Source organism: Ciconia boyciana, chromosome 4 (assembly GCF_034638445.1).
Source record: "Ciconia boyciana chromosome 4, ASM3463844v1, whole genome shotgun sequence".
Taxonomy (NCBI): domain Eukaryota; kingdom Metazoa; phylum Chordata; class Aves; order Ciconiiformes; family Ciconiidae; genus Ciconia; species Ciconia boyciana.
Window position 1 is genome coordinate 41,842,270 of NC_132937.1, and position 144,179 is coordinate 41,986,448.

At 40.9% G+C, this 144,179-nt stretch overlaps 1 protein-coding gene across 4 annotated transcripts; it reads left to right on the forward strand.

The window, feature by feature from the left end:
• The first annotated feature begins 32,880 nt into the window (after positions 1-32,880).
• On the forward strand, positions 32,881-93,357 carry PIK3R1 (phosphoinositide-3-kinase regulatory subunit 1). 4 transcript variants are annotated; one of them, XM_072859356.1, is made up of 17 exons: positions 32,933-32,996; positions 34,059-34,129; positions 37,772-38,534; positions 66,851-66,943; positions 68,690-68,764; positions 71,716-71,847; positions 72,728-72,929; positions 73,125-73,204; positions 82,229-82,331; positions 83,016-83,114; positions 83,235-83,415; positions 83,892-84,017; positions 85,062-85,204; positions 85,482-85,658; positions 85,750-85,818; positions 88,185-88,355; positions 88,814-93,357. In XM_072859356.1, exons 3-17 carry the CDS (start codon positions 38,201-38,203, stop codon positions 89,001-89,003), a joined length of 2,175 nt encoding a protein of 724 aa, XP_072715457.1. In that variant the 5' UTR covers positions 32,933-32,996; positions 34,059-34,129; positions 37,772-38,200; the 3' UTR covers positions 89,004-93,357. The 4 variants fall into 4 exon arrangements, with proteins under 4 accessions (XP_072715456.1, XP_072715457.1, XP_072715460.1 ...); XM_072859355.1 differs by lacking the exon at positions 34,059-34,129 and having other exon boundaries at positions 32,881-32,996; XM_072859359.1 differs by lacking the exons at positions 32,933-32,996; positions 34,059-34,129; positions 37,772-38,534; ... (3 more) ...; positions 72,728-72,929; positions 73,125-73,204 and adding an exon at positions 78,560-78,661.
• Positions 93,358-144,179: the final 50,822 nt, after the last annotated feature.

Consider the following 144,179-nt stretch of genomic DNA (forward strand, 5'->3'; position numbering starts at 1 on the left):
ACTTCTACTAATGAGGTCAGATTGTTGTAACAATATCTTACTCAGCTCACATATTTCTTCAGGATGTGTTTCACTCCCAGGGACAATAATTCTTGATTAGACATTCCACATTCCAGTATGAATCCCCCTTATCAGCTTTATGTATGCCTCAGCCTTCCACCAGCTCTAGTGTACTTCTCACATCTTCCCACATAGCTGTATAATACTGAATAGATAGCTGTATAATACTGAATTTTAATCGACTACATTAATTGACTACACAGGTTGTCAGTGACTGACGATGGTGTGTGCTGTCCTTCCACATTAATGCAGCTTTTCTAGTAATCCTCGCCTTGTATCAGCAATCTCACCACTTTTGAGTCAAATTTCCTAACTGCCTCCCAACACACCTCATACTAAATACGTGTGAAACACCAAACACAGATTGCTGTCAGATGCGCAGTTTTTCATGTGATACATATTTTGGGCTGAAAATTTTACCTCATTCTTGTCGAAACTCCTTCCTACTCTGAAATATATTTAAGGCCAGATGTGCACACCTCCTATCATTTGTCATGGATGACCTCTGAGAGGCAGTAAGATTTGCTCAAACATATGCTTCCTCAGAGAGCGCACCACATACACCACTTCTGTTTTCTGAAAATATTAACTGGAGATATTTTCAAGACTATGTGTTATTCTAGAGATTGCACTTTCACTGAAGAAATGTGTCAGCCTTCACTCTCTGTGAAGGAGGCTGGCTGGCCATATGTATTCTTAACATGTATACATCAGAGCTCAAACACCTGCAACTCAGATACTTAAGGTTTTTGGATAATCCCTTAATGAATCTGATTCCATAGGGTAAAGCTGAGCTACATTTAGTCTTACTTCCATATGCTGTCTGACAATTCTACTTCAAGAGAAACTCTTCTCACATGTCTTAGATCAATGTTTGAGAAGCAGCTCCGCAGGAATCCATAAGATCAGAAGAATAATTTTGGTGTCACCTTGAGAGCTGTCAAGCACAAAGGATGACCAAAATAGATACAGCTCTCTTCCAGCACATTATGGTTACCATATGTGATAGAGGAAGTATATTATAATATTCCACGACAATGTCTAATGCAGCATAAGCAACAGGAACCTTTCCCACCAATATATTATTACAACTCATTAACTAATTTCTCAGCTTCATTTGCAACCCTTGCATGTTGGACTTGCAAGTTTATGGTTGGACTCAATGATCTTAAAGGTCTTTTCCAACCTATACGATTCTGTGAGTCTATGTTCTCACTCCATGAGTAATCAAACTCTTGCCTTTAAGAGCACAGATATTAATTAAAAGTGAATCGATAGTTCATTTACTGAAAGTATTTGCTGTTGGTGCTGGTTTTCATGCTGTTATGTAATAATAGGATTTCAAATATGGTATAGGGTTGATGAGTTAACTATGTGTGTCAAGGTCTATTGCCAGGGCATGACCAGGGTGAAAGGTTTTAGGGCTACAGGCTGCAGAGGCAAAGGCCAATTGGCAAAGGTTACGGTCACCAGGGGCTCATTAGCCTCCTAGGAAGCAGCCTGCAGCAGCAGAAAAGGAGAGAAAGGGGAAGGCAGCTCCTAGTGAAATTCAAAGGGTAGGGTTTGATCTTACATTATAATGAAGTATTTCTACAGATTTTTTTGTTTCATACTATTCCTAGATGCAAAATATGTTTAAACAGAATTCTTATCTTGCTGTGGCTTTCTAAGAACTCAGCAGCAAAGAACACAGAGAATTGTTTTTCCATATGGACAGGAAAATATATGGGATGTTACAGGTTTTGGATCATTACTCTGCAATGTTACTCTTTCCAAATTGGATGGAAGAGAACAGAAAGATATTCATAATTATGATTAAACAGATAGGGAAGGTAGCATATAGCAATCGTATCTTCAAGACTTGTTCATTACAGAGGAGATTCTGTGGCTCTTCAAAGTTTTAAGTAGACTGTTTATTTTCCCCAAAGACCAAAGGTGCTAGTGGGCTGTAACTACATTTGGTGTGTAGGCTCAGTTCTGGGGGTGATTTCTTAAGAGGAGAATGGATGAAGACATTTCCTAAGAAGAGCAGATGAAGGAACCTGCATTCTGCCTGAGCCATAGGTAAGGCAAACAAAGATCAGAGATTGTAATTCCCTGAAAGAATTTGGTTAATTAGCAGCAACTTGCTTTTAGCTAGTGTGTAGCACAGGTCTGTAGCAAGCCACTTCATGCTATCATTGCAAGCAGGAGCCTGATAAACTCCTTAGCGTGATGGTTGTATTACATCCAGCGTCTCGGCAGCCTGTTTCAGCTAGCTTTGTACCCGGCTGGAGGAAAGGCATGTCATTCTTGTCATTCAACCACGTCATGCCACCAAGTAAATTACAAGGGAACACTTACTTTGATAAATGCCAGAGGCTGGCATCTACCAGGAGCACAGCATAACTCCTGCCTGAGGTATGTTGTAAGAACTGGAAGAGGGAAGGAAAGGAGTTGTCCCCATCAAAGTCTGTGTCTTGCCTTGATATGGGATTAAAACAGGGCTGAGAGGCATGAACTGGAAATTGTTCCCAACTGTGTCGGTATAGATGCAGTTGTAGAAAATACCTGCAACTATTCCTGTAAAATGTATTATAATATTGTTGAGACTATGATTTTATTGAAGTTCTGCCTGGAATAATTACAGCAGAACTAGTGTGCAACCTCCTTATGAAAGACAAAATGTCTTAAATATACAGCCTGCACCCACCTCCACAAATATAGGTCCTTCTTACTCACCCCTTTCAGAACCTAGGATGTTCTTCTGGTTTTAAATTTACTGTTGCTAAACAAAGACTTCAGCAAAAGCTTCAGTGGCCACCTTGAGTCCTCAGCAAGTACTTCTGCTGACACATGAAACAAGACCAGAGCATATCTACACAGCAAGCTGGGGGATGTAGACAGAAGATGAAAAGTAAGAACCAAAAGTTTTTATTATCTTGCTGGAAGACTAGGAAGGACTGTGAATTGCCTGAGGCCCTGCTGCCAGCCCTCAGCCTATGGCAGAGACAATATAGGTGTCTGTCTGCATACTGTGATCCTGGACAGAAACGTAGTACAGAAAGACTCGTACAATTTATGTGAAACCAAAAATGAAAGACAAATTTTAGTCAGGTGAGAAAACCTGATTTCTGTGTCTGACTTCAAAGACATTAAGGACTTCTTATTTAAAGATCAGATTTTTGGGGGGAACTAGTTAGTCTCCCTTATAGGACAGACAGAGAGAAATATATTCAATCCTACAGGAAGCTTTCAAGGAACAAGGACAGCTGAGGAAAAGGATCAAGGAATAACTCTTAGTGGTGTGGAACAAAAGCAAAGCTAAGCAGGGGAAGGAGGATGATCCAGAGGGCAGGTGGATGCCCAGGGAAGCAGCAGGAAATGCAGGAAGCAGGATGGAGCAGTATGCAGGGGTTCACAATGTTTGGGGAAAAAATATCACCTTGCCCTATGGCACAGCTACCAAAGGAGGAAAAAAGCAGCAGCATCTGTAGGGTCTGTCAGCCATTAACTGCCATATTTGTGATTATAATACCTGATCAACAATCCACTTGATTGCAGCTTGATTGGGAAACCAGCTGCCATTGCTGCCAGCTGAGATAAGCAACAATATTAATGTGGAGACATGGCTGAGTACTGGTGAGGTGTGTTCTGAGGCCAGTGGGCCACTGCTGGCTGTTGATAGGAAACCCGCAAAATGAGAAGTGCTGCTGCTCAGATATCATCATGGCTGGCACACAGGGAGTTCCCTTCTGTGCTGAGCAGCAGTGCAGTGTGAACCACGATCACAGCAGAACTTCAAAACATCTTGGGGAGGAGGGTATTGCTTTAGGCTCTGTGCAGTGTGCTGTCAAATAGCAAACTGAAGTTTAGGAGGAATGACTAGATCCAGAATTGCCTTAGCTTTGGGGGATACACCTGAGGCCAGTTCCAGTAGGAGTTCCAGCTCTCTGTAGAGGTTTTCATCCTACATGTCCAAGTAGCTGATGAAGGAACTTAGTGTAATTCATATACTTGAATTGGAGGGAGACTGATTCCTAGGTTTTTAAGTCCCATCTCAAGTTGCCTGCTTAACTACACTGGATGTAATTAGCATTATCAGCTCAATAGCAGTCAGGAAAATTCCAGGTAAAGTGAGGTGCTGAACTAAACAAAATCACTGACCTGAGCACGGAAGACAGTTGCTAGTTCAGGGCAAAAGCACTGACTGTGCAATATCAAATGGTTTTTGCACTCTACTTTGCAAGTACTGCTTGTACTTTTGCACTCTACTTTGCAAGTACTTTCCAGCTTGGAAAGCCTTACCCCACAGTAGGCTTCTGCTGAACCACGTGGATCTGTCACTTGGGTCGCTGAAGTAACTGATAGCTGTACTAGGTCAGCATTCATCCACATACAGGATGACAAGGGGTAATGATGCACCCTCTACCAATGTTTATCACAAATGCCTGCTGATGATAGAGAAATAGCAATATACCTTTCCCCTTCAGTTTTGTTGGGTGTTTGGGGTTTTTTGGGGGGAGGGGAGGGAGATGGAGAAGGGATCAGGAAAGAGTAGTTTATGATTTAGTTGAAAGTTCAGGATTAGGGCATGGTTTTCACTTCCCAAATTGTGTACTGAGTTGGGTAGTAGAATTAACATTATGCAATATAGAATAGATTAGAGAACTTGGGTCATTTTCAAAGCAAGGAACTTTATTGTATTTGCAATTAACTGCTGGCACAATCCTTCCCTTTTGGCAGCTAAGTCCCTTACTGTGGACTGCATAAAAGGAAAGCATTAGAAAAAATATGAGTCGTCTTGCATTAACAGGAGATGACTGAGGGAGAGAAAGAAATTTTTAGGAATGTTAATAATTCATGTGTGACATGAGGTGAGGAAGAACATTTTGTATTCCATCAGTTTCTGCCTGAACAATTCTCACATTGTCATCCTGCTCCCTGCTAAAACGAATGCTAAGCATTTCTAATGACCAATAAACCTCATTGCATTGTTCGGAGCATTTTTGAAATCCAGTTTTTACTTACATCAAGAAGTGATGTTGTATTTCTTTCCCAGAAAAAATCCCAATGGTTTTCACCAAGAGAACACCCCAAATCCTGTTTAACTACTGTTACTACAAAGAAAACAAAGCTCAGGAATGTATGTTGCTGATGAATTGTATTAGTAAGTTACCAAGAAATTATAACGCTATGACTGGCTGATGTGATGCATCATTCATGCTGTTTCTGCAATTCTGCATTAAGGACTACATGGAGCAGGCAAGGAACGGTGAGAAGCTGACAGTACTGGGTTACTAAAGGTTTATTAACTTCTTCAACGTAAATAAAAATGATTGAAATATTTGGAAGTAGGACTAGAAAGAGTTGTGTTGGCTTAGAAGTCTGATAAGCAAATTGTCTTTTGTTGCTGGCCTTATTTTATAATTGAAGATCAATTTAAAATGCCATAGCATGAAAAACAAAGCATGTGAAAGTTTCAAGTATACTTTCTATTAGCTAGCTTTTGAAAGTTTCTTGAAGTTGGGTAAATTACATTTGCCAAAATATCTTTTTAATAAGAGATAGTGAGAAAAGCAGGTGAAAGCAATATGAATAGGAAACTTTAAACTAGATCTTCTTTTAGTGAATATATCTTTGGGCTTTGAAAACTTAAGATCCTATTCTTTTTTAGGCAATGCATAACTTTCATTGATGGTTCTAGTGGAAGATCTAAAGGCCTTGCAAAGTTCCTTGGCTTTGAGTATTAAAAAAAAAAAAAAAAAAAACCTCACTTCAGCTCAAGCCACTTACATTCATAGCATAAATACCCCCAAGCATGTAGAAAGGCTAATGTCTGCACTGGGTTAAAGGCAGTGTTTAAAAGGAAACTAGCTAAGGACCTTATATGTGGACCTCAAAGGTATTTTGATGCTTAACTAGCACAGCCTCTGTCCAGGGACAAAGAAGTTGATGTGGATTTGTCCTGTGTCAACAAAGTAATTTGTAAGTCATGCTGCTAGATGGATTCACTTATCTCCATGCAGGTTACAAAGGGTGTCTCTTTTGATTCTGATCAGAGGAAAGAAGATGTGCAAATACTGAAGCCTGCTGTACTAAGGATGGAAGCTTAAGTAACCTACTTGGCGTAGGCTTTGTGCCTTAGTTACATATGCGGAGTTTGCTGCAGCTCCCAGTTTAGATGACTTAGGTCTGGATGCCCAGAGCTGTAAGTACTTCACACTGATAGAGGTGATGGGAATTTATGTAAGTATCTGCAATCCAGGATTTCTGTCAAGATGTATAGCCAGATTCATCCATTTAGCCATGTAGGCCCTGTAGATTCAGTCCCCAAGGAGTTGTTCATGGCGACTGAATTTGATGTAGCTGTTCTTTAATTATCTATGGACAGGCAGGAAGAGCAAGCTAATTTTGGACGTTACCTCAGAACTGACTAAGCCAGGGACTCAAGCCATTCATTGTTACTCATTCAGTTGGGAAAGTTAAATACGATACAAAGTGTGCTAGATGGTGTCTAGTTGTACTCTCTCCAACAGCAATGGGATACTTGCCAATGACTTCAGTGGGTGGGGACTGGGCCCTGAATCTCCATTCTCCAGCTCCAATTTCTGCAGTTGTATTTATGAGATCTACCTACAAATGAACAAGTAAGGTTCTCATTGACTGCTCATTTTTCCAAATAATGGAGATTATATAATTTCTATCCACCACTCCAATTAACTTGCAAAGGGAAGATAAATGTATCGTGCCTTGCAGATAATAGGAGTTGTCTTGCCTTTACAAACAGGGTTTCAGGCACTGGAAACATCCAGAACTGCAAGAGATATTTGTTGTAGAAGAGCTTAACCATTCTGGAAGCAATTTTTTCTGACAGCTGGTGTTACACAGGGTAACTACACAGCTACAAAAAACATTGCAGTTGCAAGGCCCAGAGCTTGGTATTGTTGAGGGAACGTCTCACCTTCTGCACCAATTTGCTGTCATGTTAGTGACATCAGTAATAGCTCAGTGATGGAAGACCTTTTAAAAGCCTAGACAGATTGACTTTCAAAAGTTACTCCAGGTAAAGTGGAAATAAATTTATAAAATGAAGTGAAAGAAGTTCTGCTTTTGGAGCTTGCTATTCACTGATGCAAACAGTTCCAAGTAGTATGATCCAGAAAAAAAGGAGACGTTAAAAAGGAGGCCAATTCTGTGCCTTCTGGCTTTTAGGGTACATAAGACAGAAATTATTACTAGTACAGTGGCTATTACAGAAGATGTGAAACTTTCTTACTGATTTATGATCTGTCAAAACATGCCAATTAAACAAAAGCATTCATTTGGAGTTCATTGTGTTTCTGCAGTTTTCTACTGTAACAACTGGATTTCATGTTAAGCATCCTATTTTCTATTTAGGAAAAAAATTCAAATTATAATGAAGCATTGTGATAATACTGAAATGAACACACTGATCAAAGCAACCCTTTGGGGTTTAAGAATTCACTCCACAAGAAATTTTATGTGTTTTGTCTTATTTCGTTCTACAGTCTGATTCCCACCCCTCTTGATGAGCTGTGCTTCTGGCTTCTGGCCATCATATTTTCATTGGGGATGTTTCCAAACCCAATTAGAGAGTCAGCATCTAAAAAAGCCACCTTCCAGTTGGTTGGTTAGTACATCTTGTCTTGTCATATGCTTCTTCAGTGGATAAAACTCCAAACTTACAGTTGCCTTGTTGCAGAAACGAACAGGAAATACTCCACTTTGCTTTGAAATTGTAATTCTACATTAATTTTATTTTTTAGTGCTACTAAAGCATAGACATTTTTCAAACAAATTTTTTAAATAGGAGCAGCCTTTTTTAGGATTAGTATTTATAGCAATGTATTGATTTGCATGGCAAGGTTTTGGTAGCAGGGGGGCTACTGGGGTGGCTTCTGTGAGAAGCTGCTAGAAGTTTCCCCTGTGTCCAATAGAGCCAGTTCCAGCTGGCTCCAAGATGGACCTGCTGCTGGCCAAGGCCAAGCCCATCAGTGATGGTGGTAGCGCCTCTGGCATAACATATTTAAGAAGGGGGGGGGGGGAGCAACCTGCACAGCAACTGCAGCAGTCAGAAGAGACAAGTGAGAATATGTGAGAGAAACAACCCTGCAGACACCAAGGCCAGTGGAGAAAGAGGGGGAGGAGGTGCTCCAGGCACCGGAGCAGAGATTGCCCTGCAGACTGTGGTGAAGACTATGGTGAGGCAGGCTGTCCCCCTGCAGCCCATGGAGGTCCACGGTGGAGCAGATATCCACCTGCAGCCCATGGAGGTTAACAGTGGAGCAGATATCCACCTGCAGCCCATGGAGGACCCCACACCAGGGCAGGTGGATGCCCGCAGAAGGCTGTGACCCTGTGGGAAGCCCATGCTGGAGCAGGTTTGCTGGCAGGACTTGTGACCCATGCTGGAGCAGTCTGTTCCTGAAGGACTGCACCCCGTGGAAAGGACTCGTGCTGGAGCAGATCCTGAAGAACTGCAGTCTGTGCAAAGGCCTCACATTGGAGCAGTTCGTGGAGGACAGTCTCCCATGGGAGGGACCCCATGCTGGAGCAGGGGAAGAGTGTGAGGAGTCCTCCCTCTGAGGAGGAAGGAGCGGCAGAGACAACGTGTGATGAACTGACCACAACCCCCATTCCCCCTCACCCTGTGCTGCTGGGGGGGAGGAGGTAGAGAAATCAGGAGTAGTTAAACCTGGGAAGAAGGGAGGGATTGGGGGAAGGTATTTTAAGATTCAGGCTTTACTTCTTATTATCCTACTCTGATTTGATTAGTAATAAATTAAATTAATCTTTCCCCAAGTTGAGTCTGTTTTGCCTGTGCCAGTAATTGCTGAGTGATCTCTCCCTGTCCTTATCTCAAACCACGAGCTTTTCGTTATATTTCCTCTGCCCCATCCAGCTGAGGAGGGGAGTGATAGAGCGGCTTTGGTGGGCACCTGGCATCCAGCCAGGGTCAACCCACCACAAGCGTTTATTTAAACCTATCAAAGCCCCATTCTTCCACCTGACAAGCTTGATGGATTCACACATTCTGCATGTCCTGAAAGCTGAAAATATTTTGTGGCGGCCTTCTGCTACAGACTGAAAATGGAAACTCCTGGTGATGGGATCAAAGCCAGAGTGAAAAAACCTAAACAGAGAAGTATCTACTTAAGAAACAGTAGCAAATCTGAGCTAGAAATATGGTCAGCAGTAGACTGAGCTGCACAGTGCCCTGCAGTGGGAGCTGAGATTCGATGTCCTTCCATTGCTGCGGAAACATAAGGAACGCCCTACATTCTCTGAAGGTGCAATAAGGTGCCTTGAACAATTCAGATTAGAGAAAACATCTGCTTCTAATAAAAACCTATCCTTTGTGCACAAAGCCTGAGTGAACAAGCCTAGGATTTACATCTTCCTGTACACCCTGAAACCTGCGTGGCACGCAACCTACACAGTGGGCACACGTACAGCTCGCCACCCTCCCAGATCCAGAGGCTTCATGCTGCCTTACCTATGCCCTGCAACAGGATCACAAAGACCTGATATAATAGAATCTATAATCATGTTTAGAAAAGTAAGCCAAATTGAGTAGACTGGTCATTTGACATTTCTGATTTAAAACAGCTGACTTAAATTAAAACAAACAGACAAAAAAAAAAAAACAAAAACCAACCCAGCCTTGGCACAAATTTAGGGCAAAAACGTTGTCCTGTATCAGAAAAAGAGAGTCTTTCTCTTTGTCCAACCTACAGTGCATTATAAAAAATCTGCTTATCACTCAGAGATTATTATATCTGCAGTTTGACCTTTTCTTTCCATTTCCAAAGCCATAAACTGGCTTATAAGGCTGAAGTAGTTTTGGGACAGCAATTAGAAAATGAAGAATCTAGCAGTTCCTAAATGACAGTTCCTGTTCCACCTTTGGAAGATCTGCATGGGTTTAAGTGAAGATGCTTGACTGGGATTGGATACATGAATTTCTTTCAGTTCTCTTTTACTAAAATACTTTTAAAACTGGATATAGGGCAGTGAAAGTAACATATGACTCTTTTTCCACCAGAAAGCTTGTAAAACTCTTTGGGAAAAGTTGAAGTCTACTGTAGGCATTTTCTCACCTATGTGGCTCCAGGAACATCTGCCAATGGGATTCCAAATGGTGTTTGCTAAAATGCAGAGCAATGCATGCTGTGAACAGACTAAGTTTTACACTAGTGGCTTATTCATGTACTCTAGTGGGTGGATCAACTGTTTAAGGAAGTCAAAAAGAGATGGTAAGGGGTATATATCTGTGCATGCCTACAGTTACTGTTGGCAAATACCCTTCTAAGTATTTCAGATGAGAGTATTTTAATTTATTTATAAACCTCACATACTCTGGAATTTTATTAGTCTGCATTCCACTCTCAGGAACAAATTCCAAAGAGCTCCAGCAGTACAGAAAAAAATTAAGGAGACTGCTGTTTTGGGACTGACTATAGAGGCTATAAAGTCATGACACTGAATGAGGGGTGATATCCTCTGAAAGAGGAAACAGTGTCAGGTACAGGAGGGAGATGTTTGCTTTGCAGTTAGAGGCATAATGCAGCAAAACATATATGAAAGGTGAAGGCCTATGCAATCATTAAAACCAAGGTTCTGAATATGAGAGATACAAGTGACAGAAGTCAGGTAGTAAAAATAAATGCTAAAAATTGAGGAAACGGCATTTGCGGTCACTCTTAGTATGGAGTGAAACCAATCCCAGTAAGAACCTAAACATTCTGGCTGTTGCCTCTCTCACCTCTGTGCTGAAATCCACCTAACAACTGAAAGATAAAACATGTCATTTTTCTTGTACTTTCAAGACATATTGGAAATATAGAAGAAAAATAGAATTATCTATGGTCTTTCCTCTGCTACATTTCCACACCTGAGTTTCTCTCTGAGCCAACTGTAAAATTTCCATACCTGCATTTACTTCTCAGTAGAGAGTCCAAGGAGTAGAACGGTAGAATTCCTTACCTAACGAGGAAAAAATAGCTGCTGCTCATTTTGCTCAGCTCAAACTTTTAGACTACAGTATTGTTTTCTTTTTCCTATTCAAAGAGCAGTGACAAGGATGTTGTAACTGCTGTATGAAAGAAATATCTATAGATCCATACCTACCTTTCCTCAGGACCTATGTCACATTTATCTCAGAATGTCATTCTTCCACACCTTACTACAAATGTTTCACTCTGAAACTGTCCTGAAGCCTTTAATAGCCACCTGTGAGTCAAAGAACTTGAATTCAAGAAATCTGGATGGTAACTATTGATCTAGGATACCTGCCATTTCAAGAGGTGTCTATAAGAAACCTGGCACTCAGCAGTATGTGGAAAGGCTATGCACATTGAAATGCCACTGAGACTTATAGTTCCTATAGCTACTATACAAAGCAACAGCACTGGAAAGAGGAGGAGTAGCCTTTGCACTCTAAGAGCATGTCTGCCTGCAGAATGGTGCCTGGTTTGTGTGTACCACATGTATTAACCATCCAGTAAATTTAGCAGGATTTACAATAACTTCTCTTGGCATTTGGTAACTTCAAGATGAATTCATGTTAGTTTGGTGTCCCTTCTGAATAGCTGCCAGTTCTTGGATACAGTTCCAACTTTTGTAGGTACTTCACAAGAGGATGCCTATATTCCATAACTGAAAGGTAGACTAAACAAACTGAAATGAGTCTCTTGTCTTGGAAATTATATGCCCAGCACAGAATTCAGATCTGCTGCACAGTACCATGTTATAGTACGACTGGTCTTTAATTTACTCAGCTGCAAATATGTCAAATATCAATTCATCAATCACCTATCACTGGCAAGGGAGAGCAAAAGAGACCTGAACTAGGATTTGCACTGGAGAAAGAAGAAACTGCTTCTCCACATCAAGGAATGAATTTGTTGGCAATAGAGTGATATTGATCCAAGCAGGGACAGGGACCATTTTCTTTCCAACTGCATTTTACTTTCTGACTAGTGAATTTCTGAATGAAAATTAGATAGGACTTTAATTTTAATTAATAGTAATTTTGCTTTTCCATCATTCAGAGAAAACTGTATGATCACTGGGAAGTTGCCTGCAACAACACAATCAATGAAAATGAGATAGGAAAGGGATCTCAACAGATTATCTAGTCCAATACTTGGACACACTCCACTGCAAATTCCACTCTTTGGGGATGAGTACATAGTGAAACATGAAGCTCATGTCTTAACACTAACTGTCCTGCAGTGCTTCTTTGGTCCATTTCTTTCCCACTCAAAATTATTCATTACTAAAGATGAGGCCCAGTTTCTCCACTTCTTTGCAGTTTTCTAAGCAAAGTTTATGTGATATTCACTATACAGATGGCTACAGAAATTGAAAGACAGAAAAAACAGGCCTTGAAGATTGAAGTTCAAAGGGGAAGAAGAAAGCCCCAAGGCCCTTTTTTCTGAATCTGTTTGTGGGGAGAAGGACAGGAAGGAAACGTTCATTTTATCCATTTCATCCCTTTCATTCAGAAGACAAACAGCTGTGTTAGCTATTGCTACATCCAGATTGATAGCAGCATTGGTTGGCATGTTACTACCTCTAGGAAAACTTTACTCACTGTCTGCTGTTTCTGGTCCTTCTCCCTGAGCTCAGAAGAGGTAGATTTCCTTCAGTGTCTTCCACACCCTACACTGTTTAAGCCCTACATGTTCATCAATATAAAAAATAAAAAAAAAATGCACCAAGCCTTCTGAAACTCATCGCTGGCATTGCCCTTTTCAAGTTAGCCACGCACACACAAAGATCTAAAACCAGTAAAAACAATTGTGTTGCCTTTAATCAGAAAGCTAATACTCATCTGAGTTATGCTCCCACAGAATCCAAACAAAAGTTGCACTCAATTTTTCTTCTTCATGGGTCATTATATATGTACTTAATTGTTTATACATCTGAATACCAACAAACATGTTTATGGCTCCCTAGCCAAAATGCAGTACTATAACCGTCAGATAGCTCACCTCTTACTGTAAGGTTTACCTCTAATTAGAAAATCAAGTGTGTCATCATAAGTCTCCCTTTGTCATATGACCGGACCAGCAGAGAACTTGCTAAGCTGTCTGTTTTTTGGAAATACAATACTTTCCATGAACTTTATTTCACCTGTGTTAATATTATTGGTGTCAAATAGCCAGCAAATGAACTAATAAGGCACAATTAACTGAGTACCTTAAAAAATACCTAGAATATTGAAGTGAGGCTAACAATAAACATCTATAAAAACTAAAAATTATATGTTCTGCCTCCCTTTTCTCATCAAATTCAGAAAGAAGGCATGGAAAGAGTTGTGTTTAGACAGAGAAAAGTTTTGTGACATTTTCCATTGAAATATAAATACTAAGTAAAATCAGTCAGGCAAAAGGGAATTTATTGCATGCTATGCATTTAAAGTGACACTATTTGAAGAACTGCTGCTACTCCCAGTAAGAATGAAACCTCACTACTTCTCTACTACTCAGTGAAGCAGTGATAAAACTTTCAATGTGATATCTGATGCATGTCCAGCTAACACATTTGTAGTTACACATCTATATATAGCAGCCTATTAGCAGTTTAACACTATTCCAAATTACTATGAGTCTCAATGAAGCTGTTTATTTTCAGTCTATGACTGAATAATTGGTATAGAAGTCAATGAGACTTGCTGCGAGCCTGGCCCAAAATTTCTTAGTCTTAGCTCTTCTGGTAAGAAATCTATTCTCAGCAATACGTAGACTGAAAAAAAACCCCCTTACATCACACAGTGACTATATTTAATCAGAAGCACAAATAAGGTAACTTCCCAGCCAAAGATGCATCGTTAATGACAGATACAAAGACAAGAATATCACAAAATGTTTTTAAATAATCCAGTCTCCTAATACAGACCCAGCATATTTTCTTCCTGCCAATTTTTGTGCAGAGGTAACTGGGTAATTATTGACAGCCCATGCCAATATTAATTTTAAAAACTATATTGGTTTCTGCAATGCAAAGCCTAACCAAATGGTACCAGATCTTTAGAAAACAGGGTAATAAGAGCATACCAAGAGAATGAAAAAATTCTCTTCACAAACATGTGTAGGAGTAACCGTTTACCTCAGCAGCTCTATGTCGCTGAGAGTAGACAAACCCAGAGACCACCTTTTTAAAGGGATTTGTAGCTTGCCTTTCTTTGAATAAATGTAATTCACACCTTATCTGTCCATCTGCAGGATAATGCCCAAAGCTGATCTGTGCTTGATGTGCAAATGCTAGGTCTATCATTTGCATGCACAAGTGATATGCAAGGACCCATTTGCACTTACATATGTAGAAGATGACATTTGAAAAACTGGCTCCTAGAATCATTCCTTCTGTGAATGTTATGCAGCCATCTGTACAAAAGTAGCAACCAAATACTTTGCCATCAGCAGAGTGTTAGTCTTTCAGATATGACTGGTTGAGAGCTTTTTTTTGTCCAAACTTCATTTCAACAGATAACTGGGTTTTTTTACTAATACAATTTTTCAACATAATGTTAAATACACTGTAGGTTTTCAGCTGAATCCTTCCTTTTCTCACCATTGCCAAAATTGATTGATCTGATAGATGCTAAGCATGTTCATGCCCTGGGACTTCAGTTTTCTCTGTGATACTATGATCAAGGATTCTTGTGACACTAGCAGCTTGTGTCTTGTGACACTGATCCTAGCAGCTCAGCGAGAGAAGTGTGATCTCTTGAGGGACTGTAGCTTATGAAAAGAAACATTACCTCAGATAACACCACAGCATTTTGGGAGAAAAAAATCAAGGTTCTTTTTCTTACCCCACTTCCAAAAGCATTAAAAAAATACAACGAGGAAAGAATTTTCTCTCCAGTCCAACCCAGTGAATCTGAAAATCCAAATTTGCCTCATAATGGTGCATCATTCTTCCAAGTGAAAACTGTTCCAGGACAAAGATTATTTTCAGAGAAAATTATTGTGACAAATTGTCAAAAATATTTCTTTGCATTAAGATCAATATAAAGTCACCTGCTCAAACCAAGTACAAACTGGTCAGTGCCCTGTTTTCAATGAAGTACGTTGCCACTTGATCAATGGAGTGGATGGACTAAGTGCACCATGGCAGAGGCGTTAAGGGCAGGACCTCAGACAATGAGAACCACATATGGAATCCATGGGTCATGCACCATGCAAAATGATCAGTATGCTAAATCTATCAGGGGCTACACTGTTGAGACTCTGCAGTATGCCCAGTTCAGTTACAGATATTAAATATGCATGCTGCATGTTAGATTACATCTGACTCAAATAACCTAAACACAGGTGATGGCCAATGGGAGAACCCATCAAAGAGTCATGAAATAAGAGTGTGGCAGTTTTCCAAAATCTGCTGAAATAGCACACAAGCCAGGACAGATGTTCTCTGCCTCTGCACACTGTGCCAGAGAAGTTAATTAGAAAAGTGGAAGAGTGATTTCTATTTGTCACATTAATCTGTGAAAATACTCATTCCATGTTATCCTTCCTCAGTATTTTATATGAGACCGAGATCATGTGTGCACACGTATACACAGATCAGAGACATGGATGGGATTTTTTCAGTGAAGCATAATCAGTTTTATATTCTTTCAATCTTCTGCTGGGGAAAAAAAAAGCCTTTTACACTTTATCTATATATTTAGGACAAATTTTGCTCTCAGTTACATAAATACTGGTATCTGTTGAACCAAACAGAATTTTATCCATGAATTGGAAAAAAAAAATTTACTCTTCCTACAGAAATGTTGCTGCAAGCTAACACCTTTTAGAAAGAAATTCTGCATTAGACTTTACTTGCAAAACCTCTCTGGAGAGCCAAGGTGCTCGACAATGTCTGTGCTCCCTCTAGGAGGAGATATTTAAAATTTGCCATTTTTTTCTCCCACCTTATTCTTTACAAGAACACTGAATGCAGGAACAAAGCAATCTTATCCCACTTTGGTAATGCTTTATTCTCCCATCCTACTTTCATGCTGTTTTACATACACTTTCTGATACAGTGAATTATTGCACAGGATGCAAGACAATGACAAATCAGGATCTAGAAGCCAGTGGACTGGGATTTTCTTTTGTGTATGTTTGAAAAATGCATTTAGGTGCCCAGTCCTCAACCAGCAGCTGAAACCAGTCAGCAGTGCTTTGGTTTTGCTACCAGAAACCTTTCTAAGTCAGGTTTTAGTGAAAAAGGACCTCAGGTAGGTGACAGCTTTTATGAAGTATATGTTTAAAATCATTCCCTTCTCTCCAGGCTGACATCCATTTCCATAGAAACAGAGGTGGAAATGGACCATTAGCATCTATGAGTCAATTTAAGCTACTAGCGGTCAATTTCTATCACTGAAAAAAGAGCTTGAATTAGTGAAAATGGGAGTTTTAAAATGACCCTTAAAAAAATCTTTTAATGTATTTTTCTGCACTTGCCAGGCTGGGTCTCTGTGGAACACAGTCACAAAGGCACTCAGAGACAGCAGGGAAGCAGAGGAGGAGGAGGAGAACTCCAGATCACATGCAATAGCAGGAAGTAAAAAGCAAAACAAAAGGCAGATGAAATTTGGGGTTCTAAAGCCCCAAAATTAAAATGCTAATTTAAAATTGCATAGACTTGCTTTTTAAATAGTGAGTTTTTAATATCTTTGTTTGAAAACCAAATTCTCAAGTCCCTTTAGCAACTGCAACTATACTCTATACTCAGGAATTAACTTTCCTTGGAAAGGTACAATTACAGGAGAGAAGCAGCTATCTAGGTCACAAGGATATTTAGTTACTAATCATATATACTGTGATATGTTGTTTTACCAGTGCAGTCTACCCCCAAAGACATGAAAGAATGAATTCCAAAGCATCTTTTGCTATGTAATTGCAGAATGCTAGCTGTAAGAACGCTAGACTTGAGGTCTCTTGAGATTATGGTTTAGCAGCATGGTACAGATAGTGAACCTCACATTTCTTTTATTGTGGTGAAGCTCCATTGCCATTAATGACATTACTCCTGCTTTCTAAGCATGAGAAGCTTCCTTTGTGGGAAATCAGGGCAATCAAAACCAGTTTTGCAGTGGCTGCTTTCAAGCCTTAAGTGTGCATGTGTTGTGCTCTATTTGCACATTACATCAACCACAATATTCGACTGCCATTTTTGCTCTTGTGTCTTTGTAGGCAGTTAAAAGTCTACATGTTCTTTCTGGAGTTCATACACACTGCACAAGGCTTTAAAACCATCAACTAGGAGTCTGTGCTGCAAAATCATACTTCTACTTGAAGACAGAACAGCAAGATTTCTGCATAGCGGTCTGGATGCCTAGGGCTCAGTAGCTTCTCCTCTCTTTGGATGAGATTCACTCCCCCTGCAGATGGTTAAAGGATGAAAATTACATGCTTAGTATTTTTTTTTTTCAGGAATTCTGCCTGATTTCTACAGTGCATTGATATAAAGGTCAAATTCCATCAGCTTCTGCCAGAGAATTCTCTGAATTTTGTTCTTTTTTCCAGGACACACAATGAAGCAGTACACTGGCCTTAAAAATGTTTCAACTTCTGGGGGATTTGTTAATTTCTTTTCTTCCAAAAGAAGTGTTACCTTTGTAAAGTATTTGTTGATTTCTGTATTAGCTCCATTATTTCAGCATTTAGTCTTCAGCATTGGGTTGAGTCGTTTTTTTCAGTCTCCAAAGCTCTCAGAAGTGAAAAAGAACATCATGTTCCTGCGGACTGCCCAGGACACATGCTTCACAGCTGTGCCAAGTTTGCAGCTGACCAATTGGCCTACGTTGCAAGAAGACTCATTTTTAAAATTTACAATCGTTTTTTTTAATGTGTGCCAGATAGGCCGATTCACTGTGAGAGTTCTTTGACTTTATTGACGTTTAGAGCCTCATCCCGTTCCCAGTGAAGTCAATGGGTGTCTTTCCAGTCCTTATAGCAGGACTTGGATGAATCTCTAAGTGGGCAGAACTGTTTCCCGTCACCTATTTTGCCCACTGAGACATTCAAAAGATCACTGACCCCCATTGTATAACGTTGTATAATGGCATTTATCCTGGAATTTAAAGGAATTGCATGATCTTCAAAGGTAGCTACCAAGTTAAAGGTGGCAACTGACTTTAACAAATTCCCCAACATTAAGCCTCTCATGGAAATGGTAATACTAATGGCGTTATTTTGTTTGATTTGTTCCAGAAATAATGTGTGCCTGCTCTCTGAACATGGTGGCTTGTCTGGGTGAAGGAAGTGCACGAACAAGCAAGTGTTAGGCATCTAATCTAAAATACTACGATGCAATTTCACTAGCAGAATTTTTCTAACAGTGGAAGCAGGCATAATTCAACCATAAAATGTTTTGATTAGAGTTTAATGTCTGAAACTATTTCAGACTGAACATTTCAGTTTACAGTGCATATAAACAGACTTCTGAAAATCAGCATTTGCAAAGATGAAATCATAAGCTGGAAGACTCCAAACCCAGATGACATTTGAGTCTGTAGCCAACAATAGCATCCCCTCTGCAGCGTAAAACCAACAGGGCAGCAGCAATGTTCGTATACATACTCATATGTGTATGTTAGTATACAAGCACAAAAAACTTGTATACTGTACATGCTCTGATGCCATTTTTCTGGTGTGTGCAAAAAGAAAGAAAACAAACAAAAAAAAAACTGGACAGTTTAGGGCTTTTTGTTCCAATCACTCACCAAACTATTGGAGGGAAATGAAAGAAAATGAAGCTGAATAATTCCTCTCTCCAGTTGCTAGGGAAATTATTTTCAGCAACCTGAAGCAGCACAATATCAGTATGGTATACGTAGGGAGCAATGAATGAGGCAAGATAGCCTATTTGCTGAAAGAACTGGACTTTTTGTACCCTACTTTTCTCTTCCCATCTCAGTGTCATACGCCATCTCTGGAGTCATTATAAGGAAGCACACAGAAGAGACAGAAATTAAGAAGATAAATCGTTACAAGAAAATAAAAGAATAATTGTCCCGTAGAAGAGCTGGCGCACACCACTTCTCCTGCTATACTTCTGGTGAAAGATCACAAACACCTAATAATTCCGGCACAGTTGAAGTTGTTGTTATCATGACTTTGTGGTATCTGAATTCAGGATTGCTTAGGACCCAAGATTCCTTGAATTGGTAGATCTTCATGCATGTTATTTGGCACTGGACTGTTCACTCCAGAAAGTTATTAGAGTAAGACTCCTGAAAACTAAGAGAAAGTTTCCTATTGCAGGCACAAAGGCATGCGACCTGTCTGAAATGAAGCTAAATTAGGAAAGCTGATGAGATCATGCTACCTCAAATAACATGAGAAGAGGCCAAAACTAGGAAAAGAAATAGCCCAAGACCCCTGTACAAGTTTCTTCCAAGGCAGTTTAGAATCATACAAGGATGTTAAACCTATTTTCCCTTTCCTTTACTTTGCCTTCACCTTCCTAGCTCCCAACACACTCATCTCCATTCCCACCCTTGCCCCACCCGGACAAAAGAAGATGACTACAATGAGAAGGACCAAGAAATTACTTTTCATGAACCACTACATCTGGGGATCTGCAAAGTCTGGATTTTGTCACTACACCAGCAATGCAAAATATGAAAAGAATGGAAATCTGCCTCAGCTACTGGAGTTAGTCCAGTGGCTAGCTAAGGTAGCAGTCATTGTTTATTTATACTACAATATCATTCAGAAGGTTTGTGTGGACCAAAGTTTTGTAATCTTAGGTGCTATCCTCTCCTTGGGGCAGGAATTGTAAGGTAAAATGAGTGTCTTAAGGATTTGGTAACCAGTGAGGTGAAAGAGAAGAACAGGGAGGCAGCAGCTAGAGCACATGCCAAAGAAAGGGGCTGAGACACAGGTCTCAAGTCACTATTTCTGCCTAAGACAATAATGACCACTTCACTTAGCTGATACTGCCCATGGGCTTAGCAGCACATTTAGTCATTTTACCTCCCTCTCTGGACAAAAGAGTAGCTCATACAGGCCTAGAATCTGATCATGAAAACTGCAGAGCGTGAAAGTGATGCAGGTAGTGTGGGGGTGTGTGCATGTGTGTGAGGGGGAGGTCATGTTATCTTTCTTGGTTTTTGCTGGGCAGGTTTCTTTGCTGTTCCCTGCATTTCTTTACTGACCACTATATCATCAACAGCAGTATCAAAACTCTACGAAGGGCAGTACTTTAAATTAATTAGCCTCTGTATGCTGTGTTTCACCGGGTGAGTTAGGTAGCAGATCCAGTATCAATAGGCTTTACTTATTTCTTGGAAATACACATGTGGGAGAGTGGTTCTGGGCTACACACCTGGCAAACAGAGAGATGAGACTGCTGGAGCTGATCAGGACTTCATTCTTCTTTTCTGCCTACCAACTACACCCACGAAAAGGGAGGCCGCATAAAAATATCCTTAGGGCACTGCACCAGGGAGTGTTAGTGGTAAGGACAGAGCATTGATTTGCCCCTACAGTCACCAGGTCTGCACTTACAGTCACACTGCTGATCTTTAAATGGAAGCATGAACCTAACTGCAGGACAAAGGGAAATGGCCCCGGGATGCAAGAAGACAACAGGTTCCTCTGGAAGCCTAACTGAAGTAGCAGTGACACTTATATTGATCGTGAAATCCCCTCTTCAGGAATATTTATTAAAAATAAGCCAAATTTCTCTAAATTTCTCTCTTAGATTATTTGTAACAATGGACTTTTGAACCCTATAACAGAAGCAGATAAATGCTCAATTAACAAATGAATGGTTATGTTTCTGAAATAATACTCAGTTCCATATGGGCTAACCATTTGCTTGGAAAGTGGCTGATAAAAATCTTAGACACAGAAGAGGAAATTGTTACTAGCTCCTTGCTCTATTATTTTTACTTTCAACACTGCCTCAGATAATATTCATACATCGCTCACTGAAGAATTCCAGCTCTCTTTCTCAGAGATAAGCATACCCACAGCCAAGATGTTCTCATAAAAGATTAAAATTCCTTCCCATATCAACAACAAATTAGTCATTCATTTTCACACTGTTGCACTCTGGAATCAGAAAAATATAAATTATTAACTATCCTTATACACCATTTACAAAAGCAGCTATTTTAGTTAATTGCTAATTTGAGCATGGCTTAAAAACAAATGAGAAAATGTAGTGTAAATGTTAGCACTCAAGTATATAAAGTGGATTCTACCAGGAACAATATTAGCACTTAGCAGGGAGATTTGGGGAATAATTCTTCATAGGAATAATTCTTAATACAAAAAAGATTTGCTGAAGACTTCATTTTCCTACATGGTAGTATAAAAATGGATCAAGGTATTTAGGATACTATTTCTGTGTTATGTATCTCTTATAACTAAGGCTGTATTTTGTTCCCTCCTATAGTGGAGAGTACTTTTATTGGTAGATACAGGAATACGGTTACATGCACTTGTGTCTATTTAAGAAACCTGTGTGGTAACCTAATGACAAAATCCAGTGAAATCTTATCTATTGAGAAGATGAATAATTATGGCAAGAATATTTAACACTTTAACTTCATAACATTCCAGAAAGGGAATCCTTTAAACAGATCTGTCTGCATCACACCCTTTTACTAGCAATGAACCCAGATACATAAATAACCCAGTGGCATAAATAAATACATGCTGGTTCACCTCAGGTGAGAATTGACAAGCAGGCTTCAACAGGGCTCAGCACAAGGACATGGCACTATGTGGTTTGGTTCCTTTGTGGGACTACATATGATGATGGTTTTCTAAAGAGTAAAATATCTTTTCACACAGGTACAGTAGGTCCTGAAATTATAAGGAATGGTCAGTGGAATGTATTCCACCCAGAGTTATCATGCAAGGTAATGGACATATGTAAATAAAATATCAGTCAACAGTTTTCTGGCATGACAGTGGGCTGTACCTGCCTCTTAAAGCCTTCAGTTCTATGAATTAAAAATTATATTCAAACATTAAAGCTATCCCAGAGAATGTTCTTTTTGCTTTCTTATTCATGAATCAAGCTCCCATTGGACTGAGTTGGTGATCCATCACAGTGCCCCACCAGGATCTTGTCTAGCTCTTCTGCAGATGAGAAGGCTCCAGCACACAGGCTGTGGCCAGGTGAGTTGGACAGAATAGACTGCAAGCACAGAACTCTATGCTTTCTGCTCAGACTATAGTATACAAAAAGGCTGGTGAGAAGCCAGGACTGTTGAACTGACAAACATGTAGACCCACCACCCCACGCCTATGTTCCATGGGCACATATGGGAAGAAGGAAGTTGTACACTTATTCTGCTGCTGTAGACCAGGTGCAGGATAAAGTTAATATGCAAAGTGTGAGCTCACCTGCCACAAACCAGGCTATGCAAACTCCTAGCAGGTCACTCAGCTTTGCACTGCTCTCCTCCAGTGGATCTGTGTGTTGCTTGATGCATTATGGAACAGAAATTACTGCCACTAGCTGGAGTCTAAGCACTGAGACTCAGGCTCTTTGTTCTGGAAGTGAATCCTAAGCCTGACTGTCCTCTCCTAGCAACAACCCTGAGGGCTACCATGCTTCCCTGCTCTACCACACTGCACCACTGAATCAAGGTCACGTGCACAAGTCAACCTCAACAGCAGTTTTCAGGGAGAACAAAGCCTCCAATAGAAACAGCACTGCACTGGTTTCCAGGACTGGGCACGGGCATGGGCAGTTTCTGTACTGAGTACAGAGGGAGGCACTGGTTGACCTAAGCCCTTTACCTACCTCTCACCACACAGCTCTTCAGAGTGGGCCTCTTTTTGCAATGCCTGCTTTAAAGACAAGCACAGCTGGGGCTTGGATCCCACTGATGCATCTATCCACAGGGCATAAGCCAACAAAAATTGAGAGCTATGGATCACATCTGCTTCTGTGAAGACACCCCTGCAGCAAAACTACTGAAGAGATCTGTCTTTTTACTTGGAAATGTTAACAGAAAATAAATGTTCTCCTTTTTCTATAACCACACTGGCCTCATCAGCCAGCATAAGCTATCTCAAGGAGGTCTCCTTTGGCTCAGACAGCCACGGCAACACACTGAATATCCTGCTGTCTTCAGGGAGGGAGGGAGGAGTCTTCAAGAAATACTGAGGCTTCAGAATGAATACTGGCATGGGAAGTGAAATCTATTTCAGAGTACCTCCAAAAATTTTCTCCCTTCAGCTTTTTCTTGCCAAGGCTCACTAAGATTCCGTGCAGCGCTGATATGATATGAAATATAGCACTGTGTAGGAAACAAGCTGACCAGGCTTACTAGAATTACTTAATTCCCATTTTAGCTGTTACATTACTGTATGGGACCCAGATACATAGATCAGGCATCCATCCAGCCTGTCCCTGTTCCCACTACAAGTAGTGGAAGAAAATCAAGTTTGTATTATGTGATCACAGTCCTTGCAGAGAATGCTAATGCTTTATTAAAAATTCAGAATACATTATACTCTCCAACTCAAAATAAGGTAGGACTCCCAGCCCACAATGAAGAATATCTGTAGACTATAAGCTCCTTGACTTTTCTTTGGATTAGGTTTTTTTTCAGTTCAGTACTCCATTGCTGAAATGCTACTCTAAGCATTCTCTGCATTATTTTGTAGACCATTAGCAACCACCAAAAAAAAAAAAAAAAAGACATAGAGGAAAATTTCAGTGATTTAAAAGTGAGATACTGGGCTATGAATACAACAGGCCCTGTCTTCCCCCAGCTCTCCTGAGTGTAGCACCATGGGGCAGCATGTACAACACAACACACGCTGTTCACCCAGACCTTCCTCTGCCTCTCTCTACTGAAAGCAGAAATGCTCTCCAAGGACAACTGCTTACAACATTTTTCACAGGTGAATCTACCACACATGGCCTTATAACTCAATTTCCATGTGGTTTATATTAGCCATATTTTTAGTCTCCAGCTTATTCCATTTTGCTGTTACTACAAGCAACTGAGAGCCAGTTGTGGCTAGACTAAGGCAAATAACTTGGGCAAGGCACGTCATAGGCTCACCCCACTTGGAGTTTCTCTGGGTGACACCTTAGTTGTGAATATCTAAATTATATTTATTACCTAAGTATTTAAAGGCCTCTGTGCTGAGTGCTGTACAAGCACTGAGCTTGAGAGAAGCCAACATTAGAGGGATACTGGCCCTCCCTGGACCACCATTTTCTGCCTCCTGGCCTTCCAGAAAAAAATGGATCATAGTCCTTAGGTGCTGTGGGGCAATCTGAGACAGGGGATTTGCTTCCCACAGTCCAGCCCCTTCGCAGTTTTGAGTTCAGTCACATATAAGAACAGCCACAGTTTCAGAACACATCACACTGCTTTAATAGCACTTCCTCTCATCAGCTTCCAAGAAAATGTTTGCTGTACCAGCAATTCTTCTGTCCTGCATTTAACCATATTTCTTACAGTACACCTCACCATATCACTCTGTTCCCACAGCCTATACATTTTGCGTTTTTTTCCCTATACTCAAGCCATCAGCATCTTCTGCTTCTTTTAAGACTTCTTTCTAGAAGGACTCGCGAAAGTCAAACCATTCTTTTTCTGTGTCACTTTCAAGACTTTTTATGTTGGCTACTGCCTCAATCCATTTCTGTAGTGAGTTCAGCTATTTCTTACAACCTCAAGGCCATCACAAGATCCCTCTGAGATCTGACTTATGATATGACACAGTTGACGAATTACAAGTTCCACAAATTCCTTTACTTTAAAAAGTGATGCTTCAGGAAACAGGCCAAAGGGCAGTCCTGTCTCTTCAGAAGCTGATGACCCTACCATAAGCCACAGTTGCATCACAACAAGGGATCTCTTTTTAGTAGCAAGCTGCATGAATAAATTGCACTTCATCACATAGTTTCTGCTTCAGGCAGCCGGCACACTCAAACAAGGACAGTGAGAGACCAAACCCTGCTCCAGACAACATAGCTCACTTTCATCATGATCTGAGGGGATCATGGTATCTTTGCACCAGCCATTAATTTTTGTTTACCATTCAAAGCTGTGCCCATCCAAAAAAAAAAAACCAAACCCAATCCCCTGCACCAGTAACAAATACTGCCAGAGACTATGTGGCTCTGTTCTAGGTCCACTTCCCTCTCTGGTAAAGGTTATTGGGAGGTGCTCCTTTTCCAAAATGCATTTCATTTCCAAAGTCATACAGAAGTGAAATACGTGTTCTTACACGAAATGTGCAACAACAATATACAAATTGGTGGGTAATGGGCAGACACTACCATCGTTATCTTTGAATTTCCATTCTTTTCCTTAGACCCTAAAACCTTACTTTAAAACTGTGGTTTTCTCCCCCCCCTTCCCCTTTTCTTTGTGGTTTAACAGATAAAGTCAGAATGGGAGGAGGTTTCACCACTTTTGCTGCATGTAAAAACATTAAATTATTCTGTTATTCTGAGGCTCACTGATAGTATGAAGATGACAACTGAACACCAAGGATAGCATTTTCTTGTCCTGCCAGTAACAGAGGGCTTCTTTGGTTGGGTTTTTCAGTTTAGCAAATTCCTGATGCAATTGTCTTGATATGAGCTCTTCAAGTTCTTACCTCCATTTTTTCCCCCAAAATAACATTCTTCTTTTCCCTATTTTTTATTTTTGCAAAGAAAGTAATTTCTAAACAACTATTCAGTTTATACTGAAATATACTAGCTCACATGCATTTGTCAATGCTATTTTTCATCTAATTAAAAAGGTGTCCTAGTAGCACATACCAAATAAACTTTCTTATAGAAATGTCACGTGTAATATATTGACTTTACTACATTCCAAAGGAAAATAAAAGCAATTCAAATTTCATAGAATCACAGACTTGCAGAATAATTTAGGTTGGAAAGGACCTCTGAGGACCATCTAGTCCAGCCTCTCCAGTTTGCTCCAAGCAGGGCTAGACTCAAAGTTAGATCATGTAAACAAAAAAGGGTTCCAAACACTAGCTGCTCATATAATTTGGTTTATACTGACATTCATTTAATAGTTTTGTAACATTTTTACAATGAGACATAATTTCTTGTAGTACAGCAGCTACGTTGTTGCCATAAAACAACACAAACACCCTACTCAGATGACAGGCACAGTTAACAATCAATTACATGTGCATATGTGTTGGTGTACATGTGCACTGAGGAGACTCATGATGAATCATCCTGTCCTATATCTGCAAGGTGCAACTGGCACTGTTAGTTCCACTTGCTGTTTCTACCAAGGAAGAGAAGTAGGTAGGAATAATAAAGGCAATTTGCTGCCATGCATTGTCCCTTGAAAAAGTGAGAGGCAAGTGTTTTCAGCCTTCTCAGCTAAGATTTAAGGAAGCCTGACTTTCTAAGGTGCAGCTCACAGCACCTATATTATAATTTTGGGCTTGCTAGAATGACAGCTGTCATGTCGTGTGATAGTATTTGCAACAAACACGTGGAAGCCTTGTTGCTGTGCTGTTAGTTAACAACAGAATACCATGATACAGCTAATTAATCATGTTGCAAATTTGTCTCAAAGTTTAAAAAAATGATAGCTCTGGCCCATCAGATTAAACAGCAAAGATTCATTCATTTATTGCTGCAATAAAAAATAACTACTTTCCTAGCCCAGGCAGCAAAAGGAAACTGAATATACTTTTCTTCTGGCCTTGAACTCCTACTATCTTCACAGGATGAGTCCTAATTTTGTATTTGCTTCCTAGTGCTGTAATTGTTAGAGATGTCACTCAAGATGTATTTTATGCAGGAGCAACAGCACATGTTCCTGCCTGGCAGAATTTGGATTACTCATGCCCATATTGCAGTGAATTTCGGAGGCTCCATAAACACACGTCTAAATTGGCAAGCTTTCCAAAGCTTGGTCTTGCATCTTACGCACTTTGCAAGAGAAGGGAATGTGCCATCTACCAAGTATCCATACTGAGACTTATTGTGGTGAGTGACTCCTATTAATAATTGATTTAAGGGTCCAGGATATCTCAGGCAATCGGTAATAAGATGCGACCTCTTCCACCTCCATGTTATTGGAAGAAACTAGACAACTCTTACTCTATACAAACTGACAAAAGATGACTAAAACGTCTCACCCTAATTTAAACTGCATGTACTTCTCAGACCGAGCTCACTACTGCAAGATGCAAATTTCCCTGTGATGTCAATACCAAAACCTACAAATGGCATCTTTAGGGAAACAGTCTCAGTAGAAAACACATCTATAGATGGCTGTGGAAATTTAGATACATTATTACTCATGGGGGTCTTATTACTCCTGGTGGTCTTATTCAGACGGTGCTGATGGACATCAGGTGCACAAATGATACAGTGCATGTGAAAACTTCCAAGATTTCTGTTAATGCCACACCACTTGTCTACATAGAAGACATGAGTCTTGCACGGCTGTCAAGCCTAGACTTTTCTATCACTTAGCGTACAAGCACTGAAAGAGCAGAGGAGGAATTACTCATAGATTTCATAAAAAGCAGAATCTATGTTTATGCAATTTTATATGGTTGAAAGATAAACACAGATGTTGCATTTGTAGATATGATATTTATAACCCTATTTTATCAATTATGCTGTGCTTCAGACATGGAAAAACATTGTCTGTTTATTTGTCTTAATAGACTTTAGATTAAAAAAAATCTTATAGATTTTAAAAGGTTTCTTTACAAAATGTAAATTTTCGTACTTTTAGTCAAAATTAAGAAAGTAGAGAAAAAGATTACATAAAAAGTCAACTTTCAGATGACTAAAAATAGTTTGGTTTTTTTAAGCAAAATATTTTGAAGACTTTTCATGAACACAAAGTATTTTCTGGCTGTGATTTGGGCACAGAAATCTTGTTTTCCACTAGTTTTGTGTTTTAGAAATGTGCTCCAAAACAAACTGGAGAAACTCTTTGCTAACAGATCATGTTGCAGAGGTAAGGCCCTCTGCTTTTACAGCTACAGTCATCTGGTTTTCAGATATCAAGTGGAAGCAGGGAAGCGATTTTTGGGCCCCTTTGCTTCTGGTAGGAAAATTTAATTAAGAGAAAGTATGATTTCTCATAGTTTGTGTCTTCTTATGATAATTCATATATATGTGCACTTACAGAACCATAAAAGACCTCCAGTGGTCATCTATTCCATCTCTCTGGCCGAGGCAGGACAACCAGTATCTCTGCCAGGCAGCTGTTTGGCTAGACTTCCTAAAAACCTCCAGTAACGGAGATTCCACCACCTCCTCAGTAGTCCTGTACCTTGAAGAATGCAGAAAAGCCTTAGATGTCCACCATAGCATGAAATTAATCATACCCTGAAAATGCCTATAAAGGGAGATTTGTCTGATTAGCTGAGATACCCACATTTATTGCTGATGTCAGGTTTTTGGCCAGTTAGAAGCCATTCTATCCTTCCCACAGAACTGAAATAAATTCAGATGAAATCACGCCATGATGCCCAGCATGACTGGCATGCTGCTAATCAGCTTCCTTCCAGTTTTAACATGAAGGTTGTCAGGCTTACTTCTCTGATTCTTAATATGATAGCAAGCTTTGCTTCTTTGTTTCCTGGATTCCTCTATCTTATTTTTAGCTCATTCTTTTCCTTTATATGCTAAAATGCTTTTAAGCAGTAAAGGGACTTGCTTTTCATGCTACTGTTCTGTCTTCTGAAACACACTTAAAACCACATTTTTGGGCAGCAATATTTTCTTTGTCCTAGCTATGACAGGAAAACATCACCATTCACAGTCTTTGATGCTTGTCCTTCTCGTGATCCATTTTATTTATTTTGTATTTAATTAACGTCTACAATAACTATGGACAGTTTTTCCTGGTGTTTTCCTGACTCCCCACTACGGTCACTCCTTTGGGAATTTTACATGAGTCATTTAGCAATGTATGCTAGGAGAACAGCATAGTTACACTGAATGAATTCATTTTCATCTTTGGGAGTAAGAAAGAATGTAAACGTTGATTCTCTTTCAACTTCAACCTTCAGATCAGCTGGCTGAAACCCCACTGCTGCAGGATGGTATGATACTATGTCACAAATCACAGTGCTGTTCTGAAACTAGTAAATGACATATGCCATTAGCATTCATCACACCTAAGGTATATTCCAATGAAACTCCCCTGCACAGTCTCCTCAACCTTTCCGCACACTATCCAGGAGATCACATTCAGCACTGATAAAATCCACTAATATAATGGATTTGCCTTGATATCTTAGAATAAAGAGAAGGAAATCTCCCTGCTTAAAATGTGCCCGTAAAGAAGAAAAATGGAGTTTGCCAGTTGTAGTGGAAGAGATCTGATGCTCCGGGAACTCTGCTTTCCCCACAGATCCTCTGATGAGTGCATTTTTTCCTCTCAGTTTCCATACTTTAAAATTTCCTTTTTAAGATCAAGCTAAACTTTTTTTGCCAAAGGAAAGGGAACTTCCAGGGTAGATTCTCTCCAGTGCTGCATGACCTTTACCACAGAAAGCTTACCCAGAGGTAAGATGCAAAGGCTCAAATCACCTGACTGCTACTAGTATTGAACAAAAGACCTGTTCACTTTTCTATTGCATTCCCCTAAGCAGCCTCTGGCAGACATGCTCAAGAGATCTCCTGACAGATGGAGACTACAGTTGTCTTCCTTAGCAAGAATAAGTGTGTATGGCTTGTACCTTGATAATCCTGTCCTCTATCCATATTTCATCCTTCTGTCTTTTCCTCTTTCCACTGACTGTTGCCTTGATAATACCTCCTGTTTGAATGTTGCCTCAGTGATTTAACCTTCCAATTGGTCAAGAATATCCTTCTCAACAAATCTAGACCTAATCAAACATATCTACATGCATTATGCCCATTTTATATGCAAAAGCTTTATGCAGTCCTTAAGACCTCCTGAAAAGCAGCTGATTGAAGAAGGAACCCAGCTTTTGAACTTGTGCATCCTCCTCCTTATCAAGCTTTACACCAGAGTACTGCTTCACAATGTTCCTAGAGCAAACCTTATTGCATAGCTTTCACCTACCAAGATGAGATGTAAGAAATGATTCCTGGAGACACTGGGATAATGCTGTGGTCTGCAGGGAAAAGGATGTGAGGGAGCTGGAGTGACCTTGAGACAGAAGTCACAACAGGCCTGACAGCAAAGCCAGCAAGGGGTGCAACAAAGCAACTTGCTGCTATTGCCTACCTTCCCTCTTTTGGGTCCCTTTCTCTCCTTGATCGACAGAGAAAGCAGCAAGTGAGGTGCTCGAGGTGAACTCACAAGTCAAGTTCTGGTAAAGAAACTGGTAAAGAAAGCAGACACAAAGATGCTCAGCTATGTAGCAGCTGAGGGGAGGAGTATGAGGAGCTGAGGAGCTGAGTATGTAGAGGGGAGGCAGGAAGGAGGTCCTGGACCCTGCCCTGGAGACTTTCCCCTCCAGTGAGGGACACCATGCCAGCAGGAAGAGAGCACAGCCAGGGACTCTAGCCCTGCATTTCACCTGCAGGACAAGTCTAGTCTCACCCGTTGGGAACCATTACTCGAGGGGTTTTTAGTTCTCTTAAATACCCATTGTCAGGCCAGTGCCCAGGACTGGCATTCCAACCAGCCAGTCTGTCTAATCCCCTTCAAAATCCATGCTGTTTTTGCCCTCAGCAACAGCAAATGCCAGAGACAGCAGTCTGGACAGAAGAAATGGAACATTCTTTCTTAACTCTGCTTCTGCCTGTGTTTTCAATCCCACAAAAAAATGTATGAGATGAGAGCTGGCATTTCCCTCAACAATTTTACTATTTAGTATTTAAATTACAGCAATGCTTTTGCTTACATACAAACACCGGTCTCTGTTCCAAAAGGAGTGTTTAGTTTAAAAGTCATTCTGTGTATTTAGATTTCCAGATAGGCTAATGAGGGCATTTTTACCATTTTCTGGGGACTGGATCCTGCGATTCCAAGGCTGCAACCTCGCAGTGCTCTGCCACGCCCCTGCGGGGTCAGATCCACGCTTTCATCCAAGAGGCTTTAGGAGCTGGCATCTTCTCCCATCTGCAGTCCTGCAGTGAACACAGTCCTAATGAATCAACACAGAAATTATTAATGGGTGTCAGGAAACATCCTTCTAGTGTCTCTCTTGGAAGCTTGCAAAGTTAGGAACTCAACAGGGAAAAAAGTAAAGTCCTCTCCAAAGCGTAAGAGGCCATGGAAGAGCATCTTTTAAAGAAATGATAGCTGATAAGAGATTTCCACTTTTCCCCCATACTCGGTACAACCAAATTTCTTGGTTTAGAACACTTTTCAGGAAAAATACCTCCAAAAGTCTAAGGATTCCAAAACCATGCTCTGACCCCTTGCACTTGGCAAAAACTAATTATACCTTGTTGTAGTAAAACTGTTCCACTTTTTTCTGTCAGTTGTCCATGATCAGACCATAAGCTAATTTGCTGTTTCAGAATGCCCAACTGCCAAATTAAAGCAAGGTGGACTCTTCTTTCCCCTCAGGCAACAGGTACTCTTCTTTTGATCATAAGATTTCAGGCTGTCTTACTTTACCAGTCCTACAGTTTCTCACAGGGTATTTCAAGGCCTGATCCTTGCACTCTGTCCCAACAAATGCATTGTTCATGCTTTTGATGTTCTACATATCTCTCATGTGGCTGCTTTTCATCAGGTCAGCCCCTGGCACTTGTATTCACAGCATGGGTCTCAATGAACCTTTAGCTTGCTTCTTGCATGGCTGCCCTTGCATTCATTCCCCGCCAGCCTGGAAGTGTTACACCTTTGCTTAAACCATTTTCTCCTCTTTCACAGCGACACCTACAAGGACTGAGTCATGGTAACACATGTACGCATATTTAGTATCTGAAGATAAACAGAGACCTGTTCAAACGCAGCACACATACCTCAGCAGCACGACTCTCTTGCTGCAACCTCGTGGTGTTGTGTCACACCCTCGTGTTGTCAGATCCACTGGAGACTGTGCACTTCCTGGGGCAGGGAATATGTCATTTTATTCTGCGCTGCATGGAGCCCAGCAAACTTGGGCACCGCGCGATGGTAATTAATGGTATCAGCTGAAGATCTCTGCTGCTGTGGACAGCTACCACCTCCACCCATTCGACCGCGCCTGCTGCGAGGCAGCTCTGGCTAGCCCAGGGCTGAGGGGTGTGCGGAGCGGTGCGCGGCTCCTGACGGTGCAGGGCCGGACGGGGCCCGCTGCGCGCCGCCCCAGGCAGGCCGCAGCCAGGCTGCCCCTGGGGGAGCAGACCCGGAGCCGGTGCCCCAGGCAGCCTCGCAGGGGACGGCAGGCTGCCGTCGCCTCGCTGCACGGCACGACCCTGCTCCAGGCCCAGTCGGACACCCACGGCCCAGATGCCGGGCAGCACGGCCGGCTGTTTTGTTCTGGGCACGCTCCACCAACGCAACATGTTACGTCAACTTGGGGGAGAGGGAAGCAAAAAAGGGGAGAAAAACCCCCAAAGAGGAACTAGGCAGACGCACATGTTCCTCTCACGGCCGCTCCGCGGCCTAGCCCGGCCTTCGGCGGCCGCGGGGCGCCGGGGCCTCGCCGGCACCGTCGGGCGCCCCGCCTGGAGGCGGCGACCCCGGACCCCCTCCGCCGCGGACAGGAGCTGCGAGCAGCCCAACACCGCCGCCGGCTGCCGGCCCCGCGGGCCGGCCTGTGGCGAGGCGCCGGCCGGGGCGGGGGGCGGGCGGCGGCGGGCACCGCCCCTCGGTCGCCGTCAGTCAGCGGGCGGGGCGGGGCGGGGCGGCGGCGGCGCGGGTTGGCGGACGCGCCGGGGGGCGGGGCGGAGGCAGCGCGGGCGGGGGGCGCGGCGCCGCGGAGGCACTGGGGCGGCGAGCGGCGCCGGGGGAAGCGGGGCCCGCGCGCGGCGGAGAGCGGGGCGACGCGGCGGCGGGAGACGGCGGCGCCGCCGCCGCTGAGGTAAAGCGGGTGCTGCTGCGGCCCCCTCACCTGGCGCGGCCCCGCGGGCGGCCGCCGGGGCAGGGGAGCAGGGCAGGGCGGCGCGGGGCCGTGCGCCCGCCGGGACCCGGGCACCGGCCGCCCCTGCGGGGTGACAGGCCGAGCGGGAGCGCCGACGCCGCCCTGTGCCACTTTTTCGCCCGTCCGGGGCCGGCTGCGGCGCCGCCGAGGCCTCCGGCGCGGCAGGCCCGGGCGGGCCGCCGCTGTGGCCGGCGCCGAGCCCCGGCGGCGGCAGAGCTTCTACCCCCGCGGCCGGGGGCGGCCCGGCTCGGCGCTTCCTGGTCGGGCAGGGCGGGCGGCGCGCCGTGCTGGGGGCGAGGCCCGGCGACCGCGGGGCTGCCCGGGAGCCCCGGCCCCGCCGTGCGGCGTGGGAAGCCGGACTGGTGCCCCCGCCGGCGGGCCGGAAGGGGTTTCCGTAGGAGGCGCTGAGGCGGCCGTCGCCGGGGGGAGCGGGCGGCGCGGAGTCGAGCCTGCCTGTCCCCGGTCTCCGCTGAGGGCGGTACCGGCGGCTCCGCGACCGTCCCCGGGCTGGGGAGCGCCGTCTCCGCGCAGCCCTGCCCCGGCGGTGGAGGGGCTGCGCCCCCCGAGCGGGGCCGGGGCGCGGGGACCGAGCTCCGACCCCTGGAGAGCGGCTGCTCTGCGGCGGGACCGCCGCCCGGGTGCTTGTCGGTGCAGGACTCCCGGGGGGGTTAACCTGTCGGCCTCTGAACAGGGTGGAACGTCAGTTTGCACTGCTTTCCTAGGGGGGGTTTATATTATTATTATTATTTTAATGATTTGTCTGAAGTGGTCCTGATGCTCCCCTGCCTTCTTCCATGGCTTTGCAGCCCGTATAAAGTCTTTGACATGTTTCAGAATGGGACGTGCTTTACAGTGTCCACAGTGAAGTTAATGTACTTCTTCCGTGTGTATGTATTTGAACTCGTTCAGCCGTAGAATCTCCACAGGCTCAAAATCACTTTTTCAAAGACTGGAAGTGGTATAAAGGTTTTATACATAAGTATGCCTCTCACTTTCTTACAGAAAATAGTGTTCCAATGTGGTACTTACCTTGGTCATCTCCATTTGGAGAGTGGCAGCACCGTACTTCAGAGGTAACTGTAGTTTAAGTTACAGGTGTGTAGACACCTAGTGGGGAGAGGAGTCAGTTTCCAAGCAAATTCCCCGCTTACACTTCAGTTCTTGTTATTTCAGTGCCTCCCTAAGTACGTTAGTCTGCTCTTCTATTGATGAAGCTCAGAACTGCAGTGGAAGGGAAGTTCTGTTCTGAAGCGGAAGGCACTGTTTCCTTAGGGATTTTTGGAATAAGTGTGAGAGAGAGGGTGGCATGAGGAGATATGGTTATTAAATGTGTTAATGTAAAGATGAAGAAAATCTTTGCTGTCTTGTGTAGCGGTGCCGTATCAGTAACACACGCGCACCCCTCTGGTTGGGCTGCTAGTAACATGGATTCGTGGAGTAGAAAAAAACCTCTATTATTCTCAGTCACCAAAGGAATGCTAGCTAGTGTGGCAGGAAATGCTTGGGTACCAGTGGAGTGGGAGCCAGACATCATTTTTAATAGGGGGAGAAGAGGGGAGTGGAGGGGAAGCTTTCACATCCCCTTCCTTTTCCACTTAAATTTACAAGAATCTCTTGCACCTTTCTATTGAATTTTAGATTTTATAACTGTTGAAATGCCCAACATAAACCATTGTGCTGAGACACCAGAATTCTGCCTGAATTCGGGAATCTTTCATTGGGATCAAGCTCTTAGACAGTAAATAAAAAACAAATGAACATTTGATTCTCTTACAATACTTCTTCCTTTTCCATTCAACTGGCCAAATGGAAATCCAGTAATGCATCATCTCAAATATAAAAATGTTTCTTGCCTAAAGTGTTTGGTTTGGTTTTTTCCCTCTACTTAAGATGGACTCCGAGCTATTTATTTTAAGACTAATCAGCTTAAGACAGTTTGAGTCAAAATGTCTGAGTGTAGAGACTGTGTAACTTCACTTGAAGTAAAGGGAATTTGTTTATACAGGATCTTAACAGAGCAGTAAGTAAAGAATTGTGAAAGAGGGCTCTTTGGAGATGCTGCGGCATTACCGGGCTGGTATGGAGAACAAGTGTCTTGTCCCTGTGTTAGGGCTGTCTGCAAGGTTCTTGGAGTCTGAGTCTTCCTCCATCCCCAAACCTGACAGATAGTGAGAATAGAAAAAGGCATAAATCCAAGAAATTCCGCATGGCTCACCCATGGGAGTGTCTCCAGGTACACAAACCGTAGATCAGTCAGGAGGTAGGATGCTGGGGGCCCTGTACTGAGGGCAGTGCTGAGGAGTGAGTATGAACTGGTACTGCAGCTCTGAGCCCCAGGGAAACTGGATTTAGGGAAACTTTGCTACCATAACTGCATTGAGTTGTGCTAACATGCAAGTAAATTGGACCTTTTGTCCTATCTGATTCAGGTTTTGAGTTTTTAAAATATGCTTAAAAACTGTCATAAGCAGTTTTTATGTTATTACAACATTTTCAGTTCTGTATTGTCAGACCAAGTGTAAGTGCTCATTTTAAATATCTGTCCATAAAGTTGCTATGATACATTTGATAATAAAAGATCAGAGGAGTAGGTCAAGTCAGTTAAATTATGCAGCGTTTAGAAGACTTACTTCGCTGACTGCCAAAATGCCCGTAGGCAGTAGGAGTGAAATGAATAGTTGTAGCAGAGCACTTGTTGAACCCTTCTTAAAAAGAAAATAAATATTTCAGAATATTTAATGTAGTCAAAGTGGTAATTTTCTAGCATGTTTTGCTGTGCATAGTTGGTTTTGATTGGAAACATTCAGATTAGCTCCAACACTTAGATCTAAGGTGTGTAAGTGCATTTGGTTCCCTTGCTATATGAAATGGGAGGAACCCATGCTTTTGAAAAGGCTTCTGTACAACTTAATTGATATTTGTGCTTTAGATTTTAGATTTGTTTCCTTTTTTTTCTCTGGTTCTTTTCTATATGCTTTCCTCTGGTAGAAGAGGCAAAATGAAATATCAGTGAAACTCTCTTCATGTTAATTGCAAAGTCTGTGATGTTTGGTAGTGTGAGCTAAGCAGCATAGTTTGTTTTTTTCAGAAGTGGTTGCAGAAACTTCTCATTAAAATTTTGGTGGGAGCTGGATGCCTAATCCATGTGGATAGATTTGCAAATTATTAAAATCAATACTTGTGTGTAGGCTTTTTGAAATGAGAAGTCTAATTCAGGCTTAGATAATTTTTTCATACAGCAAAATCTGGTTGGAAGGGATGATAAGGAAGCTCTTCGAGAACTTACAAGATTTTCTTCTGTGTTCTGTTACAAGAGATGTTGCGCAATAAGCTGCAGGAGATTATATTTAGACCTGATGGACTGAAGAGGAGCTGCATACAAATTAGGGATCAGGGTCATTCACTGGCAAAGGAAGCCCATATACATTTTTATAAACACTTTTTAGCTTGTCAGTTAGTCATGTTCCAGGGACTTGATGACTGAGACATTAGAGAAAACGGTGTGGAAAAGAGCTGTCAGAGGTTCCCTGTTCCAGCCCTGTCTACTGGTGTCTCTTTACAATGTAAAAGGGAGTGTTTCTAAAAACAATCCGCTTTCTGTACACTAAGTATGTAGTACACAGTCCATATTTTACCTACCGGTACTGCATAGCCCCCTCGGGTCTTTTATTCGGCTGTAGGTTTAGGAGTTTCAATGCAACTTTGAGTAGTTAGCACTTTCTCGTTCCTATTGTAGCATTTCAAATTATGATTGGGCTTGTCTTTTTAAGTAGATTAAAATGAGTAACAGTTGAAATAATGTTTAGAAAACTTTCACTGTTCTATATGTCTTTAAGCTACTGTTTTCTAAATTGATTTTTTTTTTAGTCATATTTTTACGTCTTACTTTATGGTTGCGCAATCTTCAGTCAAATGTTCAGGCCTGTATTCTCTTGCCTTTAGCGTAACTTAAGCATACACCCTGATACTTTCCTCCTGCTAGTGCTGCTTAGGTGGTCTGGGTGTGCCTGTTTCAGTTGCTGATTGTTTTTCTAGTATTATACCATAAACACATTAAAAAAAAAATCTGGAAGATGGGAGAGTGGGGAAGCCCCTCTTTTTAGGAAAACAAATACAGTACTCATCAAGTAAAAGCATTTTGGACTTTTTGGTTCTCCTGCAGATTATGAAAAGACCCCTCCCTCCAATAGGTTTTTTTAAATAGAGGCTTTGGGCTGGGGAATGTTGCCCATCCTCACTCTCTGCATAAACAGCAGGAGATTGAATACCCCAGTGGTGAGTGTCAGCGCTAATTACAGTGAGCTCCTCCTCTGTCCTGGCAGACCTCTTGTGGGGAAGGGTTGTGGCCATGTGTCTTCAGGGAGATAACATGTAAAATCTTGCTGCCGGGTTAGATATTGCACTACAGGGATAGCTCCAGGGCTTAGCCCTCTCACTCTGAGACTTCTGTAGCTATAAGCCACAGAGAAGGAAGCATGCCTCATACTGCAGGGGTGCAAATTTTGTTCAGGTAATTAGACGTACATCCTTTATAAAAACATGTTAGCTGGCAGATTTTTTTGTGAGGTCGCTTTATTTTATTGTTATTTAGGGCTCTTTTGTGGGACATAACCTCTGCCAGGGTTGCAGAAAGTTTAAGTCATAAGTGGAATCCTAAGTTCACAATCGTCAAGAGAATTTGAAACTATTTCACCAGTTTCCTCTTCTCTTTCCAGGAAGAGCATGTGTGCAGAGTTCAGTGGCAGAATATTTAAGGTACGTGGGCAATCTGTGACAAGTACATCTGAAGAAGGTGTGACTGGCTATAAGAATAAGCTGAACTTGAGTATGGAGACCCAGAAGTGCCAGCAAGCCCAGAAAAGGAACTAATTGGAAGAATATTGCTAGACATAGAAGAAGTGGAACACATACTTCTGCAACAATCATCGACTTCGAATAAATACATCAGTAGAAACATCAGCAGTGAAATCACAGTTCCTGGTGCTTTTTGATTCTCTAGTGGATTTTATTACTTAGACATTGCTATTAACATTTTTATTATCCCATTTAATACATCTTGAATCTCTCTGTACATAAAATATAACTGGACAATTGCATTTTGATACTGTTTAATAACACTTTTGAATGTTAAATTGTTTGCCAAGATGAGTGCCGAAGGATATCAATACAGAGCTTTATACGACTACAAAAAAGAGCGAGAAGAAGACATTGACTTGCACTTAGGGGATATATTAACTGTGAATAAAGGTACCTTACTAGCACTTGGATTCAGTGAAGGGGAAGAAGCAAAGCCTGAGGAAATTGGTTGGTTAAATGGCTTTAATGAAACCACAGGGGAGAGGGGGGATTTCCCAGGAACTTATGTAGAGTACATTGGAAGAAAAAAAATATCTCCCCCAACTCCGAAACCTCGTCCTCCTCGACCCCTTCCTGTAGCACCAAGTCCTGCAAAAGTTGAAGCAGAGAGTGAGCAACAAGGTCAGTACTGTTCTCGGAAGGCATGTGTGTGTCCCATGTTTTTCAGATATTTTTGTTTCATAGTCTTGTCTGACTGTACATTTATGTGTATAACACCTGCTGGTCAGCTTTTTTAGTGCATGGCTCATTTCAGTCAATTAAGAATCGTTTCTACCTCATAATATTTAGCTCACACACTTTGTAATTTCATGTGCTTTGTCTCGGGCACCACAGAGACCAATAACTTACTGTGAGGTACATCTCACAGGTTGGAAAGTATGCTTATAATTCACAACTGTAAAGACTTAAATGGAGAATGAGCACGGTAGCATTTATTTTAGGTTTCTAAGAAGGTGGTGGAAGTGTTTCCCTCTGTGGTTCATCAGACTCACTATTGAGAAACTTATTGGTGAATCTGACAGTATGAATTCCAAATAAACAGTATGTTCCTATCATAAATCTCTTGCTAACAGCAAAAAATATGTACTTTGTCATGGAGGTTTACCTGTGGCATTAAAGGTAAGAGCAGGTATTTAAAAATGAACAATGGAATGATGATAAAGAGAAATTCAGATTTAACTTTTTGGGGGGTTGGGGATACAATAGGAAAAATAGCACTTATCTTAAAAAAAAAAGAAGGTATTTCCTTTGTTTGAACATAAGTTGCTTTCTAACCTACATTTGAAACAGTATGTTGTGCAGAACTCAGAATTTGATCAGAACTCTTCTGTTAATAGAAGAAAGAGTCTTCTCTTTTTTTAATTGGAAAAACTTTAAGGTAAAAAAACCAAACACCCTTCCTCCAAGTGATTTGTCTCCTTTACCTACTGACATTCAGATATTTGGGGTTTACGTATCAACAAGCCAAGTCCATCTTAGGATAGATTCTACATTGGCCTTTCACTTCTCAAAAGTCTGGAATGGCTTATATTGCTTCAATGTCTAGTACTTCTTAAATTCTCAGTGTTTCTAGCTGTAGGAAATACAAGTTTTAGTATGTGATCCTGATTCTCACAGTGACACCATAGTCCTGAGTAGTATCATCAACCTCTGCCTCCACATAAATGTTTGCAGCATCACTTGCAAAGTTGTGGTATCAGTTTATCAGCTTCCATCCCACTGTGCCTATTATGAGTTTATATTCAGCTGTGCTGATAATCAATGAAGATAAGAACAGAAATATAGAAAATTGTATGTGGCAACCAAATGGAAACCTGGCAGAAGCATTTCTAGGTTGGTGAGGGCTTAATAAAGAGTAAATCTGAACTGTTTTATATAGCATTGTTCTTAAGCACTCAAGAATTGCTTGCAAGTGTGTAATGCCTAGGTGTACATTGTTGTTAGAATGAAGGCGGGGGAAGACAGAGGTGTAGAGGCATTTTAGGTTATACCGTCCCTATTTCTTATGTCCTCGAACTCTCAGCCTCTAGTCATTAGTGTCTCACGGTTTCCTCGCTTTCAGATTAATTCTGAAAATGGGGTATTTTCTTGTGAAAGAAAACACTATTACTTCTTTGATATTCCTTGTATTGGATATTGATATGTGCTGATCAGGTGACATTTACTTTTTTCTTAACCCACCTGCGGAGATGGTTGTCTCCATTGTATGTAACTGCAGAATAAGCAGGGCTCTTTGCATAGACACCTCAATGCTGACAGTTCATCTTGAGAGGCGGAGGGTGGAAAGAAAATCTCATTCTTTATGTGTGCATGCTGTGGTGAAGTAACCGGCATCCCAGGCTTTGATGCATTTATTGTTTTAAACTTAAAGTAGTACTTTTTAACTTGCTTGGTCTCTGTACTCATGCTTGCTTGATGCTCCTGTTCACAGTTCCACGCTGTGAGCTGGCCGTAGCCTGTTCTGGGAAGTCCAGGTGTTAATCTTTCAGTTTCTGAGCCTGCACCAGGACTGCGTTTGTAACAGACATTTATGGGAGTTCCAGCTGATAGGAGTTACTCTGTTGCAGATTTGGAGGGACTCTGCTTAAATGTAGGCTTTTCTGCTTCCTTGGGATGAGACAGTGCCCCAAACCTTAGTGACTAGGTCTCTCCTAAACTGAAGTTTATTGCCTCTAGACAGAGTACTATTTACATACAATGTGTTTATTTTTAATAGCTTGGGACTGTGGGGATTTGAAACAAGAAAATGTGTTAATTTAACTGGGAATCTTAATCTCTACGTCTGCACACGTGATCCTGCCATGCTCCAAAATGTTTGAGAATCAGCTTGCAATCCAGGCTTGTATTTTTCTGTTGGAAAAAAAAAAAAGCTAAGTTCCCATAACTCCTTTTGAATTAAAGATTTTAAGCTTCATGTAAAAGGCTAGGCACCTTCAGGACTGCCCTAAGATCAGGGAATAGACCCCCCACAACAGAATTAGGGGAAACACTGAAATTTGAACTCCAAAGAGCTCAAGAGTTAGGTTTAATTACTTTTAAAATAATATATGTTTACTTAAAAGAAATTGGGAAAAGTAATCATAAGTGGTCTCTTTACAGATCTTTTTACTGTAAAGAACTAAGGCAGAGAGTGCTTTAAATCTTAGAAACAAATTTGGGAAATGTTGCACTGAAATTATTATAAAAACCAAAAAGAATGTGAAATTTTTAAGTGAGCAGAGTGATACAAAAATGATACCTATGGTGAAACTAGAGGTGCAGGCAGAAATACAGTTCAGATAAAGAATAGTGTAGTAATGTACATTTGACTTTCAGGTGGCTTCACTATTTTTTGTATGTAAGATTTGGTGCAGGAATAGCACAGTTAATATTGTCCAGTAGCCAACGAAATGGGCAGTGGGCCAGAAGATTCTTCCCAGGATGATACTTCTCTCTACAACCCTAGAGTGTATTTCAAATAAATTAATGTGTAGTATGAAACTTGCTTGACCAAATACAGTCAAGTTTACATTTTCAGTACTTGATGATTTGAAACTGCTGTGCATCAAAATGACAAATTAATGGGGAACTGGAAGCAGACTTCTTAAACGTACCTCAGTTATTTGTAATCCATATACTTTTTTCATTCTGTGAAGTGTCAGTTCTCTATGTACCCCTGTTGTGTATATGTTGAATAAGAATATCAGAAACTTAATTGGAGGTTTTAAAGAATATATATAATCATATAAATTCTTTTAATTTTACCACATACATAGGTTTAATTTTTTTAAACAAAATATTCTAACCATTTCAATACTCTTTAATACTTAGTTATTTATTCTTAATTTTTTTTTCCCCCAGCCTTGGTAAACTTGATCACTTGCTCATCAATGTCCAGATTGTTTTGTATTAGATCAAATTTGCAATATTTAGGCAGAATGCTTCCAGTATTCACAATGCTGTGGTACTCATACACAAATAATCATAGACATCTGAACAGACTTTGCCCATGTGACTGGCCTCATTGACTGCAGAGTTGCTCATCAGGCCAGTATCTTATGCAGTCAGTCTTACTTATAAATAAGGAGCTCTTTAAATATCAAAAGCCAATCTGAAAACAAATAAAACTGCTGGTATCTCAAATTGTATTAAAACATTCATTTATTTATTACAACACTTAGATCAAATCTTTCCCCAGATTTTTATTTTATCCATGACCCATTTAAATTTCTAGAACCATTAGTCAAAACCAGAACTGGGGCTCCTTGACTGAAACTTTAGGACTGTTGCATTTTGCCTGTCTTCCTCTTACCTTTGTCAGTAAAGAAGTAGATTTAGTCTGAGTTTGTGGGCTTTTTTTTTTTTTAATTGCACCTGAAAAGATGAAAATACAGGGGCTACAAGAGCCCCAGGAAGTCTCTAGCACCTTTCAGTTTCAGGCCTGGTGTAGGTCAGAGCTATGGCAAGGCAGATGTAATTCCTGTTGCTGGTGTGAGGCTCTCACTGGCCCAACCTGCCTTTTGCCCAGGTTTCTTCTCCTACCAGGCAAGGGTGACTGGCTGCTGCTAGAGGGATCAAGGCACTTGCAACAGTGGAGACACAGCATAGGGTCATCTTTATGCCCTCCACTAGACATCTGAATTTTACGTGAAGCAGTAAAGATTTGATACGAAATTTCTTTTTTTCTTGAAATGCTTTCTTTTTTAAATTGGAGCTACATAGGGCTAGTTCCTCTCACTTAGCCCTGTCTCGCACAACTCTGAAAATGAAAAGTGTATCAGCTGTACTGAGTTTTGTGTACTTTGGTTCAGCTCATCTGATACAGCTGCATATGTTTAGAGTTGGTTCATACAGTACTGTTTCTCTAGCTGGTTTGTGAAGGCTGATCTTACGCAGACTTTGGAGCATAAAACTTTGATGGATCGACAGAAATACTTTCAAATTTAACTTGGAATGCTAAATTCCCACTTTGAAATGAAGGTCAGATTGCAGAAGGGCAGACCAGAACTTTATAAGAATAATTTGTCTGTTTTGATGTTTTGGAGCTTCCTGCAACTTCCTGTGTAACTTAAAAGGGTTGTGTATGTTGACACTTTGCACCATTTCAGCTGGTTTAGAGCCTAAAAATAATCTGAAGCGCTTCCTTCTTGTGATAAAACTATAACATAGATTTCTTTTTAAAAAAAAAAACAACAACCCACCTTTCTCTATGCTTTTCTCCTAGAACAGATACAGGTCAGCAAATTAGACAAAGGTAATGACACAGAACATTTGGAAACTCTTTCCTTTCAGAGACCAGGTTATGCAATGTCTGACAAAGATCCAAGCTGACAGAGAGCACAAAACTGTTTGTGCATGCTTGAACTGAATATGCTGTAGGATTTGTTTCTTTAATTTTGCTATAAGGCCAGCAGAGCGGTTGCATTTCTGAAAATTATTTACGTTTGTAAATTAGGGGTCATAAGAGTGAGCGGAATGCAGCGAGCATGGAGCCTCTGTTGGAAAGAAAACAGTCATCATCTCTCCTGATTTAGGCAAATGGAAAAAGGAAATTATGGGGTGAAGTGATGAGTCACTATCTCATTTGGTGAATGTATTTGCCGTTCAAGCCAGAGCCCTTGGATTCGTTCTAGAGCCCAGTTTGAGCATAAGCCTTTGTCCTGCTGCAGTCATCGGAACTGCCCTGCAGTCATGAACTTCACAGGTCCGTTGCTTTTGACTTGCACTGAGAAATGGGGTAGGTTCCTGCTAGAGAGCCTCGCCAGCTACTTGTGGTCACATTTCTTGGTGTACAAGGCAAATTTCTAGCTGCCAGATGAGTCCATGCAACTGAAAACAAAGTTTTTGCCACCTGCTTTAATGCAGCTTGCAAAATCTTTGTTTTCATAAGCGATAAAGTGAGGCAGAGCATTTTTTTTCACAGTGATAAAATCAGGCTGATAGTAACTAAAATGTCTTTGTAAGCACCACAGAGAGCACAGGGATATGCTTGCAAGTACTAGTACAAATTGCACATTAACAGTGGACCTGGGCAAGTTCATGGTTGATGCGTGGCCCCACCTGCTGGTAGAGAAGGGAGGAAGGAGCTTGAAAACCAGCATCCTCTATGTTGTGTTTTAATTGTCACAAGATAAGAGTAAAAGTGAGAGAGCACTTTTGAGAAGACTATTTTAATTGACCAATTGATATTTCTGGGAAAAATATATTGCTTGCGGCACACAGAACCCCCTTTTGATCCTCAAAGATGACCTCAGACCTGAAAAGGCTTATGTGGCTGAAATGCATCTTTTTCCCCAGCTGTATCAAGTAGTCTAAAAAAAATACTGCCTTTTGTTACACATTTTGCTTTAAGAAACTGAAAGAATAAGACACTCCTATTTTGATGCTATAAGAAATATTTGCCTGGTTTGATCGTGCCAATTTTCATATGCCTTTCTATAGTTACAACAGTGGCATTATGTTGAGTGACTTTGCTTACCTTTCTTTAGCCTTCTGTAATACTGATTCAGTCTGTTAATACCTCCTGCTGACATGAATGCTCCTGAGGCAGATTTAAAACAAGGCAAAGGTGAAGTAGGCTGCTACTCTCCCTCAGAATCATCTTGATCTGTTGCTGTAGCTGTGATCCAGAAACATCTGAAAAAAAACAGTGGTTAGCAAATAGTTCTTACTTAGGCTCGCATATGATAAGATCAGTTTGTGAGTTTCAGCAACAGATGGTGCTAAGTATTTGCCAAGAATGGATCATTCTGCACCCCGAGCAAATAACCGTGCCCACTTAAATAGTTGGGTGATGCCATATACGCATCCAGATTTTCTTGTGTGAAAGAACACAGGTGTTGTAACTGCAGCTGGCTGTGCACTCTTTCACATCTGTGTCTTGCTCCAAAGCTGCTTTCCATGATGAACATCCATGAAATCAATCTGAAGGCTAGAATGCAAAGGACTGCTTTATTTTCATGGCTAAGAATGACAAGGGGAATTACAGGATTTTAAAGAAATATTTCTTTTAACTGGAGAAGGTTTTTAAGTCCTGGGAATACTTTGGTGATAATCTAGGTACTTAGGAGAATTTAAAGAGAATTTTTGGCTTAAAAAAAAAATGTAATAACTGTTGTTAATACTTGCTAGCTTCTGTTCATGCTTTCAGCAAAATATGTCTAAAATACAATTCTATTTTGTGGTTTCATCACTAGACGAGATTTTTTTTTGCTTTTTTGTTATGTATTACATTTTTTGCACTTTGTTATAGAAATGCCTGCATCCTTGGACATTGCCTGAAGTCTTTTGGTGAAGTGTTAGCAGGTGTAACTTTTTGTACCAACTTGACTGCTTTCTGTTCAGTCTTTTATGAATGCTGTATGCAGCAGTCCACAAGAATAGCACCCAAACACTATTCTTTATTTTCACATATCGATCCACTTTATAAAACAGTTTGCATGTAAGACAGCATTTAAAAATATTTAAGCTGACAGCTTTTCAGGTTATAAGGATATATAATCAAAATCCTCAGGACAGAGTTTCAGAACAACGCTACTGCCCTGAGCGAGGGAAAGATGTAATTGCGTATGGTTTCTACACTTTAAAAATATTTTTTAAGACTATCTTCTACTTCAAAACTACTATGTAAACTATGGCACAAATGATTAAAAAGGTCTTTAACAGTTCAGTTAGCTGTTAGACGATTTGCTTGTATAATTCACTGGATCTGTTTGTATACACTTGACATAATTTGCTGTGTTAGAGCATTTCCCAGAGGTTAATGTCTGAGATAGTTTCTTCACTAGAGATTGTGGATGTCGAGGGCAAGAAGTGAGATCTACCCTTGGCAGGTCTGAACATGCCAGTTTCCACCCATGCTGGCAGATCGCTTGGTGGTGTCCGGGATGGGAAGACGCTCCTGAAGAAGGCAGACCTTCTGCAGGAAGAGCAGTTACTTCTGGTCCACTCCGCTTCCAGAAGCTCTTGAGCAGCTATTGTTTTTTTCATTAAATAGGCAAGGCATAGATGAGGCTGATTTTTCTCTGTAGTTTTTTTGCCTTTTTTTTTTTAATTGAGTTTCTGTATGTTGGAAAACCAGACAAAGTTAACTCTGCTTTCCCTTAAAGTTTTGATGCTTCCTTCTAAAAAACATGCACAATTAAAAATGTAGAGATACTGGCCAAAAGTCAAACTATTCTGCTTAAACACATCAGATTGGTGTAATTGATGGGATCTCTTCCTTGATTTTTCTCCCCTGTGGGACTGGATTTGTTGGATGTGGCCTGTCTGAGCACTTCTGTCCTGTAGCCTCTTGCTCACCAGCTGGGAAGGAAGGGAGAGTAGCGCAACCTGAGATCTGTAGTCCAAGGAGGGAATGCCCCTCCTAGGAGGCATGGATGCATCGGTTTTGTATGTCTTGTTTACAGCTATAACAGTGGAACTTATTTGTTGGGTTAGGAGAGAAAACTTTAGTGCTGTCACTGATTTCTTCCTAGATCTCCTCATCCCACTTGGACAAGATTGGTAGGCAGCAGATAAACATGGAGGATTGTTCTTGGCAAAGAAACTTTTAAATGGCATCAGATGCTGCAGACCCGTATTTCAAAGCATGTTACAGCATCTCCAGCAGTGTGTCTCAAAGGGAAGGCTTTTAGTTTGTGAGGTTACCTTTTAATTTCCAAGCCCTCTTCCTAAGCTGTTTTTGGCTGGAGGTAGACCAAAGCGCTTAAATTAGGGAATTAATGAAAGAAACCACTAATTATGCACCGTGGTAGATAAGGCTGCACAGCTGTGTCTGGTTTTGTTATCTTTCTATCCAGGAACATTCCAGAAATAAGTAGTTAAGGGCAAAGATTTGCAGTCCTTTTCCTACTTGCACGTGTTGTTCAACCCTGTGACCACACATGCCAGTCCTCTATTGCTAATTTGCAGTTTTACATGTGCTGCACTTGGAGATGTGAAAATGTCTGTTGTGTTTATGAACGTAGCCTTGAATTGTCTCCTAGCCAAGACACAGCTGCTTGGCACAGGTGAGGAGCAACAGAGGGGCATGGCAAAGCCCTCCATCATCTCCCACTTTCCTCCTAGTTGACTGGTGTATGCTTGGGGGGCATCTGGCCTGCCGTGGTCTGCAAAGGACTGTGAGGCTCCAGGGCACTGTGGGGCGCAGCGAGGTGTGATCTGCTCCCATGGTCTTCTCACCTCCACTGATGCATGGGTCTTCTGCAAGGGGTCGACGCTTTTTGAGAGCTCCTCTAGGATGCTCTTGGCTGACCAGGCTTTGTGCCTCTTACGCTAATACAGTCTTTCATTCTTCATTAGATATTTATTGCACTGTTTGCAATATAGCCATTCCCTTGAGAGAAACATCAGAAAATGACATTGACATTCTGAAGCAAGTTATTTTGGGTACTTTGGAGTTGAATCTGTGCAGATGTTTGAGTAAAATTTAGAATATATTCTTGCCAGTCCAAATCTACTCCATTGTTCTGAAGACAAAATAGCGTAGCTAGTCGTTAGCCTACATAAGCAATTTTCTTATGGAGAGAAAGATTTAGGGAGGCCTTTTGTTCCAGTGCAAGCCAGTTCTGAGAATAAAGGGGTTTTTTACTGGTCCTCGCAATCTGGCCTGGTCAATAGAGAAAGTGTTAAGGAACGCATGTTCAAAACAGCAAGTAGCAAAAACTTCTTCTCAAGTATCTGGAAATAAAGGACCTCTGTTCACTCAGTGAGGGGTCCTCAAGGGCACAGAGGGATGAATGTTTGCATTCTCTTTTCTCTGCTGTAGTTGTAATTTATTACCATTGGTTGAAAGATTAGCATGCATACCCCACCGCTTTCATGTTTTTCTAACTTCCTCTTGGGTCAAACTTAGTGCTGACAACTCCGAAACCCTTCTGGTGGTCTGCGTGAGCTGCAGCCCGCTACATGAAATGAGAGATTTTCACAATCCCATTATTATCAGGACACTTTTTGGGGGTTATATTAAACCACTGGTTTAACAATGTTTACTACAGAGTGACTAGCATGAAGTCTCACTACTTTTGAGCTGCCTTATGGCTTTTGGGAGAATTCTGACTGTCTGCTAGAGGAACTTTTGGCGCTCATCTGTTGAGTGTAATACTAACCATTTTTGGACTACTCTCATAGTGATAGTTAAAAGTCTTTTATATCCTCAATATTAAAACTTGCACTGAAAAGGATAGTGGGCTGTGGGTGCCTTCCCCGGTATTTAAGATGCAGGACTTTGAGTTGCATGTACAGTTTAGCAAAAAAGGGGAAGACAGTTACCAACTGTTATGCTTTTTCTCCAGATGTTTCCTCTAAGACAAATATCTAGAGTTTTATTATAACGCAGTAAGAATGCACCAATAGGATGAGAATGGTTGGGGTTTTTTTTTTTGCTCTTTATTATCTGTTTGATCTAAATAGGCAGTCAATCAAATACTGTGGTAAATTGTCTGGTAGTTTAGATGGAACATGCCCGTGCTTGTAATGTGAGCTGCTCTCTTCTAAACAGTATTTAAATGCTTTATTCAAAATCCCTTTGGATGCAAACTAAAAATAAGATTATTTTAAAGTACTGATGTTCTAGAAAATATTATATGTGGTTGGGGGTTTTTTTGTTTACTTGAAAGACTTGTTCATACAAGAAGCAGCAGGCTTCAATTCTACTTTCCCTTAAATTGGTGGCAAAACCCATTTTGACTTCAGAAGGAACAGGATCAGACCTATAGTCAAAGTTTAGCGGCACTGGGACAAATCCCACAATTCTTACTCTCACTTCTCTCAGGCAAAATTCCCATTGCCTTTAGGGTTTGGAGCAGAAATGCTAGCACTGTTCTGACAAGATTCCAGTATACCAGGTTGCATATAATACGAATGTGCATAAAATACTACATGATAAACACTGATGTAAAGAACAGTGTCTGACTGTCCTTTCATGGATTTCAAAGGCACGGAAGGGAAACACTGTTACGATCATCTCTTCTGAGGTCCTGGGCTAATGCAGGGCATGGAACTTCACTCTCTAATTCCTGTATCGAACTCAAAACTTCTAGATAGATTTAAAGCATGTTCCTAATTAGTCCAAACTCCTTCCTTTACTACATACTTAATGTAGATGACTTAACATTTTAGCCCTTTGTGTGTCCATTATATAGTAAGAATTGCAAATTTAGGAGTAGAAATGTCTTCATTTGGGTGACACAAATAATTTAATTGTATTTGGTGATGACAGTGTAGACATTATTTTCACCAAGTTCTTTTCTTCCATTGTATTCAGTCCTCTTCACTAACACATATGAAAAATTTACTCCATGCTGCTAGATACTTTGGCAAGGCTGGTTTTTTTTCTTACGGCTGCCTATTTGTGTAACTGTGTGAAGGTAACAAAGGTTTCTTATAATTGAGGCAATGGTATGGTGACAGTTTTAATTGTATAATCTGTTATTGTAACAAATTATTACATTTACAATAAATACAGAGTTGTATTACCTTGATGCATATGCATGTATACAGTGAATTACACACTATAGTAGGAGAACATTGTTAAGATTGCAAAACTGTGCATCTAAAACTTGTGTTTGTACATGTAATTACACCTTCTTGTAGTGTGTGCCATCTGATATAGTTTTTAATTACATAGTTGCCTGACCACTTTTCCCACTTATCCTTGTTTTGTTCATTGTCGAGGTCTTCACTGAATGAGAATTGCTTCATTCTGGTTGTTTAGTTTGTGGTCTTAAGCCACCTTTTCTTCACAGCCTTCAGGCTTCTCTCTGGAAACAGGTTTCTTCATTGCCTCTTCTGCTGTTTCCAGTGATGTGGCTGATAACAGCTTCATAGAGCTTCATATTCACAAATACTAAGTCATCTTCAGGATACTGTTGTGAGCAAAGGTGGTATCATGATTGCTGTGAGGAATGAGGTAGACCAAAAAGACAAAAAACCCACCAAACTACTCTTAAGATAGTTTAGGGTTAATCTCTCTGTAATAAGGGAGGTCATGTGGAAAAACACTTCAAAAAGCTGAATCTGGGAACAGAACTCTTAACTTAAAGAACTCTTAACTCTAACACTTAAATGTTCATTGAGATAATAAAACCAGGAACCAAAACTGAGTTAGGTTTAACAGTGTAAGGCTTTATTTGTCACAAGGAGCGAGTACCATCTGCTCACTCCACGGCTGGCTTCAGTTACTGAGTACTGGGTGTCCAAGACAATTCCTTGCAGAACAAATCTTCCTGGCATACCTCTGCCTGCATCATCCAGCTTCACCAGCTGGAATCCAAATATAAGCATCGAAAGCAAAGGAATTATTAGAATGTGAGTGCACAAATTCAACAGATGTGGTGGCATAATTTAGTGTTGTCTCACTTGTTCCCAATCCTGAGAATTCAAAGTTTCAAGTTCTCAGTACTTTGTTGTACATGTAGAGCATGTCTTGCAATAGAAATACACATTTCAAGGACATGCATGTTTTAAGTACCTTTTGCTTTATGTTATTATGGTGCATCTCTAGTTGTTTTGCTTTTTTTTACTGTATCGTAGTTGTGATTCACAGTGCAGGAATTTTTGCAAATTATGACATTATATAGTAAATTACAGTCCTTGAAACCTGATTTTAGTTTTCTAGTACCAATCAGTAACTTGTTTGCTTGAAAGATGTTTCTGCTACCATCTTTATTCTGCCATGCTGTAAACTGCAACCTTATATAATCAAGAGGTGGGGCAGTGCAACTTCATCCTAGTGTGACAAAGATTTTTTTGCTGGATTACTCTGTTGCTAGCATCATACATTAAGTTTCTCTTTTGGGAAATACTAGTTTAGAAAGTAGAAATCAAGGTGGCTTCTGTATGGATGATAGATGAGTGATAGGGAGGTATGAAAAATACTCTTGACACCTGGAATGGTTATTCATTAACTTTACAGACACACTAGAAACATGGGAAGAGTGTTCTACTGTGGAGGAATCTGTGCTGTCTTGCACCAGACCTTTACACCAAATTGGGAGAAATTGAAGGATATGCTTACTCCGTATGAAGTTGTCTGCCCAACCTTGGTATTTTTAGGTTTTTCATATTTTGTGTCTTCTAGATACTGGTATGGAAATGGCAGGGTCATTGGGTTTGTATGTACAAACAAGACACAGGACTCTGAAGAACCATGGCACTTGATCTTTGAAAACCAAGACTGTACAAATGCTCGCTCCTATGAAAAGCCCGAATTGCAAAAATCGTTTGTAGTGGGCTAGAGAGGCATTTGACAGATTACGTGCAAGTACATACATGTGTGTTTCATTATTTGATTGCCTTAGGAGACTGGTGTTTAAGTTGGCAGATCTGCTTTATAAAAGCAAAGCTCTTTGGCTGGCAGGATTACAGAATGCTAGAAGGCGAAAGAGACCAAATGCCGAGAGAGAGACAACATGTAATGTGCAGAAAGCGTGAGTAAGCTATAAAGCCAGCAGGAAAAAGTAGACTTAAATGTGGTTCCAATTTGTTCTATTGAGCTCAAGTTGATAGCCATGCAGAAGTAAAAGCATGAAGTTCTCTCATTTCAATATGAATTTAATGTTTTGGAAAATATAGAGTTTTCTGTCATGTTAAGTATGGTTTGGTCACCTGTTTGCAGCCTGTTAGAAATCTTTAATCCATGCTTATTCTCCTGACTCAAGTTTAAAAAAAAAAAAAAAAAAAGCAGCTTGCTTTGAAGCTTGACAAAGTACTGTCAGACTGTGGCATAAGTGGATGCTCTGATAGGCTCTGAAACTTTGTTCTTAGTCCTGATTAGCTTGATGCAAGACTACAGTATTGACTCACAGTATATGTTAAATTTCTGCATGAAATTTGGTGATATGTAATTTGTAGCTATTTTGGGGAAAACAAAACAAAAACCAACCCAGTCTTTATACATAGTAGTTTAAAACTAAACTATCCTGCAAGGTTTTGGAAGCAGCAGCCAAAGAAGTTGTGTATGTGTGTCTAGAGAAGTCTACACCTGCGGCCTCGCACTTTCTTGCTCAAGTTGGGTCCCTTCGCAATCTCGGGCAGCACGGATTAGAATATTCACTTGGTCCTTTGCATTATTTATTCCTAGCTGAATGCCATTAGAATAATCAGCCACCTTGCTCTGTCTCCTAAGACTTCTCGATTTGAGAGCAAGGTTTGAAATGTGCGAAACTGACTGGTGGAAAGCTGACTGATGTAGCGGAACACAAGAAAAAGAGAAGCAGAAGGGCTGTCTCCCCTGAGAGATCAAGAAATATGCTATTTAAAAAAAAAAAAAAAAAACCAAAAAAACAAAAAGTGTTTCCCTTAGAACAAGACCTAGATTTAGATGATTGCTCATACTGATCTCTCTAAAAGAGGCTATTAGTGGAACATTTACCATGAAATATTAGAAACCTTTGGGAGGTGGCAGGCTCCTGCTTAGCAATTCTGAGTCCTGCAAGAATTAGGTACCTGTTGGTAGCATAGCAGAGCTTAGGTGAGTTACACCAGCTGTCTGCTGCATCTACCATTTTTTAGGAGCTTTATCTTGTAAAAGCCTCAGTAAAGTTCTCTGAAGGTGCCACGGCTGAGCTAATTAGGATACAAGTTTTTCTAGCTTCATGCACAAGTTTGGAGGGGTAAAATTAGAAGAAGAGATAGGCAGAAAGATGCTTGTTCTGATGCAGCAGGCACTTCATGTGAACTACGCTTAAAAACAGGGAGTCATAAGCCTGTTAGAAAAATCAGGTCAGCTTAAAATTAATGTATTCCTCTTCCTTCTGTTCTCGACAGGGAACTGTTTTTTTGGAATGATTCTCCATCTGGGGAGTCAAGTGAGACATCCTTTCCTTCTTGGCATGGCCCCCATTTAAATAAATAAATAAATTCCTTTAAAAAGGTAAAATGGAACAAGAAAGAGCTGTTCCCTTCTGGTAGGGTCAAATAAAGGTAACTCTGGTTCTTTCTTTTGGCAAGATGACCAAGGGGTTCATCTGAAGCACAATAACAAAAATAGACATGTAAGACTTCCTTTTTTTTCTTTTTTTTCTCTCTTTTTTTCCCCAGTAGGATGGCAGGAAAACAACCAGGATATACTTGGCCTTTTGACAGAATAGCAGCCAATTCCCAGTCCTTGCTGGCCAGTGTGGAAGAAGGCCTACTCCTTCCAGCCAGCAGCCTTTCAACCTTACAAACCTCCACTCATTTGCTAGGGTCATAGCTGGAAGACCTTTTCATGTGTTTGATCACATCTTGTGCAAGTCAGGGATGTATTTTTACACCTTTATTACATCCTATAATCAACTTTCTGAAACAACTGAGCGATTGTAGCTTTAAGCTCTGTTTGAACATATGTAGAAATAGAGATAGATGTATAGATAGATAGTGCCATTATAGTTTGATATGGATGGGTTAGTTAGAAGACTAGCTAACTTTCTTGGCAGGAGCAAGATGATGGAAAAACTGGTTTGGGTTTTTTGTGTGTGTGACCTGTAGAAGCTCTGTACACTTGCAGCACTTAAATATTCAACAGATTAGCATTTCTTGGCATGCTCATTTATACACTCAGTACTCCCGTAAGTTCAGAGGTAGTCAACTTGAGTGTTGATCCTGCTGCCCATGAATTTTCTACAGAGAAGTCGGAGAATGTCCACAGCACGTTCCTCTGTGCTGGAGTAGGCCGTTGTAGGGCAGCTGCCTGGTGGCAGAGGCAAGAAAGGGAAGCAGCAGGTCAGAGTGCTTTTTGTTCAACTCTTGAGTCTTTGCAGAGGACATAAAAAGAGCTTCTGCCTCCATGGCTTCTTCCCTGGAAGAGCAGCTTTCATTTGACCCACCGGAGTTAAAAATCACAGGGAACATGTCATCAATTCTTAACCAGATGTGTATGTATTTTTAGTTTGCACAGCCCCTCTGCAGTTTAGGCTTTCCAAGACCACTTACAAAATATTTTTTGAAGTTATTTCAGCCTCTTCTGCTCAGTCTCACTCTTTCACAGCACACTGCTTGTTTTCAAGAGGGACACATTTTTCTTTGTTTTAGACCCCAAGAAACTCTTTAACACTGTAGGGTTGCACGGAGGTTGCAAAAGGATTTCTCCAAGTTGAAGTGCTTAGAATTATGCTTGGGTTTTCTTAAAGAGAGGCTTTGCCTCTTGCTTTTAGTCTGTTTGCAAATGAATACTCCCAGTGCAGACTGAAATCCTGTTCCATACCTCCTTACCCTGACTTCAGTTAATCTTTGGCTTGCAGACAGTGATGTAAAAACATACCCAGTTTTTCATGCTAGCTTTGCATTAGCACCAACTTTGTTGTTATTTTCAATGCTTTTTTCACACTTCCTATAAACAGATTTTGCACTATATGAATTTCTGCAATACAGTATGCTAGACAGTACACGAGTGTCTTTGGTCGCAGTTAGCCAGCCAGTTGAGACCCTGACTGCTTTGTAAAGGTCCATGAAATTCATTCACCACCTTAACTGCTAAGGTCTAAATTAAAGTTACTTCAGCAGTGGAGTGTGAACAAACAGTGGCCTATAGAAGAGAGGTCTTTAAGTTCATGCATTAAGTACATGTACTCATATTCTGTGACGTCCTTTTTGTATAGCATCTTGATAGTGTGAAATCTATTGGAATGAGAAATCAATGCTGACATTGCTATGCAGAGAAATCTTGACAGGTGTATGATATGGGTCAAAAAATCTTATTACATACAGACTGAGAGTTTTCTTTTTCATCTGAAATTAAAGATGGTGGTGGGATTAACTCTGTCTAGATCCAGTTCAGGAATTTCCTAATAATGTTGTTGTTTCTGTATCTATGTCAGATCAGCCCATGGTTTAATGGCTGTAAGGATTAACCCAGTTTTACTTTCTTGTAAGATTGCCTTTCAGCATTGCTGTTGCTACAACTAGAGCCCAAACATTTTCTTCTTTCTCTCTTTTTTTTTTTTAAGAGGAAGAAAAAGGCTTGATTTGAAATACATTATTTTCCAGAATAAAAAAGTCCTTCTGATGCTGGATTGCTGTTACCATTGTTTGCATTTTTTTTTCTGGGTGACTGCTATACACTCATTATTTTTAACTTTCTGTGTACTTATAAATGTTTCCCATAATTCCCAAAAGATGAAGGAGTTGTTTTGGCTTTTATCTGTCAGCAGCTTCTGCCAGTACTTTTATGTAAATCTTCCAGATCTAAACAACTTGACTTCTCAAGCACAGTAATACACACTATCTTTTTCTTGCAGTAGTGAAGAGCTTATTCTTTTCCTCTACGTTGCTTGCCTGTGGTTAGTTTGAGGGTGATTTGTTGGCATTTTTCCCCCATTAGTTTCTCCACAGCAAAAAAGTAGCAAACCAAAGTATTCTTTCAGAGCAAAACAATGTACTGTCCTGAATTTTTATGTATTATGATTATTGAATAAAAAGAGAATGTTTTAAAGTATGCTTCTCAAGCAGAGCTGTTATCACAAACCAGTGATGGCCTTGCATAAGAAACTACCTCATGGTACCAAAAAAAAGGAAACAGCAGTGAGGAACAGGGATCCTTTACAGGTGGGACAGGTCATTCTGGAGAGTGTTCCAGCATCCCCAGTATCTCACAGTGAACGTCCATCCAGCAGTCCTATTGGTTACAAAGAGCAGTTGCTGCTGGAGCACCATTGCTAACCACCACCATGGTTATGTGGAAAGGCAGTTGAGGTTAGTAATCTCGGTAGGTTAGTGCCAAACTATTCAGAAGAAAATACATGTCACTGCTTTTTTAGATAAAAACGGTTCCAGCACAGGAACTTACTCTATCTGTGAAGTTTTACCTGATGGGAGTCATTGGAATATCTCATAATGACTCTCCACTGGCTGGCCAGAACCAAAATTTGAAGTGTCTCTTGAGATGGACCTCAGCATTCCTTCCCTTAAAAGATAGGGAGCTGTCTCTGTCTTATGTGGTGAAGTATTCCAAGAACAACCAAGTACGTATTTCCTTCCCCACTTGCTAGGAAGAACTTGTTCTCAAGTTGTGGAGCAAAGTACTTTTGCATGGGAAGCTGAGTTGAGATGACATAATATAAAATTCAGGTTTGATGAGGAAAGTAAACAGGAGAATATGAGCCTACTGGATGACCAGGTGTCCTTGTACAGTCTGGATAATGCTCCAGGTAATAAATACCTCAACTCTTTGTCTGGGTTCTGTCCCTTGAGAGTGCTAAGCTTTGTGTGCTGAAATGGGCAGAGTAATTTCATGGGAGGAATGCTGTGTCATTATGTGGAAAGACACGAAAGGAAGAACTGAAATTGCACTTGCAGCCTTAGTTCTTTGTTGTCTTAAGTTTTGAGTGCTTGACCTAGTGGTCTTGATGCTCTTTTAATGTAGTTTTGTTTATGTGTCTGTATAGTATAGCAGGCATCAGAGAGAGGGAGCTTTGCTGCTGATTCCTTGTAGAGTGACTGTAGTAAAGTACCATGTAAATGTATTAACTTACATATAGTCTCTTTAAAATAAAATACGATTTTACTAGAATTTCACTGTACCTTTTAAAAAAAAAAAAGTCTAGAGTGCAGAAGTTAATAGAATATCATGGCTTTAATATCCTTGGGAAAGATGAGGTAGAGTTTGTGGGAAGGCAGCTGGCATCAATTCTAAGAGATCGCTTAGTTAATCATAAGACCAGTAAGGGAGGTTTTGTTTGTAGAGAACTATCACAAGTTTGTTCTGATTCTGATAAGGGCTTCTAGGTACTACTACTGCAATCTGGATGTTTAATGACAACAATAACCCTGAACCCTGAAGGTTGCACTGGGAACCTGATAAGTAGGTCATAAGATGCAGCTGCCAGTGGAATGTGCTGTTTGTCCTCGCACCTGTGCTATCTGCACTACACTTGAATATTCAGCCTCATATATTTTCCCTCTTGATATCATGTATGGTTTCATGTCAAACCACTGACAGAAGCTGGAATGGTAAGTTTTTCGTTGCCGCTTAATATCTCTGAGGAGAACTGGGCAGAACTACTGAAATTCTTGCAGAGCTCAGCTCTTTTCTAGCCCTGGAGCAGCAATCCTGAAGGAGGAGGGGGGAATATGACAAGCCTCACTTGATGAAAAAGGCAATGTTTTGCACTTTGCTGGGTCCAGCTTCTTGGTTGACCCTGTCCTGTCCCTCCCTGTCACCTCTGTCATCATCTCGTTGCTTGTGGAGATGCAGTAACTTGATGCCCACACCACATTTTACCTCTCATCTTCTAATATCTCTCTGACTGAAAACTGCTGGCAGGGAATCTGCAGACATCAACAAGACAGGAAAAATAGGTGTTGGCTTATTAAAATATTTTCTTTCTCTGTCCTCAGAATCACACTCTGAGGACCATGCTGGCTCGTTCTGTTTAGAGACATTAACCTGCTCTTCCATGTAAAGTAATTCTCTTGGGGACTGCAAGAACACTGCTACCCGCTGTGCTCCTGCACATCACACAGGGCTTGGGGTGATCCCTGAGAATGAGGGGTAAGAGAGAATTACACATCAGTCTGCCACTTCTGAGAAAAGCGTGGGAAGCCTCTAGCCATGCCCTGTGCTCCAGACCATGGGAAGGAGGCGATGTGCACCTCTCCCGGAGACCAGCAGTAATGAAGCCCTGGTGCCAGCCTGCTTGGGGTTCAGCTCCAGCGGTGTCTGTCCTGGGCCCCCTCTGTGCTTCTCAGCTTATTGAGTGCCCTCCTCCACTTAGAAGCAGAAAGGCATCTTTTACTACATTCTTACTTATTTCTTATTTTACTGTTTCTGCGTATCTCACAGCTCTGAAAGAAGAGTTGAATAAGCAGGTGGTTTTCCCATCTCTTCCTTGGGTTTTTGGGAGGGTTTCTTTTGCAAAACAGTTTATGCATTATGTATGGCTTTGCAGTGCAGTGTACTGCATGCCAGAATATTGCACTTAGTTAATATTTTTTTCATAAGCCTTGCAATTTTTCCTCAGAACAGGGCTTCTCATTTCTCTAATTATGTTAATACTAATTGTAAATAGTTGCAGCCATTTCAAATCCTGAATTCAGTTCCAGTTTGAAAAGGAGTATTGCAAAAACTCACCCATAGAGGGAAGCAGAATACTGTCTTTACAACAGTCTTAACTACAGGCTGCTTTTAAAAAATTATCTGTGCTTCAGTTGAAGCCAACAAAGAACATCTGTTGTCTTATTTATAGCTCCTATTTCTAAGAAGTATATTCTGTAGCAGATGAGAAAAGTGCCTGACAGCTCATAATTCATAAAGTTACTGAGGTTTAATCTGATAGAATATTATGTACAGAATTCCTTCCCAGTACAGACAGTATCACTTCCCTTTCAACAGACGATAGAAATAGGGCTTTATGAAACATTAAATTAATAGGTGTGAAACATGATTAGCAGCCATTATTAAAAGTATTAAACTATTATAAAGGAATATAGTACTCTGCACTATGTTGCTTGGTGGTTTTATTTTTCTGCTTATTTGTGCAGCTAAACTTTCCTCAAGCCAGACACAGTCGTCTTTTTTTTTTTTCTTTTTTTGTTTTGTCTTGGAGGAATTCTTTGTTGATTAATGGAGCAGCTCTGTGACAAGCATTCATTTTTGTGTCAGAGAAGGCTAAAGAGACCCCAGATTTCTTTTGGGAGAATTTGTACATTATACATTATGACTTTCTATATAAAATCAAAGCTTTGTTCTGTCTAGTTCTGATATCTATTGTTTATAGATTATCTTCTTGCACTAATCTGTATTTGCCTGGGCTTGTTTCCCCTCTGTTCCCATAGTTGCCCCTTATTCTCCTTAGCCCTGAGAGTACAGCTGGTACAACTTTATAAATGGGGATGAAAAGAGGAATTAGTTCTCCCAGCCCCCCAAAATTCCTGCATAATCACTGTGCATATGATATTTTATCAATCAGATCACTGCTTGCATATATGTGCTGATAACCCTGGAAAGTATCTAGGCAAAGTATTTGACTTGTTTCAGTTACAGCATGGATTTATACAGGTGACTGTGTCTTTTTCCACATATTATGTGTAGCCAGGATAAAATGAAGTAACATTCAGTTTTTATCCCGATCCTCCTAGATTCAGTGGGTTGGACTATAAATGGCCCAATCTTAATATACATTTGTCCTCCTGGAAAAATGACTGCCTGGTGTTATTCTGTTAAGTGCCATGTATATTACAACAAGTTGTGTACATTTTTGTACAAAAGTCAGTTTGAATTGCCTATAACAAGCTTATAGGCAATGTTGTCAGTACCTACCTCACACAGAGGATTCTGGAGATGCTGGCTTTGCATTTTGAGCGGTACGCTGGGACTGACTGGAGTTCAGAAGGTCATGCTGGTGAGACCTTCTGCAGTCGTCATCCTTTGGAAGAATCCCCTTGGAAAAGTTCTTGTCACTCTGTACTACTGATGTAGGATCACAGCAGAAATATGGATGCTTTAAAAAGTCCTGCTATTTGAAGTCCAGAAGCGAATTAACAGAGTACTGTTTATCCGTGAGGGTTAAATGTTGTTATTGAGATGCCCTGGGAAAGGTGTTCTCCTTTATTCAGGTATTTCTCCACTGAAGATGAAGCAAAAAGAGGAGTGACTGCTGATGTGATAAACCATTTTTTCAGTACAGATCTGTATTTCCTTCTGTGGCTAAAATCTTCAGCGTACCATTAACAGAGAAGATCTGAATTAAGTTGTCACTTCATCCTCTAGTTCATACCAAACACCTGCTGACCAATGGAGGAAGTAGACTGTGCTGACCACACAATACTGAAGGATTTTAGAATTGGTGGTATTTCCATCCAGCTTCCCAGTTGTACTCCAGTCACATAAGGTCACCAGCAGGCATAATTTCCCTATTATTCCTTTTCATAGGTCTGCGGTCATTCATATCACAATAAATCTTGACTCGCAGACATTTTTCTGCCTCCATAAAAACGGGCTTCTTGTGAGCCTGAAGGCTGATAGTGTTGGTGGGCCAGACCATTCCTTTTTCTAGTGCTGGGATAGTCTTCACCTCTCTTCGTTTCTCGTGGATCTAGTCTCCTTTGCCTGCCAAGGCTTCTGTGGTATTCTGAGTCTGCAGTCTGCCTGATTGATGACATCTGATAAAAATAAAAGACAAGTAATAGTAGACAGACTTATTAAGTCACTTGTAACGATGTGTCAAATTCACTGAAGCTTAAATCTTTTTCATATTTTTCCATTAATAGTGTTGTCTTTTAAAATCTTTCTGATGAAACCAGTACTGGAGAAGATGGTTGAGCCCTGAACAGCCCTTCCTCCTGCCATTTTCAGTGATGCTTTCAGCCTCTAGGATAATTTAACTATAGCCAAACTAAATCATCTTGAGTCAGTAGGGTCTAAGGAGAGGTATTTTTCTCTTCCAACAGTTGCAGCTGAATTTACTATCTATTTCAGTCCTCGATTTATCTGAGACACAGTGACATCAACTTCTTTGTCTTCGCTCTCACCTTTTCTTTCATCCTTGCCCAGTGAAAACCTTCTGCTAATAGCAGTTAGGCAGTTCTGAATACTCGGTTTGCCTGTTCGTTTGCTAAATGCCATTAGGCTCTCTGAAATTACAAATGCCAAGGCAAGGTTAAAATCCTCAAATTTCAGAGTGAATTTCTCTCCGGTATTTATTTGTAATACCAGACTCCTCTTTTTCTGTCTTGGTCTGGCATTGAACCCAAAGCACAGATCTCTATGGAAACTTTCTCCATAGGGTTTAGGGTTTTTTTAATCTTGCATACTGCTCTACTGAAAGTTTCTGCAGGAACTTGATGCTTCTTAAGACTATAAAGAAACTTAAAATGGACTATGAAATGCCCTCTCACTAAAAGTTAGGAGTTTTGTGTCAATAAGAGTTGTTTCACTCTCTGACGGCTTGTGAGGTTCGTGTAGCCTTTTTTCCCCAGCTGATGAAAGCAGGTGCTGAGGGGGCCGTGACCGCTGAGGCTCTGCATCTGGACCAGCTGCCACCAGGGCCATGAGAAGCATCGGGCTGTGCCGTCACCCATGCGGAGGCACCTCCTGGTGCTTTCCAGTGTTACAGGATCTGAACACGTTTCCACAGGCATGGCTTTCAGTGCGTTCTCAGTGCAGTCTCCTGAAGCACTGCTGTCTCTGGTCTGGGGGTCACTAGCAGTCAGCACGCAGGAGTACACAGGACTGCCTCAATTCATACCACTGCCTTAAAGGCTGTGCAGGAATGCCAAACTGCCCTCGTTTCCAATGCATCTTCACTTGAATTTGACACCGTATACTGATGAGTGATTAAATTCAGCCATTATGGATCCTTATTGAAATTCAGGTTCTGTTTCAGGAAAGATGAGTGATAATAGTGGAACATTTTTTGAATTCTGTTTCCCCTATCTCGTAGAGTACATAACTGCTTAAATATCAGTTATGATATTTAACTTCAATCAAACTTCAATCAAGAAAGCAAGCTCCCACATTTCCCAGAATTTTCAATAGCAAGCATGGGTGCTGAACTTTGTGGAAAACCCTCCATTGTCCACACCTTGTCATGCATTATGCCACTGATGGTGCCACTGGCAAAAGTACTTTAGGTGCTTGATCAGCCACTGTTTCTTTATAGTTTGCTGGCTAATCTTGTTGGAGGCATTCTTACAACTTGCTTGACAATGACCCTTACTTTTGCATTCCTTCTTCTGCGTTAATTAATATACTTATGTTTATTACAGTTAATTTCAGTGCTGGTCAAACCATTCACAGTTGGACATATTGTATGATTTTCAAACAAGGATATGTGTAAATCTATGGATGCACAGTTCACTATGTTAGTGGATACAGTTGCATGCATAAAGAGTGTATCTCCATGCACATAAGCCAGTTATGATCATCTTAAGACCTCAGCTCTCAAATATTAGACTTTTATGTAGAGCTGTGTTGTCATCGAATGCAATATGTATGCACAAACTTTAATGCGATTTCTGAAACAAGAACATGCATGGAGTAATCTTCTTGACTCAAAGCTAAATTCAAGTAATGTTAATATATAGTTCCTGTAAAATACTTAGAAATTAAACTCCTTTCCATGGTGTGTATTGTTACATTTTAAGTTATATTCTTATTTTTTATATTCATTTTCATTCTTCTAGCAGTAACGAAAGATTTGGCTCAGAAGCATCTGAAGTCAAATTCCAGCTTTAAATTTCCACTTGTCGTTGCCAGGTACTAAATCTAAAATATCTCTTTTTACTGAGAACCCTTCCAAAAGGTGCAGCTGTGTGCTGGTTTCATCTTGCACTTTGTAGCTGTGTTGGCAACCCTCGAACATAAGGTATGCTCCCATCTCCCACACGTTGCTGTTGCCTTAGAGCTGTTCAGGCCTGTCTGTATCAGGGAGAGGGAAGAGTTTGCAGATTGGAGCGAACCCTAGCTTGTGGTTCATCTCATTGGTTCTCACTGTGGCAAGGTAAAAATAGAACTAGTGGAAAATCTAGCTTTTATCATGTGTCATCAGAAGCTTCTTTACTATCTGGAGACCCACTACCAGACTCGTGACTAGAAAGAAGACAGGAAAACCGTATGACAGCTTTTCAGAACCTTAATACTTTGGAAACTGTGGAATCTCAAAAAAATTACAGGAATTTTGGGGAAAAAATGATTGCTTTAAGTGAAAAACTGATACTGGATTGTAGCAAAGGGATCTACAAAGTTGCTCAGATTCTTAAGAGTGGATTTGGTTCTCCAAACCTCTATGCTGGGCTACAGCATGCTTCAAAGCAAAAGATACTTTTGAAATCAGGTACTAAATGCAGGTTGCATGTGGCTTTTGTTCTCTTCTCTTTTACTAAAACTGACCTATCTGAAAAGTTTTCCTTTCCCTCTGTAGATCTTAATATGCATGCTGAGTTTTCTTCTGGAACAGCTAATCTAGAATCAAGACTTCTTCAAGGATATCTTGTAGTCTGGCTCTGGGAGTCAAATTGTTTCTTTCCAAAATCAGGTGTAGTTTTCTTCAGTTTAGTATCTGCCATTTCCTCTCAGCATTTTGAAATTGAAGGGCACTGTTCTCAAATTTGACTGTCTTCTGTGTAAATGTTAAAAACTGGCTTCAGTTCTATAAGTACTTTGAAGTCTTTTTTTTTTTTTTCTGACAGATGTGTGTTTCATGAGGCCTTTCGCCTTTAAATGAACTCTATTTTGTGCAAAAGTTGGGGAGTTCAAAGTACAAGTCAGTATGATGCTATGAGTTAATTATATTGGAAGTGGCGCAATGAGTAGGAAATCCTAGAACAGGTGGGAGGTTAAATGATTTTAATTTGTTAATGCCATCTCCTACATGGTGATGAAGTTAATGCTTTTTTCAATGTTGCTGAGCACTATAACTGTGTGACTTAGATGTATTCTTCTGTCACTGCTGCATTGAAGGTAACTGCAGGTTTTGTATCTGCCATTGTGTGTGTCTTTTTGCTGTAGAGCTTAACTGTCTCACTATCGTGTGCATAGTATTAAAAGAGAGGTGAATATCCTGAGTTTTCAGTCAAATACACAAATATTTTACAGTTTATGTATTTATGGAATAGATTGTCATTATTTTAAAGGCTCTCTTCATATCTAAAAGATCAGTAATGTCTCTGGTAGATAGAAATTTCCAGTTTTGGAGAAAAGGAACGGGGTATAGGGAAGAGACATCAGAAATCCTCTGAACTCCTAAAATTGTAATATTTTTCCAATTGCGTATTTTAGGGTCGCAGAGGAGTGTTGGAAATCTTTCCTTTTGACCAATGTGATGTTTGCTTTACATACGTATTTTCTGTAGACATATTATAGATTTTGCGTAAATATAAAGGTAAACGGATAGCTTCCAGAGCCTTTCACTTTCACTAAGTGTATTATTGATCCAAGAATACTGTACAATGATGAGATTCTGTAACAGATCATGCTACAAACCTAGTTTGTAAGGTAAGATCCTGCTTAAAGTGTAGATGAAAAGCATGGAGCATCAGGTAGGTTGCAGGAAGAGGCACTCTGTGTTTAGGTAATCTGGGTAAGTTCTACATCCACCCCATTCTTTGTCCCATGGAGACAAACCGTAGTGTCTTTCTTCACCCTGCAAGGGCTTCTTCCCGTGAACTGAAGTCTTCCCCTGACATTGGGTTCTCATTTTTGCTTTGCTTGGACTCCATTGCTCATGTAGAAAATCTAAATCTAGTGGGAAATGGAATTCTTTTTCTAAATACACCTTGTTTATAGGTATTTGGAGTGTATCACTTGCCATCATTTCAAGGCACAGTTTGGTTAATGCAAGAAAGCATCATTCTCTGTTGCTCAGTAGCCTGGATAGACCATCCCTGAACTGCCGAGCTGTCACCTGCAATATTTCAAATGTCTGTCAGGTTTGACTTCCATCCTCTGTCTCTATTTCTCCTTCTTTGTCTCTCCTTTCTTTCCTCAGTATCAGTTTAGACTGTTGACTGTTGCTGCACTCTGCCTCCAGCTGGAATTAAGAGATGAGCATCTTCGTTCAGAGATGATGCAATTTCATTGCTGTTACGCAAGAGAGAGAAAGGTACTTAATGTAACTAGCTACATAAGGGAGCAGAAAGTTACTCTCATAAGTAAAAATATGTAAACTCTGTTCTTAAAACCTATTCTTCCTCGGCTACCATGTAAGGGATGCATTTTATGCCCTTAGCATTCTGTGAGTCTGTTAGTATCTCATAATTTGAGTATTTTCATAGCATACCCTTTGAGATGACTCTGATCTGATTTTTCATTTATTCTTTCAATAGATTTACCCTCATCATGAGATAGATTCATAGTTTGGGGTCGAAAGGAACTATTCGATCTGAATATTACAAATCAAATGGTCTGTATTTCAGCATGCTTCAGCAGAGGCTGCTTGGAGTGCAGCATCTTCCATTTGAGGCCAACTTATGTTTGATAAAGCAGATATGATGTTAAGCTAAAAGAGGTGTTGCAATGGAACCTGAAAGTGGTTTGAAGATGTAAAGAGATGAAAAGTCTATTCCTTCCTTGAGTAGCTTGTTCTGCATTAATAACTATACTTGGAGATCTGCTGGTTAGCTACACCTATATAACATGTGCTTTCTTTGAATTTAGCTTTTAATCAGTGTTATACTAAGTCAACTATCTGACAAAACTTCAGAGTTTATGATGTCTACTCATTTGCATTTTCCAGCTAACTATCGTGCCACCAAGGAAGGAAGTAGTGTGGTTTTTAACAGAACCTATCCTCTAAAAAGCTATGCAGACAATCCTTAGTTACAGTGCTGTCTTTTATTGCTTTATCGTATGAATCTAGTATCAGGTTTTCCTTTATTTTGCCCAGGACTGATAATGTAACTAGCATGTAGTCATCTTACTTGTCCTTTCAGAGTGCGGATCGGGCATTAGAACTCTTTTGATCCCCAGGAATTGCTCTGATTTTCCACGAGTCTTTAAAAAGTAACATCAGCAGGCCAGAGATCTTCTTAGGCAACTCTTTTGGGACTCCTGAATGCTCATTTTCTGGGCCTCCTAAGTTAAACTGTTATGACTAACAGATGTTTTTCTAATGTCCTTCTCAGTTATGAATGGACTAGAAAGTATTCCATCATTATCATATTATCATTCTGCTTATTTTTGCAGGGGACATGTCTCAGTGTCCCAGTATGCTCCACTTCCATTACTAGTTCATAAATAATTATTATTTATTGTCTTTCATTTCTCTCCTCAGTTTTCTGCACTTCTAAACTTCTTCTGTACCTTCCTTGCTGTCTTACCACTTTTAAATTGCTTGCATTTTTAGGAAGTTATATAATTGTTGCTTCCAAAATAGGGTGAATTCTCAGCCAAAATTGTCTGCTTTCTCTTTCTCAGTTGTGTTATATTTAATTTTTTTGCTTTCTCAACATTTTTCATTAAAAACTCCGTATTCATATTTTGCTGTTGTGTTTTTTTTCTTTTTCTCCTACTTCGTTCTCCTGATAAATTTATTCAGTTTCAGTCTTCTAGAAATAATGGTGTGTGCATTTGCGTTTAAGAATTGCTCTCTGTTTGTCCATGGTGAGTTTAATTGGGCAGAGATCACCATCGCTTAGGCAACTGGCAACTTTTACTTCAGTGATTAAGCTTTGTTTATCAATCGTGATCCATCAAACTATGCCAGATGTTTATGGCAGTAGTTTAATAATATCTTTATGTAAACATTCTTGCTTTCCAAGAGTTAAACAGGACCACTCTAAAACTTTTGAATTACTCTTTTGGCAAAAATAGTGCATTTAGAGTTAGATCATCCCTCACATCACAGAGCCAGAACATTCCTTTATACAGTATGTTCTCTCCGTGAAGAAACTGGATTGCATGAAAACTGACTTTGTATAAAATCTGTATGCAGGTTGGTTTGAATCTGCAAAATGTCCCTTTCTGATTATACTGCTATTTATTCTTAACCAGTCATTGTAGAAAAGAAAATTCTTGCTTCAAGAAAACTATACTGTTAATAGTATGCTTGAAAATTGAAAGCAAACAGAAGTTATCAGACTTTTGTATGAGTGTGAAATACTTGTTTCTACTGCTATTTCAGGCCTTTGTAAGTCTGTTTTACCCAGGGGATCAGCAACTCCCAGATGGTGATGTGTTTAGCTCCCTCATCTGGTGCACACTGGATGTAAATGTTTCAAACCAAAAGATTTTTTCTTTCTTGCATTGTATTTCTGCCCATCCATAGATTGCAAAATTTTATTGTGTTTTCTTTTCCTAGGCAATATGGAGAGTGATTCTAAGACTGACTGAGGTCCCTAAAAGAAAATGCTATAAAAATGCAATTGTCATCATTTTTATTCAGCTTTCTGATTACTTGTGGAGTGTTCTCATTTAGGCCTGACAATTGGGATGTTTGTTTCATACTTAAAAATTAACTGGTTGCATTATGTGTCATGACTTCCATAAACAGAAATTGCATTCAACTATAGCTTGGCTTATTTTTCTTCTTTTTCTTTTACAGCTTTTTCACTTCCAGACCTTACGGAGCAGTTTGCACCTCCTGATGTTGCTCCACCAATTCTTATCAAGATAGTGGAGACAATTGAAAAAAAAGGTAGGCTGAAGAATGATCTACCAAGGTTTTTTGTTACCTATGTGAGCCAAGACTGCAGAATCAGATCCAGAGCTGGAATCTCCTCTTTCTAGAGCTGCTAATGCATCACATTACTCAACAGATATAAAATAATCTAATTTAAGGTTTGTTGCATTGGTTTCTGCTCAGTAGAGGCTACTTGGACTGTAGGAGCAAAAACAAAGCTAACCTCAAATGACATGTAATAACTCAACTAATATAAGTATTATTGAAAGGTAAGGCAGAAGGGTTTGGTATTGCTTTGCTTTTTCTAACCGATAAGCACCTTAGGTTGGTTATGGAAATGCCATTGTAACCATGTATGTTACGATGCCATGTATCCAAATTGGATACACAGCCAAACAAGCAATGTTTTGCCCCAAAGAGGGAAAAAAAAAGAAGAATTAAATATGAAAAGTTACAAGACCTGTTTTTATGCTTCAGGAGCCAGTTCTTTATTGCTGCTGTATGCTGAGCAGCCAGTGTTATTTTTATGGGTTTTTGCTCTCCTGCTTTCCTCTGTTGATGTCTTTCCATCCTTTTGAGGCCTTCCCCTTTCTTCTACTATGTCTTGCCTCTTTTGCCCTATTTCTTTCCTCCTGGCTCTTCCTCTGATGTCACCTTCATAGTCCTGGTGAGGTAAGGAGCAGCTCAATGGGTCCTTCTCATTCAGTGGCCTTACAGCTGGGGAGCGAGAGGAAAAGTGGTATCCTGATCGAACTCAGGCCACTGTCCTTGGGGACACAGGTTCTCACATACTGCTCTGGCATTTTAAAAGAACATAAGCCTTTCCTCAATGAGTAGGAGCTTGCTAGTATCAATGAGAAGGGCCGGTATTTAGCAACAGTTTGCACAAGCAACCACTGCTTCCAGGAAACACCACTGATACTATTAAATTGTTGGCGCTCTGCATCCCTGCGTATGGTCTCTTTCCTTGCATCTTCTCTATTTTCTCTAAAGTAGGAAAGTTGTAAACAGTATCTTTCACATGAAAACACTGTATTGGTGTCTTTTATTCAGGTGGATTATCAGACATATTATGTGACATATACAGACATTTTCTCTCACAGCAGTGATGTGACACTCACCCTATATAGACTGTGAGGTTATGGGCTCTGTAGATAGTTGAAGGTGACCTAAGGGTTACTTGTCCCATAGAAGGGGCTCTCTGTCTCTGTTGACTGCATAGGGTACCAAAGGTTAGGCATGCTTGTAACTTAGAAGTCTCCATTAAATCTTTAAAGCTAATTAGGACATGTCAGAGCTTTTGTCATGTCCCTGTCCCATTGCTGTGGGGCGGCCTGACTGAGATTGCTCATTTCTTATCCACCTGAAAGACCTGGTGTTTCCAGCTGGCATGTAGAGTATAAAGGAAGATCTGGCTCCTCTGTTGCTCCTGCAAGCTGTTTTCTTTCCTGGTGTATGTGAATCTGTTCCTAGTCCTGGACTTTTACAGACAGCCGTGGAGGGTTGTACAGGATATGTGGGACTGCTGGCATCTCTGATCTTCCTTGGCCAGCTCTTTCTGCAGACCCAGCAGTTTGCATGTACAAAGAGGTGTCTTACAGCCTTAAAAAGCAATCACATTTTGTAGTGTGGTAGGTGGATGGTGGTGGGAGAATGTTGCTAATTTATACTGTAAGTACTTATTTGAAGAAAACAGAACTATGTTGTGTCATGGCAACAGTCACTGGAATATTAATGTATCCCATCGATTTTGTTTTGAAGGTCTGGAGTGCTCAACTTTGTATGGAACACAAGGCTCAAGCAGCTTAGCGGAATTAAGACAAATTGTCGAATGTGGTAAGTACAGTTCTCTTCCTTAAAGAACTAGACAGATTTTGTGGTCAGACTGCTCCTCTTTTCTTTGTTCCCCTACTCAGCTTATATATGTGCTGGTTCTGAATAATACGGTATTAAAAAGACAAATGTAAGTAAAAAGGGCTTCTAACTTTTACACTTAGTATGAAAGGTATTTTTCACTTTTACAGATTGTCTTTTTTTCACGGCTCCACTGCATGTTTTTTTCCAGGAATAACTATTTTAGTCATTTCTTGGTCACTTGCTTGTTCAAGGACTGACAATCTAGCTGTACAGAGAAAAACAAGGTGTTTTGTTCAGAAGCAAGATAAAGATACACTATTTCTGTAAGGCTGCAGGTTATTATTTTGCAAACGAGTAGCCATTTGTTTACATACAGTTCTGTGTGTGCATTTTTTTGGTCCAGTAGGTGGAGGGGCAATAGCTGCACATTCCCTACCTGCTACAGAGATGATGCTGGAAGGGAAAGAGAGAATTGAATTAATGTTGCTGCAGTAGACTGGGTTCTTAGGTTTTGGACAGTAAAATGCAGCTATACCACTAACACCACATAGTTGTTCAAGTTTCCTGAACTATGTTTCCTTCTCTTTTTGGTACTCTCTATTTCTGCTTCAGGCCAGAATATACTGGTATGACAACACTCAGTTGCACTATGAGAGATCAGGAGATACTGTAAGGAGTGCTTGACAATGCCTTTGCAAGCTGGAGTGCAATGTAGGGTGTGAGCTTCCACTTGCATAAAAGAGCACAAAAATATAAGAGCTAGATAATGAAACTTGTTACATGCCATGTTGCCAAAGGGATAAAGGAAGCAAACTCAAACTGTGAATTAGCTCTTTTAGTTTTTAGTAATTGCAAATATTAACAAAATTAACAAGAGATGATACTATGAGTTGTCTGTTCCTTCAAATCAAAAGAGCATCCTGTCCTCTGCTGATTGTGATGGGAGTGAAGAAGTATGAGTGCAGCAAGCAGGGAGAGGAGACATGCATGTGGTACTAGCAGCCTAAGCCATATTTTTAGTATTGTAACTATATTTTTCAGTCCAGATAAATCCAGATTTTCTATGGCACCAATATGAATGTATTTCTTAATTTATCTGAATGCCTTTTTAAGTCTCTAAACTGAGGTGTGCTTTTATGAAAGGTTCATCTATCTCCTGAGATCAAGAACTTGTGGTTTACATGTATTCTTATTTAAAATGTAATTAGATTTGAGAAAAGAAAACAGGACTTTACCCTTTAGTAACACTGTATCTTTGAGTTCTCTTTAAGATAGGATCAGAATCTTCCAGGACAGAGCTGGTGCAGTGGGTGTCCAGATACATGGGTACAGACAGATCTCATCTCCTCCACCCACTTTCTTTGAATTAGCAGAGTGCTAATTCAGAGAGCAAAGTTGTCTTTGGTCTCAAAGTTGTGAACTGCCTTAGTCTGCTGTTCTGCTTATGGTTAAAATGCTCTCCATCTTAATTGGATAACTGCCTGTTAGCTTCAACACAGTGCTATCTAGCTCCAAAATCAAAGCTGACTTGCATCTGGCCAGCTCAGCAGATGGAATAGTTCAGGTCTGTTTATGACATTACACCCAAAGAGTTGCAGAGTACCACAAGTTTATTCTTACTCATGTATTCATTAAAATAATTTGGGATATACTTCAGAGAATGGGTCAATACTGAAAGAACCAGGATTTAACTTGGCTTATGAAATAAAAAACATCCTGTGAGCAATAAAACTAATGAAAACTATTTCTTAGGAATTTGTGATTGGATTCTCTGACACATAATTGCTCTTGTAGAGTTCATACCCACACTGCAAGTTTTTTATCATGTGATCCATTCATAGTGTCTTTTTTCTCATGTAAAGTCTTTGGTGTCTGATGAGAATTGAGCTCATCCTGCAAGCTTTCCTTTGGGAAAAACAGAAAGGAGGTGGAGGAGCACTAAGTCTCTCACTACCCCCTCTTGACTGCCTTTTTTCACAGTATGTGTAGACACCCCACATATCTGATTCCTCTACCTCCTTGTTGAGTTTGGTTTAAACTGGCCAAATAGATGTGGGAATTATTTTACAGGGGACTCGGCTGGCCTAGAAAGTTGGTCAGCATTAGTACCTCTAAATTCTTGTAGCAAATCGGGACCTTTGTAAACATTTAGGACTTTACTGCACCAGAGTTTCATGTTTTAAGATGAACCCTAATCTTGCTTGCACTAAGTAAGCATTTTTGTATTCTCCTATTTTTATTTTTGCTGCTGATAGTCCTTGCTCCAGTGCTAACAAGTAGTCCTTTATGTGACACTCCTAAACCTTAGCCCAAGTCATAACTATCCTGGAAGGATATCAAGTTTTATAAGATAAATCCTAACAGCTGCATAAAACGCCAAGCACCCAGTTCTGTACGTGTATATTTGTTTCAACTTACTCACATAAATATTCACAGACTCGGAGCCCCAAGTTGTTAATCAAACTTCCAGTCATAATAGAAGTAGCTACCAGTGGAGAAGCTGCATTTGCCCAAACCCTTTATTAATACTTACTTCTTACCCAAAATATTAACAGGTAAAATGAGACCTGTTAAAAATATTCTGTTAAATAACAGCGACCTGTTAAAAAATTTCCATGACATTGCCAACATGCAGCAAGTCACTACCATTATTCTGAGTTCAGCCCTGCACTGTATGTGACAGAAGGCCACACACAGCTGTGGAAGCCATTTGGTTCATCAGATGCCAAGGGCTTGGGCATGGTGTTGAGCACCATACGTTCTTCATCTCAGAGATGTTTCTTTGTGTCTTACATTCTTTCTTACAAGTTGTTCCCTGTAAACCAGATATAAGTTAGCAGTTTTAGCTTGGTATAAAGCCCTAGTATCATAAGCCTGTATATTTTTTCCAGTTTCTAATGTCTAAAAAGTATGTTGCTCTTTCCCTTTAGATGCCTCTTCGTTGGATTTAGAGACATTTGATGTGCACACTTTATCAGATGCTCTCAAGAGATATCTTCTGGACCTGCCAAATTCCATCATTCCAGCAGCTGTTTACAGTGACATGATTTCTGCAGCTCAAGGTATGATTATCACATTATTTCAAATGTCAAACAAAAAAGCTTTTATTAGCATTATGAATATCCAGTGGTCCAGCTGTCACCCACAGAACAGGGAAGATTCTGCACAACCTGGCAGCATCTCAGAAAACATATACCTTCACCACTTTTGATGAAAGCTGTTTCAATTCAGATCTAGACATGCATTATTTACTTACCTTTTTAGGTAAACATAATGAAAAATATAAGGGATAACACAGTTCTCTTCATTTTAGTAAGTAGAATGACTATAGAAAAACTGGGGGGAAAAATCAAGGACTTATCTGTATGCAGAAAGCTAATTTTTAACTTTTTATCAGTGCTGACAAAGTAAATGTGGTAGAGGTCATGGTGTTCTGCAGTACATTGGGAGTTGCAGATTATGAAGTGAGAAATACATGCATGTAAGATTCACCATCTACAGTGGTCATTTCAAACAAGTACAGCTTACAGGCTTTCAGCACGTGGGCCAAGTATTCTGTTATTTAGCTCAGGACAGGATATTGTTACTGGTAACCTTCAAAGTTAGAACAGCACCTGTGAGACTTATCTAGTGCATCTCAGAATTACCCAATCATGTGTGACGCTAAACACAAGACAGACTTCTACCAGTACACTCTGAACACATTGTGGTTTTTACCAAAATGCGTATCTGTTTCCATTTGACTTTTAAATGCTTGTTCTTTACTCTTCCCTGAGCATTTCACTGTTTTCAAAAGAAGAAAGAAGTCTTACAGCACTAACGAAGGACAGAATTTTTTTTTTCTGTAAAATTGATGCTTCCAAAGGAGTCATATATAGTTTCATTTTACTTGTTGAATGTTCCTGTGCTGATATCAAGAGCCTTTTATCTGTTTGCTTGCAGAAGTGCAGAGCTCAGAGGAATATGCTCAGTTGCTGAAGAAACTCATCAGATCTCCAAATATACCTCCCCAGTATTGGCTCACACTCCAGTATTTGCTCAAACATTTCCTCAGAGTTTGTCAAGCCTCCAGCAAAAATCTCTTGAATGCAAGGTCTCTGGCTGAAATTTTCAGCCCTCTGCTTTTCAGATTCCAGATAGCAAGGTATGTGGGTCATCTTTATTATATTTTGTACTGTAAATACGGGTTAGTTGTATACAAAATTAAGTTTAATGAATTAATTTTCTGACCTTACTTCTAATGTGGAGGGCATTGTTGTAGATGTTTCCAATTTTTTTTTACTAATTCTAATGTAAACTTTTGCATTTTTCTTCTTACTGTCTACTCTATGTCTTGCAGCTCTGATAATACTGAACACCACATAAAAATCCTAGAGGTTTTAATCACAAGTGAATGGAATGAGAGACAGCCTGTACCAGGTAAAAACTATTTTTAATTAAAAAAGTTATATACCGTTGTTTTATTAAATATTAAAATTCAACTTAATGACAGTAAATGCTCACTGTTTTTCTTTTTTCATCAAACTTAGTGCAAAAGTGCATAATTACAGAACTATGTAGAAGTTGTTCATATGTTCTATAGTGGTGTGGGACAACTTTTTAATAAGAAGTTGTCTTTCTCATTAAAAACATTTTAGTACCCATAGTTTGTACAGCCTTAGGACTTTCATTTCTTTTTCAGTAAAAAGTGAACAGGAATTGTGAATTTTTAAGACCTGTAAACCAATAGAATGCATATCATACAGTCGGGGGGGGGGGGGGGTGTGTGTAAATTCTGGAGATTTTATTTAACTCTCACTCTACTCCCAGGCAAATTTTCTTAGAACTACAGTACCCCATAGAGATCACTGGAAGAAAGTAAGATTTCCCCCTTTATTTACATATATATATTTTTTAATCCAGAGACTCAAAAGATTTATTTATCAATATCAATAAACAACACAGAAAATATTAAAATGCCATTCAGGAAAGTTAGATTATATTTGTATTGATTCTGTGAGTTAGCATCTAATTTAGTCAACAAACAGTAAAACCCACCTCTAACTTATGCAAAAATCCCCATTTTTAAATCACATATTTGGTAGGAGCAAGACAGAGTTGCTAACTATGTGCAACCTGTTATAAGCCTTAAAAAGCAAAGTATGTTATTGAATCCTCTAATATTCTAAGAGTTTGCTAATAACATTTTTTTAAACTGTATGTTTGCAAATGCTTTAGAGTATGTAAATTTATATGGCTAGAGGCACTGATTGGGAGGTTACAAAGGTAGGGTCAACCATGAGAGTTTCTTAAGTTTCAAAGTTAGAGTTTCTTAACTTGCACTTAAGAGAACACTTGGTTGCATATCATCCTGAGTTGCTTCATATGGGGAAAGTATAAAAGTGAAATGTGTTGATGTTAGAACTACTAATGAGGACAAGGAGTCTAGTCATCTTGAGAGTATCATTAGGGTGCTTGAAGAAATGTGGCTATATCCATCAGATTTATAGGGTTTGACACTACATTAAGGAAAGCTGATGCTGCCGGGTTTCTTCTCTTTTTCACAGGCTGGAGTGATAGCTTCCTCCTTTCTTTTTTCTTTCTGTTATTCTCAAGTCTGAATGAAAACATTCTAAAATGAGCTGTGCATGAAGTTTTAGTGGTATGTTACACAGTACATAGATACATTAAATGTAATGTTGGAGATAACTAATCTGAATAGGGAGGAGGTCTTTGCACAACTGTGGGGTTTTTTCTTATCGCATCACCCACTAATTATCCTTCTTGCCTCAAAGCAATAGAAAGTATGCAATTGGACCTTATGTCTTAACATGTTTTAAAATTAGTATCTTAAATGGCCATCTTTAATTGGCCATCTTATAGCTAGAGTGATGCTTTGCACACCGTAATGCAAAACCAGGAGTTACTCCTAGGCCATTACTTGATTTTTTTATCACAGAACAACTCTGGACTGATTTTTTTTTTTTTTCTCTGTCAGAGTGTTCAACAGCAGACTATGCATCTTAGTTTGTGAATTAGACTAGTGCTTAGCCCTCCACAAGAGTTAAAGTACTAAAGTTAAAATACCTATGTGTGTAGTAGGTGAAGACATTGTGCCTATGTGTGTAGTAGGTGAAGACAAAGTAATGTTGCAGGACAAGTAAGATTGGAGAAATGGTTGGTGTTCTGAATCATTGGTAACCAGATCCATTTTCTGATTCCTGTCTCATTCTTCGAGTTTATCAGTCATAGAGCCAAAAGATGGTGTTAGTGGGCAAGCTAGGTGATTTAGCATCCCATTTTAACACCCCAACTTGATGAAGAGCCATACAGGTTTTAATTTAAAGAGTAATGCTGATTTTACAGTCAGAAACAAAGTTCATGTCTCTAAATATGCTGTTCAAAATGGTAGTAGTAGAAGAAAATATCTCAATTGTAACAGATTAGAGCTAACAGTGCTGCTTATGTCTCACAGAATCTCACACATCATACAGAGGTGTGAAGGTGCATGTTCGTTTAGAAGTAAATATTGAAAAATAGGCTCTATTTGGAGGTATAGAAGATTAGGTGGTTTTTTCAGTTCATTTTCAAGGGTCATAAAGGCTCCTAGCTTTCTCGTCTGGAGACCTGCCCTGGATGCAGGTCCCAGAGCCATCCATGAGGCGTGGTGGGTGGTCGGGGCAGCGTAGCCAGTTTGGAGGTGGCAGTTTGGAAGGCAGGTCATACAGAGGAAGGTGGGACAATGGGAGAGTTGGGAGGAGCTCGCAGAGATGGGGCTCCTCTCGGGATCAGGGGGTGTTAAGGAGTGTGGAGTGGCTTTGAGTGTGTAAGATTAAGGTGGGTATTACTGCAGGAAGGCAAAGAGGAAGGGGGACTTGGCGGGAGAGCGAGGGGACATGGGGAGCTGGTGGCATCGCAGGCAGACGGGCTGGTGAGGAGCAGAGGAAGAGCTACTGCAGTGGTGGGAAGGAGCTGCTGTCCTGTATGGATGAACTGACACCTCTAATGGCCTGTGCACTAACTCAAGCTGAGCTGGTTCGTCTAGACTGTCTATCCTAGTTTATTCCTGCTTCCCAGGCTTGTAAATAACATTGTAAATAATGTCTCAAGCTGGGAAATATTGCAGTTTTAAGCATGAAGAGGTAGGTCTTACTACTCAGAGGGTCATAGCTAAGAATGAGTGAGGTAATGAGACTGCCTTACGCATAACTGCTCACTTGCTGGTGATGGGGTGAGAGTCCTGGCAGTATCGCTAAGATGCAGACACTTTGCTTTTAGCTGTACAAAATATTAGCAAGCGTGGTAGCATTCCTCTTGGAATCGGACATAAAGCTCCCCTGGACTGCTGCGGTGGTCAGGCTCAGCCCACAGTCCTGTCGGTAGTGTCTTGGGGACACAAACAAATACGTAGGAACTCCGTCCCTTGTCAGGACTTTTCTGCGTCGTGTCACGGGCTTGGCTGGACTGTCGGCAGCGCCGAGCATGGTTTGGAGTGTGCAGAAGGCCGTCTGTCCTGGGGAGAGCTGATCTGTCTGTCGCACGGGAGGAACATTGCGCGTCCGTGCCTCGCCCGGCAGAGGGCTCCCCTTCTAAGCTAATAAAAATCAGGGTTTATGCCTGACTTAATGGAGAGCAAAATGCTTTGTTAATCACCATACCTAGGAATGCTGTATTCTTGGTTTAGGTTTTTACAGTAGTCTATGCTTTATGTGTCTCAGTACCTAACTGAAAGTGTTTGGTAAAACTGAAACAACATGTATAATGTTACTAGAATTTTTTACAGATGGAATATTTGTGCGTGAGTACTTGTATGTAAGTATGTGTAACACAGCCTGTCAAACATGATCAGTTCTCTTCCTGCTTCATACATCATGTTTTAGAAAAAAAAATGCTTTATAGATAGAAGAACACTGTGAGTATGACTGCAAAAATAGTAGGCTGCTGACTTTCTGTAAATACAAATCCATAGATTCAATGGGCACCACTCAAGGTTTTGAAATTTAAATTTAAGTAAAAGTTAAGATAGGGCAATTGTGTGAAAATGCAGGTGTGTGCATGCCAGATTGTTTTTTTTGACAAGACGCTCAATTCCCTTCTGCAGAATGATTAGGAACTCATTTTTGCACAAGGCACTGGAATCCAAGAAAAAAAAAAAGGACTTAGAAACGAAGCTTTATCTTTTATCTCTGTGTTGGTACCTGTGCTTTTTAAAATGAGAAACAATTCAGTGAACCAGGTTTGAGTTGTCTTTTCTCCTTTAAGAATATGCTTCTGTATTGTGGCCCTATAAACAAAGAAGTGTTATCAACCTCTTCTGTAATTTTAACAGTAAATAGGAGGCATATCAGTTACTGTCCAAAGTTGGATTAGTTCAGAAACACAGGTTACCATCTCCATTTGAAGTAGGATGTACCTTTATGACTGTGCTGCTTTAAATTATATTTAGAAATGACAATTATTCAAGTAGGCAAAGGCTAAAACTGGAAAAGCAAAGGATTGTAATGGGTGAAGCTAACCAATCAACTGTAAAACATCAAAAATGTACTGCAGATATTTGGGACTTCATTATGAGGTACAAGTGGGTTTGGTATTTTGTAGCATAGGATTTTGGTAGTTTATACGGCAGCCATTTGACTGCCGTAAGGAGCACAAGCTGATCTCAAGGAACACAGCTACTAGAAGTTCTCACTGTTTCCAACAAGTGGGAGGAAAGTATTAATCCCCTTCTCTTCTTTCTCTGAATTAAATCTTGTGGTCTGCTTCTCCTTTCACTTTGAATTTATTTCCTTGTAAAAGTATAGCTGGCAAAGAAGTTAACCTCTGTAGGCAAAGTGGAGCAGGCTTTTCAGTTGCTGTGCTGTTCATTTAGCAAGTCTGATCTCCACAAACACTAAGGCAAGGAAAATATATTTGACCTAAACTGCTCCCTCCCTTTTCCCGCCTGCCTGCCCAAGAAATGAACAATCCTGACATACTGGAAAACACCATGGATACGGACAGGTGTTTTTTCTACTATTTTCTGGTTTATAGGAAATGGATAAAATGCCTCACAGCGTCATGCTAAGGGTCTTCAGGCAGCACCTGTATTTGTGATCCAGCATGAGTGTGTAGGAGGTGACGCTGTGCTTGCAAGCAGGCCATTTTGCTTGCACAGGGCTGCTCTGAGAGATGCAGCTCTTTTCAAGGAAGATTTTGATTCTCTTTTTTTTCTGCAGTAAGTTAGTTAGCCACTTCCTGTATTTCGCTGTTCATGGTGTCTTCTTGACTTTAATACTGCACTCAGCAGCCAGCGACAGAGACTATTTTAAGGCCTCTTACAATGGTCTTCTCATTTACTTATCTAAAATGAGAAAGTTAGCCCTGCATTTGCCACTTGTTAGCTGATGACAACTTTTACTTTTAATCTGGCTCCCCCTCCCCCACCTGAAATCCCTGGCTCAGCAAATATTTGAACCTGCCCAAGTTAATCATGAAACTGAGATCTTTATCTGAGAGAGACGTGCAAACTACCAAGGGTGGTGGTTTCTTTTTTTTTTTAACAGTGCTAAAGTCAGGTTCAGTTTTTAATGATGAGCCAGAGTAAGTGGATACCTTCTGCACAGCACAGAGCTTTAAGCAGTTAAGAAGAGAAAGAAGGCTTGGATTTTCTCACTGCATGTTACAGTTTTTTTAGGGATTTTTATGGAACATTGGTTGGAAAGCAGAGCAATCTCTTTTTCAGAATTTTTTTCTTCCTCATTGCTTCAGAGAAGCTTCCTAGTAAAAGGAGGGGGTGGGGGGTGGGGGGGGCGTTAAGCAAGATTTTTATCAGAGGAAACCAATTAACTTTTCAGGTTATTGGATTGTATTTTCAGGCTGTAATACAAGGGCAAGCATTTGCGATGCATAATTTACAAAGTAAGTGATTTTGAATTTCTGTGTGTGTTTTCGTCATCATCTCATGGAAGTATTTTACTATAACTGATTACCAGGTAGAGCTTTCATGGTTTTATGATAAAGTGAATGAAAGTCAAGTACCTTGGTACCTCTCCAGGTTATACAGAGAATGGGGAATTGCCCATCTGCCTCCTGTCTTTTCTTGCCTGGAAGCTAGGCTAGTCTGAGCTGAGTGCTAACCTGATTATACAAGTGTGTGCAGTCCAGTGAAACCCTGGAGAAGTAATTTTTCCTGAAAGCCTTTATTCAACGGAAAAAAAATCTTACTGATCCCACTTGAGACCTAAATGCAGCAATGTAGTCTTTGTAGGAAATCTTTATAACTTAATTTAAATAATTACTTTGGCAACTCAACTGTTTGGGTAGCAGGTGGGCTAAACCTCCAAGTTCAGTGTTTGGACTTGTGTCTGGGATGATTTTAAGTATCCTATTTCATTTTGGAAATGTGAGGAATCTTTGGAGCACGTCTACCTAAACAGGGAGAGGAGAGTCTACTTCAGAATGAATTTAAGCTTGTTAACGTATAAAGCAAACTAGCATGCATTTTTTTGTAGCTGTTGGTACTCCAGACATGTTCTTGTATGTTAATGCTTGTCTAAAAGGGGTAAGCTGTTGAGGGGCACAGAGAAGGGGTAGATATGTGTGAAATATTTGGGAAGGATATAAATTGTGTTAATTTTTTTAATGAGTATTTGTGAGATAAAGCACATTTCAGACGCACCAGGATTTCTTATGATGTAGGCACAGATAGTTGCTACAGCTACTCTTTGTTGTGGTTATTTTTGGTATCTGGTTTTCTGCCCCCATAGATTATAGGGACTATAAAGCATTCACATTGCTTTACATAGCATTCTGCTCTGGAATTAATAGTCTATTCTGTGCATGTTTCTTCCAAGAGGTCTGAGAGAGTTACAGGCAGCGATGGGGGGGAGTTCAGAAAGAATATTTGTAAATGGTAGGAGGATACTGATGACATAAAGTGAAGTGAGGAAGGACACACTGACAAGGGACTCTTGCTTTTAAAAACAATTAACTTGATAGATATCTCAATGAGAACAGGGTAGAGCAACAGTGTGAAAAGGCAGACTAAATCTTGTATCCTGACAGACTGCCTTTTTATGTTCAGCAAAATCATGTTACAAGATCTTGCTCAGTTTTTACTTTCTTCCATGGTTTGGGCAAGTCTGCTCAATGTAAGATTACAATATTTGGGTTTTGGATTTCAATATGAGTTGATCTAGATCGATTGGAATTGTATCTTATTACAAAATGATAAGGGGGGGAAGACATGTCTGCAGTAAGCACATTTTATATAATGATATCAAGTATATCAGACCTGTGTGTCCATTAAAATAATAGAAATCTGCACAGTTTAAAAAGATAATCCATGTTTCATTATGTGGAGATATATATGCCTCTGTGTGTATGTATGTGTAAAATGGGTGTGTAATGGATACATGCACACAGAATCATGCTTTTTTCCCTTCTGCGTCTTTAATATGTACAGTAGGTCCAGAAGCCTTTTAAAGCTTTTTGAATGGTAAACTTCAGGCATCCAAGCAGGATAATGCAACTGAGATGTGACCGACCTACTTCTGAAGGGAGCTGCCCTGTGTGTGAGTGTGCATGTGTTGTGCGCGCGTGTGTGTAAGAGCTACATGCTGCAGCATATCAGCCTTTTGTCATCCTGCCAGGATTGGACTGTACCATGCTGCAAAGTCAGGAAAATGAGCCGGGAAGGCGGGCGAGGAGAGCCCACTCGCTCCTTTTGTTTGTAATATCAGGTTTATATTGCAGTTCTGCTAAATGTAGATTCTTTCCGAAACTGAAATTGTTTTAAGATTAATGTAGAACAAAATGATGAAACAGGAGTGGTCTGGTGACATTATTTTGACATGATTGGCTGAGGATTATGATGTAATAGGTTACAGTGCAGCCCCTTATAGGTTTTAAAATGAATTCCAAGACACCATTACAAAGAGAGCCTGACTCTTTTCTTGTATCTGAGCTTACTCAGTGAAACTCATACAAATGTACAATACTGTTTGGAATATGGAAGAACTGGATATAGAATATCCTAAGACAGATATAAATTGTGGCACAGACTTGATGTTTTACATAGAAATGGATCCACCAGGTAAAACTGCAGTCTTATTATGGAAGACTTAATTCATTTTCGTCTTTACAATAGCTGCTGAAAAATTCTCAGTGGATATGTAGGATTTCTTTACTTTGTCATTGATACAAATAGTTTTTCTTTTTTCTTTTTTTCATAAATTAGAATGAAATTGTGGTTTAGTGCATGGTTATAGTAATTAGAATCATAACCTGTAGAAATACCTGTCTGCTTACTTAATTGAATTTTTGCTGAATTGACCTGTTTCTGTTTTGATTTTATTCTGTCAGATGTAGTTCTAGTTCTGCTATTATATCATTAAAATTTTGTATTTCTTTTATTATTATTTTTGCTATCTCTGTTCCACACTGTGACTTAAAGGAGACGCTGTAATAACACTTTTATTTCCTGAAACAGTGGTTACAAATCACTGTTTGGAATTGTTTGAGAAAAAACAGCTTTTAAAATCTAGCAATATTAATTGAATACCTGATACTGCATCATTTTTTCATATCATATAAAAATATTATGCTATCTTGAATTCATTGCAACTTTGAGAACATTGTCTTTCGTAGCCGGTCATAATATGTACAGCAGGAACGTTCATAAGGAATGATGTACTTACTGAAGAACTAAAAGAGCTGGGTTAATTTTTAATCCTGATTCCAATGTAGTCCCCCTTGCTACTAAGTCGGGAGTGCTGCAGTATCTTCTCTGGCACCCACTAGTATACGTATGCAGCTTTGACATTGAGAAAAGGGGGACGTGGTTTTTAATCAGTCCTGGCATTTGGAACACAATTTATTCTGTAGAATACTAAGATTAACACAAGGGATATTTGGGTCACAGATGGGTTTCTTAAAGTGGTGGCTTTTTTTGGCAAATCATCACACAGAATGCTAAGGATCACAAAAACCCAATTCTTCTTCTTAAAATATACAGTATTGCTGTAGGTTTGCATCTTTTATTATTCAGCTTCTAAGTAAGGAATCAGCAACATTCCTCTAAGATCTTTACATAGGAGAAAAAAAAAAAGAAATTTTACATGTTTTATTATTTATATTCACCTGAAGATAGTGGAAGAAGGTAAAAGCAAACTTCAGAAATTTTTTTACTGAAATGCTTTCTTCACAGGGGGAGGAGATGAGTGTGGTGTTATATTTTGCTTAAAATATATTATTGCAAGAATAACATGCTTTTTTGAAGGAGTACATCTTTCTTGTTGAATTATATTGTTTTCAGTTAAATACCTTGATTCCTTTAATGTCTTTCAAAGACTGTTAGTGATGGAAAACTCTATTTTGTAACTTTTTTTTTTTCTTATTCATGTAATAATGTGTAATTTCAAGGAATATATGGTCAGGTTTTCAATGAGTTATAATCAACTTTTTTTTTTCCCCTGTCATCTGCAGCACTGCCTCCTAAGCCACCGAAACCTAATACTGTAACTAACAACGGCATGAATAACAACATGTCATTACAAGATGCTGAATGGTACTGGGGAGATATCTCAAGGTAAATCATCTCAAGACATGTATTTCTTATGTTTGGCTTTACGTTCTTGCTATGCTATTCTGTGTGTATGTATTATGCTTAAGTGTAGGAAAATTACAGATCTAAGAGCCATTTTTAGGGTATTTTCCAACACAAACACATTACAGTTGGTTTTATTCCAAACATGACAAAAAAGTTACTGTCAGTCAGTTAGAATGTAGTATATGAAATGATTGTTCTGTTACTTTAAGACAGCTATATGAAATGCTAGCATGAAAGGACAACACCGAGAAATAAGTATTTTCTTTTTGTCTTCCATCCAGAACGTCAACTGTAGGCACAATAGTTAACAAGCCAGACAAACAAGTGCAATATATGAGCAACTTTTTTAACTGTACTATATATAGGTACATTAGACCAGCACTGGCTGATCCAATTGTGCAGGCTTGTATGAACAAGCAGAAAGACCTTTGCATTAATATAATTTTGTCCAGCAGTGAGAGGACATAGGATATACCATTTTTATATCACAGTTGTTCTACAGCAATGTTAAATAAGCTATTAAATAACTGTATTTATTAATACCGAGATCAAGAAGGCTTATAAAAAACACTCTACTTTAAAACAGAAGAATTTAGAGCACAGTGAGAGGATGAATGAGTGAGGAGTAGCTGAAATGATTGGTTACTTTTGCTTTCATTTTAGAGAAGAAGTAAATGAGAAGCTTCGAGACACTGCTGATGGTACCTTTTTGGTACGAGATGCTTCAACCAAAATGCATGGGGATTACACACTTACGCTAAGGTAAGATTACGCTAGGTCTGTAACACTTGACAGTAAAATGCAATACTGCATTTAAAATAGGTGTTTTTTAGGAAATAGTACTTGAAGTATGCCTAACTTTTCAACAAACTTTATTTGCAGGAAAGGAGGAAATAACAAATTAATCAAAATATTTCATCGAGATGGAAAATATGGCTTTTCTGACCCATTAACTTTCAACTCTGTGGTCGAGCTAATAAACCACTACCGGAATGAATCTCTAGCCCAGTATAATCCTAAACTGGATGTAAAATTACTGTATCCAGTATCTAAGTACCAGCAGGTAATTTGGTCTATTTTCTTTGTGTTTCACTTAAATACAGAGAAATTACTGCAGAGTGGGGAGTCATTTATCATGAAGAACTTCAGCTCTGTTAATATTTGAAAAAATAAAGTGGGTATAAAAATGGATATTTTTGTTTAAAACCAACTCCACAGTTTGCATATAAATAATTAAAACTTCAAATACTGCAGATACATTATTAAGAAATAAACTTATGTTAATAAATATCCCACTCATTAATGATGAAATACATCATTTTCAGTATAAAGCTGAACACTTGCAATGCAAAATTGCTTTTTGTCATTAATTTCTTATTTGCATATTACGCATGTAGTATATTATAACTCCATATTGATGAAAGAGGAGTCACATTTACCATGTAAATATCTAGGCATTTTTAAGCAGTTTTATCCTGAAAATCTGTGCAATATAATTGTTTCTTTACGGAGTATCTTTCCTTCTGCTCATCATTCCAGGATCAAGTTGTAAAAGAGGATAGCATTGAAGCAGTGGGAAAGAAATTACATGAATATAATACCCAGTTCCAAGAAAAAAGCCGAGAATATGACCGACTCTACGAAGACTACACAAGAACATCTCAGGTGAGCTAGATTTGAAACCAAAGGGAGAGTGGAAGACTTCTGCAGATTTAGAAGAATATTATTGTAAATTCATACTGCCTTCTTCCTCCATCCTCCTCCCCCTCCCTTCCACCACCACTACCATTGCCCAAAAGAGGAAGAATCTGATGTGCTTGCTCAGTATAGTAGAATCACTTACTCATGTTTGAATAGTCACCACCTGTAACCTAATGCACCCTGTGCCCAAGTCTGACACCTGCATCCAAAGCAAGCACAGAACTATCTTGATTTACCAACACTTCTGCATACTGACCTCATCAAGCTGAGTTACGGTTTTCAAGACACATTTGTAGGGAAGCATTGTATTTTATTACTAGGTTTTGAAGAGTCTGGTTTAATCTATGCAGAGTAGAGAGATGACGTGTGTAGATATAGTGCAGGAGTGAAAAGCTGCCTCTATCCTTCTTTCAACTTAATCAATTATTAGCCAAGTCTTGAAGTGCCAGTGAATGAGTGCTGTTTTACAGACCCAGAATCAAGACTGCTTCTTAAAATGTGCAGGAAATACGCCTAAAAATAATTTAAGAAGTTGGAGAAGTGGAGGCAACTTGAACTAATGACTTAAAAGACTTAGCTATCAACTAGCTATGTAGGGGCAGGAGGATGGGCTAGATGACCTCTTGAGACCTGTCCAGCCCAATATCTTACACTTTTATTTCAGAAAGCCAGATGTGCCTCTAAGGACATTAGTTGGTACGAAGACCAAAGTGCATTGCCATAAGGGTCTAATCATCACAAATAAAACTTATACAAAACAAAGATTGTACCTAGCTCTTTGTCCAGCAGTTTTTCTTTCTTGGAAAAGCTCATCATGGAAGGCCTCATCATGGTAGCCTTTTGCACAGGCCTGTTCTCTCTGTGTTAATAAGGCTCTGCAGACAGAATGTGTTCTGCTAAAGGGATATTGAAGTCTTCTGTTACAATATACTGAAGTGTTTCTGTGATACAAGGCGATAAATCATCACCTCTGTCTGATAACTATAATAACAATTATTTTATTTTCAGGAAATTCAAATGAAAAGAACAGCTATTGAAGCATTTAATGAAACAATAAAAATATTTGAAGAGCAGTGCCAGACGCAAGAAAGATACAGTAAGGAATACATTGAAAAATTTAAACGGGAAGGAAATGAAAAAGAAATACAAAGGTCAGTATTTGTATTTGTATTTGCATTTCAAAGTGTATGATTTTGAAGAAAGAAACAATGCCAAGTATAGGTCTGCCTAAAACTAAAGCGAGATAGCAAGTTTAAAGTTGTTGTAAGCAAAGCAAGCCTCAAATGGGGTAGATATGAACTTGCAAAATGTATAGCTACATATAGAGAAATAATCTCTTCTCTTAAGTGTCTACACCACTAAATAGCGGATTATAAAGCTATGAATAAGACATCATCAGAGTATAACCTACCACATTATTCCATTCAGAATTATGCACAACTATGAAAAACTGAAGTCTCGAATAAGTGAAATTGTGGACAGCAGGCGTAGATTAGAAGAGGATTTAAAGAAGCAAGCAGCTGAATATAGAGAGATAGACAAGCGTATGAACAGCATTAAGCCAGACCTCATACAGCTGAGGAAGACAAGAGATCAGTACTTGATGTGAGTATCATTATGAATTAACAAAAATTTTTTTTTTTTTATTGGTATCCAACTTCTGTGACTAACAATTTTATTTGCAATTATTGTACAGGTGGCTGACTCAAAAGGGTGTTCGGCAAAAGAAGCTAAATGAGTGGCTTGGAAATGAAAATACAGAAGAGTGAGTATTAAAAGATTTAAATATTTCTGGTATTTCAAATCATCTTACTCAAAAGTGAGATAAAGCATATTTAATTCCTGGACCACACAGAGGGCATCTCAAGCCTACATCTCCAGTAACAATGCACACTGTTAACACATGGCAGCCTACATCATGCAAGTATTAGAAAGGACTCTGTCTCACCCCTACTCTCCATTATTCAGGGAAGTGTATATAATCAAGTTACTATAGCAAAGCACTGGAATTTAACCTGTGTCTTTATTCTTACCAGCAAAATAAAGATCATAAGGTGTTAGTATCTTACAGAGATGCCATATGGATGGATAAATTGTTCAGAAAGTCTCTTAAGCATGGGCAGGCTTTTTCCAGATTTCAAGTGTTGGTACTATGGCCCATCTAGTATAGTGGTACTCACATCAGTACATCACACTGCTATTGGAGATGATAAAATTGTATACGCTGAAGAGTGGTCCTTCTCTGGTTTTGTGGTTTGGTTAATTTTTCTGGGAAATGGCAGGATAGTGTTCTGTCATTTCAGCAATTCAGTTTATTATAGGTTCTGACAGGGGCTGGGCTAATGAATATGTTTCAATTCATTCCTGGGAAAAAAGCAAAAAGCACTTGGGTGGTGTGAATGTAGACCAAATTTAAACAAAAGCAAGCCAGAAAATAATATCAAAAGTGTAGTAACAGTGAAGAATGAACAAATAGAAAAACAAAGTTGCCTGAGTAATATTCATAGCAACACTTTCTGCCTATGTAGTTTCCTGGGCTTACCTTTTACACTGCCTGGCTGAACATATAGCAAGCAGCAGACTGACAACGACTGTTTTGTGGATTTACATTCTAGCCTTGTCCACATCTGTTTTAATTTGGCTTGGTTTATTGAGTCTCCTACTGTTATCCTGGAAATTGTGCATCTCTGCTGTGGCTGCACTGGTAGAAGCAGGGGATAAAAATGGCATACACATTTTAAAGCCATGTTGTTCGCTCAGTCTTAGTACAGCTCAAAGATGGTGTGATGGAGAATATGTAGGCACCTGTTCCAGTAGTACTCCCATCACTTAAACAGTAAACAAAGAACAATGCCAGGCCATAGTTTTATTAATGTAGCATCAAAATAGTAAGTGAAAGTGTTTAAAGAAAATCTTCCTTTTCTCTCACTCTGTGACTCTCCTTGCCAGTGAGTTTGGTAAGTGCTCAGGTTTCTGCTGAAAAATTAAACTTTCAGAATATGACTTCAGAAAAAAAGTTGTAACACAGAAAATATCAATATAATGAGCAGCAGAAAAAACAGGAATCGCTTTCTCTAGGTGCTGGTTGAAAATAGTGCCACTGCTGAATGCATTTGAATATCATGCAGGACAAGAGTACGATGAGGCAAGGAACCTAGAGGGAGTGTCATCTGAAACAAAAGAACCCTTCTTCTTTCTGAAAAATTGAATTCTGTGTGAGATTGCTGATTTCTGTAGACTACTTTGAGAATCTTCAGAAAGACAGAACTATGGATGAGTGAGAAGTCATGGTTTTTTAGACCAAGGAAAACTGATTAAAAACCTGTTACAGAGAGAATAAATACATTAGCCAAACACAGACTGGTTGCAATCTGCACAGGAGAGGCAGGGCCCACCAGTGCAGGCTGCTGGTGGAGTGGGGAGCTCTGGAACTGCAGAACATCAAAGTGGTGTCTACACAGCTGAACCAGAGATGACTTCTTTCATGGTGGGCTTTAGCTTGGAGGATTCTTTATAACTCTGAATCAGCTTTATAATTGGTGGCTGTTTTGGTAGTGAAGGCCCTATATTATATGCTCTTCTCATAATCTGGTTATAAGGAGAGAGAGAGCACTCTACTATTCCACCCTTTCCAGAAAGCCATCTCCCCTATAAATAATTAATCTGTCTACCTGTACAACTGCTCATAGCTTTCCCAAGCAGCTGCTGTAGTTGATATATTGCATGATTTTTCACTGGTGACCAAGTGTTCTGATCTTTGGAAATGAAGCTGACTCTGAGGGTATTGATTTCGTTGGGCTTGCTGTTTACCAAAACAGTGAGCAATGGTAGAAGTACTGAATTGCTCGTAGCAGATTCTGAAAGATAACACAGCATGCTTTTATATGTCTTCAGATTTACATGAGAGTTTTTAAAAGAAACAAGAACCATAACTTACATTTTATTTCTATTCAGTGATTTAAATGGTGCAATATTACATGGTTTACATCCCTGGTTTTACCAGGGAGGCATCCTACTAACCACTGACTTTTTTTTTTTTTTTCCCTCAAGTAATATGAAATGGGGACTACTTAATTCATGGATTTTGCTCTGATATGTGTTTCACAAACATATTTTGTCCTATTTCAACAGCCAATACTCTATGGTAGAAGATGATGAGGACTTGCCCCATCATGATGAGAGAACGTGGAATGTGGGAAATATCAATAGAAGCCAAGCTGAAAATTTGCTGCGGGGAAAGCGAGATGGAACATTCCTTGTTCGAGAGAGCAGCAAACAAGGCTGCTATGCCTGCTCTGTTGTGTATGTACCCTAATTTGTGAATGATGTAACCAACATTTGAGGCACCTACCTTGAGCCAGGGGCAGATAGACACTTGCATATGCATGGATCCCATTGGACCTTTGGGCTTAGAAGCAGACCAACAAGTCCTGAGTCCATCCTTATTGCTGCTCCATTTCCTACACAGGTCAAACCTGTACCACTCCCACAGATGAGCCTCACGCAGAAGGAGGGAAACCAAAGCATGGATTCACTCCTTTATGTGCAGCTGCTAAGTCCTGCCTATCTCCTCCTTCCCTAAGCTAACACAACATCTGGGAATTTGGGTTAAACATAGGCTTTTACGATTAGCCCCACCACAGAAGACAGGAATTCTATGTAGTGACTAGCTTCTTGAGATTTATTGCCAATACCTTATTTTCTAGCTTAACTTTACTGTACTGACAAACTAAAAACTGGCTGCTTTTTTTCCTCTTTAGGGTGGATGGAGAAGTAAAGCACTGTGTGATAAACAAAACACCTACTGGGTATGGATTTGCAGAGCCATATAACTTGTACAACTCTCTCAAAGAACTGGTGCTACATTATCAACACACATCACTCGTGCAGCACAATGACTCTCTCAATGTCACACTAGCCTACCCAGTATATGCGCAGCAGAGGCGATGAAGACCTTAATATGCTGGGTTGTTTGTTTTTTTTCTAAAGAAAAGATCTGACAACATTGAGGCCTCTGGAGAGAGAAGGCTCCTCTCAGCCTTACTCAAGAATTTGAGCTGCAGTATCAAAGCTATCTGTCTTCACATGGGACTAGAGCTTTCCTTCACAACTGCAGTGGGAGAGATCACAGTATTACACTGTGAACGTATGTTTCTAATCTGAAGTGCTTTTTTTTTAATTAAGAAAAGAAAAACACAAGAGAGAAATCCTAACCTGATCTCCCTGCAGGGACATAGAGGCCTTTAACCATGGTGCTTGTTTACGACCACTTCTGAAGCTTTACCAGCTAGAACATTGGATTCTCCAGACACAAGGTGTAAGAGGTCTTTGTCATTCGGTTATTGGAATTTTGTGGTCACGACCTGGCTTGGATTTGGTGTTGCTGCACTCAGTGGATCCAGACACACAGCATTGTGGATTTTTTGGTTTCTAGTGAATGATATGTAGCAGAATGGCACTTTCATTTCTAAGGGACACTTTAAAAGGACTTCAGTTACAGTATGTTGTTCAGAGTAATTGTAATAGCAAAGTGCCAGGAAGTGTTTTGTTTAGACCTTTAAAAATCCTGTTTTAAGAATATATTTAAGACTGAAGAAAACAGGACTTGCAATGGCATACAGTATATAATAATGTACATAGTATTGGATGACTAACTATCATTGATGGAACCTATCAATACCAAACTGCTTCTCTTTTCCATTTTCTGTTTGCTGAAAGCTGAATTCTTAGACTGTGCTATGCAATACTGAATTTTCTTTAGGCTGTAGTCTTCTCTCAAGCATATCTACAGGTTAAGCTTGTTTTTCTTTCTTGTTTCCTTGTCTTCTTTTTTCTTTCCTTCTTTTGCCTGAGAATATTTTTCCTGATGATTATTTTTTGTTATTCATTTTGTTGGTTGGGGGTTTTTTTGGTTTTTTTTTTTTTTTTAAATGTACAGGAAGCCAGCAAGAGTTGGCTTCAGAATTAAAACTATGAAATATTTTACAATTTTCTTTGTATAGAATATTGAGCTACTAGCTCAAAGTTTTAAAAGTTCGTAATTTTTTTTGACTAAATATTTTGTTGGGCAGTGCCTGATAAGCTTCAAAGCTGCTTTATTCAATAAAAAATACATGAACATTACAAAATATCACTGAGTCCAACAATATTGTTTCAGAGATACCTTTAGAATACGGTACCACGCTATGTTTGCTTCTTGAAGCATTTTGAACTTCTATCATGATTGTCTTGGTATTTGGAAGGCAAAAACTTGTGTATCCTTCTCTGATAGTGATTGCAGAAAAAACAGGGCAAATTTGGCTACTGGGGTAGATAGTTTGGATTTCAGAATGAATCCGCTCTTCATAGTAAATAAATGACTTCTTGACCTACTGTGGCAGAATTATTGTCAGCATGTAAAGGTATTTTCATTTCATATGAAGGAATATTCTCTAATGTGTTGCCTAGGTTTGTTTTTTGTACTAGTATTGTGAAAAAAGATCTCCCACCTTTACTGAGAATGTTTGGATACAACATAGAGCTAATTAAGACTGGAAAATGTCTGTTTTGAAAATGATTAGGCTATCATATTTAAAATTTTTGATTTATTTTCATAAGTCTGTAGGCTGAGGCAGTATCAAAGTGAACACTTCTATAATTTCAGGCACCAGATACTTACAGAATTATGGTGTAGTTAAAGGAAACAAATACATGAATCCCACTAGAGCAAACTTATTAGGAATTCTGGGACAATTCACTGTGGGTGGTTTGCAATGGTTATTTATTGTCCTGACCATTGAGGAAATTCACACATTGCAAATTGATAAAGTAATGAAGTTCAGAGAAATCTTGGAAAAGTTTTTACTAAGTGAACATATGAACTTATTCTTCGCCCAAGATGCAAAGGCAAGACCCATTACTATTAAAGGGTCTTTTGATTGCACACACAATCACAAGAGTAAGACTCATGGAGTTCTCTCATAATAGCTCTGTTTTAGAGATACATGTGTTTTAATTCAAAGTATGCAGTGCTTATTAAGCTATTGGAAATAATAAATTTGCCAGTGTCCAGTAGCTTTGATATTTTAATTTTTACATTATTCCTTCATTTCTGAGGCTGTAAGGCTTTTGATTTTATTTTGATTTTGTGCTCTTTTTTTTTTTTTTGTGGGTCAGTTTTGCTTTCCTATAGATGTATTTTCTTACTAGAATTTATATCAGGACACAAGATTCAACCAACATTAATGTTTCAGGATAGTCACCACTTATGAAATTATTCTGAATATTTTTTCTGAATAGAATTTTAGTCTTCATCCCTTCCCTTCCTCATTCCACACTCTTTTCAGGCCTGTAGGACCATGTAAATTTGGTTTACTAATAACTGGGTTTTACTATGAAAAGCACCAACAATTACTCTAGCATGCCAGTTATACTACTGGGCTTGAAGTTACAAATTAGTTCAATATACAACAATTTAACGCTTGTAGCAATCCAAGATATTCTTTGGACATATATTAATTTTTGAATGTTAAATATTTTAAGAGTAAAATTGTATTTTTTTCTCTATAAGCCAAATATATGTAATCTGAATTGGTGTTTCACATAGCATTTGTCAAGAAATTTTATCATAGTTAAGGCATTTGGATCTAATTTTCTTCATATTAAGAAAACCTCTGCTATGTCAGTGGGCCATATCCTTAGCATGCCCAGCCCAGTATGGGATGTCATTTGTTCCTGTCGTGCTGTACAACTTCTCTTCATCTGTGGTTGTAGCACTGAAAAAAAAAAAAGTGTGTGTGCAAATTTGGCACTTGCTTTTCTTGCACAAGCAACAATGAGAAATAAGCACTATGTTGTGAGGATGAGTGCTTAGGGCTTCCTAAGGGGAAGTTCTGCCTACACAGGGCCTGTGCAATTTGCAAGGATCACTCACACCCTCAAATTGGCATGAGTGGGTTTTCTTTGATACTTACGTATTGTGTGGCCTCTGCATTTCCCTCCCTACTTAATGCACAGAGCTATGTCCTGCCAAGGGCCCTGTTCACTGCAGAGTTTTTTGTCCTTAATGTACCGTATTGTTCACTCCAGTTTTGATTTGATCTCAGACTAATATATACAGAAAAAAAGCACAGGGATATAACTGAAGAAACACGGTGCTTTTCTGTATTTCTATTGACATGTAGTTTTTCCATCTAACATGATTCAAGGGTGGGATTTATTTTGTTATGTTTTTTTGGTTTGGGGATTTTTTTGTTTTATTTTAAATCCTTGAATTATGCTGCACTGCAGCAGCACTTTCACAAGACCTTTGAAAGGTATGACACTTAACACAGAGAATGAAAAACCACAAGCAAAATCAGGGGTTTCTGATTTCCTTAAGTTGAAATTTGAATTTGCAGATTTGGGGATGTGTATCTGTGCATATGCGTGCGCACTGGCTGTGTTTATGTCTGAATAGATCCCATTATAGGTGCGTTTTCACCAAACATAATCATTTTGCTGAATTCAGTAAGTGATATCATTAACTTTGTTTAAAGACACACACACATGCACACTAGACCTTTGTGGGTGCAGCATGTTTCCAAATACAGTTAGAAAACTGAGTTTCTGTGTTGGATATATTATTTTTTTAAAAAAAAAAAGCTTGTCTGTATGGTTAAGTTATCTAAGAAATCTTGTCAAGCAATCTGTAAGACCAAATCTTCAAATTTTCTATTTGGTGTCAACTGTTCTGTAGCGAAGAAATGGCTTTGTCTTGTAATTGGCAATGAAATAATAATGCTTGGGAAAACATTCAGATGCTTCTAATGGGGAAAACTTCTGCTGATTTTCACACAGTGCTTTTGCTATGCATGGTATTAAGTTGGAAAAGTGAATCCTGATAGTATTTCTTTTCAGGGTCACTTTAGAAATGGGCAGCTCAAAGCACAATGCCTCCCATGGGACAAGGTTCCAAAATGCAACATTTTATGTAGAATCACGTTGTATTTACTGCAGTTGAAGAATGAACTGGACTGTGGGAGTTGGTAACATTACATTGCACTTGTCCTAATGAGACTGCATTAGCTGCCCAAGATGCTGCTATTTTTTTTTATTCTTGTTTTTAAAAATAAAGCTCTGTTCTGTTAAATGTCTTTAAAACATTAAGATTACTTTGTTTTAAAATGGTCTTTGAGGACGTGGAGGGTAAAGTGGGTTGTAAATTGCCTTTACAAGGCAACAATGAAAACAAGCCTCCTTGAAGTTTTGTTTAAGCTATAGAGTTGATGGAGCTGTGTCTTGTTTTTAAGTTGCTTTAAAAATTGTAATAAGTCTTCAAGCAGAATAAAGGTTGTTTTGAAACTGCATTTCAGTTGTTGAGGCTTCAGTGAGGACTGAGGTGTCTATTTACCAGCATCCTTGGCTGACTCTTCCTGTCTGTATGTGTCCTACTTTGAAACCGAGACCCAAGTGCTCATATTGTTAGAGGGAACTAGGGAGCAAATAATTTCAGCTGACTCACAGCCATCCTATGTATTGAACTGAATGGAGTAGTTGAGTAGCTCCAAAATAGTCTTGTGTCAAACAGTGCTAAAATGACAGTCCTGCTCATCTCATACTCTTGCAAAAGCAGTACAATATTCATGATCTGTGATCTGCCTTTTACGCTGCAGATGAAGTTCTGGTCCTTCTGAAATCCATGTGAGTTTTGTCACTGATTTTCAAGAAGCCAGCCTGTCAGCCTTTGTAGCTTTATAATTGTGAAAACCGACATGAGAATGAAGAAGAGGGAGGAAGTGAGGGGGGATTGGGCAAGACCGAATTCTGAGCATTGTTTTCTTCCCCTCGTTATTGGTATGCGGTATCTGACTTCTTCGAGTCCATCCATATCTTGCCCCAGGACAGGTCCTCCAGGGAAGTCAGCCAGCCACTCCAGAAGCAGAAAGAGATTCCTATTCTGTTCAAGGTTTCCATTCCAAAATTTGCCCACATTTTGCTTGCAGTAGCCACATAATACCCCCCGACTGAGGTACTCAGGTAGCACAGGCTTGAAATAATTATTAAAAATCACAACATTGTCACTGGCCCTTAGAGGTTATTCTAAGAAACGTAGATTAAAGGCTATTGTCATATTTTTAGCCCACTCAATAGAAAGCGGGGCTAGATTTCTGATGAACGTATCTGTTGCAGTTTTTCTCAGTTAGTAAGCTGATTCTTTTAAACGGACACCGAGTTTGTCTCGTTCCTGCTCCCTGAACCAATGCTGAGCAACATAAACTCTTCTGCAGCCACAGAGCTCAACATCTAAAAATAAGGTTAGCTAGGTCATGAATCACACATTGTCAATCATCAGCTATTGAGAGAAATTATGACTGGCTGATCATAAACTGCAGAAATCTACAGACTTGCAGATTTCTTGCCTGTATCATACATTGTATAGAAATCACTTGGCAGACTAGAAAAATAGTTTGCAAAAATGTAATTCTATTTTTGCTATCTGCAGACAAACACACCCTCACTTTCTCTCTCTGCTTTCTTGCTAAGGCCTGATGGTCATTTTTCATAGGGAATATGAAAAACCGCTTAAATCTATCTTTGTGCAGCTACAAGTGGGTGTGATATTTTTAAAAGCTTGGGAATGCTTGCCGTGGGTTTTTTTTCTCCCCAAGCCACTTGACTCGTGCAAAGTCATGTGCGAGTAACTTCACACAAACCCCTTTGTCTGATCCGCGAAGCCAAAAAGGGAAGAGGAGATTTTAAAGCTCCTCACTGTTGCCTTCTCCAGGCTTCACTGAAGGGACAGGTGCTGCCTCCTCTCCTCAGACCTCAGCCTCCAGCTTTCCACCCCACCCCGCACCCAGCACCCGGCCTTCCCTGCCGCCCAGGGGAGCTTCCTTAAGCCAGCCGACCGGGCCCACTGTAAATCGTATGCCGGCGCTCATCAGCTGGCCAGCGAGCAAGGGTGGCTTTGGCAGGCAGAGGTCCCTGTGAAGCAAACAGGCCAAGCAGGGCGGCAGGCAGAGCCCCAGTGGGTGTCTGTGGACGGCTCGGCATGGCCAAACGCAGACACTCCCACGGCTGCAGGCGGGGGCAGCCAGGCACAAAACGGAGGGGATGAGGAGAGCCCTGCGGCACAGGCCTGCCGAGGCCCTAGGCCGCCCCTTGCTGCCTGTAATGGCCTCCCGCGGAGGCAGCCCTCCCTTACGCCACGGGGAAGAGCCCCTCTCGTTTGCAGAGGGACCCCTTTGAGATGAGTGCGTTTAGGATACACCTAACATTTACCCCAGAGGCCTGACACCCCACGAGGGCCCTCGTTTAGAGGGTGGAAACTGAGGAAATGGCAAACAGTGAGGTCCTGCCAGCATCCCTGACTGGAAAAAAAGGCTAAAAATAAGGAGTTCTGCTTTCCCTGCGGGACGGCATGCAGGGGAGCAGAGTCAGACACGCTTCCCATCAGACGTGGGCTGTACAAAAGGCACTGGGCGTTTCCTGTCCCCTCTGAAACAACAAAAAGCATGAACTGTGGGAGCACTGCTGAGGACATAGTTCTGGCGTCCCTTTTTTTTTTAATCCCTTTGAGGACCTATGTCCTCAAATACATAGGCTACCAAAAATAGAAACTCTGTAGGGACCTTCTGGGTAAACAGATTTCATCGATCAGCCACTATTCAAACTTTGGATAATCTTTGTGGGGACCAGCACTTCAACCTCTGAACAGCAATCAGATAACCAGAAACATCCTGACAATTCTTTGAAAAAACAGGTTTTTATCCATGGCTGCGCCAGGCCATGTTTCCTGCCAGGACGCCATTGCAAGGGCACCTCTTGTTGCACTGTTCTTTCCTCTACGAAGAAATTACCTTTGCATACTAAAAAAGGAGGAGTTAGGCCATGGATTTAAACATGTGCAAATATTTACAGGAGAAAAATTTAACAGGTAGCACACAAAAGGATCTAAAACTTGCCATCCTCAGGTCTTTGAACAAACAATATTGACGAAACTGGACATTAATATAGGTAATTCAGATTACGATTTCACTGTCATGTGTCTGGTATTCCTAACTCATTAGAAGACTGTAGCCTGAGAAGAAAGATAATTTGTACTTGAAAGCATTTCTTCCTCTATAAATGTTTATTTCCTACATGGTTTACTTTATTTTTCCACAAATCTTGTGCTTGGTGTAAAACAAATGTTCTGTGAAGGTTGCTGGATTAATCCTTTTCATATTTTCTTTTATGTTGCAACCACCCGAAGTACTTCAGCAGATTTATCCATGGGGTGTTAGGTAAAGCAGACACACCGAGAGTCAACATTTGGTGACCTTCCTGCAGGGAATCGCGTGGCCGGTTTGTGTGACAGGGTGGTCCATCACACCTGCCTGTCCAGTACCTATGGCAGTGCTTCATACTGGTGCTGGCTTTCGTGTGCCCTCAGGTCTGTCGCTGCACTCAGGGGAATGAGGCGTAAGCTTTAACTATCTAAAAGGTGGGTATAGCAACTCTTAGCAGCTTGTATGTTGTGAGGCTGAATGGGAGTAGAGACCTGAAAGAGCATGAAGTGGAAATACAAGAGGAATGCAAATCCAGCAGCTGCCAGAGCTGGAGCAAGCCGTGCCGTGCCAGGGGGCAGAGGCGGAGGGAACAGCCTCGCACCTCTCACCACACCCTCTGGGCGAGGACACAGACTGCGCCTTGCTGGGGCTGGGGCCAGCACCTGTCGCCTCCCACCGTCCCTGTGAAATCCATGCAGGATTATTATTCTGCTGGGTAAAGGCTGCCACTTAAAAACAGCAGCTGTTTGCAGGCTCATGCAATTTGCAGCTCTTCCCTCTTTCAGAAAGACAGTGAGGTTGAACATTTTGAGGTGGGATTCATCTCATCTAATTTTAAGCACCTAAGAGAAAGGCTTGTCATCAAAGCTGTCTGGCAAAGCTCTCTTCACAGAGAGCCAGGCAATTCCCCAGGGTGATTCACCCCACCTACCTCAGGCACTATTCTTAGGAAGTGGTGAATCACGCTCTGGAGTCACTCCATTGACTGGCGGGGGAGCCCAGGCAAATGGCTTATGCTAGACATGCAACTTTAAGGTGGCTAAGGTTAGATGAACTCAGTCTCTTCCCTGCTGATACGCGCTTCAGTTTTAATCTTTCCAGTACCAGCTGCAATATCTGCTGCTCTTAGGCATAATGATAAGGGACGATTAATTTGGGGCAGGAAGTTCAGTTGGTTTATACATTTGGGGTCTTTCATAATAATTGTGAAGGTGGCAGACAGGTTCAAAAAGCTGCTGTATCCTCCTTGGAGCTGTAATGCTGGGCTCCACGCAGAGGAATGCAGATAAGCAGTAATGCCACAATACTGCCAGCTTCTCTGCCTGCTCCAGGGCAAAACCTAGCGCTGCTGCAGGCCTGGCTTACCAGTGCCTTCCAACGGCCTGTCTGTGTGAAAGCCGTAGACCTGTCTTTTGGGGAATAATTTGGTCCCTTGCCAGCCATGTGGTCAGCTGAAAAGACATGGATGAAGAAGATGCTGCTGTTTTTTCCAAGTGAGATCAGTTTGTTAGTCACCACATCTGTATTTCCTTTCTTATCCAGGGGAAACTTACGGAACTTGACTTTTTCCTTCCAGTTGATCCATAGCCAAGAGCACAGGGTGGCATATTGTGACAATGAAACTAAGATAGGAAGGACTTCAGTCAAATTACCTTCCAGTCACACTGAGCTCTACCTCAGGGCAGGAGAGCTGTGTGAAATTCCCCATGCATCTACTACAGGGAAAATTCAAGAAGGTGGCAGGCCCTATGATATTTTTTGGGTACAGGAGTATATGCATGCCTACCCCAGTTAAACCAATCCTTTCAGTGGAGAATGCTCTGCTGAGAAGGGTCTGCAGACTGCATGGGGAGTTTCCCTGTCCAGTGAAATGGAAGATCTGGCCTTGTATAACCCCAGTAGTTAGAGCACATGCAGTGACAGGTCTAAGGCAGGAACAGCATTTTGGGGAGAAGCTTCAGGAGACTTGAGATGAAAGAGGAGAAGCTGTTATGCAGACAGCCATTGCTCTACTGATAAGAGGCCATGTAAACAAGAAAGCCATGGACAGTCAAACAACCCATGAGCATGAGGAGTCCTCAGGATACGTGAATAAGATCCTCAGAATGGGTTCACAGCATTGCACCTCTTTATGTTAGGCACTGTAGCTTTCTGAACAAAAGAACAACGCTCCTAGGTGAAGACAGACTGACCTAGCAGGTGGATAAATGTGCACAACCACTCTTCTGCAGGGCTGTGAGTATTTCAGAGGGGATGAGAGGACAAACTGATTTAAAAAAAAAAGCCAACTGGTATACAAATACACACAATTAAATGGTGTTGATGTTTCAAAATGTCTTGATCTTTGTTACCAGTAGCAGTGTTACTAAAACTGAAATCTTGTTATGGTCTGTCCATTTCCCACTGTAATCTTGGCAGGCACAGACCAGCAAGGTCTCATCCACGGTTCTCCAGGGGTTCTCTCTTATCTGGCTGGGCCACATGGGCTTCCAGCAGGGTGTGGCCAGAGGCTGGACCCAAGTTGTCTTCTGTTAGCACGAGTCATTTGGGTGGGTATGCAGTCTTCTGGCCAACTGTGTGTGGCAGCCCCTGGGTAATGCTGGCTCAAAACAGCCATTTTCAGAGGAAGGGAGCAGAGGGGAAGAGAAAGTGATTGCTATTAAAATCTTGGTAAGAAATTTTTTCACAAGAATCTTCCTTTCGGTATCACATACAGAAGAGCACATCCTCTATTAAGATGGTTCAAGAAAGCTCCTTTTACTGGGGAAGGTGGTTAGCTATGGCAATTAAATGAACAGGTTTCCCCCACTTATTTTCAGAACAACTATAGCGATGTGAATGCACAGAGTCCCTCAGCATGTCTATGCTGCAGACGCCGTGACTACAATACCTGTGGGCATACCTGGGCTCACCTGACATTTCTTAGCTGAATACAACCAGTAACTTGGCCTCAGGTCTGAAGACAAGCTGACTAATTGAGAATGTATTTGGCTTCTTAGCCAGGCTGTGCCAATGAATAGTCCTCATTTCAAAATGCCACACTCCCCCCATTTTAAAATTCATTTATCCCTTGAAAATGGTATAAAATTGGTGAAAGGTGTCTTGAGAAGCCTGAGAAATCCATGTCAATGCCTCAGTAAAGTAACCATGCTGCACGAGTGAAACAGACTGCTATAGGAGTTTTCCAGAAAAGATGCTCTGGAGCTTGGAAAGTGAGTCTACCACAGCTCCATCACCGCATCCCATCCGTGTTGTAGATATCTATGATTTCTAGATCAGATTTGCTGGATTCATCTCCAGTCAAAAAACAAAAAACTGGGGTCTTTTTGACTGGCCTCAAATCTTAATATTCCAGCCACTGACAGGGGAACCAGCTGAAGCAGGCCAAAGCTGCTCCCACCCACACACCTGGCTTGTTTTCTGCATCAATGGGTCTGGAAGGGAAGGTGGTGGCTAGCTTATGACCTGGTATGAAATCAGGATGCACCTGAGGAACACGCCTGATCTCAGAAACTCAAAGAAGGTGCTCCCATATCTGGTAATGCATATGTAGGCCTTGACTGATGCGTGTTCATGCCCAATTCAACATGTATGTTTTCTTATTTGAGCTGACATCTTCAAAGCTTTTTAGCTCACAAAAGGCATCAGCACAAGTTAGGCAGCTGGTTTCTTCTGATTTTTTTCCTGATGTCAGTTCTACTCTGTACAGTTTTGAAGCTGAAATAGCTGACTGTAGGCTCCCCATAAGGAAAATAACGGGTACCTGTGGGTATCAGTCCCAGAAGATACTTCACATCTGAAGTCTCTCTACACTTTCACCTCTGTAGCTTCTGAAGCAAACCTGGCTCTGAAGCTTTGAGAACTGGCTCCCACAGACAGAGAGGGACCATGAGACCTGGAAAAAAGCTTTTCTTCCTATATTTTCCTAAGCTACCCGTTTTCAGTGGATCAGTTCCCTGGGAGATCTACTTGAATGCAAGGGGAAGGGTCAAGGCAGAGAAATATGACAAGATCATTAATGACTACCTTTTCTATTCACATAGTCCTCTAAAACCTCAGATTTACTTATCTTTTTAATTTTGCTCTGCAGATCATTAAGGGTGAAATTTTCCAGCCCAGCATCTTTATCAATTTGAAGTTATTGACGTATTTGTTAGTGCTGATGCATTTGATAATCCAAGGCTACATTCATGTGTCAGATAAATGGCCCACTCAGCAACAAGATGTCGTCATTCTCCATCCTTTCCTAGAAATTAAGCTAGTCATGGACCTTGAAAGAGACTAGGAATGTAAGGCTCAGCATGCACATACTGGAGTTGATCAAGAATAGTTCTGCAAGGACAATTCTCATTGAAAAAAATTCACTTGTTTGATATGAAACCCTTGCAAGGAATATGGATTCAGCAGAAGTTTTTCAATGTTCAAAATTAAAAGCAGGACTCCATTTTCCATCTAATATAGCCTGTTAGCCAACAGTGACCATGCTAGTAGTCACTTAGCATATGTGATGTCCAGGACAGACTCCAGTGAGCAGTGGCTGAAGTCAGAGATAAGGCATCCTAGTATGGTCTTGTAAAGGAGAAGGTTTTCTCCTATCATTTGCATGGGAGCAGTATCAAAGTGCAAAAATCCTGAGTGGGTGATAGAATTACACCAAGGGAATTCATTAAAGAAAGATCAGTAGAAGAAGCGTCACATTAAGACTTCACTCAAATAATCCCTTTTGGAGAGTATTGGAGGAACAACTGTTCGAATGCTGTTCAACCAGCAAAATGGTGATCATATCCACTAGGAAATTTATTTGACAACTTTTTCAATAAGTTATCTAGCATTGATATTGCATTTGTAAGTGAGAAAGTGTAAATTATCAGTCTCATTTAATTTTGCTGCCAAAAGCTCCCATGGAGTGCTTTTGTACTAGTGTCATAGAAACCTGTTCTCCTTGTGTGCCTGACTGCATGCACCCGTTGTACCTGAATGATATATGCAATGGAAAATAGAATTTGTATTTCCTAATTAGAGAGCTTGACTATTCTTACAGATGCTTGAGTTTCTTGAGCTCTTAGTCTGTTGAATCTGAACTATAAACTTTGTTTAAATATTGTTCCTACGGGGGGGATTTCTTTTTTAAATGTTCTTCTGCATGTTCACCTCCCTGCCTAAAAAATAAGCTGGGGAGAGGGAGGGAGAGAGGCAGATTGGCAGTCTGATCAGATGCTTGGCTTACCTGGTCAGCAGCAGTCACTTTCAGGATGGGACAAACAGTTGACATGAGAGCAAATTCACAGGGGCTGGTGAAAAGATATTCTTGTGGCAGTCACCTGAATTGGGAAGGTTCAACTTTTTCTGTCTCTGTTTTATTGTGGAGATAGCTGGGGGGGGGGGGGGGGGGGGGGGGAGGTGGAGGAAGTGGTTTTTTCGTTGGTGGTAAGGGTGAAGGGAGGTGTACATTTCCTCTTCTAAAAGTGCAATGTATAAAGCTGCTCAGGGGGGTTTGTGTGTGCATAGACAGGCACATAGGACAAGTCAGTAAGTAATTGTCACTGCTGCAGCACCAGCTTGCACCATAAGCACAATCAGTCAGAAGTCCCACACCTACCTTTTTTTCTCAGCTTGGCAGTGGAAATTCACACCTCAGTCTGTTCACTTATCAAACCTGAATCTGTGAGAAAGCCCTTATATAGTACCTAACCCAAAGAAAATCAGTTCATAAATCAGTAAGCAACTCAGCTGTTTCAAAGATAGTGGAAATCTTAGACAACATATGGTTGTGGTCTCCTTCATCTAGAAAAGCAGACAAAAAAACTAGCAAAAGTACCAGGTAGGACAACAAAGATGGTTGAAGGTGTGGAGTAGCTTCACTGAGAGGGGAGATAGCTAGACTAGGATGCTTTAGTTTGGAAAAGAGGCTGGTGAGGAAGTGTGATAGGTACAACCACTTCTGAAAGACAGAAAGCAAACAGAGAAAATTTAGTTACTGCTCCTCAGGACATAAGGTCCCAGGGCATCAAACGAACTTAAGAGGTGGTTGATTTAAAACAAATGAATACAAATAATACGTAGGTAAACTGTGAAATTCTTTGACCTGGGAAACTGTGAATACCGAAGGGTGATTAGGCAAATTCAAGACAGTCAAATACATCAGGACTACCGAACTAAAAACTGTTGCTAAAACTGCCAAGCAGTAAAATCCTTAGACTTGCAAGTAGAACTGAAGCAATGATAAACCAAGGAAGCTATTATATGGAAACTAACCAAGTATCTGAAAAAAAGTTATTGAGATAATTCAGACCTGGATTCCAAATTTGTTAAGGATTTGGGGGTTAGGTTCATTATAACTTCAGCTGCAATGTTCAGCTCCACACAGTTATTTAAACTTCTACCTTCAAAAATGTGGGGTGTTGTTTTGCTTTGGCTTTTTTCCAGAATTTTGATTCAAACTTGTATCTCATGAATATTACTTTTTTTTAAAGTCTTCAGGAGCTCATGACTGATCTAATAAAAGTTTTGGGAAAACCTGTCAGAATTCTATCTCCACAAGAGGATGTGAGACTCACTTTCAAATTCTGGGGTGTACAGTACCATAGCTACACATGCTAAAATTACACCAAGTATTTGTCAACATACACAAATAAGGGGATATTCTTACTGTGTTCTTATAACCTTTTGCTTCAAAGGTAAATGCAAGCTTAATTTCTAGTATTTCTCAGCTTTTGCAGAGGCATTCTAAGAGGCTCAGTTTTAAACAAGATTGAACATGTTCACAGCTGAAATCTAAATGGGTTCTGCATCCTTGTTGAAATGTTCTGCTTAAATGTTTGATCCTTAATGCAATCTACACTCTGCCCACAGCAAATGTTCCTCCCAGCTGCTGTTCTTCCCATTAACAGAAAGGGGAAGAAGAATTAAGGTACTGCTCTATCCAAACACGTTGAAGCTAAGAGTTCAGTAGCTGCCATCCAATATGCAGTGGCCTATAATAGATTGGGTAATTGCCTGGCCATATATTCAGAACTCATATTGCATGAAAATAACAGCGCTTTGTTAGAAACATTTTCCTGATCATTTAGTCCTTCTAATTCGCAGTCATTCAAATAGGGCTTTCTCCTCCTTTCCATTCTGTAAAACTCTCCCCAAAAAAGGATAAAAAATTATGATTTTTTTCATTATTACCCAGTGTTTAGACATAAGGGGAAGTTCTGTCTTGGAGTGGAAGGAGGGAAAACAAAAGCCCTAGGATCATGCCAGATTCAGACCATTCATCCCTGGATTATCATAGGTCAGTCACTGCATTTCCATCTGATGCATTTCTAAATTTTTATTCCCTCCTGCCATTTGTCTATTTTGTCATTCTCCATTACTTGAACAAGTACTAGTAAAATGGAATCTCTTTCTATTTCCAAACACTGCAAATACAAAAACCAAAACAAACCAAAAAAAACCTCTTTCAGATGAAGACAGTGGCAAACCAGTTTTTCCCTCCAGCTTTTTAGATAAAAAGTCACACTGGTGACTCTTTATCACCAAACTATAGCATTCTGAATAATTTTCAAGGCAAATATCCCAATTCCTCCTATTCAGTGGTACATGAAGAAGCATCTGGAATTCATTCCAGGCACTCTCTGTCCTAGCAGAGACTATGTAACATGGGTCTGATAAACCTTGTCCTATTCTTTGATTCCCCAGTTTCACTCAGTAGCTTCGCAGCCATTTTACTTCATTTTTGGCCTTGTGTGAGAATAGGATTTAACTGGGAGGAGGCTGCACAAAAGCTTTTTGTCTATCAGACCAGGCTGTTCACGGGAACCCCACTGACGACTGTCATCATCTTACCTCTTCAACCTAGATGGCTCTGGGGAGAAGTGGACACAATTCCCTTAAAATATTAGTGTACCAAAAATGTATTCATCCCTCCCTGGGAATATGGGTGGGTTCTTCCCTCTTCAGTTTCTTTCTTTTTCCTTTTGTTTTGTCTTTTGTTGTGGCCATCTGACTACTGCACTGACTAATACAGTGTATTAGGCAAGCAGGAATTAATTTGAGTGTGTACTAAATTACCCAGTGCAAGCTTGTCATTGCAATTGGTCACATTTCTTCTTTTTCTCTGTTTCAGCAAAGTCTTATCTCTTAGCTTTCTGCCACAAGCTTCTTTGAGGTGGAGAGGAAAGGCATGAGAGAACACTCAATCCATATAAAATGAAAAGTGAAAAATTAGACACACACACAAAACAGAAAAAAACTCTGAAAGTTAACAGAAGCAATTTCCACAGGCTCTATAATCACCAAACATCCACTTCTAGTGTCTGGGAGAAATAACCAAGGACACTGCACTTCTGAAAGAGCGTTGTGATACTATAACCACACACTAAGTTCAGCAAACCAATATCACTACCGGACTCCATCAATACCAATCTGTTTTGTGCGAGTTATTCCTCTCTACAGAAATAATTAAACATTCACAGGCCCAGAGCAAGCATAGGCAATTAGGAAGGATATGATGCCCCAGTGGCTAGATGTCTCACCAGGGGATATAGAAGAACAAGGTTCAAGATCCTACGCTGACATCCATTTAATTATCTATATAGCCTAATAGACACTATTTATCTACTTTAATAGCACTAACAAGAGATCTCACTTGAAAAAGTCTTGTTCCAAGTACCTATTAGCATCATGGTGAGAGTACACCACTACATCGTGAAAAATATGCTTTTTTATTCTTAAAGTGACTCAGAGACAGAAACTCATTAGCAATTACCCATTCTAGTGAGCAGAAGACAGGTGTCCCGTCCCCTTGGGTTTTTTCCCAACAAACAACAGTAATGTTGTTTATATTTCATTTACTTTCATGAAAGAAGAAAACTGTTTCCTGCCACTGATGTGGCAAAAAAACTGCATCCCAGCTGACGGGTTGCCTCGGCCCAGTTGATACCTTTTCAGTGATTTCTGGAGTATACAACTAAGCCAGTATACAACTAAGGACTGTTGCAAATGGACTTTGAAGTCATTTGAAGCAGGCTTTGCTTGTGGAGCTGTTCAGCAGCGTGGCATCACCTTGTCTTGTCTACGTCCAGGCAAAACAACCCCGAGAGGAAACATGCAAGACTTCAAAAGCTCGGAGTCAGGGTGAAGAGACCCAGAGCTCTGGCCCCAGAAATGAGCTTGTGGAGGAAACTTTGTTACAAATCAGCTTAGCTGAGAAACAATTTTGTGAGGATTACTGAGAGAACAGCTAACAGCAGGATAATTTGATTAGAGACATGGAATTAGATGAAGGAGTGGCTTAAAATAAACTGCTTAGATGTTTTAAAGCTATGAGTAATAGGAAAGACTAGGAGAGTGCTCTGGATATTTTTTGTTAGATTTTCAAAGAAAGCGTTCAAGAATATTTGCCAGTGATGGAGGCTGTGTGGAGGAGGAAGTCACGCGAGCAAAAGCATGAGGAGCGGGGCAGAGGTAACAGACCCCAAAGGGCTGGTGCAGAAGAATGTCTCTCACAGGAGAGGGTGCTTGGTGGGGCATGGTTTAGGAACTGTCCTGTACACATGGGATGTTATTCCAGTGTGGATTAGGAAATATTCTTAGATTTAATAATGTATTATGGTTGCTGTTTACCTCAATCAGAAACTGAACGACTGCAACAGAAAACATTATCATCCACCAGAAGGCTTTGGGAGGCAGAAGATGCGTATCATGCTGTGTGCTTGGGATGGGCTTGCAGCAGTAACAATACGTCAGTTCACCTGTGTGTTTAGATACCCTGGGTCTGAATCGGTAATGACCCACAATGCCCTCATCTCTTTCTTGAACTGAATCTAAACCCTTGGAAAAGCTGAGAATTTGTTCTCAGCCTGGGTTTGAAATCAGCAGCCAGGAAGCAAACCTCTGCGTGAATTTACCCGTATTAAGCTGCCATGTGCATTAGGAACAATGGGAGAATGTATTTCCTGCACAAACTTATTCAAGTAAAACAGAACTATTATGCTGATTTAGCTTGACTATTCAGTCAGATAAGTCTCATTCACCACAAGTCAGGGATACAGAAAAGGTATCTTTGATCATGTGTCTTTAATCCTTCTTTAGGAGTAGAAAAGGTACAGCTAAGTTAACTTAAGACAACTGAAAAGCCCTGTACAGTACATAGCTGCAACTTGCAAAGATGCTAGTATCTCTCTAATATCCCGTAGCTTTTGCGTGGACTTTCATTTCACTATTGTGAATACCACTGGAAACCTGCTAGAGAAGTTAGATAGTGAACCTATATGTATATCTACCTGCATACATACCAGTGACGGATGTGTCTCTTTGGAATCCAGTTATGCCCATATGGTTTCCTGGTTTTATTTATATTATGTTAAGAGCAAAGCAAAGTTTGAAGGTGTATTACTCAATGTTTTGTAGCCTAGACTCCCCCACCAGGCCAAATATGGGTGGCTAAGTTCTTAAGCATATTAGCCTGCAGCCTAACATAGTTTTTGAGCCGCATGAATTGCATTGCTTGAGCTAACATGAGTGAAAAATTATGCTTTTTAGCCTACTGAGACAGGATCTCTGAGGAAGCAGGAACAGAGTTCAAAATTAAAGGATAAGCTTATGCTGAGGATTGTTTTTCCTGCCCAGCAAAATAATCAGGCAAAATCCTGAATGGTCGTGAATGTTGTTATAGCTGTGGTATAGGTGTGGTGCAAAAACTACTCGCTCTTTGCTCTCTCCAGCAGGGTTTCCTAGTCCCGACCTCAACCATATCCTTACACAGCCAGTGAAGCACAACACACTTTGTAGTGCTGCAGTGCAGGAAAACATGGAAAACTGCTGTTTTGTAGCTGACATGCATAGGACCACCATGGATGGACGGGACCTCAATCAGGCACTCCTTGTCCAGCCAAGTCCAGCTCTCTGTTACACAAAGCCAAGCTGCTGCATTACCCCAGGACTGCATCTGAGCCTGTCTGGGCTGACGTTGATCAGGGGATTATAGATCTTTCAACATCTGCCCACCAGCAGATATGCACTTCCCTACCTGCACTGCTCTGGGACCTGATTTGCAATAAGACTGTTGGCTCACTTCTCACAGAGTAGAGGTGCTGAGGACCTACTGATCCTTTTTGACTTCTTGGGATTCAAAAACATTCATCACCACTGGGAATGACACAACATTTGGCAAGCCCTAAAAGAGGAAACACTGAATGGGATATATTTCTCTGTTACATCTCTGCTAATAGCTGTGCATAATGTCAGGCCAAGCACAGGTTTGCTGTACAATCAGTGACTCAAAACCACAGCTAGTTTTCAGAAACCTTCCACTGTTCAGTTGTCAGCTCTGCTCCCTCGCTGCTCTCAGAATTCATCATCCACAGTACAGACAATGCTTCCACTTGACATTTCATCTCGAAGAAGGAAAAACTTCACATTTCAAATTCCGTGACTAAGAAATTTTATTAGACACTTCAGAGCTGTAACTCCTTGAGGCTGCTTCCCATTATATCTAGAATAATGTGGATAAAAAAAGAGATGATGAAAGTTGCTTCTCTGTTATGGCCAATCTGTTCCGTAGGCCTCATTAGGCCTTGGGTATACTGATCCTCATCACAACATCAAGTCTAAATGCTTAAAATACTTTCTGACTACGGACCATTACTCTACAACTGTGAGGACAACACTGTTTTGTACTCTCAGCTTTCCCTTCACCCACCCAGACTCCACCTCAACCCCATGAGAATAACAGCACATGTCTACACAGAAATGAAAGACTGAGAGATGCTTTTAGCAATTTTTAATGCAAGATCTTATTTATTTTTGCTGGAAAAGCACTGTAATCCTACTGTTCATTAGTGTACCTAATTTCCCCCACCCTTGGATCTGTGGAGCATCAGACACCAGATAGTCTGCCTGAAAATCCTGAAACTCCTGAAAATCCAGGGAGAACCAACACTTCCTCATGGACAGTTTGGAGATTGTTAAATGCCCCTCTCAGATGTTCAGCAGAATGATAATTAAAATAATAATCCTTCCCTCCATCTTTAGCTTCAGAAATAGCCTCATAAGCAATAAGCAGTAAACATTAAGTCTTTAAGTTATCCTCTCAATAAAACCAAGAGTCTAAGTAAGTACTGCTCTCTCCCAAGTCACCAGCCTGCCTTCACCTACTGCTTTTTCTCTCTGGTCCTCATCCAGTGAGGAAATACTCAGAAGGATTGAGCCAAGTATTGGGAGAACCTGCTCACTAAGGAAGAGACTTAGGTTTTCAGATTAGGAGCAGAAAAGCCTCCAGAAGTTTTGAAGAATTTTTGTATGTACATTTTTGTATGACTATGCTTATCTTTTTGCCCACTTTCCAATTTTTCCCTTCAACACCCCCTACCAACTTGTGGGCTGGATTGTTTTATCTTGCAGCTGTAGCAGATCTGAAGGGCCCAGTGCCTGTAGGCAGGAATAATGTTTGGGTACTCTAGTGCCATTTCTGAACCGTACTCTTTATTTCAAGTCCCTCAAGACCTCACGTCTCTAGCAGCTCCTACAGAGGGTACCTGATGTTCCCGAGGAGCTTCTTAACCTTCACCAGACATAGGGCTGTGCTGTGCACTTGGAGGGAAAGGGTGCCTTACAGCATAGCTTCTCAATGGTGCTTGAGATTCCCCAGAGCTGCTTGGACCAGCAGTACGATTTTGAATCTTCTGGGTGTGGAACTTGGAAATTAGAAAACCCAAATCTGCTAAGATTAAACTAATCCAGACTCAGAAAGATCATATTTGATTTATTTAGCAAGACATATATACTTTTAAGTCAGGTCTTTCTATACTAATTTGGCTTCATTAATGTCCAGGAAGGTCACACTATTGTGAGCTTTTCACCGATTTCTTTTTTCGGTATAAGTCCGAGGGAATGTAGAACAGGACGAAATGCATTCAGTAATTAAGGTTCAGCTCTTAGACACATTTTACACATATGGTTAACTAAATGCAGTGAACCCTCTACTGAATACGTGTAAGTATTTGTAAAAATCAGATGTAGATTTGTAAGATTATGATCTAATTTATGTACTGCAGTATATGCTCTGTCACTATACAACAAATCTCCTTTATGTACTTTCACCAGAGTGCAACGTGACAGAATCTGGCTGCTCCTCAAAAGAACCAAGAGAAAGTTAGAAATCTCTGGGACGGAGTTAGTTGCCAGAAGGACTGTCTATGCCATATAACGTACTGTGCATGCAGGTGATCCTGCTGGTCTTCTCTCCCTTGCTAAGCTGATATCAATGTCTCAATTTGCAGATTAGGTGAAAGATGAGAGTTCACAGATCAAAACCCTCAGATTTCCAGAACCAGACAGTCAGAACTGGAAGGTCAAAAGTTAAACAAAATACTAAATGTTCATAAGTACAGGGAGTCCACACACACCAGATGTCCCAGTTCTGAAATACTCTCTTCCTGTTTAGATTGCATAGAAATACAACTCAGTGCAAACTAGCACTTCTCTCAGATAAGATAACACGCCTTTTAGAGCAGGGATACTGTATCAGGAGTTAGCTGTTCAGAGTCCAAATGTTCTTCCCAAGAGCTTCCAGGGATTTAAATCTTTCCAAACCTGTTTGGAGAATATAGGTATTTCATTAACCTTTGCTTGTTGTGCTGAAGATAAAATGCAACTCAGAAAGAAGCTGGTTTTATCCTCGATTGAGGGTTAGCTCATTATCTGGCACATCCCTGAGCTCTGTTACTGCCCAGGTCCATGGGTTTCATCATTATCTGGGGATCTGTTATGGCTCATTCTTACACCATAACACCACTTTACACTGATTTCACGACCATTTGTTAGAGCTGTAGAGCAGAGCCTGAAGCAATCCCATGCAGCCTGATAGGTGTGACACACAGAGGTGCAAAAGAGGAAGAACCCACAGAAATCTGCATTTGTCCTGACTACCATGTGGGTAGCAGCCATGAGAGAGACTAGACCAGCCTCAAAATCATGACACTGGGGAATTTCATGAACCCAAATAAATTACATGGCTCCTCACATGCTTTTTCCTCTTTAGCCAAGTGCTTTGTTCAGTACATCTTGGAAATTTTCCTCAGAAATAACCTAATAAAAACTTTGTTGCTTGTTCTTCTACTCCATTAAAGTAGTAGTTATCCACCTCCAAAGTCTTGGCCTTGGGGCTTTTTTGGTCTCCACCCTCAGCCTTTAACTGCAATTCCTGGAGCAAAGTTTCAGACATAGAATGTGCTACATTATTCAATTGATGGGCTTCGTCACCCATTTTCCCAAACAGCTTTTACAGTAACTGGTTTTACTTGCATAGTAAAAGCTAAAATAAAAGGTTGCATTTATAGCTTATTGCATCACCAACCACAGCAGCAGGCCCCATTAACAGCCACCTAGCTCAGGGAGAGCTGCAGTCCCAAATGCAAATCAGTTAAATGAGAAGGACTGGCATCTAATGGTAGATAAAATTATTTGACATTGTCGAGGTCACAATTGCCTGTCTGTTTTTGAAAGATACTGCTATCAAATTTAAAAGATGTAAAAGGTCAAGTGTATCATTTTAGGAAATACAAGGTTAAGGGGAGAACAAGAGAAGGTGATTTAGCTGCATGCTCCTTAGGTTATGATTTTCATAGATTATTTTTCCATTAATTCACAGAACAGATGAGAAATAGCAATACCTGTTTGTTTTCCCCTTACACCTGTCTCTCTCTACTGCATAGACTCTGCAGGCTATAATCTCGCTTCAAGTAAAGGAACTTAGCATGCTTCTGGTGGGACCAGAATTTTATAGAACTCTGTGGTGATAGGGAGCAAAGTTTAGAGATTTCTTACCAGGAATGGTAAGCTGTGGAAATCTTTTTCCCTAGACACCTGAAGTTTGGTTTGACCTATTAACAGACAACAATGCCAATGTCATATTTCAAGTGCAGAGCAGCAGCTAATCTCTTATCAGGGAATTATAGCGGTTGCAAAAACAGGGAGCCACCAAGTGAGACTAGAGTGCTTCTCACAAGTAGGGAACCAGAAAATTATTCTCTTACATATTCCACTTTTCAGTGTGAAATGGGAGGCTGAACACCTGTCTGTAGATATATTTCCTTTGAATTAGATCAAAATTTAAGCAGCTTTTCAGTGAGTCTCACACAACATGCTTTCTGAGACAGGGTTTTGTCTGTGTTCTTTTCTTTTTTAGGTATTAAGATTCAAAATCATCCATGCAATTCATGTTTGCTCTATTTGGGGGAAAAATCAAGGCATGAACAACAGAACAGTATCTGTACCTGTGGATAAATTAGGCCATTGGAAAAAAAGGTTTTTTCCCTTTTCAGAGATGCCTTGTGACAGGGACAGTCTGATTAGCTGATTTACATTCCTATCCACAGCAACACGACTTAAACATTTTTCCTCTGACTTTGAGTTTGCTGGCATGTTTTATAGCTATCTGGCTGGATCTCTGCTGAGATACTGATTGCTGGAGATGGAGGCTGCTGGACTGCCTCAGCACTATCCATTAGGTTTAGGCTGTTGCGGCATCAGCTAGCTTCTAGCAAATCTGTGAGGCAGATCTTGTCTTCAATGGCATCTTGAATCCATGCCCGCTAGTGATGGAGCTCTGATCTTTTTAAGGTGATGGCTGTTCTCAGGACAATGCTGATCACAGAGCTTGCATTGATGTGTTTGAGACCTGTTGTGTGCTCACAGCTGGGTGGGAACAAGCTGTCAGAGCACATTAGGCACAATAAACAGCAGAACATAGTTTAGAGACTTTCAAAAGACCCTACCCCAAAGCACGTGGCCCTTCTGTTTCACTAGCATCCTTCAACCCAACCAGTTAAGCAAAAAATAAAATTAAAAGATCACATACAAATGCAATTAAAACGAGTAAAAGAAAACTAATTAAAAAATCTACACACAAACCAAAAAGTAAACAGAGTTTTACCCACAAAACGAAAAAGTATCTGAGTTCTGCAAGATTTCACTATTGCCATTGGTTTTACCTGATAGGCTTTCAGGTACTCTGTTAATGGATGGCTAAAGAAAATCCCAAGACAAAGGGATGTATCTCTCAGTGAAGGCATTGCTTTGTCCTGAACTCTTGCATTTTTTCTCCACATCACAAAACTCCAGAGTGTGAAATTACCAAACCTGTAGATATCTGTAGTCCAATAAAGTGGGCACAGCTTCTCTTAGGAGCATTGCCTTGAACTAGAAATTATTCAACATAAAGTGCACTAAGGACTTGTGAGGGCAGCTCTTTCCTTTTCCTTCCAAAACATCCAAAGACTCCTTTACATAACAAATACTTCAGTTTCACTCTAGTAAAGCAATCTGCTATGTATTGGCTTCTATTTTTCTATTACAATAACCAAAACAGCTGCATGAGGCAAAAGAAAGATTTGTTCTGGCTTTGTCTTGTTCAAAACAGATACAAAGAAATTGCTATGAAAATCATCCCTCAATGGCTGGTAAAAATAGAACTGCAATTTATGCTCCCAAATACTACCTTTATCTTAAGGCTCTTAAGGAGCATTTTCAGTAATAATGTCTGATTTAGATGGATTCCCAGGGTGCTGGATCATTGCCGATGACATTAATGGTTTAAGGCTCCCTGAATTTTGATTGATTGCTGTAATCTGCAGAAACTATTTCAGGACATAGATTTATTATTATTAAGCCTATAAAATGGTGTCAGGGTCAAAGCAAGCTGATGATTTGTGTTGTGATGCAAACATTACACAGGAGAAGATGAAATCTTTTAATAAACGTGAAATTCAGGAGAGAACAGTGTTTCATCTTTGAAGAATCTGTGGCCAACCAATACAGATTACAGCAGCAGGGAGGGTGTATTTAGGCTAAGGTTGCACTGCAAAAAATAACCTTCAACAGCATGCTGAGTCCATTGAGTGTTTTTCCACCCAGTGACTGAGATCTTTCAAGGTGTTGCACTAAGTTAAACCATGCTTACCTCCCATTCCTCATTCTCTATCAATATAAACTGATCCGATATTCTTGATTTCATGAAATGTGGACCTAAATCCATTTAATAGCATGCAGAAATTAAAAAATGTTTTTCTTTGTGATTTTTCCCCCCATAGGGCTCCTCGGTAAAGAATAGGGAGACTGAACTATAACTCTACCAGAACATATGGGAGAGGCCATAACTGAATCTGGAGATCACTGTTTTTTTTCCTAACTTCATGTGTGCTCACAAGCAGAATCAGAGCAGCTGGATTCTTGTAAAAAGGAGAAACAGGATTATAGCAAAGTAATTCACACCATTGCGTGGAAGAGATGCAAAAATACCCCCTTGTTTGCTTTTCCCCTTGTGACTGGATGAAAAAAAGTTGTCAGATCCAGGACTAGTAATACAGCCGAGAAGAACGGGAGAAAGACATACGCTCAAAAATGAAGTGTCACATGGATGTTTTGCCTTAGCCCAGCCTGCATGCTGATGGTTTAATAGGTTATTTATGCAACTGAATACCTTCAGGCAAAAGTTTGTTTTCTGCAGTTGACAGGACATCTACTGAAGCACTTTGAGGTGCACAAAATCTGATAATTCATTTATTCTGGTGGTTCTGATCAATTAATGACTTGGATAAGAGACTACCAGTAAGCTTCAAAAACCATGATCCTTATTTCAGGCTGGCATAGTTTAACTTCCTTGTGTCCTACTGTGTCCAAAACCATTGCAATCTTGCTATAACTTATTATGTTATTATTGCATAGTCCACTGTGGTCGACAAGATGCAAAACCAAAAGGAAAAAGCCATCTTGGTCCCTATAACTTTACAAAAGTAATTTAAAAAGTGGAAAGAACTAAATATGATAGAGGTACTTGGGCTTTCCAGTGGCCATACTGTTCCACACTAGATTGTGCTTTTATGTAAATATTTGTAACTGCTATTAGACAGCGTTCACTGAAGTTGAGGCAGGCTAGTGGAGGAGTAGAAGAGGAAAGAAACAGGCAGGGCAAGGAGCACAAAGGCTGCTACAATAGGATATAGGTGTGACCAAAAGCCAGTGCCTGCACAGCATGTGATCAACTTCCTAGAATATAAGCAGTACCAGCACACAGAGTTTTGTAAATGGTCATGTCAGGAAGCTGCAAAGACTTCTCCTCTTCCTGGAAATGTGGCTGCTGAGCAAGAAGCCCTGGAAGATTAAACTGTCTTTGATAATGGGGGTCACAGAGGTGGAGTGGAGAGAGGAAAGAAAGGCAACTCATGTATGCGTAGGACTTAAAGGAATCTTTTGCACCGATTCCCGTGGTTCGGATGTCACAAGAAATGGGAACCTGTCAAAAATGGCCATAAGTACTCTCAGCCCCTGATCACCCAAAAAATGTTATACAAAGCTGATGGATTCTGAGAAAAAATACAGTTTAATGAATATGTAAACTTTTGCTCTTCCAGAGCAAAAAGTTTCCCAGCTTTCTTGGTTAGCCTAATATCTGTTGCATCATCTGTAAGAGTCTATTTAGAGGGTGTTTTTCATGCCCTGAAAGCACTCAAAATTAACTGCTTCACCCAAAGGCAATGAAGACTTTATATGGGCCAAACCCTATATACATGGTGCTGAATTCCTTCAAATTTCTGTAATGTCACCGGAGTCAGGCTGGAGTCCCTGGCAGGATAACGCTTAGGAGTACCTGAAGATCACAAGCAGTCTGCCTGTAGGAGTTCAGTCCTACAACTTTGGCCACATTTGGGAGTCCTGCCCATAAAATCTTCTGTAGAGTGGAGAAGTAACACTACTTGAACTCTCTTCAGTGAGAATATTCCCAAAAGATGCTGTCAGCCCTATGACCACTGCTGAAAATGTTTGGACAGGATTTGCTAGCAGTCTGGGCTTGGAGGGCTGAGGGAACAGCTCTGATTCCTTTCACAAAGAGTCTGAGCAAGACTTTGGAGAAGCTTCCTCAGTGACAACAAGCAATGTGTCCACATTCTTCTTCAGAACAAGCAAGCTTCATACCTCATGTAGTTGATAATGCAAAATATTTCTGTAATCAGAGTTAATGAGAAGGAATAAACACTTTGGGTCAAAACTAAACAGTGGATAATATAAGCAGTTGGTAGGTGTGCCCTATTCTCACTTTCTTCATGGTTTCCAAATCTCTCTTGTTTTTTCTCCATGTGCCCAAGCTCTGTAGTACTTTGGTGGACTTTTGGAGCAACAGGAGGAAAGGAACAAGGGCCTTTGTGTGTGTTGGCTGAAGGACAACTGAGGAGTTGTTCATTTAAAGCTGAGTCCTGTGTCAGCCAATCTTTCCAAAACTGGGATGTCAATTTTGGGCCCATGCTATGGGCTGGTCAGTTGGACACAACAATGGCTCAGGGACTGAGGACGCACGTATGGATGCTACAACAGCTGAAGGACTCAGGACACAGGCATGCATCAACACACCAGGAAACACCTGAAGTCAGTTGGGAGCTGGACATAATCAACTCACAGGATGGGTACAGTCACCAGCCAGGCAGGTGGACAACCCTAATTTAAAAATTACTTGTAGACCAAGATAAAGCTGCTAAGTAGGGAGGAGCTGATCCAAGGTACCACTAGCCTGAGTCTGAGGCTATACAGACTTTTGCCTGGCTCTTTTGTAAGTTGTTTCCAACAGGAGAAAGGAAAGGGGCAGAAAATGGGAGGCAAGTCTGAAAAACACAGTAAATAATTCAGTGAAATTAGAGTGTAAAAAGGTAAACAAATTGATAGAACAGTTTTTCTGTGAGGACGTTTGAATAGAATTTTTTCTGCTTATTCAAGTGGTAGAGTGTGAAGCCTGTAGAAATCTTTCCAAATGCTAAGCTTGATTTTGGGACTGGTTTTCTAAGGCAATGAAGACTCTGTTGTTGATTTGCTGTATCTCCAATATTTTTTTAATAGATTGGTTGATTTCTGCCACATTTAGAAGGGCAGAGAGATAGAACTGAGCTGATTTTGTGTTTGGTTTTTTTTTAGGAGAGACTCTCCTTATAAGGGGAGTGGTCTTCACTCTTTAAACCAGAAAAAATATATATATGTAAGTGTGTGTGATTTTCTAGCTATGTATGTGTAGAGTTATATATAAAAAATGTATAACTTTACACTATCTGTGCAAATGTCACCTACATTTATAATTACAACTATATAACTGTACAACTACATATATAAATACGTGCACACACATGCTTGCTTTTTTTTGTATAAACTCAAATATTAGTTTGATAAACACTGTGACCTGATAAATGCTAAAACATTTCCAGAGGCTCTAGGTAGCTGCAGGACTGGCTGGAACTTTCGAGAAGCCTGTTTCTTCCTTTTCTCTGCTCTCGGGTGCTATGCTGAGGCTTTGCAGACCTTATCGGTGTTTTTCACTCACTGCCTTCCTTCTTAACATGTTAAGGGGCCATGATAATTTCTGCATCTGAACAAGCAGAACATTAGCTAATTAAATCCCCCCACTTCGCTGTTAGTCCACCCCTCTGCATTACAGACAGAAGAAGGGATCTGCTTATGGCCACAGATGAACTCAGTAGCAGAGCATTGAACAGGTGCCAGATCTTCTGAGTCACAACCCAGCTAAATAGCTATTTTGGCAATTTAGCTCAATGCAAAAACTGTTCAGCATTGCTGATAAGATTCCTGAAGAACGTTTGGAAGCAAAAGGTAATATTTGCAAAATTGAAGTCCATTTCCAAAGTTACATTCCCAACCTCATGAGCAGGAAAGGCAAAGCAAGAAGGCTGCAGTTATATCTCTTTAAGGAGATGGATGGCCCCACACCTGTATTCTTCCTAGTGTCCGGTAGCTGTGATCTCCGGGTGAGGCATACCCAGGGCATCCCTGGGGCCACCCCACACTGCACCACATCATCCCGGAGGCACTGCAGTGTGGAGGAGTTAGAACTGAGCTCCTCTGGGTGACAGAGAGACAGCTCCAAAAGCAGGTCCTGAAATCCAGGGGTGAGCAAGACTGTCTCTGTAAGTGGATGACTCCCTCCTCAAAGGACCCAAAGGATTTCCGGTAAACAAGCCACACGGCTTCCAGAAGAGAGTCAACCAAAAATATCTTCAGATTTACCATACCTCAGTCCACTCTATGCCTTCTTTGCTATTTTGGTGTATTAATTTCAGGTCATGGAAGAAAGCTGGAGTTTAGGTTTGGGAATCTTCTAAGAAAGGGACCTGTCCCTAGCTCCCAAAACCATGCGTAAGGCACGAATGCGGGGTGACCTAGTGGGCCAAGAGCAGCCTCACTCTGTGGCACCAGACCCTCTGCAGGACACCCTTTCCCCACAGGACTGGCTCTGAGCTGTGCGCAGCAAAGGAGTCCACGTTCCCCTAAAACAGAGCAGAGGCGTCACTGTCCAGACCTGAAGGTAAGCATTGCATCTGCGCATTAAGCAAGACTAAGGGGGAAGTGAGCTCCAAAGGGTGGACATCAGGCTTCCTCCCTGCAGTGCCTGGACCCCTGCACCTTCCTCCTAAGGCAGCTGGGAGACAAGTGACCCGGAAAGAACCACTGGTCTATGAACCAAAGAAGTGTTTAACAGGAAGACAGGCATAGAGCAAGGAGTGGGGAGGCTGGGAAACAGGGGAGCTATCATTAGTCACCCACCCTTATCTCTAATATACGAAGAATCTTTGGTACCAGACCCAAAATATTCTGGAAAGCAAATCAAAAATCCTGCCACTGTTGTTGATGGGACTTACATAGTGAAGGAGCCATTCTATGTGGGCTACATTAACAAAGGAAGCACATCTGGAGCAGGGCTGTGATAATGGAGGGAGGACTAACATGAGCTATGCAGGCTGCAAGGCCATATGGAGAGCCTCAAGCACAATCTGATTTTAAGAGGTGTTTCTGGGTGAGTCGTGCCCTCACAGAGATACAGGCAGGCCTAGGAGGCCCAGGGCAGATGACCATGGCGATCAGACTAAGAGCAGAGCTTTGTCCTCCCTCTCTCAGAAGAAGCAAACTGCTCTGGGTGCCCTGGCTTATAGGCAAAAAGTCTGTTAGACTTGCTGTAATCTCACTTTACCGAAAAGTTAGATGGGCCAGAAAGCAAAGCTTTCCCAAACAGTTCAACGAGGAGCTGAATTTTAATGCTGCACGTTTTTTTCTAACCAAGCTTGCCCTGACTCTTTCCTAGCACCAGAAAGATAGGGCTCTCCCAGGACAGCAATTCTGTTTCCATGCAATATCTGAAGATAAATAAATTAGCCAGTGAGTAAGGCAGTTCCTGCTTTCCTTCGCTGGAGTGGAAAGACACCATCACTTAACAGCTCTCTACAGTTCAGATTAACCTTGCCAAAACCTCTTAGCTCTACGGGTAAAGGTACATCTGCTTTACTTGGTCTAAACTCAGACTTTTCTGAGTAAAGTTCAAGGAGAATTGAACTGGCTCTATTCATGCCAAAATGAGGTACAGACTTTTTAATTGCACATGTAAACAATTAACAAGGTTTCTAATAAAGTTTCAGTGCGAGTCATGTGGTTGTTTCAGAGTCACATCTGAATTATTTCTTTGTGTAAGGTAATCTGTGTCAAGTGCCCTTGGGCAGGAAGCCATTGTAACCAAGTTCACTAGTTTACCTTGTTCCTTTATCAAAATGCCTTACCTAAGTAACCAGTTCTGCATTTACCTGTGACATCTGTGAAGAAATACAAAATGGGCTACAAGAATAAACAGACTTGCTAATCATCCAGGTGGAATGAATAATTCACGGTTAATAACTTATCCAATTAAGTCAGCCTATTTGTCTGCTTCCAGAATATCCATAAGCAGACCACATTCCCCCTCATTTACTCTTCATTTGCATTTTCCCAATTGTTGCAAGACTGATTATAGTCTATGACCTGCTCCCCCCTCCTCCTCCTCCTGCCAGCAGGACTCCTTTAAATGGCTCTTCTTTCCCCGAGAGTCTCTCCCCCTCGCTTGTCCTCAGCGACTCCCCTTTGCACATTGAAATCCCTCAGTCTCCTTTTCTGAGCAACTTTGGGTATTTTAACAAAAGCCTTCAGTAGCTGGCTGCTACTGGCCTCATTTTTTTCCCTATTTTCTGACTGAATGGTCCATAGTGAGGGCAGAGGAGAGTCTGAAGTAGCTCTGAAGCAGCTGTAAGGAAGAATTACAGCATCTTATAAAATTTTTGTTTAAGGCTGCACAGGCTTCTTGCTCAAAGAGTCTTTCCTGAGAGTGCACTCTGTTTAACTGGGAAAAGTCCTAGTAGTCAGCATCCCCCTCTTCATTCTCTATATGACCAGACACTTTCCTGGAGAATACACCTTGTTTAGGGTCTATTGGAAGTTTCCTGACTGACTTATGCCACAAAATGATGCTCATGGGCAAACTTCTGAGCCTAGACAGATGTCTGCAACCATCAATCCATGCAGAAGTGTCCCCTCATGCACATGCAGGACCACCTCCATGCCAGGATGACAGCAAAAAGCTCTGTAAACCTTTTCCTTCCTTTTTTTCCAAATGCCATTTTGATCCATTTAAAGTATTCCAGCTGTATATTACAGATTGCTCTGGAATTTTCTATCATTGCTTCTGTCAGTGACACAAAATAAACAAGTGTGTGTGAACCCATTGTCACCACTTTGTCTCATCTCTCTGCCAAAGAAAGGAGAAGTTGGGAGCCTTCTGCTCCAGGAACCTACATCCCAAGCCTGCTGCCTCCCACGGGCTTGTTGACGCACATACAAATTTTCACTGAAGGCAAGTAAAACAAATACTCACAGGAAAAATACTGTTGTGTTAAGCTGTGGCGCTGTCCAGAATGAATAGTATCATTCATTACAATGCTTGTATCACCCCAGAAAGCAAAAAGAACCATATGGCAGCTGGCATATGACATCAGTGCTACATGCTTGGCTCAGTGGAAACACAGAAGTGCACAGGTAATGCAAAGGTGGATGGATAGACAACTAGACAGACTTATTTTCAGTGTGCCTGAGACTTGTTTTAAAACTGTGGTGTTCATATTGTACCTGTTCTAATACGTTTGTTCCATAGGACTACAAGGCAAAAAGTTTGGTGCAAGGAACAACTGAGCTGAAGAGACCTATCAATCAATGCAATAAAGTTTATTGTCATATGAAAGCTAAGAAGGAAGAGATCTGACTAGCTGGTGAAGATTTGTACTGGGGAGAGATCCCCCTTCAGGTATCGACCAGATTTTAAATTTCCCTGCTTAAAATGCACCCAACCTGAAATTGGAGTCTATTAGTGAGAACTATTACATACACTTGCATAACTGTCCTCTGCCCCATTCTACTGCATTTTTTTTCTGCTCTGTTTCCGTGGAAATGGCAGTGAGAAGGTCAGACATATGGTATAGGCAATTGTTTTAAAGGTGCTTGAAAGGCTTTGCTATTGTCTGATCTCATTTTTTTCTGAGAATGGAAGTGGGAATGAAAGCCAGACACTCACTTTTTGTTATTTTTGGTGGTATTTAATTTGAACCTGTAATCCCAGAAAGCCAGGAAAGGCCATTTTACTTTCTTCTACACCCAGGAAAAAGATTGTTCTTGGGGGAAAGTGATGTGATGGGCAGCCCTGGGGTCTATTCCTGAACACATTAGCATGGCCCTGTCATGTCACATGCTATGTGACACTGCTATGCAGTGCCTAAAAGGCCCGGTCTGAAGCAAGGACTCTGTACGTACCTGGGAAGGGAGTTTCAAGTCTAAAAAGTCTGTTCGCCCATTGTGAAATGGGAGTACTATTTACCTCAGGGATGTTTTGAGGCTAAATACAGTTACATTTGGAAAGCACTTTGAGATCCACCACTGGAAATGGCTCTAGATAGAAAGCATTTGCCTTGTTGCTACTACTAAGCAGAAGTAAGATAAAGGTATTAGACTGCTCTCTTTTGATGATTTTCTCCTATTTTATTGTCATGCTGCTAGCTTCCATTTCCATGGAAACAGGGCTAGAGAGGCAGTTTGTAGCAATGTGCAAGCTATAGCTGGGAATGACACGTGTTGATTTTAGCTGCAGGATGTTGGCTGATAGCTATAAAAATGAAGGCACAATACAAGAGGAATGACAAGAGGGAAAGGGATGGACAAAGGGAAGGAGACCCAGAGACTTGAAAGCCAATGAGCACTCCTCCTTCCCTGTAGTGGTTATGGGCATCTTGTGTTTTCCCTCTGCATTATTACCTTCATTTTCCAGGCCTGTACTTGGACCTGGCCTCCTTTCTATTGTTTCTGTTATAATTACGTAATATTTCGTTGCCATGGTGCCTGAAAGGCCCCAGAAAACCTGAGGCTGTCCTGTACTAGAACCATGCAAACCTGGAGCAAGAGACATTTCCATAGTGCGAAGGAGAAAAAAGCACAGGAATAGTAAAATGACTTGGCTGTTGTCAAACACACACAGCCTGGTGACCAAGCAAAAATGGTCTTTACCCAAAGCTCGTTGCACAGCTCCTCTCTGCTTGCTCACTGCTTGCTGTACCAGCGCTGAGACATGCCTTTGCCACCCCTTTCTCCAATGCTTTCTATGCTCCTCCTGAACCTGGGATTTCCTTCCAGAAATTGCCTTTCCTGCCTACGTATTTATTTTGAGTTGCTCTTCTAAAACCCATGCCTACCCCATGCCCCATTCTACAGACCACTTCTTCATTAGCTCTTTTACCTGTATTACTGCGTTCCTCCCCCCAACACTGCTCAGACAGAGCACTGGGTCTGCTAAATCCAGTGTGAAAAAGCCATCTTTCCCTGTTCGCAGTGTATGCTAAACCCTCACCTGTCTGCCCAAGCCACTTACAGTCCTTCAGAGAGAAGTTTTGCCTGTGAATTTATTTTTTCTTGGAATCTCCTGATAAAACTGTCCCTCCTCTTAAAAGGAATGAGGCATTGTAATAACAGGGCAATTCTCTAATCTCCAACTCACAGTTATGGATATTTCACCTTTGAATTGCTCAGCCTGATAACACTCAGGCTGCTCCACCTTTCCACTGAATTCTGTGATCAGTCATCCTCTTTGCTATCAAAGACGTTTTCTGGGTTTTCTTCTTTGCTATCATGTACCCTGGTTAGGGACCTCAAGTGTCCTAAGGACACCACTATTTCTGAATGGAAATTCATGATGGAATTATTACATTTTAGTTACTTAATTTTAAATAAGGTCTTCCATCTAAAATATATCATATTGAATGAACAAATCTTTTATTGTTCACAAGGCAACAGACGCATCACCTTATTGGCAGATATTGACTACTGAGGAAGGTATTCAGCACTGGCTACGCTGGGTCACTGAGATACATGACCTTTAACTCAGCTGCATTGCAGGAAGCAAAGTGCTGCTGCAGGGCTAGCAGACACAGGATGAACAGCCCAAAGGCAAGTCTCCTAAAGGAGGACTGAGGTAATCTTTCTGATGATATGGGAAAGGGCTACATTTGGGCCAAGTAGAAGGGAGGAATTGTGTTTTGGAGGCTTTAGCGCATATGCCAAAGCCTTGATCAGGCCCAAGAGAGATGAGCTATGAATTATTGCATTACCACAGCTGACTAGAGCCTCAGCTACAAAAGCACAGGAACAGTAGGATGAGGGGCATTACTGTGAAAGCCACTCTTTAGTGAAAGGTGTATTAGAGCCTGTGTTTATGAGAAGAAACACAAACTCATTAACTGCAATCATTGTGCTTGTTCAGCTTTTCTGTTTGGATACTCTCAAACCTAAGTAAGATCCAAATCTCACTTATTGTGTGTGTGTGTGTGTGTGTCCGCCCTTTATTTTTTCATTGAACTCTCAGGGTCTGTGTATGACTCTTTTCAGTCTAAGAATTGGAAGACTGAAGCACCCTAAGTATCCAGCCTATTGCAAAATCTTGTTGTTCGGTAACTACTTGAACAAGTAGGTAACTGACCTTCCTCCGGGTGCTCAGCAAGGATTGGTATTCATAATGTTGGGGCAGGCAGCATAAAATCTCCTAACAGCAGATAAGCTAAGAACCTCACACATCAATGCATCACACTAAAGAATTAATTTGGTTTATCGCAAAACTATTCTACTGTGTTAGATTTTTCATTCATTTATTCATTCATTTATTTATTTATTTATTTAGTACACCAGGACTCTTTTAATCATTTGCTGCTCTTCTTTATATACTTTCCAATAAGCAGAGAAGCACAGAGACATTTAGGGCATTTTATACTACAGGGAGAATGAATGAAGTTATGTAAATTCATTTTGTGATATAGTACTATTCCCTTTGTACCTTAGAACTCAACAGAGTAACACATCTTTTCTGTGTGTTAACCTCTTCTTCCATGTTCAGCCTACCACAAACCCCTTTGTTGCTTCAGAGCTGAATTGTACCCTGTGAGAATGTTGCCCCTTCCTTGGACCACCTAAAAGCTGATAAGAATGATAGCTAAATACCAATGAGGACTGCTATCACTGGAGTGCAAGCTGTCCCAAAATAATTCCTGCAGAAAAAAATCAAGTTTAAACATGAAAAAGGAAAATAAAGCAGAAGGCATGGAAAAGATGATCAGCTTCAGACAACCTCCAAATCTTCCACAAATCCTCCATCACGGATGTGTCAAAGGCAGAGAGATGTCTCAGTTCTGCCTTTTCAGCAGCTAAATTCCTTCCCACACTCCAGACTGTCCCGACCTCTACATCCACTTGTCAGCCCTCAGTGCCCCCCAGTCTCTCAGAAATCAGCTTTGCACAGTCAGGGACTGGCAGACACATGCATCAGGCATCCCTGGCACTGCAGAAGCCCTTTCCATGTAGAAAGCACACCAAAAGGACACGAGAGGATATGTTTCCCCTTCTTCCAGATTTCAGCACATTAACAAAGCCAGGCATCAGAGAAGTGCTGAAAGAAATCAGAGTCTCCACATGTAAGTTAAACCCATTCCAGCCACAGCTGATGAAAAATACCTACGAGCACCATTACTGACAGAGTTTGTCAACACCACCATGAAGAAGGTGGCTCACTGGTTCTGCTAAACCAGAGCTTGGCATCTCCTGGGAACACTTTTTGGACCTGACTGATCCTATAAAGTACATTTGGCTCCAAAGCACTTCTGAGTAATGGGATTATGAAGTAACCAGAGAAATATTTTCTTTTAAAACTTTTGACCACCAGGCAAGCTCCTGAGACTAACTCATGGTATTGCAACACGTTTGGTAACACAGGTTAGCATCTACCTGTAGCCTAGAAAAAAACATCTGTGCTTGCTCATGGGATTTGGTACTCATCTCAGTTCAGAAATTGTTCAAGGGGTTGAAGAAGAAACTTTTGAAAGATATTAGTTCTGATTAGCACCAAAATGACAGGAAGGGGTGAACTCTGAGCAAAGACCAAATGGAAGTAATAAAAAATACCTGAGTAACAAACACTGTAGAAGAGCAACCAACCTCATGATGTGCCTCTACATCAAAGGAGTTTGCTCCTGCAGCATCAGAATAGATTACAATTCAGCAGGGTGTCTGGTTCCTCCACTCAGTTTTGCCTGAGCTAAAGACTGAGCATTAGATGAGCATTAGATTCAGCCGGAGAGCTGTGAGTGCTCAGTGCTTAGCTTCGAATGGCAACACTGAAATGCATTTAACCCCCCACATCTGGAAGCAGGCAAATGGAAACAATCTTACGGCAGCATACAAGAGACTTTTATTCAACTTGTGCCGCCTGTTCTTCACTGTCTCACCATGCAGCGGAAGTTCCACAGGGTGACGAAGCAAAAGGTTCAGGGAAATGTAGATGACTTAATAATTTTGCATATGCCTAATGTAGATGGCTTCATCCCCCAAAATAACTGCACGCAGCAGAAAATTTTAGCAAGCAAAGAAGGCTCCTGAATACAGTGATTACAAGACAAATGGCATTACATTTGACAGATAACTGATTTCTTTTGTGCTTCCTTAAAAATCTTTTCCCTTATAGTCCCAAGACTTTCCATAGAGGAACCTCCAGGAAGTTGTAAGAAGGAAGAAAACCCTTCCTCCAGGAAAGTTATACTTTCTTGGGACGATTTTCCACCAATTATTCCAATGGTACAAAGGTATAGTGTTGCACTCCTTTTACTAGCCTGGGACCTTGACCAAGTTTCTTTTTCTTACACTGCAGAAATCACCAGGGCTCATGTGTACATGTGTGAATAAAAGGCATTATTTGCGATCGAGGCATGTCCAAATGTTTTCCTTCTTAGCATGCTCAATGAGAAATGAAAGCAAAACATGAAGAGGAGAGTGTGTCCGGAAATGGAAAGGCCATTACTGTTACTTCACTTGCAAGTGGATCCTCAGACTATGACCTCCCATAGCCAAACTAGCCTCGATGGCTCTTTTTATGGCCTCTTCTGCAGGGTGAGCCTATCCTCTGGGCAGCTTATGCACCCTGGAAATGAATGTCCCCTCTTTGTGGTGGAAGGAAAGGAGACGGTGATCCTCTCATCATCCTCTCATTCCTTGCCTACTTCTGATCTGAATAGCTCAGTGTGCAGAGAGATTTCCACAGCATCCGGGGAGCAGTCAGGCATAGTTATATGCATAGAGCCAGAAAGACCTGCTTGCAGCTCCCCAGATTGTAATGTGGCTCCATGATCTGCTCCAACTGAGTACAAGATAACTGTCCTAGTTTTGTTCTCTTAGGAGTCCAGGGTGGCTGCTATGAGTTTCACAGACTGGAGTTTCTGAACCCAAAATGGGACTGCTCTCTCTCTCTTGGGAATAATAGAGAAGGGGAAGAAAAACAAGAATGGGAAAGAAAGAGAAACCCCAAAGACCAAATAAAAGGCAGGTGGTCAGCTTACAAGGCCTGAAGCCACTTTTCACTTGCTGTGAAAATTAGGTATATATCACCACCCAGACATGAAGAACTTAGCACAGTTCTGGCCAGCTCATCCAAGGAAAACACCAGTGTCCCTGCAGCATTCCCTGTCTCCTCTCTGTCTGAGAGGTGATGCTCTCCTCCAGAAAGCGCTCTGGTTCCCTGGTGCCATTCCGTATACCAATACCTCCCTGAAGGCCAGACTGTCTCTGTCACCTCCATAGCCCCTTTGACCCAGCATGCTCACTGCTAATGCTTACAGTGCATCTGGCAACAAAATTAGAAAAAGGTTGGATCCAGGAAATGATAGGAAGCATTGGCCCAGAAAATAACCAGGAGCCTACTATGAATCCGTCACCATCCTGGGTTTGAATCACTCCGGCTTTCTGTCACACACACATCTCTGGTAGTGGTTTTTTTTAATGGAATGAATAATCTGAAATGTTTCCTACAGTAGATTTCCTAGTTTAAAGATTTTTAAATTGATTAAGCTTCTTTCTACTTGAAAAACTGGATCCCTGCATCATTAAAAACTTTCCTTGCTCTACTCATTTCTCTCTATTGCCTTATTCAGGTCATGGGTTTGGGATTTTTTTCTTTACTTCTCCCCACCTTCTTTGTTTTAAATCTGACTCAAATTGAGCACTTAGGGAAAGAAAGATTATACCATATTCTGTGCAGTCTCTCTCAAGTTTATCAAAGAACTTGGTTAGTCAAATCTTGGTCTTTCTTTGTCAGGAATTAGCACACTATTGTGCTGACTTCCAGCAGGTTCTGGAAAAACATATATACGGATTAGGATTAGACCACAGCATTTATTCTCTAGACCCCTCACAAAACCATTTATCTAAAATAGCAAATCTATCTACAGAGCCTGTGGGAGAAGTCATTAGAATAAGAAGAGGGAGAAAAATGGCATGGTTTCAGAAAGGCGCAGAGGACCATAGTGATAATGCCAGCACTAAGAAGGACAGAGACTGGAACAATCATTTCATAATGGTGGTTCACATTTTATTAACCTTTTAAAATGGTGTCCTTAATGGTTACAAACACCATGAACAATGGCCTTACAATCTTCCCTGTGGTGGAGCAATTATGACCTACTATTGAAAAAGCTGTTTTCTTCATCCCAAGGAACTGCCATCTGAGGGTTCAAGCCAGGAAGATGAACCAGATGTTCCTGCAGTCTGTTTCTGACTTTGCGTGACTGAGGAAAAATCGTTCGACCTCTCTGTGATGCAATTTCCTCATCCGTGGAAATAGGAGAATTCCTGTTCACGTGGAGAGACGCTGCGGATGCAAGTTTTGCAAGTGCATTATAAGCAGCAGAATGGGGAGCTGAATTGCATGAATGTGAAGATTCATTCTGTACAACTGCAAATACCTTACCTGTAATCAACCATGTTTGCCCAGTCCTCAAGTCTATCACCTCAAACCCTTGGTGTCCATAAATGCTTTCCATAGGCTTACAAGTGCGGGGCACGGAGCCATTAGACACAAACTCAACTTCAATCGCATGTGCAGATCTACCTTTTTAGGTCATTTGCTGGCTCTTTTCACTTGGGGACTTTGTCTTGGGAAAGGGTAAAATGTTCAGTTCTTTTGGGTTGTGTATGCTGTAACCAAGAAAGACACGCTGAAATCCAACCCCCACCTTTCAGCAGCAGAACTGTAAACATGTGTGGCTCACACTTCAGAAATGGCTATGGAGTTAAAAGCTGTGGCTGGGTGGTAGGAGTTTATTTTTGTCACAGGCAATTATATCTGCAGTTGTGCATGGTCATGAAGATAAATCAGAGTTTATGCTTTGTGGCAAAGGAGAAAGCTTGTGGGACTCAGTTTCAAAAGACTTCTCAATGAATCAGTCACCTTCAGGGGCAATGCTGGCAGTTGCTGGTGGTGCATACCAAGCTGGGTAGGAAAGGAGGATGTCTGTCTTGGACATAGAAAATGAAGGCAACACAGAGGAGATTAGCATCATTTACTGTTTGTGTACTGAGGCCCTGCCTTAACATCTTCTCTTGGTTAAAGAGAATAGCTCCTCAAACAGATGAAGGCTTATCAAGTCCTGCAAATAATCACTTAAAGTCATTCTCCGTGGGAAGATACACATCCAGGGAGAGATGCACCAGACAGTCCTCCTTGCCCTTGTGTGTGTATCTGGCTCACACAGCAGCAAGTGGGGGATCACTGCACTGTTTATTCAGCTGTCCGTCCCCCGCCCTCGTCAGCACTGCACCTTGCATCTAGCCCTAGTGTCCTGTGTCTTCTAACTGCTGACCAGCAATTGGCAGTTTTAACTATTATTGCTAGGACCTCTTGAATCTGAAACAGCAATCCTGAAGAGGAAAGCAGCCTGAAAGAGGAAAGAGCAGATGAGAGTTTTCATGCAGAAAGGAAATGAATAATTGCTCTTGCATAAAAGCAAAGCAAGCTATAAATCATAGCTACAAGCCAAAAGATGGAAATCGCAAAACAAAAAATACTCCCTGAAACAAAAAAAACAAAATCTTGTGATCACCTGGAAGTACAGCCAACTCAAAGAACACCTCACAGCACAGCTCTTTACATCATCACCAACCGTTGCCTTGCAAGAGGCACAAGTCAGAGGTAGGTCAACCTGCCCGTAGAAAGTCACGCAGTAGCAAAGAAAACAAGAGTTGCAGACCCACTTCAATCTTGAGAAGTTGCATCCTTCCTCCATGTGCTGCAAGGGCAGGAATAAATTCATTACCTTTTATTGGCTTACCCAGCTGATTGGAAGTCCTAAAGGGTCTGTTCTGTTTTTCTACAGGTTATTCTGGCCACTGTAAAGAGGATAACATGTCTTATATACTCTCTAGTATATACCTTATAGCTGTATATAACATGCATGCATATAACAAACATATATAGCAATATATCATATAGCTTCACATGGGTTCATCTGAAATTATACATCTTTGTGAAAATCTGTTGAGAGAGGGGGGTCAGTGTACCAAGGCACCAAATATCAGGAAACATTTCTCACACAATTCTGCAGAGGCAAACCCACCCAGTTCCGTACAACCCTGACAGTACTAGATCAGACTTCTCTCCTTTGCTTGTCCTTCTTTCTCTCTTTTTCTCGTGATTTTGTCTGACTGTGGTGCTTTACTGACACTGGCTAACCCCTTAGCTCCCTTGTGTTTGCTATTCGCTTCCACCAAACCACATTTAGTGCTGTTCTCTCCCCATAAGGACATCACAGTCTGACCCTTTGTGCTTATACTTCAGTTTGAGTTTTTATTAATTTGAATAAAAGATACATTTTACTTTCCAGTTTATTGATCAGTTGTGTACAGTTCTTAGCTTGGGATAAAAAGATGTTTAATGAAAGCTGTGCTGCCTCCTCCCACACGGAGAGGGATGGACTCTGTAATTGCACATGACACTATATGCTTCTGCTATCCCTCAGTGACCACAGAGGTAAATTTAAACAGATACAGATATTTATAACGATGCAGCCTATCCATACTAAGTGTTATTCAAAACCAGTCTCCATCCACGGGCTTCTCCTTCTCACCAGCCTTCCTAGAGAGGCAGTTTTGGGCAATATAGCCATGCTCTTCTGCTTCATGTGGAAGTGACAGGCAGCTAAAATGGGTCGTCTCTTTACCACTAGGTTCATAGGAATTTTTCTTCCACAGATGGGTCATTATATAATGGCTTTACTGCAGAGTAATGTATGATTACTATTCTTGAGACACTAAAAAAAATCAGATAATACTGCTTAGTCCTAAGCAGTTATCAGGCTTTCCTTCAATATGTTGGAAATCCTTTGCACAGCAGAAGCCTAGGACACATGTAAATATAATTTAGATTGTATCTGACATCAAAAATGGTAAAAGAAATCTGCTCATGAGGATAGTGAGTCACAGGGGATTTACAAGTAAAGCTGTATATGATTTCTTAGGAGGAAATTATTTTCCCGCTCTCTTAAATGAGCACAGAAACATCTCAGAGAGAAGCAGATCCATGTAGGTGAGACGATACAGGCTGCAGGAAGGATTCCTAGAGGTGTAGAAGGGAAGGGCACTCAGGAGACAGCTAGTTTCTGTAGGGCCATGACAGGAGGGACACTGGAGGACCTCAGTACCTCTGGAAAAGCCTCAGCAGAGGTGGCAGGTTAGGGCTGGGAAGGCAGCTGAGCAGGGCAGCGGGGCAGCCGTGGGCTCTGCTCCGAGGTTCTGCTCCCCCCCTGCACCCCACACGACTGAGCCTGTTCTGTGAGGATTCACACCTGGAATAGGAGCAGGGGCCAACATACTTATAAACAGCTCGTTACCGATGCTGCAGCAAACACCATGCCTCAACGGCATGATGCACACATAAAGGATGTGGAGAGAGGTGAGGCTTCTGTGTAACCGCTCTTCATTGCATAACTCTAAAATTCAGATCCTCAGGCAAGAACTGTGGTTACTGAGAGCTGGTGGAGAGCTCATCCCGGCCACAGCTGTAACGCAATCGGAAAATGGTATCTGTATCTGCACCCAAACCCAAAGCTAATTTAATTACCAGTATTGCTTTTTTAATGTGGGGCTATATTTGGCCCTGTACTCTGCTACTGTCCCTTACTTGTTTAATGTCAGAGGGTGCTTGGAGCTGTACAACTGGAAAATTAAATATAATCCCTGTATAGATGTTCTTACATTCACAGGACTGTTTTGCAGTACTGTAAGGACCTCTACAAAAAAGTTTACCACCTTAGACTGCATGTAAGAAGAAATAATTTACCCAGGAGCTTTTGCATGAAGGCTGCAGTGAGACCACAAGGAAGTCTCAGTTATGACCCTCAGTTCTCACCTTTTGTGAGTCTGAAAAACATTCACTTTTTGAGCTGAAAAAGTTCATCTCTGCTTTCTGTCCAGAAATAAATTATTTTAGTGAGCTTTATCCCTTCAGTTTTTATTGAGTTACGGCAGCGTATAAAAAAATATCTTTTCTTGTGGTGTAAAATAAATTATTGCAATGCTGTTCTTTTTTTCTAAGCTAAACAACAGCAAAAACCAGCTGAGCTCTAAAAAATAAAAACTGGCAAGGCCCCAGTTCAGCTCAAGATTGATCCTTCTGCCAGTCCTCGCTCAGGAAAATAATTTAGCGTAGACAGCAAGTTGAGTATGTGCTCACATCCCCTTCAGGTCAGTGCTAAAGTTACGGTTAAGTATGTGATGAAGTGTTGTGTGGGATAGGGATGGTTTACTGAATTGTCACCCAGCTGGTTTTCTTGTCTGGAAAACACAATGTCTGAGCAGGAGCTGAGGAAAAACATTTCAAAACTAGGTTCTCAGGAGGAGACAGGCTAAGTCTGCAGTGGCACGCTTAAACACAGAGGGTCAGAGCCCCGATATCCAGGATACTGAGAGCAAGACTTGCCCAAAGTTCTCGCTGCAGCTCAGCAAGTCCCAGAGCCGTAGAATTTCGGAGGGAAAGAGGGAACATGGCTCTGTTGTATAGGGATGCTGGCCCAGCCCAACATTCCCAGAATCCAGGCAGCGTGGGACAGACAGAGAATATTATTAGATCCTTTCCCCTCTTCAGGTCCTCCAGTCTTCCTCACCCCATGCTGCTGACCGGGCTCCGTGACAGACCGGGGTGCCACTGAGCTGCTCCACAAGAACACTTTTACCCCAGGAGCCTGCATCTGCCCCACAACCAGTTTAACTGCATCAGCTCCGCACTACTGGGAAATCACAAAACAATCCTAAATTACCAAAGTGAAAATTCAGCCTTCACTGTGCAAATCTAACACTTCTGCTGCTATTGTGCCCCTTATCTCTATTTCCTTTTTAATACTTAGTACCAATAAATGACAACATTGAGCTAATGTCTCTCTCTTATTTATATTTTTAAAAAGACCACATGGATATACTACCCAGAAACACCAAAATGTCTAGTTTTGTATTTGAATTTTTCATGGAGGAAGACTGGCTCTGCTGGCGGGGTCTGCTTTCCCAGGCAAGCAATCTGTTTCAGGCTTGCTTCACTCCTGTACAGGGATTTGGAAATATTTTTGTCCATCTAATGTGAATTTCCAAATCATAGTGCTTTCTCTCAGTCTGTAAAATTCTACTTTCAGGATGGTGTGCTTCATTCAGAAACCACAAGTCGTGCTTAACAAGCTAAACATTGGACCTGATGTGAACTCGTTAACTAACGTGACCTAAGCAGAGGCAGCATCATGTTCCCTCCTGAGCTGGCAGCAGGAGGTCACATTGTGAATTCTGCAGAGCCCAAAAGCGATGTGAGCAAAGCTTTCCTGTAAAACGAAGACACATTAACTCGAGGTTCAGAGTACAGAGCAGCCGTATGAATGGAAACCTCTGATTAGGGATTGCAAAAAAGAGGTTAATGTTTAGCCGACTTATCTGCTGACAAAACATTGCCAAAGATCTTCCTTAGGTTCTGATCTCTAAATGGTACATAGCATGAGTTGGGTATCACGTGGCAATTTCAGCTGGGTCTTTTTCAGCTGAGCAAGAACATAACAGATACACCGCCAAGTATATTTTGTTTAGCTTTAGCTTGTCTGTTTTTCAATTCTGTCCCCATCTTCGGTGTTCAATAATGCATATGAGGTATCTGTTCTTTCAACATTGGAATTAAACGGGGAGGTGGAAGTGGTTTAAAACATTTTAAATTGCTGAAACCTTGTGTGTGTAAGGTTTAAAAATGGTAGACAAATAGTTCCGAGCAAATAAATTAAAACTCTGCTGAAGACTGAGTTGGGAGATGAGAGCGCGCACTGCTGCAGTTAGCCCAGCAGCCTCACGAGCAAACACCATACTCCCTTTTGCGTTTGAAGCAACAACAGTACATCGCTGCCAGGAGACGTGCAGCACTGTAACATTGAATTCTGGGGCTTCCCCATCCATCTTGAAGGCAGTGGAGGAGCTGGAAGAGGCTGGAGCAATGCTGAAGGAGCACAATGCTGTCTTCCCCCACCCCGCAGCTCGAGTGACACAGTATGTTGTATATCTGTGGTACGTGCATCGTGTGTCCCTGCTGGGAGCCGGCACAGGGGAGGCGAGGGGACCCCATTGCCATGTCCTTGCCACCACTCCTCTTTACAGCTTCTTCCAGGGATTTCTTCACATCAAGCGCTGATCTGGGCCAGAGCCAGGGATGCAAGGCTAACTTCTTTCCCATGCTGTCTGCTAAGCCACAGCACTAACCCAACACATCAGAAACACTGCACAAAGCCGTTTTGTATCTATCAGTTTTTTACTGAGTCTCCAGTTACTGTCTTTTCCATTCTGTTGTCATGCCTTTTGCCTCTCTCATGTTGCAGTTTCAGTCTTCTAGGATTCTTGCAGAAATGGAGCCGGCTTAAAAACTTACCCGTGTCAATTTGCAAAAATCACCTCTTGCTTCTGGATCAGCTGACTGGGCCTATCATGCAGGGCTAAACAAGAAAGCAGGTTAATTTTCCTGATTTGTGAGCATGGGAAATAAATAAATGCTACTTGCCTGAAGTAGAAGTGGATTGTCTCCATCTGTATGCATTTACCCAAAATTGCATCAATGTGAGATTTCACAGAACAAATGTCAATGAATCAGGTCCCTTTTTGAACTGCTATTTCTGGTGTCACTGACAAAATTTTCTAAGGCAGTGGCCATCCCTGGTAGCTGCACACTCAGTAGGCCAGAATACTTTCCAGGACTGTGGTTATTTTCTCTGGGATATTTTTCGGGCACAGTTCGTGGTGATAAGGTTTCTGGGGCCGCAGGGAGCTCAGCCCATCCCCAGGTACCAGTCCTGCTCAGTTACTCCCATCTCTGCATATGTAAGGATGGATTTAAGCAGACTTCTGGTTCTGCTCTACCTGCTGGTTGATTTTAGTGCACTCGAGTGATGGCTGGAAGAACCACAAGGTGACTTGTGGAGGTACGTCTGTTTTTGCAGTTGTCCATGGGCAACCTGACAGCGTTAGACTGCCTGTGTGCTGTTGTGTGAATACTCTGTCATTTTAGCCAATGCCCTCCTACCACTTCCCTTCTACCACTTCCTCTTCCATCTGCCCAAGCCCTCCTCTTTGGGCTACGCTGCAGTCTCCCAAAGGGGGAACTGCCTTTGCTCTGGGGTTGCTCCCAGTTTGGCACTGTGGCTCCCGGTACGCAGCAAAGACTGTCAGCTCCTCCAATAATAATATTAACCGACTACTACCGCTGCCATTGCTGGGGCAAGAGAGGGTGCAACCTATGGGTCTTAACTAGACTGAATGGCCCAGCCTGCTGTGTCCTGCTGTTGTTAAATGAGAGCAAAGAAATAAGGTATGGCACAGTGGAGTTAATATGCTTATCTGGCCCAAGAGCAAGAGTGTCGTGAGCCTTGACCAAGGTTTGTAGATGTCACAGCAATACAAAGCCACAGGAGCTCTAATGGTGCACAGAAGCACTCAAGAGCAAGACAACTTGTCCCCTGTCTCTGCGGAAAAAGAGGTCCCTTACAATCTGCTTCAGATGAAAATGACTTTAAGAGCAATGAGAAAGGAGGCAACTCATTAGGGGAATGCCATTTGGTCACAGATAAATTGTGCACACCTGCACCTGGATGGTATGAGATTCCTTATTGATGTTAGGTATTTGTATTCATTGCAGGTGTATATACGCTGTGGCATTAAAGGTATGAGCAAAGAGAGGATATGTCAGGAGCTGTTAAGCTTAACACATATTTTTTTAATAAAATTGATCTCTTTGTATGGGACATACTGTCTTGCTTTACTAGGTTAGATATAAGCCCACCACAGACATCACTATACTTACTGCTTTGGTGATGGAAGGAAAAAAAGAAGTAATGTTTTTGCCCCTTTTTCTTAGGTAGAGACTGAGCATTAAGAAATTAAATGAAGTTGATTAAAATTTAAGCAAATCAACTTGAAAAATAATCAAAGAAAGTCAAAAAAGGAGATAAATACAGAGGAGAGGCATACTAGATCCCAGAAAAATCCAAAAGGCACTCTGAAAAGCAGTTTACAGCAGTACAGATCCCTACATAACAAAGCCATAATCTGAGGAAAATCCATAGTAGTCTAGTCCATTTCCACTGCCATCTTGGCAAGGCTGTACATGTAGGTGTCTATAGGTGATGTGATTTACTGTGTCCTAGGGAAACATTGGACACAAACATTTGTGTTCGAAGCTAGGTCGAGGACCTATGCTTGAGTCCTTGAATAACAAGGTTTGACGTTCAAAAATGCTGAGCCTCATCTGGACCTAGCAGAGTAACCAGCATTGGAAAATGAGGCCAGGTCCCTCTGGAGTCAGTTGTGCTGTAGGGTGCAAAAGCTCAGCTCCTGCTTCTCTCTTTTATAAATGTAGGTCCTGGCACTTCCCTGCATTTTACCTGGGAGGCAGCCAGCCATCAAAACAGAGATTTACCCAAACTTGATGTCTATGACACAGATCCAGTGGAAGGACTTCATTCCTTGAAATGTTTGGAAAAGCCTTTTTACGTTTGAAACACATCATTTAAATGATTTTTAAATTAAAAATATTATCCATTTGCTAGATCATGCTGGGTAGGTACTATGGTAGCAGTTAGAAGGAGAGTGCTGAGGATCCCTACACCAGCTCTGTCCCACTGCTCATAGGGAGGTGGTGAGAGGGCACAGCCAGAGGTGTGGGCATTTTCTGCCAAGGGCATGCCTTCTGGAGGGCAGCGGGAAAGGGAGAGCAGATCAAAGGTGACACATGACTTCATCCCAAAGACAAAGATACAAGAAAGAGGAAAAATACATTTGAAATCGAAAGACACTTTGAACAACACGATCCAGAAGGAAGGGGGGGAAGAGGAGTTGGCTTGGCTTTCAGTATTTCAACTTTCTGCCTTGATATGAGATACAGAAAAATTGTGAAAGCTCAAAAATTCCCACAGGTTGAGAAAAAACAAATCTGCCCCTCTCTAGTTATTAACATCTCTGTGTTATGAACTCAGATCAATACCACTTGTCTGCAACGGCAGCTGGTTCTGGCTTTTTAAGGCTTAATGTCAGGCCTATCTTCCTTCTGGTCCAAACCTTATCCCCAAGCCTTTCCTGGGAGAAGAGGCACAAGTGGGGGCAGATGGGGCAGCATGGGGAAGAGCGTGCCCTGCCAGCCGGCTGTGCTCAGCCCAGACCCGCTCTGGCTGTCGCTAAAGGAGGTATTAGAGCTTCCTATAGGCAGATTTAAGAAGGAGCTTCACGCACCTACGGATGATGAGTGGTGGTCAGTGCAAACAGACACTTCCACATCAGCTAGCATTCAGGACTTCTCAGAAATATGCAGTGTAAGGCTCATGTCCAGGAGCACTGAAGAAATTCCTGAGGAAGCTATTCATGTCATTTAATTATACAACCTGTTGGATGTAACTTTCCGTTCAATATATAAAGTTTTAAAGCTACCTTTAGTGGGAATAGGATCTAAATCGGAAGTGATGCTGCTGGTGTAATGATCTGATAAAATGAAAAATCTAGAGTGTTTTATTTTTCTTGTCTTCAACAAGGACTTTTCTATAAATTAATGTAGCTACAGAACATGTGCCTTGTGCCACTTCAAGGATTTTCTTTACTGAAAAGGCTGTTTTATAACTCTCCACATAGAGGAATCAAGCAAACATTAAGGCAGCTGGCTGTGCTCAGTGTACAAGCATAAAACAAGAGCGTGACAAAGCAGTAACTACTGAAGGTTAACAGGGGCTCAAGGGGACACTGAACAAGTACCCAGAAAAAAACAAATAGGCAGAGACACATCTAAGTCAGGATATCCCCCGAGCTGAAGTAATCAAGGATGGGAGAGTGCTTGGGGAATATCATATGGCCTGCCACTCCCCTATGGACACTGCTCCCATTGATTTTCTGCAGCCAATCTCTAGCAAAAATAATTGTTCCCTCCCCTCATTTCCCCCAAAAAAGAACAGAAACAGGGATGATTAAGGGAAAGAAACTCAGTAGAAAAGCCAAGTGATCTAGTGCAGAATATGTTTCTGGTTAAAGGTGTTCTCCTGCAATATGGAAGACCCAGCTAAAAATCCTTCCTCGCTGTTGGGTAAAGAACTTGAACCCTGAATCCACCACAGTCAGGAATGGGAGCCCCATCTTTGGACTACAAATTCTCTCTTTTACATGTGTGTTTTTCACCTATGGTTTTCACAATGAACATCAAATGCCTTTAGTAAAGCTTGCTGCAGAAGTGGCAAATTGTAGTAATCACAAAACTTTCTGCTGGACATGAAAAAACATTTCTATCCCTCTTCCACTAGTGGTGATCTGATACAACTGACCTCTCAGACACAGCTAACTTGAATGAAGCTTCGCGTAACCTGGATTTCCCCTGTGAAACCACACCATGAGATTGCAGGCCCGCCACATCTTCCTTGTGCTGTCCAGGACAGTTGCTGTGAGTACGTTGTCCGTGTCTCTGGTCCCTAGGAGTCTGAGCAGCCGTTTTTATTGGAAGCACACTAGATGATTGCAATGAAAAATTCCACCCCTGCTATGCCACCAGGTATGTTAGGAAAGTGGTTTGTTTTAATTGCCTTTGAATTCTCCCACACATATCGGAAGTGACCACAGGGTCTTACAGTCAGCTAACGGTCATCTTACAGATGGCATTTCTGCTTTCCCAGCTTTTATTCCAGGTTGGCTCAAATGTGTCCTGGAGAAAACTTTTGCTGCGATATGACTGCTTTTATATATGATGTTGTCGTGGTCCACTCATCCCATCTCACCAGTCTTCAGAGGCAGATCACGCCTCACTCTGATTGTTCACCCTCCCAACAGAATGACTGGCATGAATGCTTGCAATTTGTTGTTTTATATAGCTTGTTCTCAGACTCTTTCTAACCTCTGTCTTGAAATTGCCTCATAACTACCTTGATTGATGTTTTCTGTGTCATTCAGTTGCCTGTATTTCTTTCGAGCTGATGATGTCATATTTCTGGTGAACTACCACGCTTCATATTACAATGTCCCTTTGGAAAAGAAGCCAGCTAGGTACATCTCAGTGTCCTGAAGCGTATACTTCAATGCCAGCTCTGCAATATCAGTAGCATGTGATGAAAGCTTCTAAAAGCTGATAGTAATGGCTTTTGAAAAGCTATCTAGTCATTCATGGTCACCTTCTCTTTGAAAGTTTCCCATGCTTGGGCACACTGAATGTATTTCCCATGTACTTTTCACATGTACATGGTCCTGCAAGCCCCTGTTTCAGTGTGGCCTTCAACACAGAAGCCACTTACTGCCACTTCTGCAGCCTCTGTCGCATCTTTCTGTACAGATCGCAATACTTTGTTATGGGTAGGCAGTCTCTGAGGATAGCTATGCCATGTTGAGGTAACCATATACCACGTTTGTGTAACAGTAATCATGAAAGTTTACTTACACCTAAAGGTTCTGGGGGAAAAAAAGTGTAGCTAATTTACAAATGCTAATAGTCTGTAAACTGACCGAATCCCTTTAGTGTGGATATGTGTTTTATTAATTCTGCCTTCCCAAGGCCAGGTCACGGACCATGTGCGGTCAGTGGACTCCTGCAGGTGACTCCACTTCCAACTGCAGTCCTGCGTCCCTGGATGGTCCCAGAAAACAGTGCAGATTTCTGCCATGATTTGCAGGAGCCTTCCCCAAGCTATCATTGTATCTGTGCCACCAGAACACCATCTGCTATGATGCAACTTCCTAAGAATCTTGTTTGTACATCTTTCTGGTAACACTGAAAGTCTTGCCCTTAGTTTTTACCCCAAATGTCATTCTTTGCCATTTCTATCAACCTGATGACATCCCAAATATGGTGAAGTAGCTCCAATGACATTTATTAATATCCATTGTTGGCACTGGTTGCCAACATGTTTTGCTGATGTCAAGTCAGTTTATATTTCTCCTTTTGTAGGCCTTTGATGTTGAGCTCTTATTAGTGCTTTGTTTGAAGCACTAAGGGTCTCTGGCATAGCTTGCCTGGTTTCTAAGCAAGTACCATGCTACTCTTGGCTTCTGTGACAGTACGATCTCCTTTTCCATTCTCTTTGTGACTCCCATTGTTAGTTGTTTTGCTCGTGTAATGGAACTGATTTTCTGCGAGTCACCTCCTATAATAGCCAAACTGTTTTAACTATTATCACAAGTAACAAGTCTGGAAGACATCCCAGCCCATCAAAAAAATAACATGATACTTTACTAGCCCTCTGGCTGCCTTGATGGAACAGAAGATTTAGTTAGTCCTGCTACACCTTCAGTTTGCCATTTGTCTATGAGAGGAACATTTCTTTTGCCTTTGGGGTTGTTAGGGCCATATATTTTAATAAAAGCAGAGGCTTCTTTGTTCTCTTTGTTCTCTACCTGAAATCCCAGCCTTCCTCTTTCCCTGTACCCTGCTTTTAAGTTACACTATGTTTCTGGTTTTGTGAGCATGCCATCATATGATTTTAATTTGCTTTGTTTTGCACTTTCTTTCCTCGCAAAAGGCTCAGGGTGCCTTTGTGACATAAAACACCGAGCCGTGTCCCAGTGTCTGTTTGGCTTTTGGCTCCTAGTTTATTTGTGGCTTTGGCCCTTCTCTTGCATCTGGGACTCCACCGAGCTTTACAGGCATCTTCTGTTCATTTGTGTGTTTTGTGGTTAGTGGTTTCCTTTGCTGTTCTGTGCTTGTGCTGAACTCATGTGTGTGCAAGTACTCACCCCTTGGATGCCTGCTTGTTTCTGTGATTTTGTTCCTTTGTTTCCCTTGTTTGTACCCTTTATTCATCATGGCATTCAGAGTGTTTTCTCTGTAGTTTGTCTCCTCTGTGTTTGGGCATGCTTACCCTGTTTATGCCACCATATTTTCTGGCAGCAGCCCTTTTGCCTATCCCATCTTTGCTCTGTCTTCAGATGGAAGATTGCCCATTAGCCTTGCCCAAGACTGTCAGTCTTGGTGGAGTTACATGGCTGCTTGGGTCATTCTCCTTTGAATGACAATGCCTTTCATCCTGATTACAAATCTAGCCCACACTGCTTCACCTTTTATGAGCTGCTCCTTGCTCAAGTCAGTACTTTTGCATGCATTGTAATTTGATCAGTCTCTTGTTCTCTCTCTTTGTGAGTACTCCCACTGAAAAGATAGATTATTGTTTTATGTCTTTAAGGAGCTGAGTATGTTTTTTGAACATTTGTAGGATTTTGGATGGAGCCTCCTAGTCTGCCACTGCTGGATGCTGCTGATGCAGGTGATGGCCTTTCTAACCATGCTAACGTTATAGCTAGTTCTTAATTTTGCTTTCTTTTTTAGCCAGCTTCTTGCAATCTTCTAGTTGTTCCACCACAATCAAAAGAAAATAGTTTTGCCAAAAGAATTGGTAAATTAATCCCTTTTCAAGAGCATCTGCTTGGGAACAGGAAATTGGTTGCTACCACAAGAACCATTTTCTTTGTTTGAGGAGGGTTGCTTGCACTGTTGGGAGCACTTTGGAGTTTTTTTGTTTTTTCTGTCCCTGATTTGTGTACTCTGTTGGGAAGTCTTCTGTCATTGTCAGCTGTATTTCCTTGAAAAATGGCTATGCCTGAATGAAGACCACAGTCCCCTTCTTCTCCCTCAACTGAGAGGCTGAGTGCCAAATTGCTATAGCTTTATAAAGAGAATGAATAATGACTGCACCATCTTCTCTTAGGACAAAACCTACAGGCAAAATTGCAGGTGTTATTCCAAACACTACAATATGCTCCAAGCTGCTCATAACTGGGCAGTTCTATGCAGTCAATAATTTAACAATGCCTCACAAGGAAATAGTTTTGTGTCTTTGCCTACAGCATAGTCCATGTACCAGCTGTCTGTACAGTCTATATTACAAATGTGGGAGACAACATTACACAACAGGTTTATCCACAGTGTTCTGCTAGAAGTCCTATGCATTGTGCTTAAAAATATGCTAAGCATAATTAAAAAAACAGTATAAAGTGCATCTGTCCATTATGAGGGGGAGCAAAAGGTAGAAGTGCTTCCCACTTTGTGGGAAATTGTTCCATTTCCAGGGCAAAAATGTGTTTTACAGAAATTCTTTTCCAAATCTCTATGATAAATCATGTTGCGATTAGAGTGATATAGTCATATACATGTAACACAGGGAATTCCTCCTACGTTTCATCTGGGTAGCAAAATGTTAAGGCTGCCATGCTGCCATGCAGGTGTGGTGTGACATTCCTAAAGTGCAGGGTATGAATAGCTATTTAACAACGTATAATTCCTCATGCTTAGGCCCTGAACTGTTGTAGGGTGCTGCTGCTCCACTGAAGGCAGCAGGCTCAGGGGTCTGAAGAAATCAGACAGGTTCTATGGAATCAACAACTCAACGGAGCCTCTCAGATAAACACTCCAGCTCTTTTGCCTGTATGAAACTCCAAGTACCAGCAATATCCCACGTGCTCTGCACATAACTCTGTGATAGCACCCATTTTCTTGTTAGGCTGAACTCCTCAGCTTCTGACAGCAGCCCTGGCCTTTCAACTAAACTTGACCATAATCTGGTGTAATCTTTCTGGTTGCTAGTGAATCAGCCCCCTTGAGCAGCCTTCCTACACGCCACCTAAGCCTGGTGAACAGATAAGCACGTTTGTGGGACACTGCAGCGTACAGCCACCTACTCCCAACAGAGAGGTTTTCTGGGTTGGTTAGTGTTTGGTTTAAGTTCATGTTATTTTGATTATTTGTGTCACGGCACTGTTGGCATAGCTGCTCTGGAAGGAGAAGGTGAGACAACAGCTTCCCACCAACGTCCAACGTCCTTGTCAGAGCAAGAAGTACATGGTGGAACAAACCTTACCCGGCCTCCGGAGGCTGTTCACCTCATGCTGGAGACTCTTGACATTCCCCCTCTGCTTGACAGCAGGAAAAAACATTGTGATGTTCAGGGCATGCACTTCTATGCCTGTAAAATTTTCTCTACAGTCTATAGTCTGGATTACAAATGCCAGGCAAATTATAATATCTCTACTGCTTTTAGATATTGATCCCTCAACCTACCCTGTAAAGAAAATAACAATTACTGTAAAGAACATTGGAGATTACAGCTAAGCCTCAGGAGCCTTCCAGCTACAGCTGCAGACTGGGAGATGGGCTTATCTTCTGACTCATAACCCAAACAAGCTCCTGAATGTGCATTGTACATGGGAATAGATGAGAATGCTCTGGAGGAACAGAGCCAGGAAGAACAGTACTGAAGGTAGATAAGGTCAGACCAATTCTGGTAATAAAGGCTAATTAGTAAATCAGCAATGGAGTGTTTCAATAATGTAGGCTGCATTGCATCAGAAAAAGGAAAGACAGAGTGTACCACGTGTCTGAGGGGATGGAAAAACCCCGAAGGGATGAAGTCAGCACGACTGAAAAACTACCTTTACTTAACTATTGAAGGGCTGGGTATAAGACCCATCTCAGACACTTACGGTTTTATTCACTCAGCATTTTTTCACTGCTGGAGACAAAAAAGATTCCGGATGGTGTTTACCTGGAAAGGGAGGAGCTGAATGATGTTAAGCATGAAATGGATGCAGTTGATCTTAGACACGGGTTTAGATAGAAAGTTAATGTCCCAGCGAAAGCTCTAGCTTCACTTAAAAAGGTTTTCAAGGCAAAAGTGAAAGGTCATTTAAGTGTTTGAAAATGTAAGTATAATATGTTCTGTTGGAACGAAGAGGAGAAATATTAATGTCATTGTCTGAAGAAAGATGTAGTATGAATTATACAAGTCATACCATACGTCCGTATCAGATTTGGCATCAAACATTATTGAGAGTAAAAATGTAGTACTATAAGAGTATTTCCAACAAAAGTAAAAGTGAACAAAGGAATAATTAAGAAGTGTATGTCATTTATGTTTGCCTTTGCATGTCAACAGTCCTGACTTTTCATAGTGAGAAGGAGTGGGAGTGAGAATAGCAACATTTCTTTTGCTTTAGATTGCAGGGGCGTTTTTATGAAGCTCCTGCATGTGAGCCCTCCCTGTGAGCGCTGAGGTGCAGCTGTCAGACCTGTGGCTGTCAAGTAAGGAAGACAGACAATATGTAGTCCCCTCTTAAGAGGTGACTCTTCAGCACCTATGGAGTTCAGAGACCTCGATGACGAGAGGCCAACTGCACTGTGATACCGTCTGCTGCGAGCACTTGCAGCGCTACCGGCATGACAGTGGTGCACAGCACCACGTAGAGACTCAGCACCATGGGGTCCCCAGCCCAGAGACAAGGGCGGCTCTTCTCTCTCATGTCATTGCCACTGGCATGGTAGCTACAAGTCCTGCTTCTAGATCAGCATCCCAGTGACTGAGCGAGGCTCTGCCCTCATGAATAGCAAAAGGCTGTCCATTCCCCTAGGAATTTCTATTTCTTTTTCATCAGAGATGCAGGCTAGAAAACCCTGCAGACTAGGGAGACCAGGATGAGTGAAGAGCTAATGAAATGGTGAGATTATGCAAGGCAAAAAAAGCTCAGTATGAACAGGTGGGAGTGACAGGATTTCAAGACAGCCTTTTCAAAGCTCTTTGTCTTTTGTTTGTTTTTATTAACACCTAGGTAACATCAATTATTAATTAACAAATTAAATAAGGAAGCTTTTGTTAAAAAATCCACAGTCTTCATTCCTTTGCACTCAAACCGCTAAATGCTCTTGAGACTTCCCCTTCTGCTCCAGCAAACCCAGAAGACTAGAATGCCACTTCCAATATTTTTAGTACGGTACATCTGCAGACCCTTTTTTAGCGACCTCCTGCCTCTCCTCCCCCTCCACCTGCCTGTAACGATGCTAGAAAACATGGCCTTTCCCCCCAAATTTATAGGGCTGTTCAGACCAGTATAAATCAAATAGACGCTATCTACAGCAGTCTTGGTGTGCATTTTTGTTACAAAATGGGAACTGGTCAGACCCATATTTAATAGAGAAACATGAATTTGGAGGGATTATTTTATGGTATTGATCTGATGTTGATCTATAGTAGAGCTGGCAGGGAGGATTTTTTTGATTAAAGTTTTTCGGAGAAAATTAATGATTTATTGACTCATGAACACTGTCCTGATCTTAGCAATCTAAACTCTTCTTTCAAATAACTAGTGTGGAGAAAACGTGTCATTCCTGTCTTGCAAGGGGACAAGCCAAGATCTTGATGGCAGAGCCTTTCTTTCAGAGCATCCAGGGATGAGGATATTTGTCTGGGCAGCAGCTGACCTAGCCAGCTACAGGCTCCTGACTGTGATGGGTGCTCCAGCCTGGACCCTGGGGCACTCCAGCTGTGAGCACACCCTGTTCTTGGGCCTTTCTGAGGAGGTGCTCAGCAGCAGGTGAAAGCAGGTGATACAGCGACCAGTCTCTCTTCCTCCTTTCCACACC

Bases quoted from the DNA above. Each gene is read 5' to 3' on its own strand.
- PIK3R1 (XM_072859355.1), top strand. From the start codon at position 38,201: ATGAGTGCCGAAGGATATCAATACAGAGCTTTATACGACTACAAAAAA. The intron at 82,332-83,015 runs GTAAATCATCTC...CTTTCATTTTAG, and splicing joins TACTGGGGAGATATCTCAAG to AGAAGAAGTAAATGAGAAGC. The intron at 84,018-85,061 runs GTGAGCTAGATT...TTTTATTTTCAG, and splicing joins ACTACACAAGAACATCTCAG to GAAATTCAAATGAAAAGAAC.